Source organism: Coregonus lavaretus (genome assembly GCF_964263955.1).
Source record: "Coregonus lavaretus genome assembly, chromosome: 21".
Taxonomy (NCBI): domain Eukaryota; kingdom Metazoa; phylum Chordata; class Actinopteri; order Salmoniformes; family Salmonidae; genus Coregonus; species Coregonus lavaretus.
In genome coordinates, this window is record NC_140008.1 from 23422153 (window position 1) to 23566331 (window position 144179).

A 144179-nucleotide genomic window follows, 5' to 3' on the forward strand; every position below is an offset into this window, starting at 1 on the left:
TCCGGCTTCTTCAACTGCAGGTTCGTCTGAGACCAGCTGGGACAGCTGAGGAAACTGAGGAGTATTTTTGTCTGTAATAAAGCCCACTTGTGGGGAAAAACTCATTCTGATTGGCTGGGCCTGGCTCCCAGTGGGTGGGCATGGCTCCCAAATGGGTGGGCCTATGCCCTCCCAGGCCTACCCATGGCTGCGCCCCTGCCCAGACATGTGAAATCCATAGATTAGGGCCTAAATAATTTATTTTACTTTCCTTATATGAACTGTAACTCAGTAAAATCGTTGAAATTGTTGCGTTTATATTATGCTAATAGTCACCATCTACATGGGAGGTGTGAATTGCAGGCTATTACCACATGCCATGTGCTCAGGTAGATGCCATTGGCCCAAACAAAGAAAACCCTGTTTGAAAGATCATCATGTTGGAGTGATCGGAGGAATGGCTAGTTACCACAGCCACAAAGTCATAATAATGGCTAAAACCCGCCTGTTTCTACAATTTATCTTCCTAAAATCTTATTTTAAACCTACCCCTAACCATAACCACACTGCTAACTTTATGCCTAATCCTAACCTTAATTTAATACCAAAAAGCAAAAATTATATATAGCCAATTTCAATTTTGTGGCAGCAGTAACTAGTGACACAACCCCTCTGGGCTCCACAGTGAGGACGGCTCCAGCCTTGTTTTGTGAAGTCACGTTTCCGCCTCCCGCGAGTTTACACGTCACCAGTTTCCTGTTGTTATTTTGTCAATGGCGGACAGTCTAATTAACTCATAACTGCTGGGGAATATCAGCACTGTAACCGGGAAACGACAACCTGGAAGCCGGTTAGCTAATTATTAATAGAAGCCTAAAACCAAACTCTCCAAGCCTGAGGCATTGATAAGAGGCGACAGCAAATTAGCTTAATAGCTGGCAAAAAACGGACAGTGGGCTAGCTACTGTAACAGTAGCAGCGGCCTTGGCCGGTTTTGGAAAAGTTGCCTGATTTTATGACCATCGTCAAGAAATTACCATCATCACTAGCTATGGACATCTAGTTTGGAGCGTCACCCGGACCGGTATGTAGCCACGATTGGCATATTTTATAAGTTGTGCAAATGTACCTCTAACCGAAGCCCCAAACTGTCGTTAGTATTCTAACTATAAAGTTACCTAACGTTAAGATACTCGCTAGCGAACATTGCGTTAGTAAAGTTTGATAGCTAGTTAGCGGTGTTAGCTTGCTGTCACTGTTTTAGCTAGTAGCAGGGGATGTTTGCTAGCTAACGTTAGCCAGTCCGTAGCCCACAGAACAATCATCCTCATAACTACCGAATAGAGTTTTACGATTAAATATAAAAATGTCTACGATTTGTGATGTAAATCCCCATGGGCAAATCATCAGTTAGTTAGGTAACGTTAACTAGTTAGCAATCTTACCAAACTAGTTAGCTAGCTACAACTAGTAAACTATTCACTGGGGTGTCAGCTTTTCTTGACTAGTTTCAAATTCTTTCCGCTCCTGCAATGAGAACGACTTGCAGGCAACCGATGTTGTGCTTCAAACTGTAATACGCGACAGTTTCTGTGAATAATTATTCACCAAATGTATGGTGGAGTTGCGTTTAATCGGCTGCTCGCTAACTAGCCAAGTTGATTTAACTTTGTTGGGAGCCACACCTCACTTCTCAGCTGTTCTGCTTTTGTAGAAAATTATTTGGCAGATTTACTGTAGTAACTGTTTATGATAATGTCTTTTAAAATGTAAAAACACTGAAACTGTAGCTTGAACTCTAATTTTACATTTAATTTTGACAAATTGGTGCATTTCAAGCCTTTATTTTTGCCTACACTGTCTGATAATTTGCTATGTCTGTAGTGAACGTTGATCTCCAGTGGGACATCTTTTCCAGTACATGTTGGAGCAGACCTCATATTTTATTGAACACACTGATTTGTGGCTGTTATTGGTTTTGCAGCCAGACTATCAAAAGTGCTTGCTGCGAGGTAGATGGTTACATAACATTTGCAATAGTCATCCATGCCAGCCTGAACTGTTGTTTATTAAATAAGAGAGCCTATTATTTGCAATAGTCATCCATGCCAGCCTGAACTGTTGTTTATTAAATAGAGCCTATTATTTGCAATAGTCATCATTGCCAGCCTGAACTGTTGTTTATTAAATAGAGAGCCTATTATTCCTAATTCTATCTTTTTATTATGAGTAAACTGCGATGACATGAGAGGAATGCATGGAGTGTGAAATATGAGATTCCAGAATGCCCTGTTTTTTTCCTAAGAACAAATAGCTAGGTAAATGGACCATCATTGCTTTATTTAACCACATCTCAACATTGGAGGGGAATACATTGATTCTACTGTCACCCTACTTAAAGACTGTTTTTTTTTCTCCCCTCCACAAATTGTATACATAATACACCCACAGACATCTTTTTCTTGCTTATGTTCCTATCTCGTCATAAGGAAACCTTGTTAGGTATTTGCTGTAGAACCGGTTGGAATGGTAGTACAACAGCTCTTTAAATGGAAGTGCAACAGCTCTTGAGTCAGCAGTCTGTCATGAAAGATTAATTGGTTATTTATTTCTACTATACACATGTATGTATGTGTAATCACTCCTTTTTTGACCCACTGCAGATGCTGGGTAGAGGTGCTTGTCCCAGTCACTTAGATTCTTTGCCTGCCTGCAAGTAGCATTAATGCAGTGTTTGGCTTCAATGTGTTTCTGCTCAGGCGGTTTGTACTCTGTTTTTCCTGGATAGATGGCAGCATAAAAGTACTGCTGCTGACATTAGGTTCCTATTTCTCACTTACAGCCACTATGTGAACTGTATTTATTTATCAGATAATTGTCTTAAAGTTGATCAAGTATTTCTTCTAACTTCACTACTGTCTTCTACTATTCTAACTGAAGACTACTGGGCAGCACAACAGGAGAGGTCAGCTTCTTAATGTCTCTGATGCTATTACCATCCTTCTATCAGTGCAACATTCTACTGTCTGCCACACTGAAGAAATAAGGACGAGGGATACCTCTTCATGTTACCTCAATGTGTCTATGGGGCTGCAAAGGCTTTGTTTACCTTTTTGTGTTGCTGTTTTTCTTTTAATTGAAATGCCTTTCTCCCCTCAGAGCTGTCAGCTGCATGGAAAAGTCTGAATCAGACCAAAGCTGCTGTAAGTAAACCCATATTAACAATGTTGTCTAATGATTTTACAGTTTTTCTATTTGTGGAGACTCACCCCTTAATGCAATGACACATGGGCTGTGGTATTTTAAGTGTCTGTCTGGGCTCTGATTTGAGTTTTTGTTCTGTATCTGAGTCAGGCGCTTTTGTTTTCCCTGCAGTTGCGGCACATTGAGAAGCGCCTGGAGGCTGCTCCTGGCTCTGGGGTTCTGCTGGATTCCGTAATGGATACAAAGAAAAGCTCCGGGGGCGCCACCAGGAAAGTGAGCCACAGAGGTGAGGCACACAATGATATTTCTCATCCTTGTAAGCCATGGTTACTATTTACAGCACAAGGTTCTCCCTCAAACAGCAGCAGGCATCATCATTACTTTGCATTGCAAGGTTAGTTTGCAGGAATTTTAACCCTCTCTCTCTCTCCTGACTCAGATGGGCGGCGTACAGAGGACTGCTCTCAGGCAGGCGGAACCTCCAAGTCCAGAACGAGGAGTCATCGGAGCCCAGACAAGAGCTCCCGCAGCCCCCTGAGGAACACCACACAGGACAGCAACGTCCGTAGGAACAACTGTGTTGAGTTTAAGGAGCCTCTGGCCTCTTATCGGTATGCACTGTTAAAACACTCTGATTTTTCTGAAAAGTAAAATAAAGTCTAATCTGAAGGATATTTCTACCATGTTTACTAATGTATGCTGCAACTGAGTTGAGGTTGTGTGATGATACAGTGCAAAATGTTGTGTTTTTAGTCCCTGTCTGTAATCCTGTAAGACCTGTTGTCAGAAATGGTCATTAAGTGGCTACTTCTAAACAGCCCTTTTAGACAAATAAACACCACAAGTACATGTGTAGGTCTTTGCACATAAGGCCACCATTCAAAGCCATGTGATCTTGACACATCCCATTCAAATAGAATAACCTGTTTTGGGTTTTGTCTAAATAACAACTAGCCTATATGCCCCCCCCCCCCCCCAGGGAAGCAACCCCAACACCCCTGACCTTCTCCCAGCTGGAGGCCCACAGTCTGCAGTCGGAGGTTGCCGCCCCCCCTCCCCCGGACTCCTGTCTCAGCCAGCTGGTTTACCAGAGCGACAAGCGAGACCAGCAGACTCGTAGAGACCTGGACAGCACACACTCGTCTGCTCTGGACAGCACCGTGGTGCGTTACCTCAACGACCGTCCCGCGCTGGACGCCCTGCTGCCCCCAGGCCACACTGCTGCAGCCAGAGACCAGGAGGGGGGCCTGGAGGACAGGCCCAAAGCACACACCCTGGAGGGCCCGGCCCCACCCCCAGCAGAGACCTCTGTTTCCTCAAGCCCTGGCTCGGCCTCCCAGAGGCTGGAGAACCTGAGGCGGAGGCAGCCTGACGACAAGCTGGAGAAGCTAAAGGAGACGATCCGCAGGCAGAGAGAGCACCTGGAGGCTGCTGACAGAGATGGGTTGCTGGGGTACCTGGAGCAGCCTGTGGGCGTCGCTGGAGCTGTAGAGACCACCACCGTACCCACGGCTAAAATACGCAAAGTGGCAGCTGCACCTCTGGCACCTATATACAAAGGTAATGCCCACTGGATAGAGAAAGTTGATCTCCAGTTGCACTGGATGCAAAAATCTGATTACTTAATTCCTTCAAACCAAATCTTATGTTCTTATCAGGTTTCAACAGGAGTGAGAACAAGAGCTGCACTCCTGATGGTAAAGTGTGGCGAGAGGAGGAGTTCCACAACCTGAGCAGAGACCTGTCTCGCCATCTCTCAGGTGAGCACTGAGTGGTAGATGACCAATCAAAGGACACACCCTATGCTGTTAGCTAAGCTTACATAATGACCCCTGTAGTTAACAGGCGTTATTGATAAAGTTGTAGGGAGTGACTAAAAGGACTGTGGAGTTGAACTGCCAGCTCATCACCGCTCAATAGAATCAATGGGCTGTTGACGTCATAGTGGCTGTACATTGGAAAAGGGCATCAAATGGACAGCGTAGTCCAGGGGTGCTCAAGTATTATTTGAGAAGATCTGATCACATAGATTTCATGGTGGCAAAGGTCCGAATGGATATTGTCATTTATTGGCATAATAATAAACTCCTACCTCACAACCCATGCCATCCCCTGTTCACACCTCTTGTTGGCGGAGAGAATTTTTAGCAGTTTTTTTTGCTAATTTCCTGCAATTCTACACATTTTCCCATGTATTACATGTGTTCTTATGATACCAGGGGTCGAAGCTTCTCCAAAATAACATGGTCGCTGTCGTAGAACATTTATTTTGATTGCAAATTTTGTTCATTTATCAAAATCCCATCAGGTAGCCTGATTTCAAATGTGTCATGTAAACAAGATTATTAGGGAAATCGTTATTTTTGCACAGCATGTAAACGTTTAAATCGAACTATTATATTAATTTGCTATTCACAATAATCATATTATTGTGTGCATACTCAGTGCTGGGCATGTTCCTATTGGTCAGTCACTGGGATCGTCTCGTAACACCAACCACACTAAAAGATAAAGGAAACAAAAATTCGGACTCTGCCAGAACTTTTTCGGAGCCTACGACCGCACATCGTTGTACTTAATCGTCAGACCTAAACCCTGTCACACTGAATGAGCCAAGACGTCCGACAATCATTTGCGACCTAAGACTTTCCCACGACATGGACATTTTGTCTGGGACCGGAAAATCGTGGCATAAGACTGCTAAAATCGTAGTCTGTAAAGTTTAAGTGTTTTTTTTCGGGCTGCCTAAGTCCAAACTTTGGGATGGAAAAATGCTTTCAGTGTTTTACTTAAATGACTAAAAACGGATATAAAGTATGTAGAAAAGATGATGGACCTGTATAATCTTTGAGAACTAACAATTCTGAGAACTGAATTCAAGAGGCTTGATTTTATGTTTGAGCAGAAGAACACAGCATTGGCCATGGCAAAATGCATAGAATTGCAGGAAATTAGCTTTAAAACTGCAAGATATTTTCAGCTCCAAGGCAGAACATGTAGAATTGCATGAAATTGGTAAAGATGGATGCCTCTTAAAATATTATTGTCCAGGGCCATTCAGATTGGCTGACCACACCCATTGCCACGCCCAACACCTAAGCCCCGTTTTGATCCAGAAAAACCCTGTAATACTAGGCTATAAATGTATTTGACGTTCCGGTTTCCAGCTCCTGTGCTTAAATGCTGGTCTGCCATTGAAACTGCCCTGGAAATTAGATGGCATTAGATACGCTCCAGTATTTTCAGGAAGACTAAGCGCTATTTTACCTATCCCAGTCAGCTGTTTTCTTTTAAGAAATAATCAACCATCCTATTTGGGACAAGGATGATGTTGAGAAAAAGAAATCTGAGTGTCCTCTATTACATTGAGGATAACTAAATGTAATAGGTGAGGTTTTTGCTGCAGCAGACTTTCCAGGCATTTTGCCACAACTGCAGCACTGCACGTTTCCCCGCCGTTTTGTATGACTGTTTGAAGAAACATTGTTGTATTTTCTTTGGCCTCCCTGGCTCTCTGCTGATTCCTGGGCTTCCACACAGGTTTTGATGCCAAAGTTCTCTGCTTCCTCCTTTACACTGACACAGTCCACAAGCTTCATGTTCAATTGCTTTGTTTTGCATTCAGATGTTTTTCAGGAAGCTACTAACTTTTTAGAAATGTGATAGTTCTGTTATTTTTCCCTCTTTGGTGTTCAAACTGTCATGTCGTATCCTTTCTCCCCGTCTTAGAGAGCACCAAGCCCAAGCAGCGACCCACAGAGAAGGCTAAGGAAAGGAAGCCATCCAAGCCTGTGAGGAAAGTCCATAAATCAGCTTCTATTCCCGACCCGGAGACCAAGCTAGGTTGGATCTCTTTTCATTTCTCCCCCTCCCTCTGTCTCTCGTGCTTACTCATCCTGGTTCTATGCATTCAATAGAAGACGTGAAAGTTCCTCCAATATTGTGTGTGTAGGTGATAATACATCACAAAGCCAAGGGGTCTTTCACAAACTGGGAATCCTCTCACATTTATTTTGGTTCATCAGTTACTGTGCGGTATGCACACTGAACCTGAGCAGGCGTATAGTGAATACATCTGGCAGGCCCGTACCACAGTAGGCCTTTCTTAACTGTGTGCTAGTCAACAGGCCTCTTTTATTTATTTATTTAACCTTTATTTAACTAGGCAAGTCAGTTAAGAACAAATTCTTATTTACAATGACGGCCAAACCCGGACGACGCTGGGCCAATTGTGCGCCGCCCTATGGGACTCCCAATCACGGCCAGTTGTGATACAGCCTGGAATCGAACCAGGGGGTCTGTAGTGACGCCTCAAGCACTGAGATGCAGTGCCTTAGACCGCTGCGCCACTCGGGAGCTCTGTTTGTAAGTGCACCATTAAGTCCCTTATCTGCAAAGGGAATGTCCAGAATGTATCGCATGCTGATTGCAAGCAAGCCGCAGCTTAGATGCACACTGTAGCTGGAATGCAGATGCGGCGCAGTTCTGCTGGGCTGGGCATACCAGCTCGCTGACAGCTGAGAACAGCCACCCTGTACTGGGCCAATTCCTTTCTCTTTCTCGCTCTGTCGCTCTGTCTGTCTGTCTGTCTGTCTGTCTGTCTCTGTGTGTGTGTGTTCTTCCCAGTGCAGTGGAAAGTGAGATGAGTGTGGTTTAGCCTAGTCTTACTCGGTCATCCTGCTACTGGACTCTGCTCGCAGCCCGCTCAACAAAAATAGCCCACTGAAATCTATGATCAAGTTCAGCTCCGTTGGCTCCTTTACCAAACAGAAAGAGCTGCTGGCCTAACACCAGCCCCTGCTTTGTAGAGCAAATCAGTAGGCTATGTTTTTCAAAGTCAAGGAAGAATTTAGAAATGTTAATGTTCCATTTGTTCAAAATGAATCCAGCAACACTGTGCTTTGTGTTAGATCCCTTGTTCACTGCAGGGCTGACACCTTTTTATGAAGCAATGTTTTATATTTTCAACTTTGGTTTAGCATAATTGAGCCAAACTCATTACATTTGCATGATGCAACTCTTAAAGAATTTCTCTCCAAAGACAATCATACTTGGGCGAGACGACATCATTATGTGTCTCTTTTGGCGACGTGAATATCACTTCAGTAAAACAGTATTGGGTGTTATTTTATAAATTTTCAAGGGGCAATAAGCTGTTGCTACATACATTTTTTGACTTATAAATGAAATGTATGTACCCGTTAAGTCTTGAAGAATATAACTTATAAATGCCTCATCAGAACCCAAAATAGAAGCTTGTTTTACTCCAATGTTTGTAACAATGTAAATCTAAACAAACACTGTATAGCATCAAAACATAGTTAAAACTCTAATTTTGATATCATGGATGGTCAGTCCTTGCATCCATAACGCTGTCTATGACTTTGAGAAGTTACATTTTTCCAGGCCCATCCCTCAGCTTTTCACCAAAACCGAGGCGGTTTGACCGCTTTGTTTCAATTACGGATTCTAGCTTTAAGTTGTAAGTCTTTGCTGTCTGATAAACAATCCTGCCATAAGTAATTAATGCAGAACTCTACACCGATCATGACCTTTCCGTGTGTTTTCGTGGTGTGTTCCCTGTTGCTGCAGTGATCAGCACCACGTCATGGCAGGAGGGTCAGAAGCTGGTGAAGATGGTACTGGGTCCCGCTCCACGTCTGCCTCAAGAGCGAAAGCCAGAGCCCACAGACAGACTGGCCAGGACAGGTGGGTTGGGAGACATATCTACTACCCTCAACCATCTCTGCTCTACTTGGCCTTCTCTCCTCTCCCCCTCCACTACATCACACAGTAAAGAGTATGGTTTCATTCACACAATAATGCGATTATTGTGGATAGTCAGATTAATATAATAGTTTAATTAAAACATTTACATGCTGTGCAAGAAGAACGGTTCCCCTAATAATCCTGTTTACATGGACACATCTGAAAAGGCTACCTGATGGCACTCTGATGAATGAAGAACATTTCCAATCAAAATAAACATTCTACCGCAGTGAACATGTTATTTTTGGGAAGCAGAGTTTGTATGTGAAAACTACTTCTAAGACTCATACATTGAGTTGTTCCTAACTCTTCACTCGTGCTAAAGAGGGAGGCTCGGTCGGCTGGCGCTAGCACATGTCATATCAAATACACAGCTGAAACGCCGATTTAAGGTGTTTACATGTCCTAATAATTCGAAAGATTACTCAGAAAACCAGGTGTTTTAATTGGTGTATGCTTACTTAGATTTTGACCTTACACCGATTTAAGATAAGCAGAGTAAGGTTTTTACATGACTATTGCATAATCTGTCAACTGCCATAATCCGTTTAATATTGAATTATTAGTGTAAGAACTAATCAGTAAGAACTATGAAAAAGCAGACAGTTGGTGGTCTGGTAGAACACACAACATTTTTGAGACCGTGTTAGTAGTGGATAGTGTTACAGTATGTAGTGGTCATGTTTTTTTGTTTGTTTATTACATGTTAAAAGGCATACAGTGCACGACAACATACAGTCGGCATGGCTAAAATAATATAAATAAATAAAGAGGTTGTCGTCTCTTCTGGGGGGGGGGGGTGTGAGTGAAGCATTTTGAGGCTGCTTAAAGGGTTGTACTGCCAGTCTTTCTTTTTTACTGCTATATTGATTTCTGCATTGTTGAGGTTAGAGTTTGCAAGAAAGGCATTTCACTGTACTTGTGCATGTGACATTAAAACTTGAGCTCCAGACAGAACATTTATTTAAATAATTGTAGATGTCTTATCTGGATATAGCTACTAGGGCTTTCAAACGATTGCAAACATTTATCAAGTTAATTGCATGGTTTTCTGTAGTTAACTGCGATTAATCTCAAATTTGACCCTAATTAAAAATGTTTAAATTAAAAACGCATCACATTGTGTTGTAGGAATAATATATTTTAATTATAGGGGAAGAAAACGCAAAATAAACTATATGCTAAGACAATTGAATAACAACAGATCAGCCATGTCTGAGTCCATGTAAAATATCATACTGCTATTAGATCTAGCCTAGACTACTTCTTATCCATGTTCTTCAACATGAAATAGTCACAAGCTGCTGCTACTAGAATTGGGATCATATGGTTAAATCTTTTGACCTGAGGACTACCACAAAATCAGTAGCTAAATGGAATGTCCTGTTGTGATTTAAAATCAGAGTTTAATCTAGAGATATTCGGCCATGGCATTCTAAACATTCTCGTTTGGTTAGCTAGCGTTAGCCTAACAAGCTAGCTACTTCTGTGCAAATGAAGTGTGTTCTGTTATTTAAAGAAACACCTGAGAAAGTGTATGGTTGAACTTTCTACGGTTTCTTTCAGAATTGTTGCTCAAAGCTGCGCGCATAGTTGTTTTAGCACTGCAAGAGAGGCAGCCACTCTACAGCTGCTGCTGTTAGGAGACCAACAGCACAGAGTGTGTTGCGCTTAAAAGGGTCTGTGAGGAAACAGACTTTTGGCTGACGAATTGAGATGCAATTAAATGCGTAGCAAAGATTGACGTTAATTGTAACGCTTTAACTTTGACAGCACTAATAGCTACCACTATTTTCCCCCTAACCATGCACTCAAAACACATGTTCCTTTCAATTCACAATAACATTTAGTAACCAATCAAGACAAACCCCTTGTGTCGTCACAAATCTTTTCCAGGATCCCGTCCTCGGTCAAATTTTGACCCCCGTCCAGTGCTGAACCGTCGGTCCAGACCGAGCAGCTCAGAGAGACCCTGTAGCCGGGACAGGACCACCCAGCCCACCCCAGACCCTCTGTCTGCAGGCCCAGCCGAGGACAGAGCCCCCAACACAGACCTCCTGTCTGTAGACATCCAGGGCATCCTGGACGACCTGCAGCTGGAGCGCAGAGCAGAGGAGCGAGGTCCAGCGGAGCCCAGGGCCAGAACCACAGCATGGACGGCTGGTGGCTCCTCCTTACGGGTCTCCCGCACTGCCAGCCCCGCCAAGCGCAACAAGCCAGAGCCCTCAGAACCAGGGCCCAAGAAGAGGCACTATGACGCCGACTCTGTGCGCCAGTACATCACCCGGCAACAGGAGGAGCGTAAGAGACATCTAGTGGAGGAGCGAAGGGCCCAGAGAGAGGAGGCGGAGAGGAGGAGCCAACGTCTACAGGAGCTTTACAGGAAGCAGAGAGAGGGGGTAGCCAATAAGGGCCCTGCAGTACCAGTCCTGCAGGAGACCTACACCAAACTACTACTGGAACAGGCTGAGCTAGTAGAGGAACCTCTGCCTTCCCAGACACAGCCAGCTGCTACCACAGTCATCCACCAGGTAAAGGCATCTTTAGTTGTAGTGGGGATGAAGCTCTCACTGTCCCCTTACTCACATGGCAAGCTTTAGTGAAAATGGGGGTGCAGAGCATGGTATGGTGTGTCAAATGTAATTCATAGCTGCCCTTGTTATGTAAAGGGCAAATATGTGAAATGGTGACATGTAGAATAACCCTCATTATAACTCTGGACATATAATGCTATTGCTCATATTTAATGTAGTCAAGTTGCCTTTAGGAAATGACACCTCCTGTGGTGAGTGAAACTAGCTGCGAGTTATTTGTGGTGTGTTCTCCTTTAGCAGAGGCCCCTATACCAGCCATCCGGGGAGTCGGACAAGGAGAACAAGAGGCAGGAGAGACCCCAGAGTGCCTCCTCTAGCAGTGACCTGTCTCTGTCTGAGCCACATCCCCCTCCACTCTCCAGGTCAGCACACACACACCTCAGTAAAACACAAACACACATTACAGATTATATGTTACCTTTTCCACTAGCACTGGCTAGTGTAGAGGCCCAAAACAAAGCATAGAGCCATATTACTTCCTCACAGCGAAGGAACAGAGCCAGTAAGGATGTATTTGTTTCTAAACAGTCTGTTTCCATAGAAGCATTTCAGAACATGGAGTATTTTATTTATTTAACCTTTATTTTTTATCAGGGAGTCATACTGAGACCAAGGTCTCTTTTTACAGATGAGCCCTGAATTACAGAAATTACAAAAAATACACACATCAATATAAATACAAAATGCAAGCAGAAAGAAAAACATGCTCATAAAAAACAAACACATTAATCAGTAATAAGGTCCTCAATCAGCTTTCTGAATTGCCCTAGAGGCACCAGAACATCAAATTTAAGAACATTTTGAAGATTGTTCCACAAATAAGGTACAAGAAAGGTAAATCAGCTTTAAGTTAACTTCCTTATTACTTATTTACCTAGTATGCTCGGTTAACCATAAAATAGGGCACTTCCAGTGCTAGTTTAGATGCAACAGTTATAACTTCAGATGGCTGTGTAAATATTTGTCTGGTCCTCGCGTAGGGTAAACATTACGGTATGTAACTGTCATCTGCATATGTTCATAAACTCTTGAGTTGCTATACAGTTCTTGGAATCTTGAGTTGATCCTAGGCCCATAATTTATTTTGCTTATATAGTTAACACAACGGTTGCTCTCAGAAGGTCATGGTTAGACAGTACAAGCCACATATTTTAATGGCTTCCTGCATATTTAGATGTCTTAAATCCTTGTAAACCTTTGACATAGTCTCCTATGGACAGTGTTGCTTTGTACTAAAAGTTGTTATGGGTCCATATACTAAAGGACTTTGTGAATCCATAAAACAATATTTTGAGTGTTTCCAAGCCCTTTGTTTAAGTAACAGAAAATGTATATTTGAATACCAATCCTCCACTCTCTTTCTCCTGTAGGAATGAAGTGGGACTGGGAGTTCCATTGTGGCTGCAGCCAGACCGTCTGAGTCCTGCAGTCAGACCCTCCAGTGCTCTGGCTCCCCCCACAGACAAGCTTTTCTCCCAGCTCCTGGGCCTGGAAACAGGAGGGGGCTCTGGGGGGAGGGGAACCAGCCCTCCAGCCAGGCCTCAGCACTCCACTCTCACAGGAGCAGCCATCAAAACCAAGATGAACCGCATTGAGGCCCTGAAAGCCACAGCTGCATCCATGTCCACCCGCATAGAGAGTGAAGCGCGGAAACTGGCTGGGGCAGGGATCAACTATGGCTGTGCAAGGGACATGGATGTTACCGGTCTGACCCATCTTCAGCCTCAAGACGACTGCTGCTGGGCCAAGCCTGTGAGCCCATCGGTCAGAGAGAGCGCTGACGCTGCTGACGAGCTGGCCCTGAGGATCCAGAGGCTCCTGAGTGCTGGCCAGAGCTCATACGACGGAGCTCTCCCAGGGGTAGGCAACCCGCACAGCTTCAGAGAGCAGAGAGACGGGGCCACTGCTTCAGGCAGCAGGCCCCAGACAGCCCCAGGCCTCGGCTCCCATAAGCGGCCAGAGGAGCACCCTGAAGTAGCGAGGAAGACCAAGCTCCATGACTCCAGCGGTGACTCCATCAGTGAGGGCCCACTGCTGAGTGAGGGCAGCCTGTCGGAGGGCAATGGGAGCCCCCGCATGCACATAACGAGGGTCCCCAAACCAGCAGAGTGTCTCGTGGCACTGGACTTCTGTGCGGCCCAGTGGGAGGGCTTCCAGCCCATCTCCCACTTCCAGAGAGCGGCAGAGAAGTACCCAGCCCTCAGCACCCTCCCCTTCTCTCAGCCACGGGACAGCAGCCAAGGCCCATGGGAGGAACTGGCCAAGGGAAGCTCTCATAGCGTCATCAACATCTTCACTAAGAACCACCTGCACAACCATACCAAGGGTTAGCCAACACATTTACACACCCAACCCTATCCTTAGAAGTGTTTTGAATGAAGAACGAATGTTTAACCCATAGTCTGTTCCTCTGGCTTCTCCCAGCAGTTGGAGGGGAGGAGCGAGCAGACAGGAGCTCCCCTGCTGTGCGTTGTGGCCCTTCTGCAGCCAGCTCGGTGGATGGGGCGCCAGTGTATGAGGATGACTTTGTGTCGTCCCGTAGCAGCAGCCAGTCTAAGAAACGATACAAGGGACGCAGGTAAGGAGGTTTCTACCACTGTCACATGACATGTGTTGCTATCTGAATACCTCTCTCATGCAATAGAAACATGATTTCAAAATCCTGTAAAAATGATAGGATTAACCACAAGATGGCACTAATGTCACAAGACTGACAGAGAAGACTGGCGAGGAGTTCAACTCACCAGATGTGACCTGCTGTTTTGAAGTTGTCTCAGTAGTCTGTTTGTGGTTGTTTGATGTGGGACTTAAACCACATTCTATCTCGACGTCTCATTGCAGCATCACCAGTGGGAACAGTCACTATGATGAGTTGATGAGTCGCAGGTCCCCATATGACACCCGGACTGTAGACCTGCCATCCCATCGCTCCTCAAGCTCCACTCCAGTATCTTCACCTCACTCAAAGGGCTCAGTGAAAAGGGGTGAGACTTTCCCACAAAATAAAATAACCACTTCCCCTGAAATCATGCCACCAAGTGATAATTTCTTACTAGTGTAAGTGTCTCCCATCTCTTTAGGCGCTGCTTCAGACAAGAGTGATGCCACTCTGGTGGAGGAGCAGAGCAGCCCCTGCTCTCCGGGGTCAGAGGCCCTATCTAGAGACTCAAGACGGGGAGGCTCAGCCTCTGAGAGAAGCTCCATCCACAGCCTGGTGAAGAGTGCGTACACTGACAGTACACTAGGGAGCGCCTCGGGCAACTCACACTGCAGGTAAGGCATTCCAGCCCAGACCACTTCTGAGGGGCTCAGGGGGATTCCCTGGAGCTTGAATATCCTCCTTGACCTTCAGTGATTACTGGTATTTCCTTCTTTCCTGAGCTTCTTGGTTTTCTTACAATCTCGGAGCACATTTGTGTGGGGATATTATTGGTGCTGGCATATATGGGCACAATGCTCCTTTCAATTACTTGAGTTTCTGGTCTATTCGTTTCACTGTGCAGTCTCACTTCAGGTTTGAGACACAATTTCCTTGTTAGCCAGCAGCATACAACCCTGCATCCCACTGCTGGCTTGCCTCTGAAGCTAAGCAGGGTTGGTCCCTAGGTGGGAGATCAGATGCTGCTGGAAGTTGTGTTGGATGGCCAGTAGGAGGGCCTCTGGGCAAAAAAAAATATCCCAATGCCCCATGGCACTGATTTTGGACATTGCCCTGTGTTGGGTGCTATCTTTCGGTGTGTCCTGATTCTCTGTGGTCACTAAAGATCCCATGGCACCTATTGTAAGAGTAGTGGTGTTAACCCCAATGTCCTGGCTAAATTTCAAATCTGGCCCCACCATCATCCCCAGCCTCCAATTGGCTCATTCATCCCCCCTCCTCTCCCCTGTAACTATTCCCCAGGTCTTTGCTGTAAAGGAGAATGTGTTCTCAGTCAACTTGCCTGGTAAAATAAAAATATTAAGTGGTCCCTGGCTTCCAAAGACCACCACCCATAATATTTACACATTTCAAGTGACTGGAGAGATTATTGGAGTAAACTTGGACACCACATCAGCCACAGTGTTCTCTCTACAGAGTCTCTTTGCCAACATAAAGATACATCTCAGTCTCTGTCAGTCCTGAGCAGCGAATGAATGGGGTCTTTTCAGTTCAGGACCCAATAGAATGGTGTACCCATTATATACACTGAGTGTACACAACATTGAACACCTGCTCTTTCCATGACAGACTGACCAGGTGAATCCCAGTGAAGGCTGTGATCCCTTATTGATGTCACTTGTTAAATCCACTTCAATCAGTGTAGTTGAAGGGGAGGAGACATGTTAAAGAAGGATTTTTAAGCCTTGAGACAATTCAGATATGGATTTTGTATGTGTGCCATTCAGAGGGTGAATGGGCAAGACAAAAGATTGAAGTGCCTTTGAACAGGATATGGTAGTAGGTGCCAGGCACACCGGTTTGTGTCAAGAACTGCAACGCTTCTGGGTTTTTCATGCTCAACAGTTTCCTGCATATATCTGGAATGGGCCACCACCCAAAGGATATCCAGCCTACTTGACACAACTGTGGGAAGCATTGGAGTCAACATGGGCCAGCATCCCTGTGGAATACTTTCGACACATTGTAGGGTCCATGTCCCTACGAATTGAGGCTGTTCTGAGGGCAAAAGGGGGTGCAACTCAATATTAGGAAGGTGTTCCTAATGTTTTGTACACAATTATGTTATGGATTTAGTCATAACCGATGCCTTTTATCAAAATTCACTACATCACCAAAAGTATGTGGACACCCCTTCAAATGAGTGGATTTGGCTATTTCAGCCACACCTGTTGCTGACAGTTGTGTAAAATTGAGCACACAGCCATGCAATCCCCATAGACAAACATTGGCAGTAGAATGGCCTTACTGAAGAGCTCACTGACTTTCAACGTGGCACCGTCATAGGATGCCACCTTTCCAGCAAGTCAGTTCGTCAAATTTCTGCCCTGCCAGAGCTGCCCCTGTCAACAACGGCTCAGCTGCGAAGTGGTAGGCCACACAAGCTCACAGATTGGGACCGCTGAGTGCTGAAGTGCGTAGCGCATAAAAAATTATGTCCTCTGTTGCAACACTCACTACCGAGTTCCAAACTGCATCTGGAAGCGACGTCTGCACCAGAACTGTTCGTCGAGAGCTTCATGAAATGGGTTTCCATGGTCGAGCAGCCGCACACAAGCCTAAGATCACCATGCGCAATGCCAAGCATCAGCTGGATTGGTGTAAAGCTCGCTGCCATTGGACTCTGGAACAGTGGAAATGCGTTCTCTGGAGTGATGAATCACGCTTCACCATCTGGCAGTCCGACGGATGAATCTGGGTTTGGCGGATGCCAGGAGAATGCTACCTGCCTCAATGCATAGAGCCAACTATAACATTTGGTGGAGGAGAGCGTGTGTCAAGAAGCAGCGCGGCTTGGCAGGGTCGTGTTTCGGAGGACGCAAGGCTCTTGACCTTCGCTTCTCCCGAGTCTGTAGGGGAGTTGCAGCGATAGGACAAGACTGTAACTACCAATTGGATATCACGAAATTGGGGAGAAAAAGGGTTAAAATAAAAATAGATTACGTTTGGTGGAGGAGGAATAATGGTCTGGGGCTGTTTTTCATGGTTTGGGCTAGGCCCCTTAGTTTCATTGAAGGGAAATCGTAACGCTACAGCATACAATAACATCCTAGACGATTCTGTGCTTCCAACTTTGTGGCAACAATTTGGGGACGGCACTTTCCTGTTTCGATATGACAATGCCCCTGTGCACAAAGTGAGGTCCATATAGAAATGGTTTGTTGAGATCGGTGTGGAAGAACTTGACTGGCCTGCACAGAGCCCTGACCTCAACCCCATCGAACACCTTTGGGATGAATTGGAATGCTGACTGCGAGCCAGGCCTAATCGCCCAACATCAGTGCCCGACATCACTAATGCTCTTGTGGCTGAATGGAAGCAAGTCCCCGCAGCAATGTTCCAACATCTAGTGGAAAGCCTTCCCATAAGAGTGGAGGCTGTTATAGCAGCAAAGGGGGGACCAACTTTTTGGAATGAGATGTTCGACGAGCAGGTGTCCACATACTTTTGGTCATGTAGTGTATTTGACGCTCAAGAAGTAAGACATATTGCTGAAAGTTAGTCTCATTTGGACTACATTTCCTGCTTCTTTTTGAAATGCTGGAGTGTGCCTGCTTGAGCTGAGGACTCAATGAACCCGTTAGTTACAGGCCGTGTGTGTTTTTATATTAGATTTATTTTACAATAAAAAAAATAGTTTGTAGACCGGCGAGCTGTTCAAAGATTTGTAGTTTGTGTAGTTTTAATGAAAAGGATGTAACCTTTCGGCTTCATGCTTCTTCTTGGCCGTCAAATACATAAAAAATGTAAGTTCATTCACCTGGAAATACGTATACAGTTTATATCTTAAATGGCCGTGTTTTCATGACTGACAATGCAAATTTGAGGCTCATTCTTAGACTACAAAACAAGGACTACTGAAGTAAAATTGACGCGCGACTTACACATCGTAAGGTCTTAGCTAACTCAACACTCTAGAATGCCTATTTTGCTGTGGTTATATATCTGGGCATTGAGGCTAAGCACTAATGATTCAAATGTGTTTAGGAAGTCTAGTTCAGAGTGCCAGGGAAAATAGTATTTTGGCTGTTGCTCTGGTTGTTGCTGAAGGGTCTACAGCAGCCTGCCTCATGGCAGCCTAACACTGACTCTTTTGTTGGGCAGCGAGTTTGTCAAATCTCCCCTCTGCAAAATGGGCATGTTGCCAGGCAGTTTTTTTCTCCTGGGTCATTTGAGCCTCCCCAATGGTGTTTTTTGAAGCCCAGGTGGCAGATTCCCTCCATACCTTTCTGTCTGCGTGATGTGATAGCGATTACATTCAGGATCAAGTCCTTAATGCAGCAGTTGTTCTCTAGTTAGGTAAAGCACTGTGTACAATGGCAGTTGGAGCAGGAGAGATGGAGCACTGTCTACTAATCGTAGATTAGACATCTTTGCCCATTCGCTTGGCTCAAAGCAGCACAATATGTTCATTGAAACAGTTTCTTCTTCACATACTGTAGGCCTTCGGATGGCTTTCCTGGGGCCCCCTTTTCTTGATTCTGTTAGTCACTGGTTCTCCATTTCAGCTTGTTAATTTAGTGTTCTGGCAGTATAGCACACATACCTGAACTGAATCAAAGTAGGAAAGGTTCCGTGTCTCAATGTTTAACATACTGAATGGTCCGAGCCCATTCAATCCAGCCCGTGGTGGGTTTGAGTGTAAAAAAATGAATATGTACAGTGCCTTCTGAAAATATTGAGTCCCCCTTCCCTTTTTCGACATTTTGTTACGTTACAGCCTTATTCTAAAATGGATTAAATAAAAATTTTACCCGTCAATCTACACACAATACCCCATAATGACAAAGCGGAAACAGGTTTTTATAAACTTTTGTACACAAAACTGAAATACCTTATTTACAGTGAGTGGAAAAAAGTATTTGATCCCCTGCTGATTTTGTATGTTTGCCCACTGACAAAGAAATGATCAGTCTATAATTTTAATGGTAGGTTTATTTGAACAGTGAGAGACAGAATAACAACAAAAAAATCCAGAAAAACGCATGTCAAAAATTGTATAAATTGATTTGCATTTTAATGAGGGAAATAAGTATTTGACCCTCTCAATCAGAAAGATTTCTGGCTCCCAGGTGTCTTTTATACAGGTAACGAGCTGAGATTAGGAGCACACTCTTAAAGGGAGTGCTCCTAATCTCAGCTTGTTACCTGTATAAAAGACCTGTCCACAGAAGCAATCAATCAATCAGATTCCAAACTCTCCACCATGACCAAGACCAAAGAGCTCTCCAAGGATGTCAGGGACAAGATTGTAGACCTACACAAGGCTGGAATGGGCTACAAGACCATCGCCAAGCAGCTTGGTGAGAAGGTGACAACAGTTGGTGCGATTATTCGCAAATGGAAGAAACACAAAAGAACTGTCAATCTCCCTCGGCCTTGGGCTCCATGCAAGATCTCACCTCGTGGAGTTGAAATGATCATGTGAACGGTGAGGAATCATCCCAGAACTACACGGGAGGATCTTGTCAATGATCTCAATGCAGCTGGGACCATAGTCACCAAGAAAACAACAATTGGTAACACACTACGCCGTGAAGGACTGAAATCCTGCAGCGCCCGCAAGGTCCCCCTGCTCAAGAAAGCACATATACATGCCCGTCTGAAGTTGGCCAATGAACATCTGAATGATTCAGAGGAGAACTAGGTGAAAGTGTTGTGGTCAGATGAGACCAAAATCGAGCTCTTTGGCATCAACTCAACTCGCCATGTTTGGAGGAGGAGAAATGCTGCCTATGACCCCAAGAACACCATCCCCACCGTCAAACATGGAGGTGGAAACATTATGCTTTGGGGGTGTTTTTCTGCTAAGGGGACATGACAACTTCACTGCATCAAAGGGATGATGGACGGGCCATGTACCGTCAAATCTTGGGTGAGAACCTCCTTCCCTCAGCCAGGGCATTGAAAATGGGTCGTGGATGGGTATTCCAGCATGACAATGACCCAAAACACACGGCCAAGGCAACAAAAGAGTGGCTCAAGAAGAAGCACATTAAGGTCCTGGAGTGGCCTAGCCAGTCTCCAGACCTTAATCCCATAGAAAATCTGTGGAGGGAGCTGAAGGTTCGAGTTGCCAAACGTCAGCCTCGAAACCTTAATGACTTGGAGAAGATCTGCAAAGAGGAGTGGGACAAAATCCCTCCTGAGATGTGTGCAAACCTGGTGGCCAACTACAAGAAATGTCTGACCTCTGTGATTGCCAACAAGGGTTTTGCCACCAAGTACTAAGTCAAGTTTTGCAGAGCGGTCAAATACTAATTTCCCTCATTAAAATGCAAATCAATTTATAACATTTTTGACATGCGTTTTTTTGGATTTTGTTGTTGTAATTCTGTCTCTTACTGTTCAAATAAACCTACCATTAAAATTATAGACTGATCATGTCTTTGTCAGTGGGCAAACGTACAAAATCAGCAGGGGATCAAATACATTTTTTCCTCACTGTACATAAGTACTCAGACCCTTTGCTATGAGACTCGAAATTGAGCTCAGGTGCATCCTGTTTCCATTGATCATCCTTGAGATGTTTCTACAACTTGATTGGAGTCCACCTGTGGTAAATTAAATTGATTGGACATGATTTGGAAAGGCACACACCTGTCTATATAAGGTCCCACAGTTGACAGTGCATGTCAGAGCAAAAACCAAGCCATGAGGTCGAAGGAATTGTCCGTAGAGCTCCGAGACAGGATTGTGTCGATGCACAGATCTGGAGAAGGGTGCCAAAACTATTCTGCAGCATTGAAGGCCCCCAAGAACACAGTGGCCTCCATCCTTCTTAAATGGAAGAAGTTTAGAACCACCAAGACTCTTCCTAGAGCTGGTTGCCTGGCCAAACTGAGCAATTGGGGAAGAAGGGCCTTGGTCAGGGAGGTGATCAAGAACCTGATGGTCACTCTGACAGAGCTCCAGAGTTCCTCTGTGGAGATGGGAGAACCTTCCAGAAGGACAACCATCTCTGCAGCACTCCACCAATCAGGCCTTTATGGTAGAGTGGCCAGATGGAAGCCACTCCTCAGTAAAAGGCACATGACAGCCCCCTTGGAGTTTGCCAAAAGGCACCTAAAGGACTCTCAGACCATGAGAAACAAGATTCTCTGGTCTGATGAAACCAAGATTGAACTCTTTGGCCTGAATGCAAAGTGTCACGTCTGGAGGAAACCTGGCACCATCCTGCTGTGGGGATGTTTTTCAGCGGCAGGGACTGGGAGTCAGGATCGAGGGAAAGATGAACAGAGCAAAGTAGAGAGATCCTTGATGAAAACCTGCTCCAGAGCGCTCAGGACCTCAGACTGGGGCGAAGGTTCACCTTCCAACAGGATAACGACCCTAAGCACACAGCCAAGACAACGCAGGAGTGGCTTCGGGACAAGTGTCTGAATGTCCTTGAGTGGCCCAGCCAGAGCCCAGACTTTAACCCGATCTAACATCTCTGGAGAGACCTGAAAATAGCTGTGCAGCGACGCTCCCCATCCAACCTGACAGAGCTTGAGAGGAATGGGAGAAACTCCCCAATTACAGGTTTGCCAAGCTTGTAGCGTCATACCCAAGAAGACGCGAGGCTGTAATCGCTGCCAAAGGTGCTTCAGCAAAGTGCTGAGTAAATGGACTGAGTACTTATATCACATTTCCATATTCTTTTTTTATATTTTTTTATATAAATTTGCAAAAATGTCAAACGGTTTTTGCTTTGTCATTATGGGGTATTGCGTGTAGATTGATGATGGGGGGGGGGGGGACAATTTCATCCATTTTAGAATAAGGCTGTAAAGTAACAAAGTGGGAAAAGCCAAGGGGTCTGAATACTTTCCGAATGCCTCCCAAAGATTGCTGCTGGGTCTGGGCCATGTTCTCCTGCAGCTCCACGTGAGCCTGCAACGACAGTTCTGTTAGTGAATCTCACTACAGTCTACACACCTAGTTAAATAGCTCCTTTCTCACACTACATGCAGTGAAGTTAGATTGAGTTCTATACTGAGTATACAAAACATTAAGAACACCTGCACTTTCCATGACATAGACTATCCAAGTGAAAGCTATGATCCCTTGTTGATGTCACTTGTTAAATCCACTTCAATAAGTGGGGAAAACGATCTCAATTGTCATTGAAATGACCAAAACCGAATCTAAACTGGGTAGAAATGATAATGAACCTATATTTTATAGTCTTTTCACTCTGTCCAGATTGTGTACAGTCTTTGAATGCTAGACAGTCAGGGAGCATAGGAAATTCCAAAAGCGATGGATATGGCAATTTTTTTGCACATTTTGACGGCAAGGAAATAATATAAGCAATTTTAAGTGCGGACCTCGGTTAAGACTGAATGCGACCCGCGGGGCAAAATGAATTTGACACCCTTGGTTTAAAGCATCACCGCACCCCCCCCCCCCACACACACTTTTTCAAATGATAATCCAGCCTTCTTTAAATTGACAGTTACAAAAGGGAGTTTGTACATTTTCAGAATGCATGCATATGAATCAATTGTGTTTCTTTTTCCTTCTCTTGGTTCCAGTTTGGGCTTGGACAGTAAGAAGTCCCCCAGAAGCCCTAGCCTGTCTCCAGCTGGCTCTCCGACAGGCTCTGGTTCTCCTCATGTGTCTCCAGGCAGCGCCTCCCTAGCTGGGGCAGACATCCTTGGTCTAGGGTCCGGCTGCCCTCACTCCTCAGCCCGCCCCAGCTCCTCCTCATCCTTGTCCTCTGCAGCCAGGGGCAAATCCACATCTCCAGCCGACACACACGGTGGCAGAGCAGAGCCCAAGGCAGCAGGTATACCACCTAGAAACACCCGCTCAGCAGTGTTGATACATACTGTATTGCCTGTCTACAACTCCAGTCTTAACTCTCCCTCTCTTTGTTTCTATCCGTCTCTGTTGTCCAGGTGAGCTCCACTACACCCCAGGGGTGTTGCAGCAGCGTATGTCTGCAGAGCTCCACTACCTGGAGTCTATAGAGGAGTCCGTGCGTCAGCTGGGTGACGTGGAGCGGTTAAGGGGCGTGTCTCTGGCTCAGCAGGAAAGTGTCTCACTTGCCCAGATACTCAAGGTGAGGGAGGCCAACCCACCAATCAGAGCACCTGAAGAGTGCTCACTTATGAGTTTGCAATGCTTAGTATAGGCACTACTCCACTCTTGAAACATTAGCTAGTGGCATGTAGTTATGTTCTGGTGGTTTTCATTCACCTTTTTTCATAGGTCCTGACATTTGACCTCTAACCTTTCAGGCACAGCAGCAGCGACACGAGCGTGACCTTCATGAGTTGAAGGTGAAGGCAGAGCAGGAGGCGCTGGAGACCCGACGGCAGCTGGAGGAGACAAGGCAGAAAGCAGCCAGGGTACTGTACACACTACACTGGCATTTAGCATGGGCAACTCAGCAGAATCCACATACTTCTCACCTAGAGTTAGAACCATGCACCAACTTGGTAGATTGTTGATCCTCTTGAGGGTGGCTTTATATTTGCCAACACCTTGATAATTTATAGAACTCAATCTAACTTCACTGCATGTAGTGTGAGAAAGGAGCTATTTAACTAGACGTGTGTAGTGTGATTCACTAACAGAACTGTGTGTGTGTCGTTGCAGGCTCACGTGGAGCTGCAAGAGAACATGGCCCAGACCCAGCAGCAATCTCTGGGAGGCATGCAGGAGGCCACCACTAAGATGATCAGCCAACAGGCTGTGTCTGTACGCTATACGGCCGAAGCTGCCCGCCAGATCAAAGAGGTTGGAACACTCTAGCTCTCCCTCTCCACTCTTGTCCCTACAGCCAGTCACTGGGCTTGGTTTGTTTCCTCACTGTTGCATGTATTTGCAAATGTCAGACTTTTTCTTCTAGACATAAAGCTCTTCTCGACACAGTTTGTCTTTCAGTTGATATATTGCTGACTTAGTTGCTCTCTCCTCAGATGGCGGAGCTGGCCCGTTCTCAGATCGCTGGAGGCATCGGTGTTCCTTTTGCTTCTCCCATCACCAACCTGTTTGACCAGCAGAGGCAGCATCACCAGAGCTTCATGGGTAAGGTGTCTGCTGCCAAGAACAGGACGGAGGAGCCCCTCTCCTCCATGGACAGCCGCTCTGACTCCAGCCCCTCCAGGAGACCCACCCTCAGGTACTGGCTTTCACACACTGGTGCTCCTCACAGACAGACACCGGGGGATGTTTCTCCTTGTCAGCATAATTGGCTTGGTCAGGAAAAACTTTATAGGCATGGCTAAATAAGCAATCGGTTTTCTCTCTCCCCTGTCCACTCTGCATTGCACCCCCCAGTGGTGGAGAAAGCACCCACCTGAGTCCCTCCATGGCCTCCCCTGAGAAGAAAGAGAGGAGGAAGTTGGAGACGGGTAACAGCTCAGTGGAGGAGGAGGCCTATACAGCAGCTGAAGACTCCATTCCCAGTGACAGTGTTCAGTCCCTACTGGATGAGAAAGGTGAGGCCAGGGATCATAGCACTCATTGTGGGATTGGGAGGGAGCCATTATCACAAATAGGCAGTGCATAATAATCGTTTATGATGCATAAATAGCCTGAAGTCTCCAATCTGTCCCCATACAGACAGCGCATCAGTGGCTACAGAGTACTCTCTGAAGTTTGATGAGTCCATGACGGAGGATGAAATTGAGGAGCGTTCATTCCGCTCGCTGCTGCCCTCCGAGTCTCACCGGCGGGGAGCGGTGGAGAAGAAGAGAGGTCCCCACGAGGAGTCCGATGACGAGCCCAGTCAGGAGAACCCCACAGCACAGGACAGCTCCAAGGTTAGTCTGACACCTCATCTCAATAGCTGGAATGCTGGCAAAGTAGCAAGACTACTCAAATGCATAATGATTGGCTGAAATCTTAGCACTTATCCAAAAGCTTAAATGTACTAGTTTACTTTTGGAGGTTTCTCCTTAAAGTAACCAGCGCATAATTCTTATCCACATTTAGCCCGATTTGACCGCTGTAATGGTGAAATTATAGCTTCTCTCTAATGTTTGTAGCAGCGTCTGTCTTCGCTCTTAATGTCAAGCCACAGTGGTAGCTCCCTGCTTCTCTGAAGGGTTCAGTGTTCAGTCCCTGAGATGAAGTATGCGGGATTGTGCCTGGCCATACTGACGCCTGGAAACAGCTGCTTGCCTTGTAGGGCTCCACTGGCCAGGGCATCAGAGAGACTGGGAAAGCCTGCTCAACTCATTACTACCCTGGGCACAATAAACGTTCTGTGTGCCCCAGCCCCTCTTAACTGCATCTTGGAGATTCCCTGCCTGGTTGTATCATACTCGGTCCTCTCAAACACAACAGGTTGAGGGGAGGCTGTGGTGCAGCTAAGAGAGGGTGGAGAACCAGAAGCCAGGGTCCTCACCTGGCTGCCACATGTAGAGATGATCTTGTACATACCTTGGCCTTCATTGGGCCCAGGTGTTTTGTCCAGATTGACAGCGTTCTGAATAGACTTTTGTGTTTACAACACTGATTTTATGTAGCAACCACCTCAAGGCCAGCAGCCTCTCCCACGCCTCAGTGTGTTTGCCAGCTGGAAGGAACATGTAACCAGTAGCCAGGGTGATCTTCCGTCGACCACTGTTTGCTCTCTGTGTATGCTTGGTTTCCTGACTGATAAGGCTTTGTGAAATGTGTTAGTGACTCATTGTCCCTGCTCCACTCCCGGCAGCAGGACGGCAGCATGCCCTTCTCCAGCGGGCAGGACAGCTTCTCCAGGTTCACCATGGACATGGTGCGCCAGTACATGAAGGAGGAGGAGGTGCGCGCCCACCACCAGAGCTCCCTGCTGCGCCTGCGACAGAAGGCCCTTAAGGAGAAGACCAAGGCCGAGCTCGCCTGGCTGGAGCACCAGAAAAGGCACTGGTTTACTTTTATTAGGATCCATGTTTTCTGAATTAATATTGTCTCATTCCCTGCTAAAGCCAACGTTTTTTGTTTTCCATCATACGAAAACATGCGCTAGAAATTCAACAGAACACATTGACCAAAACTGAGTCGTTTTGGTCAAGGTGTTCTGTTGAATTTCTATCGCATGAGGCACTTCTGTCCTCATTTTGCATTCATGTTCTCACTGTTTCTCCTTTCTGACCTCATAGGCGCCTCAGAGACAAGGGTGAGGATGACAAGATGCCACCCATCAGAAAGAAGCAGAGAGGCCTACTGATGAAACTTCAACAGGAACAGGTAACTAACTAACAAACTCTCTGCCCATCTCACCTGCTCCCATTACTGCCCATCTGTAATGCTGAGTGACCATGACCCTTGACCCTGTGTGTGTGGTGTCCAGGCGGAGATCAAGCGTCTGCAGGAGGCCAACAGGGCAGCCAGGAAGGAGAGGCAGCTGCTGCTCAAACAGCAGGAGGAGATAGAGAGGATGAGACACACCACCCTCAAGCTGAAGGAGCGCCTCAAGTGTGCCGGCACCGGTGACACTCCACCGGTCAGTACTACCACCTTCTTACATCATATTCTTATCTGAGAATATCTTATTTATGGAGATATTGAGCTAAACTTCAGAAAGAGATGCTTTGTGTTATGCATACAGTGAGGGGGGGAAAAGTATTTGATCCCCTGCTGATTTTGTACGTTTGCCCACTGACAAAGACATGATCAGTCTATAATTTTAATGGTAGGTTTATTTGAACAGTAAGAGACAGAATAACAACAACAAAATCCAGAAAAACGCATGTCAAAAATGTTATAAATTGATTTGCATTTTAATGAGGGAAATAAGTATTTGACCCCTATGCAAAACATGACTTAGTACTTGGTGGCAAAACCCTTGTTGGCAATCAGAGGTCAGACGTTTCTTGTAGTTGGCCACCAGGTTTGCACACATCTCAGGAGGGATTTTGTCCCACTCCTCTTTGCAGATCTTCTCCAAGTCATTAAGGTTTCGAGGCTGACGTTTGGCAACTCGAACCTTCAGCTCCCTCCACAGATTTTCTATGGGATTAAGGTCTGGAGACTGGCTAGGCCACTCCAGGACCTTAATGTGCTTCTTCTTGAGCCACTCTTTTGTTGCCTTGGCTGTGTGTTTTGGGTCATTGTCATGCTGGAATACCCATCCACGACCCATTTTCAATGCCCTGGCTGAGGGAAGGAGGTTCTCACCCAATATTTGATGGTACCTGGCCCCGTCCATCGTCCCTTTGATGCGGTGAAGTTGTCCTGTCCCCTTAGCAGAAAAACACCCCCAAAGCATAATGTTTCCACCTCCATGTTTGATGGTGGGGATGGTGTTCTTGGGGTCATAGGCAGCATTCCTCCTCTTCCAAACACACCGAGTTGAGTTGATGCCAAAGAGCTCGATTTTGGTCTCATCTGACCACAACACTTTCACCTAGTTCTCCTCTGAATCATTCAGATGTTCATTGGTATACTTCAGACGGCCCTGTATATGTGCTTTCTTGAGCAGGGGGACCTTGCGGGCACTGCAGGATTTCAATCCTTCACGGCGTAGTGTGTTACCAATTGTTTTCTTGGTGACTATGGTCCCAGCTGTCTTGAGATCATTGACAAGATCCTCCCGTGTAGTTCTGGGCTGATTCCTCACCGTTCTCATGATTATTGCTCCATGAGGTGAGATCTTGCATGGAGCCCCAGGCCAAGGGAGATTGACAGTTCTTTTGTGTTTCTTCCATTTGTGAATAATCGCACCAACTGTTGTCACCTTCTCACCAAGCTGCTTGGCGATGGTCTTGTAGCCCATTTCAGCCTTGTGTAGGTCTACAATCTTGTCCCTGACATCCTTGGAGAGCTCTTTGGTCTTGGCCATGGTGGAGAGTTTGGAATCTGATTGAGTGTGCTCCTAATCTCAGCTCGTTACCTGTAGAAAAGACACCTGGGAGCCAGAAATCTTTCTGATTGAGAGGGGGTCAAATACTTATTTCCCTCATTAAAATGCAAATCAATTTACAACATTTTTGACATGTGTTTTTCTGGATTTTGTTGTTGTTAATCTGTCTCTCACTGTTCAAATAAACCTACCATTCAAATTATAGACTGATCATTTCTTTGTCAGTGGGCAAACGTACAAAATCAGCAGGGGATCAAATACTTTTTTCCCTCAATGAAACCATGCAGTATTATTTTAGACATTCGGTAAGATTTGAAATGGTCTTTCTCTCTTCATTTCTGGTGTGTGTGTGTGTAACCATCTATGTCCTACAGGAGACTCCTGTGTCGGAGCGTGTCGAGGGGGCGATGACAGACGGGGACGTGCGCAGCGCCTCTCCCCTCTCAGTGTCTGGCAGTGAGACCAGCAGCATCATGCAGAAGCTCAAGAAGATGCGCTCTCACATGGATGAGAAGTAATTTAAACTTCAATTAACCTATTAAAACTAAACTGTCCAAACTCCTATTGACAACTAAAATGTTTTATTGGAAGTCTTCATTATGGGCTATTTTATATAACAGAATTCGCTAAGATGGACACTTCAATTCTGGTCACTGAATATTAATTTATACCAACTTTTAAACAGCTGAAATGACCAGATCTTTGATAGCTTTATCTTTATGGGTGTGATTGTTAACTTGTCTTACACTGACGAGCTAACAAAACCAAATTGGGCATATCAATCATTTAGGCTGTTTGCTTTGTTATTCATAAGGAATTATGTACCAGCTTCTGTTATCGTAAATAATTTGATACAAGTTGCTTTTGTCTTGTGAAAGTGAGGGATTGGCTTGACTAGAAACCTTAATTATTCTGTGGTGTGGATATGAATATAAGCATGCTCCATGTCCTCCCTATAGATTAGGGATCATCAACTAGATTCAGCCGTGGGCAGATTTGTTTTTGTTTTCTCAGAACTTGGGGGGCCAAATAAAACTTTGAGTGCCAGTTGGGGAACCCTGCTATAGATATGTTAGTTATTCAGACTGCATCCTCTCCAACCTCTGTACTCATTCCAATATTTACAATATGAACCAGAGCAAATATGTAGTGTAAATTGTCTGTCTGGTGTCTCATACAAGCAGCCAGGGCAGGTTAGTCTTTTAACAATGTGGTAATGTGACTGGAGGGGACTCACATGATGGTTAAACATCGAGACCTGCACAGACTGACCTCATTCTTATACATTCTGCAGTACAGGTCCTAACAAACGTTCAGTTGTTGTGGTGTTTAAGGATTTGTAACTCTCTTTCAATAGCAACGTCATCAGTACTAATTGTAGGCCTAGAGCAAATTATTCCTTGAATTGAATAATCTACCAAAGAACATAAAACTGAAGGTACCCTATATCACAGCTAAAAGTGGGAAGTCGCTGTCAATTTGAGCCTAGACGTTATTTTCTATAGGAAACTAACAAGCTGCTTGTAGCCATGCCTCTGTCTGCTTGCTTGCATTGGTCTTCTAACAACCTGCCATTTCATTATGTAAACACAGTCTCTTTTAATCATGCCCTAGTGTTGTTGTTGTGGATCATAGTGCAGGTTAATGTGTGATTTAGCCAGTTTTATTCTAATGAAGCCTAAATCAGGTTTTAGTCACCAGTGCTTAAAAACATTAACAAAATTATCACCCATCACTACCTTTGCAACTGTTTGCTAAAATAATCTAATCTCCCCAAATTCCTCCATCCAGTGCATTTAATTAAGGAGAAGCATTATGTCCACTGGGGTGCAAAATGAGACAAATGCCTCTCTCGTAACCCTTTAGGATTATCATTTTTCAGTCACATCTAGCTCCCCTCTTGGCACCACCGCATGCATTCACACATGGCTACACATTCCCACACACCCGCTCTTTATTGTAGTCCAGCTCCAAAGACAAACATGCACATCTTGCCATGTCCTGGCCAACTCCTGATGAAAAGAACTGGGTTTTAATACCCCTTTAAGCACTGCCACCAACACAAAGCCCTGGCAGAGTAACTACATTACTTCTCTTTGAATGAAACATGAAACATTCAGTGCAATAAACCACATGTTTACTCACTGCTCTCTTCTCTCGCTCCCTGTCTCTGTGGTTGTGTTCTATTTTATCCTCCCGTTCTCTCTCTATTTTGCTGTTTTCTCATTCTCCAACTCATATTTTGTGGGGGTTTTCTGTGCGTTTCGTGTCCTTGTGTTTTTTGGTTGTGGACACTGCTCTCCTGTTCACTGCTTCTTCTCTCTGTTTACGGCCCACCGCTGGGCCTCTCTGTTTCCCCAAACTCTACATCCAGCTGGTCAGGTACAGTGCTGCTCTCGCCTCACTGCTGCCTCTCCTTCTCTGCCCTCTGTCCCAAGGAGCATGCTTGTGTTCAGCCCCCGCCTGTGGGGGGGGGCAATTTCATTTTTCCAGGAAGTGTGGAAGTGAAAGCTTGAAAAACACCCAATGCCATTCTGTTCATACAGTGGGGGGGAAAAAAGTATTTAGTCAGCCACCAATTGTGCAAGTTCTCCCACTTAAAAAGATGAGAGAGGCCTGTAATTTTCATCATAGGTACACGTCAACTATGACAGACAAATTGAGGAAATAAAATCCAGAAAATCACATTGTAGGATTTTTAATGAATTTATTTGCAAATTATGGTGGAAAATAAGTATTTGGTCACCTACAAACAAGCAAGATTTCTGGCTCTCACAGACCTGTAACTTCTTCTTTAAGAGGCTCCTCTGTCCTCCACTCGTTACCTGTATTAATGGCACCTGTTTGAACTTGTTATCAGTATAAAATAAACCTGTCCACAACCTCAAACAGTCACACTCCAAACTCCACTATGGCCAAGACCAAAGAGCTGTCAAAGGACACCAGAAACAAAATTGTAGACCTGCACCAGGCTGGGAAGACTGAATCTGCAATAGGTAAGCAGCTTGGTTTGAAGAAATCAACTGTGGGAGCAATTATTAGGAAATGGAAGACATACAAGACCACTGATAATCTCCCTCGATCTGGGGCTCCACGCAAGATCTCACCCCGAGGGTCAAAATGATCACAAGAACAGTGAGCAGAAATCCCAGAACCACACGGGGGGACTGTGTGTTGACCTGCAGAGAGCTGGGACCAAAGTAACAAAGCCTACCATCAGTAACACACTACGCCGCCAGGGACTCAAATCCTGCAGTGCCAGACGTATCCCCCTGCTTAAGCCAGTACATGTCCAGGCCCGTCTGAAGTTTGCTAGAGTGCATTTGGATGATCCAGAAGAGGATTGGGAGAATGTCATATGGTCAGATGAAACCAAAATATAACTTTTTGGTAAAAACTCAACTTGTCGTGTTTGGAGGACAAAGAATGCTGAGTTGCATCCAAAGAACACCATACCTACTGTGAAGCATGGGGTGGAAACATCATGCTTTGGGGCTGTTTTTCTGCAAAGGGACCAGGACGACTGATCCATGTAAAGGAAAGAATGAATGGGGCCATGTATCGTGAGATTTTGAGTGAAAACCTCCTTCCATCAGCAAGGGCATTGAAGATGAAACGTGGCTGGGTCTTTCAGCATGACAATGATCCCAAACACACCGCCCGGGCAACGAAGGAGTGGCTTCGTAAGAAGCATTTCAAGGTCCTGGAGTGGCCTAGCCAGTCTCCAGATCTCAACCCCATAGAAAATCTTTGGAGGGAGTTGAAAGTCCGTGTTGCCCAGCGACAGCCCCAAAACATCACTGCTCTAGAGGAGATCTGCATGGAGGAATGGGCCAAAATACCAGCAACAGTGTGTGAAAACCTTGTGAAGACTTACAGAAAACGTTTGACCTGTGTCATTGCCAACAAAGGGTATATAACAAAGTATTGAGAAACTTTTGTTATTGACCAAATACTTATTTTCCACCATAATTTGCAAATAAATTCATTAAAAATCCTACAATGTGATTTTCTGGAATTTTATTTTCTCATTTTGTCTGTCATAGTTGACGTGTACCTATGATGAAAATTACAGGCCTCTCTCATATTTTTAAGTGGGAGAACTTGCACAATTGGTGGCTGACTAAATACTTTTTTTCTCCACTGTATGAGCTGACCTATTGGCAACACAAACCAAAGTCATCAGGCATTGCATGTACGATCACAACCGTATGCATGAAGGGTCACAGAAATTCAAAAAGAAGTGAAAAACGAAAGGCATTTTTGTCAGTAATGATATGACATCACTTTGATCTTCTAAGGTCAAAGGTCATATTCATTTTAATACAGTTGGCCTGATTTGAACGAGACTCTCAGAGAACAGAGAGAGCTCTCCAATCTCTGTGGTGTTGCTTTGAGGTGCTCATTTAACTCTCATTCAGAGTGAATGAATCATGATCTCATATTCATGCCACTCACTTCTTTGTTCGAGCAAAGTCCATAAGAGTAAATGATAAGATGTTAGGCTCCATCCATGAAAAAGAGGCAGTGCCTTTGGCCGGTGCTTTAGCAGTGATAGAGGGTTTTAATCTGTTTAATGAACCCAGTAAATCTTCACCGATGCTCCTGATTAGGTAACTGTTGCTTGTGATGGGCTAATGAGTATATATTGCAAGTGGGCTTAATAGAATTGGGAGCACAGTCTAACCCAAAACCGTACTAGTGAGATAGGGAGACAACCAAACACAGTACTGTCTGGCACTTCTACTAATTATAGTCAACATGCAAAATAGCTGATTAACTTGCTGTGTATAATGAACCAGTTCTTTTCAATGTACATTATAAATCAAAGCAATGGAGAAACAATTTTGAAAGTCTTCTTTTCTCCGCAGTATACATGGGAAATGTGTAGAATTCATGTCAAAGTTACACCCATAGACACATTCAGGCCTATATTCTGTAATGCATTTTTTAACCCTTGGTGGTCTTTGACTGAGATGTTTTGAGGGGTGTCTTCCTACAGTAATGTTAAGCCCTGGGGTCAAACCAGCTGCATGAACCTGACCTGGTGATCAGGCCGCCACTACACTTTGTGCCTGTTGTTTTATCTATTGTGATCAAATGTCTGTAATAATAATAATAATATAATATGCCATTTAGCAGACGCTTTTATCCAAAGCGACTTAATCATGCGTGCATACATTTTTTTTGTGTATGGGTGGTCCCGGGGATCGAACCCACTACCTTGGCGTTACAAGCGCCGTGCTCTACCATCTGAGCTACAGAGGACTCTGTTGGGGGAAGAGTTTGGATGAGTTGTGCACTATGGTGTCAAAATTAAACCATGTTTGTCGTGGTAAGCATGGTTTGGATGGTTTGTGTGTGTGGACAATCCCAGAGGTTTTGAGTTTGCAGTGAAGATGGGCAGGGGGTGGTTGGGTTGACTGTTTGGACTACTGATGGCTCTGCTAGCTTCTACGATGTTGCAATCATTTCACTGCTTCTCACACCAATTGCACCTACCGTTCTTTGTGCTTTCTCTCCCTTCCTCCTGTCCTCCCCACCACCAGGTTCCTGACCAAGCGGGAGCAGGGTCTGATGCATCGGCGGAGGCACGCGGAGGAGCTGCTGGAGTGGAAGCAGAGGCTGGATGCTGAGGAGGCTGAGGTGAGGCGGATGGAGAAGCAGGCCCTGGCTGCCTGGGACAGAGAGCGTCCTAGAGATGGAGACGAGCGGTCAGATCACAGAGACCGCTCCAATGCTAGCTCCGGCCAGCACAAACCTGAGGGAAAGACTGATAGAGGTGAGAGACCACTGTTGACAGACACTGAGCTATAGGCCTATTGTATGAGATGAAATATATGCACACTGTAGTATGCAGTAGTTTCTGTTTATTGCTTGTTATCAGGTATGTGTTTGCTTGCCTTGTGCCGTATATTTTTATGAATGCGAGAACATCGTACAGTCCATCTAGCTAGCTGCACCTCCATGTTTGAGGCTGCAGGTGTATGTATCTGCTCTTGACCTTTGTGTGTGTATCTCCTCCTTAGACTCTGTGAGTGAGGGTGACTACTCCCCAGTAGTGACTGGCTCCAGTGTGCACACAGAGCTGTCTGGGTCCCAGCAGCCAGACATCCCCTCCACTGATCCGCCTGGTTCTGTCTCTGACCTGCCTTCTGCCCAGTACAGCCCCTCCATATACACCCAGGACTTTGACTCCCCCTCTGCGAGCAAGAGAGTAAGGCACTGTGCATTTTGTGATGTTATCTATTACTACGGTAGAAAGACATTGATTACATTTGTTTATGAACTCTTCCATAAGTTTAGATAATTTTAAAAGTCCCCCTCCTAAAAAAAAAAAAAAAAGCAACATATGAAAAGGAATACAGGGAATTGTATGAGTTAACAGAATCTGTCAACGCGCATGCACCAAGTATTATCCCTCCTGAGAGCGAAGTGAGACTTTGTTAGCTCTCTTCCCATCAAATTTTATTTGTGATATGCGCCGAAGACAACAAGTGTACACTTTACCGTGAAATGCTTACGAATGAGCCCTTTCCCAACAATGCAGTAAGAAACTTAACAAATAGATAAAAATAAAATAGTAACACAATAAAATATAAATAGTACCGGGACCAGATCAGTGTACGGGGTAGTTGGGGTGGTAGATTGAGGTAATATGTACACTACCGGTCAAAAGTTTTAGAACACCTACTCATTCAAGAGTTTTTCTTTATTTTTACTATTTTCTACATTGTAGAATACTAGTGAAGACATCAACACTATGAAATAACACATATGGAATCATGTAGTAACCAAGTGTTAAACAAATCAAAATATATTTTACATTTGAGATTCTTCAAATAGCCACCCTTTGCCTTGATGACAGCTTTGCACACTCTTGGCATTCTCTTAACCAGCTTCATGAGGTAGTCACCTGGAATGCATTTCAATTAACAGGTGTGCCTTGTTAAAAGTTAATTTGTGGAATTTCTTTCCTCCTTAATGCGTTTGAGCCAATCAGTTGGGTTGTGACAAGGTAGGGGGGGTATACAGAAGATAGCCTTATTTGGTAAAAGACCAAGTCCATATTATGGCAAGAACAGTTCAAATAAGCAAAGAGAAACGACAGTCCATCATTACTTTAAGACATAAAGGTCAGTCAATCCGGAAAATTTAAAGAACCATCAAGCGCTATGATGAAACTGGCTCTCATGAGGACCACCATAGGAATGGAAGACCCAGAGTTACCTCTGCTGCAGAGGATAAGTTCATTAGTTACCAGCCTCAGAAATTGTAGTCCAAATAAATGCTTCACAGAGTTCAAGTAAGACACATCTCAACATCAACTGTTGAGGAGACTGTGTAAATCAGACCTTCATGGTCAAATTGCTGCAAAGAAACCACTACTAAAGGACACCAATAAGAAGAGACTTGCTTGGGCTAAGAAACACAAGCAATGGACATTAGACAGTTGGAAATGTGTCCTTTTGGTCTGGAGTTAAAATTTGAGATTTATGGTTCCAACCGCCATGTCTTTGTGAGACGTGGTGTGGGTGAACGGATGATCTCCGCATGTGTATTTCTGCATCAGATGGCCTGGCCTCCACAGTCACCCGACCTCAACCCAATTGAGATCGTTTGCAATGAGTTGGACCGCAGAGTGAAGGAAAAGCATCCAACAAGTGCTCAGCATATTTGGGAACTCCTTCAAAATATATTTTGATTTGTTTAACACTTTGTTGGTTACTACATGATTCCATATGTGTTAATTCATAGTTTTGATGTCTTCACTATTATTCTACAATGTAGAAAATAGTAAAAATAAAGAAAAACCCTTGAATAAGTAGGTGTTCTAAAACTTTTGACCGGTAGTGTACATGTAGGTTTGGTTAGGTGATAGATTGAATAGGTAGGGGGTGAAAAGCAGAAATTCCGGGTAGCCGTTTTAATTAACTGTTCAGCAGCCTTATGGCTTTGGGTTAGAAGCGGTTCAGGAGCCTTTTGGTCTCAGTCTTGGCGCTCTGGTACCGCTTGCCGTGCGGTAGCAGAGAGAAGACTGTGACTTGAGTGGCCAGAGTCTTTGACAATTTTAGGGCCTTCCTCTGACACCGCCTGGTATAGAGGTCCTGGATGACAGGGAGCTCGGCCTCAGTGCTGTACTGGGCTGCACGCACTACCCTCTGTAGCGCAATGCGGTCGGATGCCAAGCAGTTGCCATACCAAGCGGTGATGCAGCCAGTCAAGATGCTCTCAATGGTGCAGCTGTAGAAGTTTTTGAGGATCTGAGGACCCATACCAAATATTTTCAGCCTCCTGAGGGGGAAGAGGTGTTGGGCAGCTCAGTGAATGTAGGCCTTTGTCCAGGGTCCAGACTCGGTTGATTCTTCAGGGAATTGTCACTTTCCTTGTGCACAGTTAATTTGTTACTTGAGTGTTTTGTGATTGTGACATTCAGTATTGTTCATTTAACTGCCCTATTGGGTCAATAAGAAAACACTTAAAAAAATTATTTATTTCATTCACTCTTGTGAACTTATTTTATGGAACTAGGTGTCATAGTTATTTGGGGTTAAATCATCTCAGGAATTTAGAAGCCACATGCAAATGAGATGTAAGCAGGAAGACTCAAGTCTAAATGTCACAGAAAGGCATCTGTGCATGTGCCGTTAGGGACACTGCCTTTTGAGTGTTTTGGTGTGTGTGTTTTGGTGTGGCGTGGTTAGTTAGTTGGGGCATGCTGTTGTTGTGAATGTCAGACTGTCCTGAATTCCCCTTGGGCCCTATCCTTTTCCTCTGTTGTATAGTCTCCTTCACCAAAAGCCAGCCTCAGCACTAACACACACCTAGAGGGCAGCAGCAGCAAGATGCAGCTCCGCTCCTCCTCCAGGACCGCCAGCCACGACCCCAAGGCCACTGACACCCCCTCTGGCACACACACAGGTGAGTTGGTCCCCTCTCTGGAGCAGTAGGACCTCCAAAACGGGACATCATTTTTATTTTCTGTTAGAGCTGTCGAAAGAGGACTGACTGTGCAGGCATAATGTGATGCCGTAAGAAAAGGATTGTGTGCAGTTCCTTGACGCTCAACCTGCTTAGTTGTGTTATGGGAGTATGGAAGCTTCCCAGCCTTCACTGGGCTACAGTCATAGTCCTTAAACTGTAGTTTCTGGTTCTGTTGTGCTATTACAGTGGACATTTCAATCATCAGATTTTATCACAAACATAACATTTTTGGAGTAGCCTATGAATGTCCGTATCGACAAACCGCAAATAATTACATATTTGCCCCCGCTTCTGAGAATTTGAGTTCAGTAGTTCTAAGTTGGATTACTTTATACTAATCAGTCTGGCATGGATTTAGCATTTTAACCAAACCTATTGTGTCACACAGAGCCCATGTCGGATCAGAGCGACATCGAGAGCCGTATCCGTGCCCTCAAAGAGGAGCTACGCAAACGCAAGTCTGTGGTGTACCAGCTGAAGAAGGAGCAGAAGAAGAGGCACAAAGAGCGTCTGAAAGCCCAGGAGGCCAGCCTACTGAAGCAGCTAGAGGTCAGTGTGTGTCAGAGAATCCTAGCCTGCCCTGCTCCATTCAATGAGCAATAACAAGAAGAGTGACTTACTTTGGGCTTTGTTTGTTTCCTTATGTCTAGTCCTACAATGACTTCATTGAGAAGACCGAGACTGAGTTGAATAAGGAACCAGACTCGACACCTGCTGCCAAGCCTCAGATCAAGGCCCCCACCTCAGCCACAGAGAAGCCCAAGGTTAAACCAATACCTCCTTACAGGTACACCAGCGCACTAACTATGTGTATGTTGCACAAACTGATCAATGGGTCCATTTTCATTGGATCTTCATCTAAAAAAATGGTTTCTCTCCAGGCCTGAAACCGGCAAAAACTGGAAGGTTGTCTCTGACTCTGAGAAAGCTGAGAAGACACTTCCACATTCTCCAGTTGAACAAGGTGGGTTGTGCATTCTCAAGAAGTTTATTTTTCTCCACGTTGACGTTTGTGCCCATGCTGTGATGATATCACCATTTTTTTCCTATATATATATATATATATATTTTTCAGATGACCTCACAACATCTGGGCTCAGTAAATATACCGCAGGGCATGAGGAATCCTCAGACGAGGACCCCCCTACAGTGACCCCAACTCCAGTGTATGGGAGTCCAGAGCACACCAACGGTCTGAGGGGCCTGCTGTCCCCCAAGCCTCTCCCCAGGAAGCCCTCTGAGGGGGCACTCTCCCTGAGGGAGCCAGCCAGGCCACAGGCCACCAACTCTGGGGATGAGCGCGTCGTCTCCAGCCACCGGTCAGAGGTCATCGAGGAGCTGGACTCTGTGAAGTCTGAAGGATGTGAGCACACTCAGTCACGCTCTGAAGACAGTCACTTTGACCATCTACTCAAACCTGACCTAGAGCAGAGCCCAGCCTCCCAGCAGCACCAGTCTCTGTCAGAACATGTTTCCTCAGAGAAAGGAGAACAAGGGCTTTCCCCGATAAGCAGTCTTGATGTTGATGAGAAATCTGCTAAATCACCATCCCCCATCAAAGGGCAATCCTACACCCCTGAGTCTGATGTCTTATCATCAAAGAGTGACTTTTCAGCCAAGGGTAAGGAGGCCTCTCCTCCTTCAGCTGATGGTTATCATGAAGACTTTAAATTCTCTGTGGAGTCTTCACTCAGGGAGGACAACCAAGGCTCCAAACCTACCTCACCATCCCACCAAGAGACCAGAGAGGCTTCCCACAGCAGGTCACCCTTCTACAGTAGTGAGGAGGAGATCGGTGAGGAGCTGAGTGGAAGATCTGGAGCTACTAGTGGCAGTCCTCGCTCTGAAATACTTCTGGACCTGCAGAGCCAGACCAAGGATTCCCAGGTCATTAGTTCAAACCGCTCCCCAACTATCTCCCCTTCCCAGACCCCACCTTCACTAGCACTGGATGAAATGCCTAACTTCACGATTGGAGACAGGGTTTTAGTGAGTAACGTCCAGCCTGGTACGCTTAGATTCAAGGGCCACACCAGCTTTGCCAACGGCTTCTGGGCTGGAGTGGAGCTGGACAAGTCTGAAGGAAGCAACAATGGCACCTACGATGGGGTGGTGTACTTTGAGTGTGAGGAGGGCCATGGCATCTTCGCTCCTCCGGACAAGATCTCCCGTTTGCCAGAGAAGTTTGAGATCTACGTAGACACCACAGAGGATGAGGACTCTTTCCTTGACGACCAATCTGAAAACAAGCCAAACAAATGCAACTTTGAAAAGAAAACGCATGAAAGAAATCTGCAAAATAAAAGAGGGGGAACATCTCAGAATTATCGTTCTGGAGACAACGGACCTACTGATGTGAATGATGATTCAGCTGAACACCAGACAAACCTGATCAACTTACATGAGTTCAAAGAGGGAGAATATCCAATGTCCAATGGAAGAACCAAGACCATCCTCCTGGACCTTGAAGATGTACCTACCAGTCTCTTCATCACTGACATAGAACGTAAGATAAGTCTTGATGAGACCTCTACCCTCATTGAGAGGAAAGGCCTAGATGCCCATCAGAAGTTTACTCCAGAGCAGACCGTGGGGAAAGACGTCCTCAGTGCTTTTGCAGATAAGGTCCTCAACAACTTCATGAAAGATGCTGTGAAGCAATTCGCACAGATCAGAAAGGCCAAAGAAGAGAAGATATCAGCTGCTAATCAAATGAAAGATTTCATTAAAAAGGTAGAGGGTGGGGAAACTGTCTCCCAACCACAGGTTGTGGCACAGAGAGATGGTCTGCCCTTCTTCCTAGACGGAGACCAAAAGGAGCAAGTCTCGTCTCCAGAACTCTGTAACCGGCCGGTGAGTTCATCTGATCTCTTTTTAAAACTGTTATACAGTAAATGTTGTAAGTGTTAAAACATACAGTATTTTCTTCAGATAATGTGATAACCTGCAATCACATGTGCAATGCATTTAATTTCTAAATTAGGATATTTTCAGCTAAAATACTTCAAAGAGCTGATGTTCTAGTAAATGATTAAACAGAACTGATAACATTGCTGTAGGGGAATCGATCAATAATTGAGCTTAGCAGCACTGTTGATAACCATCCAGAGTTGATTTTACCTCAAAATACCCTTTAGTCCAAAGGTCAAACAACTTTGACCAACAGGCTTATCTACACTGAGTGCAAGAAACATTATGAACACCTGCTCTTTCCATGACAGACTGACCAGGTGAATCCCGGTGAAGGCTATGTTCCCTTATTGATGTAACTTGTTAAATCCACTTCAATCAGTGTAGATTAAGGGGTGGAAATGGGTTAAAGAATGATTTTTAAGCCTTGAGACAATTGAGACATGGATTGTATGTGTGGCTGGGCAAGACAAAATATTTAAGTGCCTTTGAACGGGGTATTGTAGTAGGTGCCAGGCGCACTGGTTTGTATCAAGAACTGCAACGCTGCTGGGTTTTTCACGCTCAACTGTTTCCCGTGTGTATCAAGAATGGTCCACCACCCAAAGGACATCCAGCCAACTTAACACAACTGCAGGAAGCATTGGAGTCAACATAGGCCAGCATCCCTGTGGAATGCTTTCGACACATTGTAGAGTCCATGCCTGACGAATTGAGGCTGTTCTAAGGGCAAAAGGGTGTGCAGCACAATATTAGGAAGGTGTTCTTAATTTTTTGTACACTCTGTGTATATCCAATTGAATGTGGTGCTCTGTTTTCTTCTGTTTTTGTAGATATTTATCCCAGTAGAATTTAAAACGTTATAAAATTTTCATAGGGTTTTCACTTAGTGACTCTTGTCCTTCCTCTGTATCCATAGGAGAGTCCAGTGTTGGGGGCTAGTGGTCAGGAAGAGTTGACCAAGCGTCTGGCTGAGCTGGAGTTGAGCCGAGCGCTGCTGGATGAACTGGGGGACGAGCAGGAGTGGTTCGATGAGGACTATGGCCTCAGCTCCCGTAGAGAGCAGCAGAAACAGAAGCAACAGCAGGAGGAGGGGCTGTCAGCTGGGTCAGTAGGCCTGGCTGACCAGGTGAAGACCCCACCCAGACCAGAGCTGCCCCGGCAGCCCAAGCTCCCTGAGCAGCCTGCCATGGTGGTGCCTCACTCCGCCCCGAAGGTGGAGGAGCTGGTCGACGCTGCCACCCAGGAGATCTGGGACAGATGTAAACTGGGCCAGGGCACACAGACCCTCGCTGGGCTCGCAGTCCCCAAGCCTTCAGAGGAGTTCCTGGGATGCGATGGCAAGGATCCGGAAAGTCAATGTGTTCGCAGCTACAGACAGGTAAGGACACATTGAAAAGAGATGACCCATGTCATTTATTGAAATGTATCCACTGACATTTGCTTGCTATCTGCAGGCTGTATATGACTTATCATGGGAGATCATCAAGGAGATCTTTGCAGAGGATCCTAACGCCCATCAGCCTCAGTGGGTCAAGCCTCGACGCATGAACTCCTCCTACTTCCATAGAGTAAAGAGCCCTGGCGACATCACCAGAGTTCAGGTATGTATGTGAAACCGACATCAGTGTGCTTCTAACCGTATAGCTTCCTCCACTGTCCCTGTTCCATACCAGGCTCAAACTAGTGGTGTTCTGCTCGCAAACACACGCGACCTCCCTCCTTGACAACGTACCAAGCAATTGAGCTATAGAAAAAGCTCTATATCGATAGCTCCATTGGCAACATTTCAAGCTAGCTGTGGAGTGAGCTTACGCCACGTTGTTAACTCTGTTACATATGCAATGCTTATGGTGCCATCTAAAGTTTAAACTCGTCTTCCAGGCGTTCATCACCACAGAGGTGTTGAAACTGTATGGCCTGAAGAAGGACCACAACCAGAAAACAGATTGGCAGAAGATGCTGAAATTCGGAAGGAAAAAACGGGATCGAGTAGATCATATTCTGGTAAGAGCATTAAACGGTGATGCTTTAGGAGTGACTCGTTCTGAAACATTCTTAATTCAAGAAGTACTTTATTTTATGAATTACCCAACAAATGTGAAGTGTATTTTCTGATAGTAAGATGTCTTGTGTGCGTTTTCAGGTCCAGGAGCTTCATGAGGAAGAGTCTCAGTGGGTGAACTATGATGAAGATGAGCTCTATGTCAAGATGCAGTTGGCTGACGGTATCTTTGATGCATTGATAAAGGACACAGCAGAAGTTCTCACACAAATTCAGGAGAAGAGGTCAAAAAGAGCCCTTTCCTGAGCTTTGAAGCCTCTGTTTTAAACCCACCTTCCACCAGACAGTCCCTCCCACAGCCAACGTGCCAATGATCTCCAGATGCCTTCAGTTCAGTCAAACTGGTACCCCTCTGCAACACAGCTTTGGACTTGCTAATTGTGGATCTACCACGTCTTACACCAAACATCTTTGATCCAGCCTTTAACCAACATGTAAAGCCTCCCATGCTGGCTCCCCTGTTCATGTCCAGTCAAAGATGGAGTGGATCTTGTTTCCCAATAAATTCATCAATGCTGCTAAATTGACTGTTCCATGGCGAACTCATGAACTCAAGACAGTATTGAGGAGCAGTCTGGGTCATGTAATAACATGGGATGATGAGAAGATTATATATAACGAGTGGAAGTCATTGGGGTTATCAGATTGTATAAAAATGAAGTATTTTGCCTCTTGTATTGTGATATTTATTGTATGGAAATTATTTGATTATAGTTTTGTTGTAAGAAATCTTGCTGTTAACATGTTTCGAAACAAAGATTATTTTAGCATTTTGTGAAAGACTGATGAAATAACAAAGCACAAAAAGAAACGGCAATACATTGTATAGGGAGTGAAAAATAAATTCAAATATACCTTTTTTTGTATTTAATATTTAAGAATTCAAATATTAGTAATTGATGGGTTTAAACACTGTCCTTTTTCTTCCATGTTTTTGCCTAATAACTAGCCTATTGGCAATGAAAACGGATACCAAGAGGTTCTACCTGGTTAGTTTGGAAACCAGCCTGTCACGCTGGATTCAAGCCTTAAAATTAGCCTTTTACCTGATTTAGTTAAGTGCCTCTTTTGTTCTGTATGATTATGAATTGCCACACTCAAGAGCAACAACACAATTTCCAGGCCTTAGTTGATGTCTCTACTCTTATTCACCTCCTTTCTTTTGAATGTTATTTACATATACATAAATACCTAAAGGAAAACTGTTTTTCCAACTGGGTTAAACTTCAGTCTCTGCCTTGTTCAGTGTCTACCTAAGCATACTTCTAACCAGAGAACACCTTTTGAAATCCCCCATTTGCCTTTTGCTCACAGACTGTCGGTATTGCATTTCTAATGTTTCTAAGGTAGTATAACTCAAATGCCATTTATGGTAGTTAAATACACTTGCTTCTATGGCATTAGGCCTCTGGGCGTCACTGATGATGCGCTTCTGATATACTACAATGGAACCAAGTGTTCTCTCCATTCGTCACGTACACAATGGCTTTAGCAGCATGGTAGCAAGTGTGAGTCATTGATTAATTTGTGTGGGTCATAGCATTCAACAATGTTCAAGGGCTTATTCTGTCCTCTCATCACTAGATACCTTAGTCTAAGAATGCTGTGATGTACAAATTAATTTGCCGTGCACGACGATGCTTGTCAATTGTAATGTCAGTTAGCCAAGTGACAATTGTGGGAATGAAAGTAGTTTCCATGCCAATTTGCATTTGACCACCACTGTTCTTCTACCAGAAGAAGGAGTGGATAAACTGTCTATTGTGAGATGTTGGGCTGTACATTTCCGTTTGGTACCCATTTCTCCATGAAATGCCTCATTTTCCCGTCCCTAACTGTGTGTAATGAGAAAATAGTGATGTGATTTAGTACCTAGGAAATGCATTTCCACAAGTCTGTATTGCAACACTTCCCTCTAGAATGGTCAGAGAAATCTGAATTGATTGTAGCTGCGGATAAATATTAATTGATTGTAGCTGGTGGATGTAATGTCCCATTTTATAACTAACTATGCAGTATTTGTTGATCGGATACATTGCTTTATGTTTGGATTATACAAGCCAGCTTTGTAGTCTTTTGGAAAATCATTGAATCGCAATGTAATCAATATGCCTCCAGACAGTTTTCAAACTGCTGTCTGTAGTAGGACTGTGTTGGCCCTTGCTGTAAAGATGGGGATTTTAACTCCAAAGCAAAAATGTATATTAGGCAAAAATCGTTCGATAATGAAATTGAGTAGACTAGAGAAATCTTTTTGCATCTTTTAAAGTGTATGAATATTTATAATGTATTACTGTCAGAGACGCAGGTACACTTGAAGACTTGTACATTGTTTTATGGGGTGTAAATATACTAGAACAGTTCCCTGTTGGAACTGACTATTGAACCTGGAAGATTATTGTAAAATAAACATTGTTCACTTTGCAGATATGTATATAGTATACATATATTTGAACTAAATTGAACTTTGAAATTGTAAATAAATCTTTCATTTCCGAATCTTAAATGTCTGCTATAACCTGCAAAAATCGCTACCACACTTTTCTAGCTCAGTGCCCCAAGTGTTTGGCCAAATGTGGTTTGCCTTTTCATTTTTTTATTTTATTTGAGTGATTTGCATAAGTGTATTATTATAAACAAAGCTGCAGGACATCCTCACTGTGTCCTGTTACACCCTGAGTTATACCCCACACTTTGTCAACGCTGACTCATCACCTCAGCATTTGATCATCATTAGCGTGTGGAAGTAGAATATGACAAGCATTAAAATACAATGAAGCTCATGCATTGAAAATGTAACCCATACTCACAATTCCTTTTATAAAACTATACTGAACAAAAAATATAAATGCAAAAATTTCAACAATTTTACTGAGTTAGTGTATATAAGGAGATCAGTCAATTGAAATAAATTCATTAGGCCCTAATCTATGGATTTCACATGACTGGGCAGGGGTTTAGGCCCACCCATGGGGGAGCCAGGCCCAGCCAATTAGAAATAGTTTTTCCCCACAAATGGGCTTTTATTACGGACAGAAATACTCTTCAGCACCCTGTGATCCTGCTGTTTAATCAGCTTCTTGATATGCCAAACCTGTCAAGTGCATGGATTATATTGACAAAGGAGAAATGCTCACTAACGGGGATGTGAACAAATTTGTGCACACATTTTTTTTGTGCCTATGGAAAATGTCTGAACTTTTATTTCAGCTCAAGAAACCAACACTTTACATGTTGCGTTTATATTTTTGTTCTGTATATACGGTTCAAGGATAGTTGCTTTGGGGTTACAAATTGCATGTTCAAAATCTGGATTGGACAAAACACCGCCTGATATGTCAAGTCAAGTGATATGGCAGATGCAGCTGGCAATGGTTGATTGGCCAGACAGTATGGAATAGCCACAAAGTAAATATTTAACAAGAGGTTGATTCTTGACAGAAAACAAATCTAGCAGGCCAGGCTGAATCAGCTGAACATGATGTGGTTCTGTGGGAGGTTACAAATGAATACATTGTATGAAATATAGGCCAATGGATAGACTTTGGACACCACAATTATTGGGGATGTTACAATGTATATCTACTGTCTGTTGGCAAAAGTCGCTGCACAATCCTGCTGCTGATCAAACTAAATTGCTTTCCATCATTGAGGTTTAAGAACAACTATAGCCAATGGAATGTCTCTGTCTTACGTTATGAATTTAGCCAAATGACTGATTTAGCCCTGCTTCTGCGGGCGGTGAGGGGATGGGGGAGGGAGTTGGACGAGTGACAAAGTGAAAAAAGTTTATCACTTTCTTATACAGTGGTTGCCTTGCTGAGCTGCTGGCTGTCAGAAAGAAAACACTCGAAGATGGCGCGGCGCTGCTGCCGTGCCACGTCTCGGTTTACAGGGAAAATACAAGCAAATTTGACAGCGTCATTCATATCTACGATCTTCATATTTGTGTGTTTACTTTTTCCTTTTACCACCGAAGCTGGCTTGTACACTGCTTCTGATCAGATAGTCATCTTAACCCCGGATAATGTGGACAGCGTTTTGGTCAATTGTACGGCGGCACTGGTGGTTGAGTTTTACGCCTCTTGGTGCGGGCATTGTATTGCATTTTCTCCCGAATGGAAACGTCTCGCAAGAGATATTAAAGGTTGGTGTGCATTTTCACGTAATAAAAATGTTCAATGTAAATTCAACGGGTTGTTAGTAAACCAGTCATAATTGACTGGTCGTGGTGTGCATAAGTGCATGGGTAATTGTTTTGTATATGTTGCAATGTGGATCCATAAATGTGTCTTCATTTTGCAGAGAAGGCCTATACATGTGTTTTTGTTGTATGCCCATCATCAAACTTCAGTGCACATTGAGGCAGTGTGTAGTAACCAGTTAAAAATGGTTATGTAGACTTTTTAAAATGAATTATAAACTTTTTAAATACAATAATTATTAATAATTGTTTACATTTATATTCCTGTATTCCACTTTAACATGTAAAAAAGCTGTGTGATTCTGACTGGTGATATGAGAACACACCTTGTTGTTTCCCACAGGACAGACAGTTTCTCAGCCCCCCTTCCAGAAAGCAGCCTCTACATTTGATTATTGGAGCATATGATGTGATTTAGGAGTTCATATTCTGTCCATGTCTGATCGCTACTCTTGTTCAAACACCATCCTTTGGAATCTCAAATGAGAATACTATTTGGCATTTCAGACCTCAGTCTATAAGCAGGATCCAGTTAACTATAACAGGAAAATAATTCCACACAATTAGTTTGAAATTGACATAGTTTCCTATTGGCAGCAGGCCCAAACACAGAAAGGTTTTAAGGCCTCAGATCTCGAGAGCGCATGGCCCACCAGCCTCTGGCCTGCTTTCAAGCTGATCATACAGAATCATTTTATATGCTTGGGAGCAGTAATAATAAGAGGAATATTTGGTACAATGGTCAAAAGCTGTTTTGACTTTTGAATTCCTGCATATAACCCTTATTTGGTGCATTGACTTTGACACTAATTATCTGTCTCCCCAGAGTGGAAACCTGCTGTGGATGTAGCAGCCATAGACTGTGCTAATGAAGAGAATGGGCCGATTTGTTCCCGTTTTGGCGTCAAGGCGTACCCAACGCTGAAGGTACTTCAACTGTAATATTCCACAAGCCTTGTGGATTTTCAGTGTCTTACATCACCGGAACATGTATCCAATGTTTAAAAATGTACCGTATCTCACTGTGATCGTGAGTCATTATCAGCTTTTTTGACTCTGAAACGTTGCTATATATAAACTCATAACCCCTAAGTGTTACATTTCAGTCGTTACATTTCAGTCAGCAATGCACTCACTTTAGATTAGTCAGCAATAAATCTGTTATTTTTCTCCCTTTCTGTCATCCGGTGAAAGTCAAATGAAAGGGATCATTTGTCTGAATGAATGAGGGAACTGAAACATCTGCAGTTGATTTAAAGCATGAAGGGGTTGTGGGGGGAGGGGTGTCCCCAGTTCCTCCCAGTGGTCAACATGTGGCCACCTGCCATCTGATCCTCTCTCTCTCTCTCTCCCTCTGACAGTTCTTCCACGCTTACTCCAAACCTGACTCCAAGGGACAAGGTTTCAGAGGTAATGCAAATGTTCTGATAATTCCTGGGGCAGATGGTGATCATATGAATGGTTAGTATGAGAAGTTTTGAAGAAAAAAAAAAGTATACATGTCCTCTTATTAATCCTGTGTGCCTGAATCCTCCCAGAAGTTCCTCGTGATGTGAGGGGTTTACGCCATAAGATCATTGAGAAGATGGAGACCCATGAGGAGCCCTGGCCACCTGCCTGCCCCCCTCTGGAGACAGCTAGGTGAGGCAGCCTCTTCTGAACACCCTGGAGCTCACACAACAGACAGTACCTCTAGGGCAGGGGTCTCCAACAGCTCGATGGCGAGATCCAAGTAGCTAGCAGACAACCTATGAGTAGCGCGCCAAACAATTCTGAAAGTACATGCAATTTTCACGTGTTCCATTGCAAACTTTCATAAACAAATCTCACAAGTATCAGACACCATAACCTCCCAGCTACTACCTAACCAATGCAAAATTAATATTTTCCCACCCCTGTTTAGACACTACTGGCTTAAAAAGCCAAACCTAACACAATATCTGCCAATACGTTTCCAGCAATATTGCCCCTTTCGGTCTGTGTGGTGTGGGCGTTTGTCTATCACTTCATGTGTAGTCAGTGCTTGACTTGGATTGAAATTGTTGCCGGTACTCATTTTGGGTGCCGGTACTGTTTATATTCAGGTGCAGGAGCTCCACAATACTTTTTAGCTAATATTCTATAAGAGGAACAGGAGCTCAAGCAGTAGAACATTTGAGGTGCTGGTACTCTGCTCCGGTGAGCTCCTGCCCAAGTCAAGCACCGGTACCTATTGTGAAATGTGAGTTCAAATAAATGTTTACCTGAACAAATGATTAGATGGCCTGCAAAACAACTGCCAGTAGTGATGGAACGTTAACGAACGAACGGCTCTTTTTGAACTGCTCTTTTTGGTGAATGTCTGGAACCAAATTGCATCTGTGAAAGAGCTGATCATTTTGCTTCCTGATTTGCATACTTTTGCTATTGCTTTTTGTGCTCCGGACATTGATTATCTGCAGATACATTATAAAAACGTTCTCTGAAGATGGTAATTCCTCAGTGCAGGAGCAATATAGTGAGGAGAGAGCCTCATTCTGGCCCACGCTAATTTTTTCAGTGTGTTAAATTTTGTTGAAAAAATAATATTTGCAGGCCATCTAATAATTTGTTCATGTTATCATTTATTTGAACTCACATTTCACGATCTGTCATTGGTGGACAACTTTTGAGGCTTTAAAATAGAAATGTTTTAGGTCAATTTCTAAGCATTACTGAAAGAAGAGCCGTTTGAGCCAAATTAACGGCTCTTTTAGGTGAACGGAGCCAAATGATCCAGCTCACAGAAAAGACTCGGAATGCCCATCACTAGTAGCCAGTTGATGCGATAACTGTCTTGTGGGTTGACAGAGATACTTTTCCCAAAACTTTCCCAAGTAAATGTTAACTGCAAAGTAGTCTTACCTGGCAGAAGTACACTACCGTTCAAACGTTTGGGGTCACTTAGAAATGTCCTTGTTTTCAAAAGAAAAGCAATTTTTTTGACCATTAAAATAACATCAAATTGATCAGAAATACAGTGTAGACATTGTTAATGTTGTAAATGGCTATTGTAGCTGGAAACGGCTGGTTTTTGGGGAATATCTACATAGGCGTACAGAGGCCCATTTATCAGAAACCATCAGTCCTGTGTTCCAATGGCAAGTTGTGTTTGCTAATTCAAGTTTATTATTTTAAACGGCTAATTGATCATTAGAAAACCCTTTTGCAATTATGTTAGCACAGCTGAAAACTGTTGTGCTGATTTAATGAAGCAATAAAACTGGCCTTCTTGAGACTAGTTGAGTATCTGGAGCATCAGCAATTGTGGGTTCGATTACAGGCTCAAAATGGCCAGAAACAAATAACTTTCTTCTGAAATTCGTCAGTCTATTCTTGTTCTGAGAAATGAAGGCTATTCCATGCGAGAAATTACCAAGAAACTGAAGATCTCGTACAACGCTGTCCCTTCACAGAACAGCGCAAACTGGCTCTAACCAGAATAGAAAGAGGAGTGGGAGGCCCCGGTGCACAACTGAGCAAGATGACAAATACATTAGTGTCTAGTTTGAGAAACAGACGCCTCACAGGTCCTCAACTGGCAGCTTCATTAAAACACCAGTCTCTACGTCAACAGTGAAGAGGCGACTCCGGGATGCTGACCTTCTAGGCAGAGTTGCAAAGAAAAAGCCATATCTCAGACTGGCCAATAAAAAGAAAAGATTAAGATGGGCAAAAGAATACAGACACTGGACAGAGGAAGATTGGAAAAAAGTGTTATGGACAGACAAATCGAAGTTTGAGAGACGCAGACCAAATGAAAAGATGCTGGAGGAGTGCTTGATGCCATCTGTCAAGCATGGTGGAGGCAATGTGATGGTCTGGGGGTGCTTTGGTGGTGGTAAAGTGCGAGATTTGTACAGGGTAAAAGGGATCTTGAAGAAGGAAGGTTATCACTCCATTTTGCAACGCCATGCCATACCCTGTGGACTGTGCTTGATTGGAGCCAATTTCCTCCTACAACAGGACAATGACCCAAAGCACAGCTCTAAACTATGCAATAACTTTTTAGGAAATAAGTAGTCAGCTGGTATTCTGTCTATAATGGAGTGGCCAGCACAGTCACCGGATCTCAACCCTATTGAGCTGTTGTGGGAGCAGCTTGACCGTATGGTACGTAAGAAGTGCCCATCAAGCCAATCCAACTTGTAGGAGGTGCTTCAGGAAGCATAGGATGAAATCTCTTCAGATTACCTCAACAAATTGACAACTAGAATGCCAAAGGCCTGCAAGGCTGTAATTGCTGCAAATGGAGGATTCTTTGACGAAAGCAAAGTTTGAAGGACACAATTATTATTTCAATTAAAAATCATTATTTCTAACCTTGTCAATGACTACATTTCCTATTAATTTTGCTATATTTCCTATTCAAACTCATTTCATGTATGTTTTCATGGAAAACAAGGACATTTCTAAGTGACCCCAAACTTTTGAACGGTAGTGTATATTATGAGTAAGTATATCATTTGTGTGTATTTGTTATTTGCTAACTTTGCCATGAAATGAGCAGCAGCAGTACAGAACCATCACTAGACCAGTACATTAGAAGGCACACTGGAGGGGAATTACACACAAACATCTCAATGTTAGTGTTCTTCCAGACCAAAACATATTGTCTTCTGATGGGATTTAAGCATTGACATTGACTCAGAACATCCAATTGTGTTGTTTCTCTATGAACAATTGTATTTTTTAAAGTGAAACCCCCCCAAAATAGAATACCAGGAAAATAGAGAACAGAATATGGGAGAAAAAATATCAAACATTTTATAGGGCTCCCCTTAGAATTATTTTACCAGGTATATTGACATAGTGCACTGCTTTCTCTTGTACACTAAGGATCTGGGGAAGAGTTGCAGGGGAGAGGAAAAGAGAAGAATGTGCCTATTTGAAAGCTAGAAAATGTATACCTTTTAAAAAGTAGCTCTCATGCTAGAAAAGGTTGGAGACCCCTGCTCTAGAGCCTAGGCCATCGTGTCTTCCATTTTATAATGTGACAATACCACCCTTTCTTTAAATGAGGGTGTATGTTGGGTTGTGCCACAGACTGCTCCAAACCATCATAAGTGCAACTTCAGTTTTACTTTTCACATGATTTATCTCAGTGACTTTACAAGATAATGGTTGATAAAATAAGAAGTAGAATAAACAAAACAGTCAAGAGATCACATTGCTTCCTCTTTTCTGAATGAAAGTGTTAGATAATGAGGTCCTCTTCCTCTTTTTAAAGAAAACAACTTATAGGGATAGTTCACCCAAATTACAAAATGACATATTAGTTTCCTTACCCTGTAAGCAGTCTATGGACAAGGTATCACAGCAGTCCATGCTTTGGTTTTGTTTACCTGGCCACTGTTTCAAATGCTTACTTTTGAGCATTTATGGCACAAATCCAATGCCAAAGTCAATGGTACCTATATTAGCATTTTTGCACTTCATATCCAAATCATCCTAAAGTATGTACAAGTTGATTGTGTAACTCAATTAAGTTACTTATAGATGATTTGGACATGAAGTGCAAAGATGCTAATGACTTGCTGACTTGCATTGGATCTGTGCCATAAATGCTAAAAATGTAGCGTTTGAAACAATGGCCAGGTAAACAAAACCAAAGCATAGATTGCTGTCATACCTTGTCCATAGACTGCTTACAGGGTAAGGAAACCAACATGTCATTTTGTAATTTGGGAGAAGTATCCCTTTAAGGCCCTATCCCATGTGCAATTTGTGTTACATGTCAATGCTCAGGTTGTGCTGCTGTTCACTTTATAGTCTCAATAGAAAAGTACTTGACGTTTCAAACGTCAGTGTTTATGGAAATGTTGTGGTCACTCTGTAGAATGTATTATTCTCTTCTCTCCACAGCAAAGCAGAGATTGACAACTTCTTTGAGACTAACAGTGTGGAACACCTGGCCTTGATCTTTGAGACCTCTAACTCATATGTGGGCAGAGAGGTAAGAATTAATTATCAAGCTACAAGCTCCTCAGAGGGAAATGGAGGAGAAAACATCCTGGGGTGATCAACTAGAAAATGTTTTTCATGAACATGTTTACTATGTATAGAGCTCCACAGTGGAGGTGTCATAATACCCATAAAGCTTAGCGGTCAAACAGGAAAATGGTTCCAATCGTTTTTCCACCATTCATTTTTCCCATAGGGGATTTTAGAAACACTTAAAATAAGGGCAGTGTTTGGTAACACTTTACTTGACACCCAGCGTCATAACACATTATGACATGGTCATAATGTGTCGTAACAGCTGACATAACTTGTCATAACCTGTTAAAATGTGATCATAACACTGTCAAGACATACATTTAGACCTGTTGTGACATATATTGCATTATTTTATGGCTGGTTATGACACCTACATAAGAATGTCAAAGCTCACAAAACCTACCATGGTAGTTATTTTATGGCTGGTTATGATGCCTACATAAGTGTAAAAACCCACAAAACCTACCACACAAGGCAAAACATTCCATTACACCATAGCATACGTGTCAACAGTATGTTTATGTTATATCATTTTTAAATTACATTTATTGACCATGTTATCATTGTAATTGTGCACACATTGATGTCAGACATGCACCTATCCCAATGCTCTGTTGCTGATGACTGGGATGAATACAGGAGCAGATTTCAGGAGCAGGACAAGACACCCTCTTTTTGACTGATGACTGATATAAGGGCATGATAGCCCTATCTGGCTTATATGGTGGTCATAATGCTTCATGATAGTGTCAAAGTGTATTTTCTACAAATTATAAAAAATATGATGAAAAAAACATGACTGTAAAGGATGTAAGAAACTTTCAAACGAAAGAAAACTTCTTGAATTTGATTAAATGTTGTTTTTGATACATATGTAGGTGTCATAACCAGCCATAAAATAACACAATATATATCTCAACAGGTGTAAATATATGGGTCATGACAGTGTTATGACCATGTTATGTCAGCTGTTATGACATGTTTATGACTGTTGCATGACATGTTATGACACTGGGTGTCAAGTTAAGCGTTACCCTGTGTTTCGTTTAGGCTTACCCTGGTGTGACGTTTTGATAAATCTCTCTTGTACAAGGTGACTTTTTTATCAATATATTCGGCTCAATTTACTCTCAGATTCGAAAATGCTAAAGAAACATCATGCAAAACTGCAAATCTTTCCAAATCAAATTTTATTGGTCACATACACGTGTTTAGCAGGTGTTATTACGCGTGTAGTGAATTGCTTGTAGTGCATGCTCGTTGCAAGCTCCTGCACGTCATCTCTAGCTGACACCTTTGCTAACTGGTATTGTGTCAATTTAAAACTTGCACAAGACAGTTCACAGAATTGTCAATTTTAAAGAAATGTAGCCAATTTATTCATTACTACATTTAGCTAACATTAAATAGTTAATATAGAGATTCTTACCTTTGCCTCGATTCGGCATGTCTAGTTCTTTATGGTAGCCACATTAGCAGCTAATTAGCATTTTATTTTTGTGGGGTAAATACAGGAAAATATATTGATAAGTCACCTTGTCCTAGAGAGATTTACACGGTTATCAAAACGTCACGCCAGGGTAAGCCTACACAAAACACAGCCCTTATTTTTCTAAAATCCCCTATGGGAAAAATGAATGGTGGAAAAACAATTGGAACCATTTCCCTGTTTGACCGCTAGGTTTTATGGGTATTATGACTCATGCTGTGGTACTCTATAGTATGCAAACAATATGTTGACTGTGTCAACAAGAGTGTGTCACTATGTCAACAGTGTACTTGCATGTTTAGTACAACCAGTTTTAAACAACAGACAGACAGTGGGTCATTACTGTGTTGGTTTGTCTTCGTCAACAGGTGACTCTGGACCTACTGCAGTATGAGAACATAGCCGTGCGGAGGGTCCTGAGCACTGAGGACGCCCTGGTGGCTAAACTGGGTGTGACTGACTTCCCATCCTGCTACCTGTACTATCCTAGTGGGAACGTCACCAGGCTCCATGTGTGAGTGGCTGCTCTAATACCATCACAATATGTGACAGAACTGCAGATCACTTTAGCTATCCTCAGTCTGGATCCTAATGTATCTACTCATCAAGAGTTTTTCTTCTTCAATTTTCATGGTTCAATAAGCAACAATCTTGTTGTGAAAGGCTTTATTTCGTTGTGTTATCCACAGCTATGATAGGATGCCTTTTAACATCTGGCCTCTTAATGGGATCATGGAATTAAAATACAAGTCATTATTCAATATCATAGTACTTTGTATGATGATTGCTCACCCCATTAATTAATCTGCTGTTTCTTTCGCGTTGTTTTGCTTATTTCAGTAACTTGGCATGCAAGAGAAGTCTTTTTAGTTGACAAATGCAAAAAAGAAATTATTTATTGCTCATTTATTTATTCCCCCCTCCTCTTCCCGAGCATAAAGAGGGGTTTTTCATTTCTTGCATGAAAACAATGGCGTTCATTTCCTGCGGTTCACCTGCCAAGCCACCCCAGCCTCGCCTTCGCGACAGATGGTCGCCCATCACAGCTGAATTGATCCAGGAGGGGTGGGGAAATGCAGTTGCACATCCGTCATGCGTGTGCCTCTCCCAGGTGAACGCAGCCCCTCCTCTCTTCAACGCGTGCCTCTGTGCTCTGGGGAACCCACTCTGTGCTCTGGGGTGGGCCGGGCGAGCTCAGGCCTGGAGCAGCATCCTCCTCCTGCTCTCATGTGCTCCTGGGAGGGAGGGTGGGTTTGGCTGGCTGGTGGGGACAGTGGGAGGGGTAGCAGTGTTTTTGTTCCATTGCCAGGGTTAGTGGAGAGGGAAATGATCAGCTATGGTATCTCAGCACCATCTGTTCAGCAGAGGAGAGAGGAGGCCATGAGGGCTTAGTGAGGGGACCAGGGGCCCACCTGTGGCTCCAGTTCCACACTCTACTGTGGTCTGATGAGGGCAGGCCCTGGCAGAGGCAACCACTTGTATCCTATTCCTAGACAGAGAAGCTAAAAAAGCTTATTCTTCCACTGTAGCTAGAATATACTGTGAGGTCTGTGTTTGTATTCTAGTGGGAAGGATTTTTCACCTGTTTCCATGGTTAAAATCCTCCTGTGGATGGCTGCCAGTTCAATGGAAATTCATCAGTCCTACTGTGAAACTGTCTGCTTGTCTTCCAGACAAAATGAGGCCCGGACCTTCTACACCTACGCCCTGCAGAGGCTTCCTGGGGTACTGCGGGCTGGAAAGCCACCACCAGTGACCTCTGACCTTGTGAAAAACACAACAGAGGACCAATGGAGACCGTTCAACAGGTAAACCATTTTAGCTCGACAAAGCAGTAATAGTGTAACCCAAAAAAGTTGGGGGGGTTATAAGCCTTAACAATGTAACCCCAGTGATTCCATGACAAAAAATGTGAATTCTGTGTGTTAGGTCTCGTGTGTATATGGCAGACCTGGAGTCTACTCTGCATTACTCTCTGCGCGTGGAGCTGGCAGCTCACCCTGTCATCAAAGGAGAGGCTCTGAGCGCTCTACAGCGTTACATCTCAGTACTGGCCAAGGTGATTGGGCAGGTCTACTCACCCCCTGAGACAAACCCCTACCCATACTGAACACTAACCTCACATACAGTACATTCATCCTCTGTTCATATCGAACACCCTGAGGAAAGGGCTGTGTAGTTAGGGTGACACACCACTAGAGGGGGAGTGAGACAGTGCTTTGGAGTTGTAGGATATCAGTTGGGAAAGCACCTTTTTCTGCATGATTTAGCTGGACAGTTTGTTCTAAAATGTAACTTCGCTTTGAAAAATATAGCTGAAATATGGTCCCTATAATGCGTCATAATAATTAACAATTGCTCTCTTAGTACTTAGAAATATATACAATATTCATAATGGTATAACTATGTAATAATGACAATGTTACATATTTATTTCAGAAGAAGACATTCACAATTATTTGGGCACAGTATCACAGTAGGAATGACACCCTCAATGTCAAGCCCAAAATTGGAGGCCATTGACTTGACAGGACACAAAAGGCTCTCTTGGGTATCATTGAAATACTTAATTTGCTTCCCTGGTGAATAGAAGCGTGCCCATACCCCCCTCTTTTTTTGTATGCAGACATACCGTGATTAGGATTTCCTAGGACTGGGTCCCCTCCTCTCCTCCCCTCCCATCTCCTCCCTTCCCAGCGCTTAGCCTACCCAGAAGTGTGCCAGGGATTCTTTTGATTAGGCCCAAGACGATGGTATGTCACAACAAACTAAGATCCTTAACTTCCAGACTGTAATTGGATCATCCTGAGAATGAGTTACTGTGTACAGAACCTACAGCTGGTGTCACACTGATGAATCTGTGGTGTGCTGTGCAGTGCTGCACCCACATCACAGTGCATCTCCGTTCCAGACAGGACGTAAACAAGTTATATTTTCCTACGCCACAATATTACTAGATTTACTGTCTTGTCAACCAGAATCCGGATTTATGAATCCTTATATGTATATGAGGATTTTAAAAAGTGGATCTGGGAAGCATGAGCGCATTACAAAGAGGTTTTAGGATTACCGTTTCTACCCTGCTTTCTTGAAAGAAGCCTCCAGCAGCGATGGCGGGAGGGCCAGGGAATTAGGGGAACTTGAGCCCAAATCCAGCTGTCCTCCATCTCTCTCCCGTGGCGCGTGCCTCAGTGTGCCCATGCTAAGGTTAGCAGTTAGCGGAGGTGCATGGTGGTGGAATGTGGCTGTGGCAGCTGCTTGACATCAGTGATACTGTATAGGTAGCCCACCAACCTCTGGACTCCACAGTAGAACAAAGCTTGTTTGTTTGTCAGGCTTTGGCTGGGCTGTGGGCATGACAGATAGGTCCACTCGGCTGCTGCCTGCTTCCACAGTGGGAGCAGTTAGGCAGATTTTACTCAGTGGCATGTATATTGGTCCCTGAGGTCGAATGAGGCAGGATTAAAAAGGGCTTCCCCGGGCCAGGCCGACAGATGCATTCTCTTTTGAACGTCTCTGAGGAGACTGCGGTTTCTCAAGTGCTGATACTAATCGGATTTAAGATGACATATTGCTGTGGTGAAGTGGATTGTCATGGTCCTCCGAGAGGCTGGGGAGAGGGGGCAGAGTGGTTAAGGTGGGGGCTCTGATAGTGGTTGGAGGTACACTAACAGAGAAGAGGTCACTTAGAGAGATCCTTCATAATGGGGATACAGTATGCTGTAGCATTGGTTCATCACAGTTGATATGTTCATGAAACTTTTGCCCATTAGTGACCTCTGCCAATACTTCAGATAATGTACTATTGATTTCCAAGCAAAATATGTTTGCCTTTGCTTATGATTTGGGAAATAGACACACAAGTGGAAAGCAGAACATGCTAAACGTTTGGCTCTAGTGAGCAAAGCCCATTAGTATCTCCGTCCCCAATTTCATCCCTCTTTGATTCAAATGTGTGTTAATGAGCTTTTCGGCCTGGTTAATGCCCAGTAGTCCCCAGACCTGGGCATCTGGGCCGGCTGGTCGCTAAACCAATTGTCCTCCTCAGCAGCAGCAGCCAGGGACCTCTTTTGTATCTTGTTAAAACCCCACCTGTAGTACATGATTGGGTATCTGTGAATACCCAAACACCATATTTTTGGCTGAATGTCTAAGATTAAGGGAGCAAATCAAAGCCTGTGTGGGGTGCAGGGGTTAAGTAAATCTCCAGGAGCCTTTTTAAGTGGGCTTGGTGTAATGGAGATCCAGTTAGAGAGTTATGAATAGAAGCCTGTGACAGGCACCCAAACTCTGCTGAACAGATGGCCAGGGCAAATTGAAAAGACTCCGCAGCACAAATAAAAAAAGGTGCACTTCTGGGATGCTGGCACCCCAGCCGTGCTGGGCCGGGCCCCTGCCTCTGTGTCTCACTGATGGGTTTGTGCCCCTGTGCCGCCCAAGGAAGCAAAAGGTCAGCTCTGGCCCACTTTCAGGTCCACCAGATTCACACTGCTGGATGTTACTACACTGACTGTTTCTTTCCTCGTGTGCTTATGCGGGTGTGGGCATGTGTGCATGTGCATGTAATTTCATTGTTATCTACATTCTCCTCATAAGTAGTCACTTTTTCATGACTCAATGCCAGAAAATGCTAATGAACTTAAATGGTCCTTCGTGACTGAGACATCTTACCTCTGTTTTGAATGGGAGGAGGTTGCCATGACAGCCTACTGTTTATTTGGTTGTCTCTCAGCCATTAGGGTGAAATCCAGGCCGACCTGTAGGATCTAGTCTTTACAGTATAATAGTGTGTCCTCCAGGGTGGCCGTTTTAGGAGTTCTTTAAGGATAGGAAGTGACTTTACACCTCCATTCAGCTGACAGCTCTTCTGTCACCACCGTCTGAAACACAAGGCACTGGGATTTCCTCCCTGCCTTCCATAGTGGCCCACTGTTGGTTGTAGTGTCATTCCGACACACGCCATGTTGTCTTGACAACTACAGAGGTTAGAGAACAGAAACAAACAGTATGAGAGAGAATACTGAAAAATCCTCCAGTGACTTATTACACGTTAAGAACTGCAAAAGCAGTTTTAGGTTAAACTTCTACCCTCAGACAGATGGCAAAAAGGATGGATTTCAAACTCCTAGTGATAACCTATTACCATACAGTTAAATAATAATAATAATATGCCATTTAGCAGACGCTTTTATCCAAAGCGACTTACAGTCATGCATGCATACATTTTTGTGTATGGGTGGTCCCGGGGCTCGAACCCACTACCTTGGCGTTTCAAGCGCCGTGCTCTACCAGTTGAGCTACAGAGGACCACAGTTAAAAAGATGCTGTTAAAGAGTCTATTGTATAAAATGTGAAGAGAGTTAATGATGATGTTTAACTGTAATGTTGTCTTGGGCAGTACTTCCCTGGTCGACCTGTGGTGAGGAACCTGCTGACGTCAGTGGACACGTGGCTGAAGGATCAGAACGACACAGAGCTCTCTTACAGCTCTCTGAGGGACACCCTGGACAACACAGCAGAGGTGAGGGGTCAACCCAAAGCCACGAGCCAATCAGACAAGCCTGAGGCAGAACCACCCACCATATTGAGCCAGAGTTTATAAATAATTACTGAAATATTACAGGCATACTGCACACAAGGAAGTAGGTTTATGTAATGCTGTATATTCAGATATATCTCAATATGAATCTTTGCTCACAGCCTTGTGCCAGCATGTGTATAACTGGAAAATGTATGTGAAGTTGTCTTTGGATGAAAGCTTGCATGCCTATAGGTTTACAAATTGGACCAGTCACTTAGTGGCGTCATTAGCTTTTAGCAGCCGAATCAATGAATCAATGAGGAGGTATGAACCAGCTCCCCTAAGGAAATGGACTGCTGTCGAACAGTATACACACACACCAAATCTTTACTATTGACTTCGGAGTAATTCTGTCAATCATAGACTCTGCCATCCTGGCCAGTGACAGGGAGGAAACAACTACATTCAGAAGAAATATGCTGTTGGATCAAACCATGTTTCACCAGTGTTTCCTCCTTCTGACCTGAATGCACTCTCTCCACTATGTTGAGGCATTTCCATTACCTGGAATTGACATGATATTCAATGAGAATAGTATGGCACAGAATGCTCTACCACTTAACATGAAATGTTGCAGTAAAGTAGCTTGTAGATGTATTTTCCTCCATGTACATGCTAATGTTGTTGTTTACATGAATGTAAACCAACCTCTATTAAGAATCCTCAGATGAAGCTGTTTTCCATGTAACCTGCTCTGTGAGGAGAGTGATCAATGTGGCCATATCTTGACCAGTGTTTAAGTGTCAATAATGTGTGTGATCAGGTCCCCGATGCTGCTCTGCCTGATGGGGTGAGGTGGGTGGGCTGCCAAGGCTCCAAGCCCCACTTCAGAAGGTACCCCTGTGGCATGTGGACCCTTTTCCATGTCCTCACGGTACAGGCCAATGAAGCTTCTGGCAAAGGTAGAAAAAACTCAATAAACAACAGCTGTCTACGTCTTTATGATAACACTATCACTAAACGTTGGTTAATTCAATAGGAATATTCCTGGGACAATGGTAATAAGTGAGAAAGTGTTGTAAGATTCTAAAACAAGCCCTCCTGCCATGTTAGCCTGTTTCTGTGGCCTGTAGAGCCCATCGTCTGGTAGGAAATTGGCCAGAAGTCAGCAGCCATCCAGTCTTGGAGTGAGCGTGCCCAGGCGATGAACCATGACAGAAGTGTTTGCAGTCTGTTAGAACTCCTATGGCTCTCTGGGGACAAATCCTTGTAGTGCATTGAGCCAGTCAGAAGAGTGTGCAGCATTACCACAGGGGCTGCTGCTTTCAATACAGGGATATAGAGCAGCCAGGGGATGGCAGCAGGGAGGGGGAGGACCGACTGGGGACAAGCGCTTTGTTGGGCTTTGTAAACAAATTAGCCTGGAATGTTTAGTGGAATGTTTTGCATTCACCTGATGTGACCGCACACACTTGCACAACATTTAGACACACGCACTCAAACACAAGTACGTTCACTGTTAAATTCCATTAGTAGCCTATACAAAGCAGTGTTATTTTTGGGGTTTTGTTATTAGTTTTGTTTTCTTGACACACCACCAGCTGAAACTAATTGTGGGTGGGTAAAAAGGGATTTCTTTAGATTAGTGGTTAATAAAAGAGGCAGCTGACCAGCACTCCTCTACTGGAGGGGTTAATCCCAGGGCTTATGGGATGGGGAGGGGGGTTCACAACCTGCAGATGGGCCACCAGGGGACCAGGGGTGTCCATCTGGCACCCCGCGGATGGACCTCTGGATTAGATCTCCACCACGGCTCATCTGTGAGAAAAATAAGGCTTTACTGTAGCAGGGCATTAAACACAATAAAACCTGCAGCAAAAATATCTGCACTGGTACGGTGCTGTTACTGACATTGACATCTGCAGACCTGATTGTTCTCACAGCACATTGACTAAATACTGTTATTCATGTTACGTACACATCACAGCACCGTAAGAATGCCCAGGAAACTCAGTTTGCATGCCCTTATTGCCCTGTTATTAACAACTAAAGGTTTAAAACTGGAAAAGCCCTCACTCCATTGTCAAATTTTTTTTTTTACCTTTAAGCCTAAACCTTTAACAATTGGCAACAGAATTTAAGGGGCAGTTGCATCTTTTTAGTGTGCGAAGCCCATATGGCCATAGCCTATCCTAAATGTATATAAAAACACATTTTCGAATGTACAATATTAGACTACTTTTCAATAGTACACATCACGCTGAAGTGCATAACAAGTGTGTTTAATCTTGTTGAGGACTTCCTCCTCCTGTGCGTTCTTCTCCCAGACCCCCAGGAGGTGCTACAGGCGATGAGGTCCTACATCCACAGTTTCTTTGGCTGTCAGGCATGTGCCACCCACTTTGAGAACATGGCCAAGGAGAGCATGTCCCTTGTGGGGAAACTGTCCACCGCCATGCTGTGGCTATGGTCCCGCCATAACCACGTCAACAATAGACTGGCAGGTAAGGACACATGACAAATGTTACTGTTACTTCCATAGAGGATGATTGATCGGCTGTCTATAAGACTGAACCTCCAACACATAAATCATAATATGCTAATTACAGTGGGGGAAAAAAGTATTTAGTCAGCCACCAATTGTGCAAGTTCTCCCACTTAAAAAGATGAGAGAGGCCTGTAATTTTCATCATAGGTACACGTCAACTATGACAGACAAATTGAGGGAAGAAAATCCAGAAAATCACATTGTAGGATTTTTAATGAATTTATTTGCAAATTATGGTGGAAAATAAGTATTTGGTCACCTACAAACAAGCAAGATTTCTGGCTCTCACAGACCTGTAACTTCTTCTTTAAGAGGCTCCTCTGTCCTCCACTCGTTACCTGTATTAATGGCACCTGTTTGAACTTGTTATCAGTATAAAAGACACCTGTCCACAACCTCAAACAGTCACACTCCAAACTCTACTATGGCCAAGACCAAAGAGCTGTCAAAGGACACCAGAAACAAAATTGTAGACCTGCACCAGGCTGGGAAGACTGAATCTGCAATGGGTAAGCAGCTTGGTTTGAAGAAATCAACTGTGGGAGCAATTATTAGGAAATGGAAGACATACAAGACCACTGATAATCTCCCTCGATCTGGGGCTCCACGCAAGATCTCACCCCGTGGGGTCAAAATGATCACAAGAACGGTGAGCAAAAATCTCAGAACCACACGGGGGGACCTAGTGAATGACCTGCAGAGAGCTGGGACCAAAGTAACAAAGCCTACCATCAGTAACACACTACGCCGCCAGGGACTCAAATCCTGCAGTGCAAGACGTGTCCCCCTGCTTAAGCCAGTACATGTCCAGGCCCGTCTGAAGTTTGCTAGAGTGCATTTGGATGATCCAGAAGAGGATTGGGAGAATGTCATATGGTCAGATGAAACCAAAATATAACTTTTTGATAAAAACTCAACTCGTCGTGTTTGGAGGACAAAGAATGCTGAGTTGCATCCAAAGAACACCATACCTACTGTGAAGCATGGGGGTGGAAACATCATGCTTTGGGGCTGTTTTTCTGCAAAGGGACCAGGACGACTGATCCGTGTAAAGGAAAGAATGAATGGGGCCATGTATCGTGAGATTTTGAGTGAAAACCTCCTTCCATCAGCAAGGGCATTGAAGATGAAACGTGGCTGGGTCTTTCAGCATGACAATGATCCCAAACACACCGCCCGGGCAACGAAGGAGTGGCTTCGTAAGAAGCATTTCAAGGTCCTGGAGTGGCCTAGCCAGTCTCCAGATCTCAACCCCATAGAAAATCTTTGGAGGGAGTTGAAAGTCTGTGTTGCCCAGCGACAGCCCCAAAACATCACTGCTCTAGAGGAGATCTGCATGGAGGAATGGGCCAAAATACCAGCAACAGTATGTGAAAACCTTGTGAAGACTTACAGAAAACGTTTGACCTGTGTCATTGCCAACAAAGGGGATATAACAAAGTATTGAGAAACTTTTGTTATTGACCAAATACTTATTTTCCACCATAATTTGCAAATAAATTCATTAAAAATCCTACAATGTGATTTTCTGGATTGTATTTTCTCATTTTGTCTGTCATAGTTGACGTGTACCTATGATGAAAATTACAGGCCTCTCTCATATTTTTAAGTGGGAGAACTTGCACAATTGGTGGCTGACTAAATACTTTTTTTCCCCACTGTATATCAGTATAGAATATGAATATAATATTACTATAGAGAATATGAAATATTTAGAAGAAAATAGAAATGTCTCCTACAGTGGTCACCATTGTCCATACAGAAGATAAATGTGGCCCTCACAGGCCACTACTTCTCCCTCTCCCACTTTCCCCGCTAGAGGATATCTTTCAGCCTCTCACTCCTTTACACAGGTCTCATAAGGACCACTCCTTACTTTTTGGGTGGATTTCCTCCCCCAAGTGTCCCAACCCTGCTCCTCGCCCCTAAATCCCTATAATACGCCCGGGGATCCTCTGGGTAGACACCAGCTGTCCCTCCTCGCTTCTCTCCCATCTCTTCCTCCTCTCAGATATTAGCCCTCTTTCCAGGAGACTGCGATTCCCTGCCCCAGCCTGTCTATAGCTCACTACAGGTCAGCAGTAAATACTCAATCTGTGTGCTAAAGACTGCAAAACAGCAAAGACTGCAGCCTTGTTTATTCAATTTTGGCAATTATTTGTTTCTATCCTTTGGCAGTGTTTTAATGTCATAAATGTTTTATCCAGTCATATTTTGTGAAGATGGTCAAGCCCGTCTGTGGTACTTAACGTTTTGACGTCTGTGTCATTTTAATGAGGGCTATATGGCTGCTGCGTTGGCTTCCCTCTGTTAGGGCCATCATTTGAGTTTATTAGGCACAAACCTGTCATTATCAACTCACTTTGTTAAATCACATTGTTCTCTTTTCTCTATGGTGGTGGTGGCTCCCCCATCCTCAATCTCCTGGACAGCCTGTGTCCTGAATAACAGGGTGCGTCCCCTTCTGGGCCTGTCCCTGGTCCCCAGACACTCCTCCCTATTAGGACTGACGGTCTGTCCCTCCCCAGAGAGTCATATCCTCCGCTTGACAACTGATATGGCAACAATCTCCCAGAACAGGGACCACCAACCCAGGAGGAGCCCAGAGGCCCCGCCTCAATTCCCAAGATGCTTGTGACAGCAGGTGGCACACGCCATGTCACCGGCATCACGCCGCCCTCTGTTGTGTAATCCCTCACCAGGGTGGTTCATGGTTTGGGGGCCAGGACCTCAGGGGGTGGGGTGGGCTGGGCTGTGGGTGGGAGAGGAGGGGGCAGGAGTATTGGTAGCAATGCGTAGCAGTATATCCTCTGTCGGCCCACCCCCTCACAGACCCCTCACGCCTCTGCTTCTCATCCCAGTCTTCCCCAGGGGGAACATCCTCTCCTCCTGCCCTCCTCCCTCTCTTCCTCCTCCCTAAAGTGGGGCTCTTTAGCAGCTCCCTCCACTGTCCTTTCAGAGGCAGCCATGCATGAAGTAGGCCCAATTTGTAAAGCAGCAACACAATTAATTTAGCTGGCACAAAGGGTCCCCGAGCCAAGCCCGTCGCAACAGCAGACCTGTCCTCTTGCCAACAGGGTGAGATAGACTCATGTCTACAGACGGCAGAGCCACGGGCCTGCCAGGGCTCAGTGAGGAGGGGACGGGAGATGCTGTGGAGGATCTCATAGTAGTGCTGCTGGAGACTGGAGCAGCTCATACTGTACTATAGGGTGGCAGGTAGCCTAGCGGTTAAGAGCATTGGGCCGGTAACCGAAAGGTTGCTGGTTTGAATCCCGGAGCCGACTAGGTGAAAAATCAAGGGACTTGTAAGTAAGTCCTGTAAGTTGCTCTGGATAAGAGTGTGTGTTAAATGACTAAAATGTAAATGTATGCTTCAGAGCATCACTATGCTAATCTACCAGTCCGTCTATACTGTCACTACTCCTTTGTCCTGTAGTGTAGATCTCTTCATTCACAATTAGTGCCGAAGAATCTAGTTTAAACAATATTTATTTATACTCTATGAATATTTATGCGGTGCTATGAATGACATTTCCTGACAAGCCTTTGTTACAATATCAGTATCGGTACTACTGTTAGTCACCTCTGAAAATGAAAGGCAAGGTGATGAGAATAGAGACATCAGAGGCATGTTGTCATAAGGGGACGGGATATGAAAGCTGTCACGCTGGTAAAATTTATAAAAGGCCCCAATCCCAGCAGGACACGGTAAAATTGATGTATCTCTTATGTAAAGTGCTGTATGCAGAGTACATGCACACATGCATATGACTGAGATTAATCTGGCAGAGAGACTGGAGATGTAAAGTGACAGAACTGCTGTAAAGTGACAGAACTGCTGTAAAGTGACAGAACTGCTGTAAAGTGACAGAACTGCTGCAGCTTTGACTTTCCTCCTGCATGGTGACGCCAAGCAATTTATTAGCAGATGCCTCCATTTGGGGGGCTAAAGAAAACATGTAAAGCAAAACAATTGTAATTCGTTAAAAGGAGAGCTCCCCTCTGGAGGTGCTGCTTTCATATTCAATTTGGAGATTGGGCTGTCTTCAAAAGGGTGTGGAGGTAAGGGTTTGGGGGTCTGGGAGAGGTTGGGGAGGAGGGGGAGCTGTCTGCTTGGACCACATCTATTATCTCTCCTCCGGGACGTCCCAGAAGCCCATTGATCATTGTTAGACCCTGTCACACTGTCACATACTCACACACCTAGACACCACACACACACTGCACTTACTGCTTATTATGAGCCATGTGGGGGGAATGGATCTAATGTATTCAAGCAGCAACATAGATTCTGCATACAAAAATATTTATTGGTATCAGTTTGGTTTTATTGTGGGCAATGCAGTATGTCATCATTATGTCCTTCTATGTTTTACCTAATACATTTCCACCAAAACAGTTTGCCCTCTCAACATGACTGGGTTATCTGTATCATTTATATTATCTCAGATGACCATCCAAATTGTCATATTCCTTCTGACCAGGTGCTCTGAGTGAGGATCCCCACTTCCCTAAGATCCAGTGGCCGTCCCCAGAGCTGTGTCCCAGCTGCCATGGGGTTAAGAAGAGTGGAGAACACACCTGGAACCAGGAAGAGCTGCTCACCTTTCTCCGCTCCCACTTCTCCTCTGAACACCTCCTTTCTGACTACCTGGAGGAGGAGGCCCAGCTCATCAGCAGGCAGAAGGAGAGCTTGGTCGCCAGGCAGCAGGAGAAGGACCAGGAGGCTAAGAGAGGAGCAGAGAGGAGGGCCAGTGAGGCCTTGGCTGAACCACCTCCAGGCCAGGAGGAGGAGGAGGAGGAGGAAGAAGAGGATGAGGAGGAAGGGGCTCAAGAAGAGCCAGCAGCAGAAGAGGAGGTAGAGCAGAGGGCAAGAGGAGAGGCGCAGGGGGGTAAAACCTCTGAACCCCCCCCCTGGGTAAAGCCTGAGGCAGACGTGTCCCGCCAGGCCCAGCGCAGGCCCAGCATCGTGGGGTTGAAGCTCAGGCCCCCCCAGGAGGAGATTGTGGACCTGGACTCCTTCGTCAACCAGCACTACAAGGCTAAGGCCCTCCGCGCTGCAGCCGCAGGGTCCTCCCGCGTCAAACGCAGGACCCTGCAGAGGAAGGAAGAGCCGCAGCCTGGAGCCAGTCTGGAAAATGGGCCAGGGCTGGGGCTGGGGCTGCAGCCCGTAGAGCCGGAGGACTTGTTGGGGCAGCGCAACACTCTGTGGAAGAGGATCCTGACGGGCCAGTATACTGGGTCAGAGGAGGAGGGGGCTCTGGAGATGTACGCTCATCCTAACAAGAGGCGCTGGATGTCCTTCCTGAGCGTGGGCTTCTCCAGACTGGATATCAGCCTGTGTGTGCTCCTCTACTTCCTGTCCTCCATGTGTCTGCTGGCCATGTATCTCTTCTTCAAGAACCGCCTGCGGCTGCGCCGGGCCAAGGTGGCTCTGCCCTGAGTCAACTCTGCCTTGCTGTGCTACTGTAGATTTACCCATGCATGTGACAGTGATGCTGTGGTCAGTTCTTAAACCCTCCAAGTGAAGGATCCGTAGTGTTCCGCATCAATGGATTGCTTTGTGGTGCTTGCTTCCCGGGATAATAATTTATGACGACGTATGCTTTTTTTGTGTGCCTTTTTTGACCACTTGTGAAGGATTATTTAAAACTCTAGGAAATTAATGGGATTTTGATTATATTTGAGTGAATACAACAAAAGGGTTGTTTTTGATATTTATTGTAATTTTTAGGCAGTGTATATTGCCATATTATAAATTCATTTATGTGAAAAGGAATCACTATATAGTTTCATGGATAAAGTTAGTCAGTAATTCAATATAAAAGACACAGCTCATACTGTTACTGCCAGCCCTTCCAAAGAGTCCAGTAAGCTGTGTACTCTAACAACTAGAGAACCATTTTATATTCTTAGAATGAAATCAACCTTCTATTTGAAAATGTGATTTTACAATGAGAAATGTGCCTTGAATGATATTTGAATAAACAGTGCCTGACCGATGATTTATCCATATTAATTTTAGCATTAAGCAAGCGGATGTTTCCAAATAAACAAAGATGCATATGCTCCTGTAAGTCGCTCTGGATAAGAGCGTCTGCTAAATGACTAAAATGTAAATGTAAATAACAGATATATAAGCCCTGTTCAGATAGTATGTGGTCAGAATTGTAGTGCTCAGAGTTCACACTATAGATTTAGAATTAGCTCTAATTCTATGGTTCACACATTCTGTTCCACAGTGGTCTATGTTGTGACTGACCATGCTATGCTATTGTCTGAATGGCTAGGACATCTTACATATACAAATTAGCTTTGCACAATAGAGTTTAGACAGTTAATGAAATGTTTTGGAGTAGCACTAGTTAATGGTACAAAATAAGCAGGATTTGGGTTTTGGCTGGTGCCCATTACAATAAACTTACTGGTCTCAATCAACTCGAAATACTGTGTTTTGCTTTGCTTATCTCCATCAATAAAATGATTTTTGCTAAAATTGTGCATTGTTGTCACGATTGGTCACTTGTTGACTTTGGTAGTTCTCCTGGAGCAAGTGGTACTGTTAGTGTATATTCTAACTGCTTTTCTGCTGTTCTACAACTATAGATGAATGGAAACCAAGTGTACATTTACCATCAATATACAAAGTACCTGAGATGTCAGATTATGCTTTCTCTGTCTCTCTACATTTTACCACTTGATGTTTTGCATGAGTTCAAATGAATAACATGAATAACATTCAGATGTTTTGTTTTTCATAAGGTGGCTGGGTAAGGAGTGGTGGTTGTGGGGGTGGCTGTAGGTTAAAGGAAAAAGCCTGTTGCCATCTGGTCTGTTGCTCTAGCTAAATCCTAACAATTTCATTGGGATTATAGCAAGTGAGTAATCCAGCTTTCCTTTGGACTGTGGGAGATTACCGTGAGGATTAGCTCCCACCCGATAATAAACTTTATTAAAACGCAATCGGCTTTCAGGTTCTCTTCCTTCACACTTGGAAGTGAGCTCTGTTGGGGGTGTTTTTTCAACCGTGGGGGTGGATGTGAAGGCCGGATGGGTACCTTGGGGGATAGGATGGTTTTGATGTGGTCCAGGTTACAAGCTCATCTGAAGGACACTAACGCTTGATCTTGAGCTTTGTGTTTTCCTGGAACATTGCACTCAATCCATCCCATGTTGCTGCCCCCTCTACACCAAGCCCTCCCTGTCTCTTGGCTTTCAGATTGGCTGAGCAGAACAGGGCAGAACCATGGTGGCAGCAGTAACAGTAGCCTGCAGTGTGGCGGTGGAGCTCTCAATTCTCCACAAAAACACAACATGATTAATGGCCCTACATTAAAGGAGTGGAGCACCAAACCTGAGCAGCTGTGATCTCGGACTAAATCAAACCCTTTCAGAATTCTGAATTAAGCCAAATGACAGTTTATGATCTGTAGAATGGACTGAGAAAAGCATAGTTTGTCATGCTGAAATTACTGCAAGGTTTAGACATTTTACTGATTGCCTCCGATGTATCATCTATATAACTCATTCCAGAGAGGTTTATCGCTGATCGAGTTCTCTTTCTTTGGCTCGTCAAACTGGAATAAGAATGATGACATACACAAACTTGTAAACAGTACTTATTTACTTGCTTTATCACTTGCTTTGTTACAACTTACCTACTTATCCTTCTCAATTTACTTGTTTATTTGTTTACATGCATTGCTATTGGATTGTGAACGGTAAAGGTGCTTTTTGACCCCTTCCCTGCTGCTCATGGCTACCCTCCGGTGCTCTGAGCCCTGAAGCCCAGGGTATTATGTGGGTTGAGACTAATGCAAGTTAATGAGGAAGTTGGCTGCAGTGCAATATACGTCTTTGGCTTTGCCAATATGGGAGGTGAAAAGTGCGGACAAGGGTTTCTAATCCAATCGTAGACTCTCAGCCATCCACTTGATATCCCTGCTCATGAATTGAGATCACACAGGGACACTCTTATACCAACATCTTTTAGAAACTGAGAAAGCCTCTCCTTGCACTGATCCTAAAATGTGGAGAGACTCAGGCAGGGAGGTCTGTGTCTGTAGTTGCCTGGCTACCCAAACTCCTTACTCCGGCCAAACGCTACGCCACGCCCACGGACGTTAGTTTCTTCTCCGCAATGTAGCCTCTGCCCAGTCCCCAACTACCGCATGTTCCAGTTTTCAGGGGAAATGGAAAGAGAACGACTTCCGCTTAACTCCATCTTAACTCCTCCTCCACATTTACTGGATTGGTTGAACAGTGCAGAAGAGAACCTCCTCCGACATGTTTTATTCTTCTCGTCAAGACCAGTATATAGGGGATCTAGTTTAAGGCGTTTCTTTTGCGCCTGCTACGTTAGGTTACCGCAATGAGTCTAGATCTGAGTGCCTCCTTGACAATTTCTAGAACTCAAACACATTCTAGCCATTTTGATTGGTCCCAGAGACAGATATTTTGGGCCAGAGCCAGAACACACGTGGGTAAAGCGGCGTTTTAAAAAATGGCATTGGCTTTGATACTCTGATTGGTTAGAGATTATCCAATCGCTGATGACTTTGCTTTGTACAACACCCCTCATTATGATGTCACCACAAACGACTTCAATGATGGCAGTTTCAGACTGAAGTATGTAGCGAACGATAGAGCAGCGGAAGAATTCAGTTTGTGTCGTCTGGCAATGTCTACAGCACTATACCAGAATGTAAAATGTTATGTTATGGAAGCTCAAAACTCAAGGGCAAAAACGTCACCTTGCTGCTCTGTATGATGTTGTCTTCCATAAATTAGACAATGCACAGTTTTATTGTCGGCCTCCTGTATTCACAGCCTGCATGTTTACTACCAATGTGTTGATATTAAAATGAAGGACAGGTTTGATAAATTTTCTGTCATCTCTATCTGACCTTAATAATACCATAAAGCTCCAGCATGTGGAAACAGAGTGAATAATTTAAAATGGAGTGAAAAAATTGGTTAATATGTGATACCCTTATCACATCTCATTCACCCCGTTTTTACATTTGCCCCTAAAATAGGAGTCAAGCTGGGTCAGATTCATCTAATTTTACTGCTGTGGCTCCACCCCCTCCTCTTGGACCCATCTCATCTCTCACTCATCTCATCTTCACAATCCCATCCCCACCATGGCCAACGGATCATCCCAGGAACAGGCATAGCAGAGGATACATACCTCCACGAGAGTAAAGGAGATATCACAGATATCGCTATAGCAGTCAAAACAGTGTACCCATGCATACTTGGGAGGATGGACTACACATACACAGCAGAATCCATTTTACAATAATTCCATTTGACAATAATTACATTGTCAGCGTGCTGCAGACTAATATTCACGTGTACTTCACTTGGGATAATTATTCAGTGTAATTATTCAGTAATGCATGATAAAGAGTTGTTTGAAGATGTGTAGATAGATGCTTTATACCTGAATGTATATATCTCAGTCCACAGCCCTCTGACTGGAGTTCTACTGTTTGCACTCAGACCTTCAACTCTCCTGTGACTGTTATTTATGGGGCTGCTTGTTGGTGTGTGGGTTTTTCTCAACCCAGGGGAGCAGGTTGATTGACAGAATAGAAGCAGGGAAGAAGGGCTTTTTTTTAATGTACAGCTCTACTTGTGTTTTGCCAGAGCAGCCAATGTTAGGAGCAGTTGCTTTATATTTCGCAGTCCATCTCCAGTGTACCCTAGTGGGCTGCTATTTGATAAAGGAGTGGGCTGGGTTGGGGGGAGTGGAGGAACAATTGATCAATACATTTCAGAATCTAATCAGGCCCTGATACTATTCTCTACTTTTTGGAGTTTAAATAGGGACCATGCCAACTTGAAGGGGCAGAAAGTTTGGTAACCCTCAGTGTCTGCCTAACATTGGGTACATGGATGATAAACTTGGACAAATTCCCAGATGTGTCAATCACATTGGTTTAATAATGCACTCAAACACCCACATGCCTTGTCACTCAACAGGGTATATTTTCTCTTTCCCAAGTATTACAAGATGTATATTTTCTGTTTCCCAAGTATTACAAGATGTACTATAGATCATCAGTGTCAAGGCTACGTGTTCTCATTTATCAACAAGGATATTCTGATAGGCCTATAGCATTTATACAAAATATAAGCCTTTTTAATCTTCTCAAATTAAACGTAGGTCTGTTATATGGGGAGGTAGATAGTCATTATTGCAAAACAAACTTTTGTGAGGTTTGTTTTTTAAGTCTTCAGTTTGGTCATTTTAAAGACCTATAAGTGCAATGCTGTCGACAGTATTTGTAACTAGGCTACATATTCTGAAAGATTGCAAAAAATAATAATATAATGGCACCATTCAGATTAGTTTTTTTTTTTGTATGCGTCTTGTTACACACAGAACCACACATATGCATAATAACCATAGGGAGCGTCACTACTGCCCCTCGTTTTGACAAAACACGTACAACGTCATTCAAACCTACCTACGCAGGTGTAACATAATATAATGGCACCATTCAGATTATAGTTTTATTTTTTAAATACGTCATCAGAAATTACAACACAGAACGTCAGTCATTGTATGAGGGCTTCTTGTTACGCACAGAGCTTACCTCTGGTTGTGGTCTAATAATAACAACTAAACTGATTGATTACATTAGCCTACAGATAATGAAATCAAATGGAAAATATAAATTACTAAGCAACAGAATAGTAGTCAATCAGATCGCTGTAGAATACAGCTCGTTTGTTCAAACAATCTCTTCTACTAATTACCTAAATGGACAGGACCTGTCAGGAGACAACTATTCCCTAATAGAATTTGCTCCCAAGTGCATTGCATTTTCTCCCTGCCCTCGCCTGAGGTCCCCCTATCTTTCTCTGTGTCTTTTTCTGGCAAAGAAATGGGGAGTGCGTTCTGACATGATGCCTCGGCCATGGTGGTTCTCTATTTTTGTCACTATTTTTTGTGAAACGGAAAAAAATTATTTTAGTAAAATGCTACAGCTTTCTCCTCGTGCTTACAGAAGACCCTAGCTGGGGTAAACAAGAAGAGAGAAAGCCCCACCCTACCCCGCTTGCGCTAGGTTGAGCGCTGTCCAGCAGGAGTAATGCTGAAATTAACATGACGCCTGAAATCCACCTGAGTAGGTAGGTTTGAATGACGTTGTACGTGTTTTGTCAAAACGATGGGCGGTAGTGATGCTCCCTATGGTTATTATGCCTCTTAAAGGGAAGATCCACTCAGGCCACTGAAACTGTCCCAAAATGTTTTGCATGTCACAGCAGTCAAGTTTTCAAGATATTGGACTTTCAAGAAGCAAAGTGTCACCCGCCACATAAGTTTCCCTTTACATTTAGGAAGTTCATTAATTGATGTGATGTTCAAACCTGTACCTATAGTCAGTGTTGTATTGAGTGTCTCGGTCCACATATTGAGTGTCTCGGTCTTGTCTCGGTGTCGGATACATTTGTACTCGGTCTTGACTAGGTCTCGGACAGTGAGGACTCGTAATTTCTTCCCGAGACCAGCCGAGACCAGCGAAGCAAAAAAACAAATAATTATCAGCTTCCATTCAGTCAGCGCATAAAACCGCTTCGCCAGGTCAAACATATACAGCATTTATATCTATTGACATGTTTGCGCAGTGGCGAATTTATAGGCCTTCAGTGTCACAGATTCGTGATTATGAAAGGACAGCAACCGTAATACCAGCGCACTCATGTAGGAGAGTGCACTTTCTGTAAAACACAAAGGGCCAGTGGTGTAGTGGAGGGTATGTATAAGCCGTATGTACCCACTGTTTCCCAGTGGGCATTGCGTATACTCACTTCTTAATCCCTACTGATGCGTATCAAAGTAGTGTAGTGGAGGTATACGACTTATCAATTATGTAGTACAATAGAGAAATCATGCACAAACTAGCCTACACAATCGCAAAGCACGTAAAATAAAGTCACATGCGAACCGCACACGTAGCCTAGTTTTCAGCGGAATATCACATGCAGGCAGCAAGAGTGTGCAGCTCTCAAATTATTTTGACATGGAACAGCTCACAGAAGAATGACATCCGTAGCCGTTAGGGTAGGAAAGACGTGTCAACTTATAATATCTACCAGTAAATGCTATCTAAGGCAACAATGGGTATGCAAACCAGGTGTTGAAAAGGTTTAGTCCGAAGTGTTGGTTAGTAGGCTATTTGTGATGCACAATTGTCATCATGCGCTGTTTGCATCAGGGGCGTAGACATGGATGAGCCTGGGTGTACAGAGGCCCACCCACTGGGGAGCCAGGCCCTTACCAATCAGGTTGATATGGTTTAAGCATTGTTGTGGACTTAGACCATCAAATGTTGGTCTTTTTTCTATAGAAACAAAAAGTGTGGGCCTCCCGAGTGGCGCAGCGGTCTAAGGCACTGCATCGCAGCGGTCTAAGGCACTGCAGCGTCACTACAGATCCGGGTTTGATCCCGGGCTGTGTCACAGCCGGCCGCGACCGGGAGACCCATGAGGCGGCGCACAATTGGCCCAGCGTCGTCCGGGTTAGGGGAGGGTTTGGCCTGCCGGGATGTCCTTGTCCCATCGCGCTCTAGCAACTCCTGTGGCGGGCTGGGCGCATGCACGCTGACACGGTCGCCAGTTGTATGGTGTTTCCTCCGACACATTGGTGCGGCTGGCTTCTGGGTTAAGCAAGCAGTGTGTCAAGAAGCAGTGCGGCTTGGCAGGGTCGTGTTTCAGAGGACGCATGGCTCTCGACCTTCACCTCTCCAGAGTCCGTACTGTAGTTGCAGCGACGGGACAAGACTGTAACTACCAATTGGGGAGAAAAAGGGGTAAAAAATAAAAAAGTTTGGTTTTGAGAGTGAAAATCTGAAAAATCCAGTGGTGGAAAAAGTACCCAATTGTAATACTTGAGTAAAAGGAAAGATACAGTGGGGGGAAAAAAGTATTTAGTCAGCCACCAATTGTGCAAGTTCTCCCACTTAAAAAGATGAGAGAGGCCTGTAATTTTCATCATAGGTACACGTCAACTATGACAGACAAAATGAGAAAGAAAATCCAGAAAATCACATTGTAGGATTTGTTATGAATTTATTTGCTAATTATGGTGGAAAATAAGTATTTGGTCAATAACAAAAGTTTCTCAATACTTTGTTATATACCCTTTGTTGGCAATGACACAGGTCAAACGTTTTCTGTAAGTCTTCACAAGGTTTTCACATACTGTTGCTGGTATTTTGGCCCATTCCTCCATGCAGATCTCCTCTAGAGCAGTGATGTTTTGGGGCTGTCGCTGGGCAACACGGACTTTCAACTCCCTCCAAATATTTTCTATGGGGTTGAGATCTGGAGACTGGCTAGGCCACTCCAGGACCTTGAGAAGCTTCTTACAGAGCCACTCCTTAGTTGCCCTGGCTGTGTGTTTCGGGTCGTTGTCATGCTGGAAGACCCAGCCACGACCCATCTTCAATGCTCTTACTGAGGGAAGGAGGTTGTTGGCCAAGATCTCGCGATACATGGCCCCATCCATCCTCCCCTCAATACGGTGCAGTCGTCCTGTCCCCTTTGCAGAAAAGCATACCCAAAGAATTATGTTTCCAACTCCATGCTTCACGGTTGGGATGGTGTTCTTGGGGTTGTACTCATCCTTCTTCTTCCTCCAAACACGGCGAGTGGAGTTTAGACCAAAAAGCTCTATTTTTGTCTCATCAGACCACATGACCTTCTCCCATTCCTCCTCTGGATCATCCAGATGGTCATTGGCAAACTTCAGACGGGCCTGGACATGCACTGGCTTGAGCAGGGGGACCTTGCGTGCGCTGCAGGATTTTAATCCATGACGGCGTAGGGTGTTACTAATGGTTTTCTTTGAGACTGTGGTCCCAGCACTCTTCAGGTCATTGACCAGGTCCTGCCATGTAGTTCTGGGCTGATCCCTCACCTTCCTCATGATCATTGATGCCCCACGAGGTGAGATCTTGCATGGAGCCCCAGACCGAGGCTGATTGACCGTCATCTTGAACTTCTTCCATTTTCGAATAATTACGCCAACAATTGTTGCCTTCTCACCAAGCTGCTTGCCTATTGTCCTGTAGCCCATCCCAGCCTTGTGCAGGTCTACAATTTTATCCCTGATGTCCTTACACAGCTCTCTGGTCTTGGCCATTGTGGAGAAGTTGGAGTCTGTTTGATTGAGTGTGTGGACAGTTGTCTGGAGAACAGGAGGGCTTCTTAAAGAAAAACTAACAGGTCTGTGAGAGCCGGAATTCTTACTGGTTGGTAGGTGATCAAATACTTACAGTGGGGAAAAAAGTATTTAGTCAGCCACCAATTGTGCAAGTTCTCCCACTTAAAAAGATGAGAGAGGCCTGTAATTTTCATCATAGGTACACGTCAACTATGACAGACAAAATGAAAAAAAATAATCCAGAAAATCACATTGTAGGATTTTTAATGAATTTATTTGCAAATGATGGTGGAAAATAAGTATTTGGTCAATAACAAAAGTTTCTCAATACTTTGTTATATACCCTTTGTTGGCAATGACACAGGTCAAATGTTTTCTGTAAGTCTTCACAAGGTTTTCACACACTGTTGCTGGTATTTTGGCCCATTCCTCCATGCAGATCTCCTCTAGAGCAGTGATGTTTTGGGGCTGTCGCTGGGCAACACGGACTTTCAACTCCCTCCAAAGATTTTCTATGGGGTTGAGATCTGGAGACTGGCTAGGCCACTCCAGGACCTTGAAATGCTTCTTACGAAGCCACTCCTTCGTTGCCCGGGCGGTGTGTTTGGGATCATTGTCATGCTGAAAGACCCAGCCACGTTTCATCTTCAATGCCCTTGCTGATGGAAGGAGGTTTTCACTCAAAATCTCACGATACATGGCCCCATTCATTCTTTCCTTTACACGGATCAGTCGTCCTGGTCCCTTTGCAGAAAAACAGCCCCAAAGCATGATGTTTCCACCCCCATGCTTCACAGTAGGTATGGTGTTCTTTGGATGCAACTCAGCATTCTTTGTCCTCCAAACACGACGAGTTGAGTTTTTACCAAAAAGTTATATTTTGGTTTCATCTGACCATATGACATTCTCCCAATCCTCTTCTGGATCATCCAAATGCACTCTAGCAAACTTCAGACGGGCCTGGACATGTACTGGCTTAAGCAGGGGGACACGTCTGGCACTGCAGGATTTGAGTCCCTGGCGGCGTAGTGTGTTACTGATGGTAGGCTTTGTTACTTTGGTCCCAGCTCTCTGCAGGTCATTCACTAGGTCCCCCCGTGTGGTTCTGGGATTTTTGCTCACCGTTCTTGTGATCATTTTGACCCCACGGGTGAGATCTTGCGTGGAGCCCCAGATCGAGGGAGATTATCAGTGGTCTTGTATGTCTTCCATTTCCTAATAATTGCTCCCACAGTTGATTTCTTCAAACCAAGCTGCTTACCTATTGCAGATTCAGTCTTCCCAGCCTGGTGCTGGTCTACAATTTTGTTTCTGGTGTCCTTTGACAGCTCTTTGGTCTTGGCCATAGTGGAGTTTGGAGTGTGACTGTTTGAGGTTGTGGACAGGTGTCTTTTATACTGATAACAAGTTCAAACAGGTGCCATTAATACAGGTAACGAGTGGAGGACAGAGGAGCCTCTTAAAGAAGAAGTTACAGATCTGTGAGAGCCAGAAATCTTGCTTGTTTGTAGGTGACCAAATACTTATTTTCCACCATAATTTTCAAATAAATTCATTAAAAATCCTACAATGTGATTTTCTGGATTTCTTTTCTCAATTTGTCTGTCATAATTGACGTGTACCTATGATGAAAATTACAGGCCTCTCTCATCTTTTTAAGTGGGAGAACTTGCACAATTGGTGGCTGACTAAATACTTTTTTCCCCCACTGTATGTCATGCAATAAAATGCAAATTAATTACTTAAAAATCATACAATGTGATTTTCTGGATTTTTGATTTTTGATTTTAGATTCCGTCTCTCACAGTTGAAGTGTACCTATGATAAAAATGACAGACCTCTACATGCTTTGTAAGTAGGAAAACCTGCAAAATCGGCAGTGTATCAAATACTTGTTCTCCCCACTGTATAGGGGAGGTAATCAGGAAGGTGACTCCCGAGTGGCGCAGTGGTCTAAGGCACTGCATCGTAGTGCTAGCTGTGCCACTAGAGATCCTGGTTCGAATCCAGGCTCTGTCGTAGCCGGCCACGACCGGGAGACCCATGGGGCGGCGCACAATTGGCCCAGGGTAGGGGAGGGAATGGCCGGCAGGGATGTAGCTCAGTTGGTAGAGCATGGCGTTTGCAACGCCATGGTTGTGGGTTCCATTCCCACGGGGGGCCAGTATGAAAAAATAAAAAATTATGTATGCACTCACTAAACTGTAAGTCGCTCTGGATAAGAGCGTCTGCTAAATGACTAAAATGTAAATGTGATGAGTCCAGGTGAGTCTGATGAGGCGCTGGTGCACGTAACGATGGTGACAGGTGTGCGTATTAAAGAGCAGCCTGGTGACCTAGAGGCCAGAGGGAGAGTATACGTGACAGTACTTTAGGGTGTCAGAGAAAATGTATGCAGTCAAAAGTACATTATTTTCTTTAGGAATGTAGTGAAGTAAAAGTAAAAGTTGTTAAAAATATAAATAGTAAAGTAAAGTACAGATACCCCAAAAAAGTAGTAGTACTTTAAAGTATTTTTAATTAAGTACTTTACACCACTGTAAAAATCAATAGGAAAATTAATTAAAAAACATAGGATTTTTCACACAGGTTGCCTTTCCTTCGCTGGGCGGGACGTTTGGGAACTTCTTGGCAAAATTAGAGTATACCCACTTCTCCAGGCACCACTACACCACTACACCACTACACCACTGCATAGGGCCGATGGAAAGACAGCAGTCACACACAGCATGGTGTTAAAGGATAGGCAGTCCATAAACTCAGACATAATAAGCCAGTAGGTCCCAATCCTAACAATACAAAAACACAACCATTAAACATTTCTCTTTCGAAATTTACACATTTTACTTCCCATTTCATGTTTAGCACACAAAGTAACCAGTGACCTAAAGTTTAAAGTGGAACTGACAGCGTTTTAACTAATTTGCAGATATGAAGGAAACAGACAATCATAATATCAGTCAAATGCAGTTCAATGCATGATTCATATAATTGACCAATACATTTCTTGGTAGTCCAAAAAAATATTGCTATCAGGTTGTAAATCACAGCTGGCCTGGTACATTGTTTGCTGCCTCCATTCGGGATGCACTGTTTCAGTTTCAATAACTCAATATTCTGGACAAAAACAGACGAATGTAACTAACGCTGGGAATGTCAATACAATCAAACTAGCAAGGGCAATGATCACAAGTCAGTCATAACGTGGCTAATAGGCTAGCGTATCTATTTATGTAGCAAGCTAAAAACACAGAGCCTAACGTTAGCTGGAGGAGGGGGTGAGTGACTGACTTTTTCCCCTCATATCGTTTTTCGGTGGCTATACACAGCTAGAGATGCAGAGGTCATTTGGTTAGCTAGCAAGAACTTGAACGACTGTTATCCAGTTAGCATATCTCTTGCATTCGAAAATTCACTCTGGCTATCTACTCCGATTTCAGAGCACTCTCGTCTGAGTGTGCCAGAGCGCAGAACAACTGATGAATTTACGAATGTGCAACACCTGCTGAATATGACCGGTGTCAGTAAACGTAGGCAAAAAAAGTAATAGTTAGTCAAGAACGCTCTAGATAACATGTAAACAGCCTAACCAGCTCTGCTACAGTGAGTAAAATGGTCAGAGTGAGGTGTTCTGTCTTTTGTGTCTGGAAGTAGCTAGCTAGCAATCTAGCCAACTTTAGCCAGTTAGCTTGGGTGCTTGGTTGGGACAAGCATGCATTGGCAGGCAAGCTGCAGAAGGACAAGGAGGCTACAATTCCCCATCGTTTATCAGTGCAATTTTGACGGCCAACTAGCTGAAAAAGTTTGAGAGGGTTTATCTAATGTTCCTTCGTTAGATTTTAGCTCATCTTGCTCTGGCTAGCATTAGTTGTTGATCTTGTTGTTGGTGATGTGCATAACTTTGGGAGAGAGAGACTACTTTTTCATGGTTGTTTGATCAATAGGACTGTAAAGTTCCCAAATGTAAGAGGACTCCAGTTATGTTTACATATTTGCAGAAATCCATTCCGGTGTATTTTGTCACTTTTGGCGAATGAGTTGTAAGTATCTAAAGTCGCAATATTGCAACTGCCTGTAAACACACAGTAAGGTTCAAGGTAAATGATGGCAGGCCTGTGTGGCAAATGGTTTGTTTGTATAAAGGCCTACTGTAGCTCTGATTGGCTATAGCGCACTGGTCTGTGTAGACTCTGGTCCTGGACAAGACAGATGTTTTTATTCGATTTTATTTACTGCATTGTCTATTAATTGTCTAAATGCACGGCCGCTTTCCCACTCTATATTGCTATAGAATTTGTGCAAATGCCTTAGTATACATAATTCCCAAACATTCTAAGAAGTTAAGTGTCATATTCTTTCTGGGGGTGTAATGAACAGATTTTAATAAGATTTCATGTTGCTAAAATGCTGTCAGTTCCACTTTAAATGCAACAATGTTTCACACACATAAGTTATTTTCAAATAAATGGCTAACAACAGCAAGCCCTCTGCAATAAATAACAGTTCCACTCACCAGATGATGATCATTTGAAACTTAACTACTTGTTGAAAGTTATTCTTGAAAAGGGAGAAGCTAACACATTAGCTAATACAGGCTCTTTGATAACACCTGCTGCAGCTGCTGCAAACTAGCCGACAACAAAAGCTAGCTAGCTAGACCTTGCGAAAACTACTGCTCATTATTGCGCAGTGATCTGTTGGCCTTGAAGAAGGCAGAAGTTTCCATACGTTTTTGTAAAAACGGTCCCAACCATTAAGTCAAAATGTGATCGGTTGATTCCACTGCCACTCCAAAATGTTGCCCTAAGACAGTTGAATGGCAGTTGAATGGCAGATGCCTTTATCTAGCTTCTGATGGCCTAGCCAATGGCTGACTTAGCTAGCTAGCTTTATCCCCCAGAGACCAGCAAAGAAAAATCCTGATTGGATAATGTTTTCTCTTCAGAGTTAACCATTTCCTTTCCAACAAAAACTGAAGAGATTAAATCAGAACATCATTTAAAATAATAATATCATTATCATTATATTATTATAATCATTATTTTATAAATCCTTAGCCCCTCTCTGAATGTGTAGAAGGCCCATTGTTCCCCACTGTGTTTGGGTTAGTAATAATTCGTAGAGTGGCTCTATTTTCCCTCAGGTTGCATTTTTTCACTATTCTGAATGTCTAAAGAATCCATATGTTGTTCTGAAATATGAACACAGAAATACTGGACATTAAACTCTTATTATGGTGGTGATTTGACAAAATTACAATCATGGTCTTGAATTGGACTCGCATTTTTCTGGTGTCGGTCTTGACTTGGTCTCGGACCCCTTGACCCACTCTAGGTCTCGGTCTTGACTCTGTCTCGCCACCCCTCCGGTCTTGGTCTTTACTCAGACTCGATTTGCGCTAGTCTTGATCTTGAATAGGTCTCGCTTTAGGTGGTCTCTAACACAACCCTGCCTTTAGTGATAATTCTGGGTCCATGCATTGTGATTTTCGTGTCTGTGCCAAGTAGGCTACGTAGGCTTATCAAAAGTAACTGGATAAGCATAAGAGAGAGATTTCGAGATTTCTCCTAGACACGGTGCTTGGTTCCAGGTTCAATACGAGTGACGTGTATCGTTATACTATCCTAAATTAAATTGTACAAATGAAATAAAAGCATAAATTCACCACAATTTCCAACAGATTAAATATTATTCATCCTTGAATTTAGCTTATTACTAATTATTTAGCAGGATATTATTGTTGTTTTACGAAGAAGATACAATAGAGAGCATAAATAGACCATTGGATTTTCTATTTATATTTTGAATAATGTTTTTCCCAATCACAACTTACTGTTTTCGTGTGCATATTGGCTGCCTATAGTGATGGTTATAGTGATGGTATAGCCTACACTCTACAGTTCTGCTCTCTCAACCGTGTGTGCGTGCATGTGTTTTGTTACTGATTTACTGGCTTACTGGAAAACATATGTGTATTTCAATGATGTGTATAACCCCTGGATGACTAACAGGGGGAGCTGTAATGAAGCCACCACGCAGCCATCTTGGTACTCCTCCAAAAATATGTTTGAATCAATGGAAATGCATTTATAAATGTCTACATTCGTTTTTGACACGTTTATTCTATTACAGACACCTTAATGCATATTTTTTAAATTATATTATGTGAGCTAAACATACATTTTTTTAATTCAATAATATAGTAAAACATTTTCCTACAATTATTTTTTTTGAGAGTACAAATGTTACTGTCCCCACTACAACAACAAAAATACTTAAATACATGTCATTTTGTAGAATTCCATTCATTCCTATGGAGGACTGCTCCTACTGCGGTGTGCCAGTATGGCCGACCGGTGGCTTCAAAGCCTCTCTAGCATGGGCTCGTAGCAAATGCTAGTGTCGAATGGTCAATACATAGCATCAACAATCCAGGGTTTATATACAACTTCGGTGTATGTAGGTTAGGTTCAGCCTGTTCTTTTTTTATGCGTCAGGTAATTAATCCGCATGAAATGGTTGGATGAAACCTGGTTAATGACCCACAACTACCAACTGTATTTCAAGTAAGATAATAGCCTAGATCCTCAAGTTATTTGTTCTTATTGTAAATCACCAAACCACTTCCCTCAGTGTGTCTTGGTTTTAATAATAAGCATCGATTACGCTTAATTTCGTTGAAGGTAATCATGATGGCTAGCTAGCCTTTTGGGTGCAAACGTTTAACATCTACAAGAAGGTATTGGGGAAGGCCTGGTTAGCCTATGAACAATAGCGGTCCAGTGGTGAGAATGAATGGTTGTATTCTGAGACCTCTTGGTCCTTGTGCTTTACCTATAAGATGGATTTGTTAATCGCAGATGTCAATGAACTCGTACACTGAAATATTATATCTAATTAGAGGTGACTGGGTCAACAGCGGTGGCAGAAAAATCGCAATTTACTTGAGTTATAGCTTCATGCTTACTCATTGTCCTAAGGGGTGCTCATCTGATTCTACAAGAGAAGGTGCACTAGCCCACTACCATTTGTAGGCTACGTTCTAGCAGGGGATCAAACACTCGTTTACTCAAATTCAGCAGTTTATACTATTTCAATAGTTCTATTTCACTCGAGATAGTTTGATCGTTTGCTTTATTATATATTTTTTCTGTCTCTTTTTATTTTCGTTACTAGGCAATGTATATGAATAAAATAAATAACATCCTAATTTTGTCCCTCAGTTTCTATCAAATGTACCTTTATCCACTGTAGGCCTACATCCATCAACTAATCTAATTGAATGACCCAATGTTGACAGTCTAAGTAAGGACATTTTCTCCACACTGTATTTAAAAGTCAAATGCATGTTTTCAATACACTCGACAATCAGAGTAATTGAATAATCTTGGGGGAAAAGTGTAATGAAAATGAAAGTGTACGAAGGGATGATTCCCTTGCCACACCGGCCTGGATGAGAGGATGGATGGAGGGTGGTGGGTGTAACTGGGACACCTGGCATAAAGACGTGAAGGCGGGTTTAGCGCTTGTGGGGCTGGTGTGGGGAGTAGCCTATTCCCAGAATATCCCTGCTGCTCCCATTTAATCAACTTGATGAGTGTTTTCATTTGACTAAACTACATTTCAAACATTAAACACACAACGGCTTTTGTGGTTTGTAGGCCCTTTAGTATTACAATGTGTATTACAATCAGCTTTCGCTGAAATATCATATCACCATTATGCACATTTAACCGAATATCTTCTCCTTTTTAGACATTGGTTCAACTATAACCTAGTAGGCCTATATTGTCAGTCTGCAAGTGATGGGCCAACTGATTTGAGTCTTGTGGGTAGTAGGCTAGTATTGATATTGATGTGTTTATGTTTTTATTACAGCTGCGGAAACGAGTTTGTAGTTGTACAAAAACAGAAAACGAAAGAAAATATCAGAGACAGGTATATAGAAACACGTGACTGTTCGTGTACCTTTAGGGGCAGGATAGTGTTAAGCTTACCAACAATAGCTGTATAAGCCGCCTTTTGGGTCGACACAATACCCTTTGGAATTGACTCCCTTTATCTTTTTGCATCCAGAAATTGTAAGTGTGTTTAAATCCAATAACGATGGATGTTTTAGTTGATTTTAGATAAACACCAAAGGTGGTTAAAACATGTTTTTGAGAGGGGTATTTTAGTCCAATTGAAGTGAATATCCACCAAGTAACGAGATAATGATGGCAGTAATTTAGCTGTAATTAGATATAAGGTTTTGTCCGTTTTATTCCGATTCACTTGAAATGACACAGGCTATGGTGGACGCAAGGTGAATAGAAAAAAACATATATTACTTATGCCCCAAATATATATTATAATCTTTCGTAATTGTTGTATCGGGACAAAATATTGTACAGTTATTGTGCTCATTATCAAAATGATGTTGATAATATAGGCTATTATTATTATTATTATTATTATTATTGGTGTTATTTTTTATATATTGTAATTACCTAATTCAATTATGATTAATAGGCTAAATATATTATTTTAATGTTACAAATGTTCAATGTTCATGATCATTATTGTAAACACTTGTTGTTATAGTAGTAATGGTGGTACGGGTTAGGGTAATAGCAGACATAAACCTGCCTACATGCTAGTTATTTTGTATTCAGATATTCCGAGATTCAGATGGTCGGCTGCTTGTACAATTTCGTTCAACCTGAGTAAAATAGGACTGTAGGCTATTGTTTATCTGAACGCGTGGGACGCGGACGGAGCAAACACCGTGCATTTTATTTTATGCTTGAAGAAAATTGGAAGCGAAGATTGAGTTCATCTAGCTTGAACTAAGAACTCTCCGGAGGGAATATCTTATCCGAGAGCAGTCTCTCAAACGCGGAATTGAAATTAACACTGTCAGAAGGATTGTGCTTGGACTTCTAATACCTGTCAAGGCTCTCTGACAACAGGTCTTCATTACAGTCAGGTTACATCCTATTCATAGAGATCAGACACAAATATTGCGATTTTGTCCAATCAACAAAATGTAATTAATATGCTGTTTTAGCCTACACACCATCGATGTCTTTTTGTATGCTATCGGCAACCAGATTCAACAACTCGTATCCTAATAAATAGGACTTTCTTTGCCTGAAGGTTTAGAGCAGATAAAAACATTTACCCACATGCAATTTACAGACAGGCTAATTGTCAAATCGTTGACAATATGAGGAAACTGATTAATTTCATATCTCTGTCATATCAGAGTAGGTAGGCTATGGATTCGGCTGTATAGACTAGTTGGCCTATAGGCTAACGGTTGCTCAATGTCACATTTCACGTCTCTGAAGACTGATTTGGCATACCTGACTAGTGCAAAGTCTATCAAAGCATATTGTCATTTTCAAGTGACCAACGTTTTACCCTTTCAGTTATACTGACAGAGAGACAATGCTACGAGCAAAGCAAGCCTGTATTTATTGATACTATCCTAAAGAAGGTCCCGCCTTTCTGGTGGCATTCTGTCTCGTCACCACTTCTTCCTTCTTCTCACTGCACACCTGCTCTCACAAGCAGAATTCTTCCGCCCATTTGAGGCTTGTCCGAGGATCCCATTGGTCCCGGGCGGTGCCCATGCTAGAGTGTCGTCATGGTTGCCCCTGCAGTGTGAATGAATCAAGCAGCTTGTATGATCCACACCAAAAGAGCACGGCGAAATCCGGCACGCACAGGACAATATTCCAGGATAATAAAACATACCGGACTTTAACGGGACAGCTAGATCTACAGAAGGGTCCATACCCTGTTTCTATTTGATATATTCTACATTTTTCACTAAATAAACGGGAGCTTTTGCCCACCGTGTATATGTGTGTGTTTATTCCCCGTTTTGGATCACAATGATGCAAAGTGCGGCTGTTCTACCAACAGAGAGTCCTGTGAAGGGTCTACCGGAGATACTCGGAGTGCCAATGCAACGTAAGGCTTTTCCACTTCCTTTTCTATTGATTATATCATAAGGACATTGGCAGGTGAGCTCTGAAATGCTGCAGGGCACTGCTGTAGAAAAATATTCAGAGGTTAATTACACTGGGTTGAGGGACAGGACAGACAGGCTAATGAAGACAGTGATATTATTCTACTGGCTCATATGTATTCATATTATTATGACTCTTACTCCACTGACTCATATGACTTGTATTTCATATTATTATTTGAAGTGAGGATATTAGTTGCATCTCATTTTGATCTTCTGGTCCTGATATGGAATTTTGTGGAATGCTGTATGGATAGAGATTCTTTATCACAAGAATGTATTGTTTAAACTGTGCATTTGTACTGCTCACAGTGTTGTGTTTCCCAACTCCAGCCCTATGCACGAGTTGTACAAGCAGGTTTTACACTATTTTAGAAGCCCCATGTGCACAGGCCTAGGTTGTGACGTGCATAATAGTTTACTCATCAAGACATACACACACTTTATTTTTTTATTAGCACAGGAATATTTATATTCTCTACCTCCAGCGCTTTTTGTATTCTATTCCCTCGAGCTGTGTGAGAGGTTTGCCTCTGGTTTACAATCAGAGACATGCTAGACAGCTGTTTATTTGCAAACGAGTCTGGCCACGGACGAGAGATCAGACGTTGTCATCACCTACTCTCCATACCCAGCTGGTTTGACTGACAGCTATTACTGAGTCATATCCGAATTATCCAGGCTATATATGTTAATGTATGCTTTAATGTTTCTGTTGTAGCTGTGTTTTGCACTATTGTAGGCTACATAATTGTACAATTATGTCTGTCTTATTATTGTTTGACACATATATGATATTACACAGCCTACTAAAACAGGTGGTTTTGTCATCATTTCTATAAAAAAATGAAAAACGTGAAATATTTCACTATATTGTGTGTGCAATAACTAGGCTACCTCAGCATCAAAGCAAAGAATTACCTATCTTCGCATCTGCTCTTTATCGCCGTCATGTTAATCTCTAGGCCCATATAATCTGATCATGCTATCAAGATGGAACTGGAATTTGATAAATTCCTGACCTAATTATTCATGTGCGAGCCACTGAAATGTACAGATGGACCTATTATGGTATTACCTCTAATGTTGCTCTTAATCCACAATTAAATATTTCTTTATATCGCAGATCCAAACAAGCCATTGCTTCTTTCAGCGCTGGAGAGTATAAAAAAATAAATATATATTATATATATATTTTTCAAAATCTAGACTAATTTCTTACGATTTAGTACATGATTGTATTCCGTTTTTTTATAGCGTGCACAACAGAGTTAACCAATTTAACCCATTTAAAAGAGAGACTGTCAAAAACTGTCTCTTGTATTACTTAATACGAATTTCATTTAGGCTAGCCTACCTTATTGATAAAGATAGTGAAACATAATGCATAATGCACAAAGTGAAACATAACGCAGAATTGTGAAATATAATTAGTTTAACCTATACAAATAGCCTATATATTGGCGGCGTATGCTCTTTAATATTGTACATCGAGGGAGATTAAAAGATTGGGTAAAGATCTTGCCACTCAACCCCCCTTGGTGCATACATGCTAGATTTAATACCGGATTACTCTACGAATAAAAGCTATTTAGTATTATGTATCTAAACATTATTATCATGATTAATATGGTTGTTAGCATGCTCTTACGGATAAGGGTAATTATTCTTAAACCGTTTTTAGCACAAGAAGCAGATTACTTCCTAAATATAGTTTACAGTCTGCTTGCTTTGAAGTGTAGGTCATGCAATCTACAAAGCATATCAACTATAGGCCTATGAGCTCTATAGGCTATGAGCTCGTTCCCTAATACTATAGGCTTCGTATAAAGGTGTTACAGTACAGTTATTCCGATACTGTGGCTAATAAGCACATGACTTGGTTGATATGATTTTGTCCTGTTAAAAAACAAAATTAGTATCCCTATCAGACTGGTGGGAAATGAGCATCTGCTTATCGAAATACAGCCGCCTAAAAGAGGAAAGGAAGCGTATAGGAACACATTTTCTTAGATTTGAGGACACCTCTTGAGGCACAGAAGAGATCTGTGGTATAATCGTGTGATTTATAAGTCAAGCAGAGAGAGAGCCAGACAGACACAGAGAGAGAGAGAGAGAGAGAGAGAGAGAGAGAGAGAGAGAGAGAGAGAGAGAGAGAGAGAGAGAGAGAGAGAGTGTGTAAAGGCTATTAGGTATCGAGGCCTACTGCCAAGATTGGCAACATGCTGGAGGCCCTCGAGCTATCCTTTCAGCACCACCACTCCCGCCAGAATCTAATGAACAAAAGCACCACAAATCAGAGGAATTATTTCATATTTTGTGGATGTAAAATACACCTATCTTTAATTTCAGTTTTGTATTAACTCTTATTGAAAAAACATGTACTCCATAGTTATCGTATTTGATTCTGAAGTTGATTGGGAAATAAATACCTGTTATGCAACTGTATGTAGGCTAATGCCACATCACAATAGTACAATAAAAGATATTGAGCTTTGCATTATCTCTTCATTTATTTAGGCCTACACCTTTATACGTGTATCGTAAAATGTATCCCTCTGTTATTTGTGCATGCGGCTTATGTATGAATGTTGTTGACTGAGCAGCCTTCCAGAAACTATAAATATAAATAGTACAATTGTACTCCAAAAATGTCTCCCAACGTACAGAATGAAGAAGCACATGTAGGATTACTTCTCGTGACCTCTACAGTGCACATTTAAACAGCTTGGTATGGGTGTGATTAGATTACTGATTAGACAGTGTGATTTAATGTATCATTCGTTTAATTTAAAACAACAACTAGCTTGGGATAGGCTAATTGCAGACCTTAGATACAGTGAAAATATTATATTGCTCGAGCACAGAAAAAAATCACCTGTCCAATTATTTTGCGCACAGAACGCTGCTTAGGCCTATTGCATCCATTTGTATGAGTTTGAAGGGTCCGTTCTAATTTCGATCTCATTATGTCCTCAACGCTATTCTAAGATATTGAAAATGCTATTTTCCATGAGATGCCTCTTCACCTGGCCATTGTTCACATGGTAAATATAAGCTAACATTGCACTGACGACAACGGAGATTGAGGGAAATTACTTCCGAGGTTTCATATTCTCAAATGAAAAAAATAAGGCTATATAATAATAACAATAATATGTATTGTTATATCACATTGTAATACTTCTATATATATATTTTTTAGAAATATAATAATAACTCTGGTTATTTGGTTTTGCATAGCCTAATCTTATATCAATAGTGACGCTGTTCTGGTGTTAGGCCTACTGGTAATGTTGATGGTGATAACTAATGGAGTATTGTGGTGATAATGGTGTATGGTTTTTAACACTATTAGTGCTCCTACTTATAGGCAAGTTTTCTTCATTCATGCCATTATTACTCGGTTTAAGATAATACAAATCGAATCAGTGGGGTCCAATCAAGTCCACTTCAAGGCTAAATATTGTGTCACCAGCACAGGCACTTGATTAAAAAAGCAGAGTAAAGGAATGGGATCAATCTCAACCAAAGTCGAATGAATGGCATGATGACACCATTTACTCTGTCAGGCTATGTTTTTATCGAGGTCGAATATAATGATGAGGAATTACATTACTGTTTAAAAAAAAACATATGCTCTGCTCACCTGTTTCCTTGCAGTATTCCAGGACCAGTATATTGTCTTAACGCATGGTGTGTATTCTCTCTCTCTCTCCCTCCAGAAATCCCCCAGTGTGCGGGCTGTAGTCAACACATCCTCGACAAGTTCATCCTGAAGGTGCTGGACCGCCACTGGCACTCCAAGTGCCTCAAGTGCGCCGATTGTCAAGCGTTGCTGGCAGACAAGTGTTTCTCGCGGGCGGGAAATGTGTACTGCAAAGAAGACTTTTTCAAGTGAGTTCAACTTCTTCATTTAAAAACGTATTGTATGGGAATTTAGAACATTTGATTATATCAAGCTTAATGGAATGTAAAAGTGATGTACTTTTAAGCAAAGCTAGCATTATATTTAATTGCCTACATTCAAGTGAGCTAAAAAATGCCAACATGATTGCACTGGCTTGGACTTGTGAAATCTGTGACATATTCAGTGGTGTGTGGTGGATGTTGCTTAGGTCTGAGGAAAGGGTTTGGTGAGCATATTACTATATTACTCACAGATTAGATTTGATCTTATTCAGGACAATAGTGTCAATGACAGTGGCATCGGCAGAAATCCGTTGATGGCAGGGCCAGCAAAAATGTAGGTGGGCCAAAATTTGGGCATCAAATGATCACAAAAGCATTAGCCTACCCTACTAATTGATCGCACACAACAAACCATCTTACGTGATTTTGCATTACAAACCAAATAGTCTTGTTGGCCTACCAAAATCCATGACTCTTGCATTTTTATTTAACTAGACAAGTCAGTTAAGAACAAATTCTTATTTACAATGACGGCCTACACCGGCCAAACCCGGACGACGCTGGGCCAATTGTGCGCCACCCTATGGGACTCCCAATCACGGCCGGTTGTGATACAGCCTGGAATCGAACCAGGGGGTCTGTAGTGACGCCTCAAGCACTGAGATGCAGTGCCTTAGGCCACTAGGGAGCCCATGTAACATGCGACTCACATAGACCTACACATGATAAACCATAGGCCTATAATTAATAGACTATGAGACTAGAACATAATGCCCTGCTATAACATTAATAATCACAATAGGCATCCAGAGCTTATATAGAGGTCACCAACCTTTTCTTTGTCGAGATCACTTCATGATTCAAAATGCAACCCGCGTGCAATTCTCTGCTGGGTACGGAGATCAAGTGTGCCTACAATGTATTGTGTGATATCAACTGAATGATCAATAGCCTATAGGGCCTAACTATAGTGCATGGGCGGAGAAGCACAGGGCAAAGTTATATTTCCAATTAAATTAAATTCCTGAAAATGATAGGCTATTTACATCGACTGGAAATAAATATTGTTTCATGCATTTCCTACTTTCATATATAATAAGATAGGTCCCTTATCATAAATAACGTAGAGTCCCCTAGGCTATATGATAACACTGGTAATAGGTCAGTTGTTGTAGCCTATTACTTGCGAGGCACATCGGAGCATAAATTGAAATAACAAGTTTTTTTATTTCACTGGACTGATGGTGATGTCTCTGCGGAGGGTGGGAGAGAGTGCGAGTCGAAGTGGAGAAGCCTGTTTCATGATTTCATGATTTCTAGTGTTGAATAAAAACAGTGTTGTATTGCTGATCATTGTCTCTGAATGTACTGAAAGTGTCTTTAAGACCCTCGATTAGATCAATGCAACCAGTGACTGATATAGAGGGGGACTGGAGGCCCTTCATGGCGAAATCACTGATATCAAATAACTTGGCAAATGCTCCAACATCCTCTTCTGTACACGGTCTCTTGAAAAAAATGTAACAGTGAGCTTTGTTTGGCCATTTTACTTGAGTCTTAGCTAGCTAGCTAACGGTGAGTAGCCTACACAGTGTAGCCTAGCCTACACAGCGATAGCTACTGTTTACCGCACATGGTATCAGTGCGAAGTGACACGAGCCAGAACCACCCATTATTTTGAAATTGATAAAGTTATTTTATTTTTTATTTTTTACAATTCGTCTTTTTGTTATTTTTTCAGGGTAAATAATCAAACATAGTTCAAATTAATTACATAGGCCTAGATAAAAATGTATTTTATATATAGCACTAGATTTTATGTAAGATGTCCTCAAGTGTCCTGAAAGGCATCTGCCAAATCAAATGTATTATTATTATTATTGTCAATATATATCCCTTTCGTTTTCCCACCCCCTCCATACTGCTTACTATGAATTTCGTCTGATGGTGTATGCATGTTTAGGCCAATGCTTGACCTGGACTGAAATAGGTGCCGGTACTCATTTTGGGTCCGGTACCATTTATATTTAGGTGCAGGAACTCCTCAATTATTTTGAGCTAATATTCTATAGGAGATGCAGGAACTCCAGCAGAATAACATTTGAGGTGCCGGTACTCAGTTCCGGTGAGCTCCTGCCCAAGTCAAGTACTGTGCTTAGGCAAAAAGACAAATAATGTCCAGTTTGGAACACTGACAATCGGAGTGGGTGGGCCTGCGCCAAATCATGCGCACTTGTGCCTATGCCCCTGGTCAGTGAGGACTTTCCTCTTTGCATAGTTAACTTTCATAATGTTAGAGAAAAGGCTTGTGTCAAGACTTAGTGACATGACCAACACAATGAGGTAAATCAAGCTCAGCATCCTACAACATCCTTCTGCCTTTCTGTCCATGTTGAATACTTATGTTGGATAAGACAGAACACATAACACTCAAACTTTCAACTCCAAAGACACTCTATACAAATTCAATTTATTACTGCTCTACAAGCCCTAGCTGGACACACACAACAGCAACTTTGAATTTATTCTCTTCCCTTTCTCTACCTTTTGCTTCCATCTTTTTGCGATTGAATTTCTGAGGCATTAAAGAAGAAAATTAAGTTGGACTTTTATCCAAAACAGGATCCGGACAGGCTTTTACTAAATCATGTTTGAGAGGTTTTAATGTCAGAAGCTTCAATGAGACCTAAAAAGCTTGCAAGTCAGAGAGTGGAGGCTAACTTTATTAGGCGGCCCTGGGGACAATAGGGGGGATTTTTTTATGTTAAAACTGCAGTGGTGCTGTGCACTAGGGGGACGGGAGAGAGGAAGAGGAGAGGGGATAATGGTGATGGTGCTGAGGCGGGGGTAGTATAGTGCTGGATTTCCCAGCCGTGATGAAGAAACTTCACCTTGGTCTGAAGGAAGGGTTTATTTCTCTGTATAGGCTGTGTGATTTACAGCCCCTCCTGAGTCAGTGCTTTATTGGTTCTCTTCAGTGTGTTTACTCAGAGCTCTCTCTATTGGATCTCTCAGCCCCCACTATACCACTACATTGATCCAGGCCATTCGTCAACCTGAGGACCAGCCTACCACCAACACAAATGCATTCCACCACTGATGCATTCCACCACTGATGCTGTCTGAACTGACTAGGGCTGGATCTACCTGTTCTGGGTGGGGTTTGAGTATATGACGGCAGGTGTGTATGTGTGTGTGTTTACTTGCAGGCGGTTTGGAACAAAGTGTGCGTCGTGCCAACAGGGGATACCGCCAACCCAGGTGGTGCGGAAGGCCCAGGACTTTGTGTACCACCTGCACTGCTTCGCCTGTGTCATGTGCAGTCGGCAGCTGGCCACTGGGGATGAGTTCTACCTCATGGAAGACGGCAGGCTGGTGTGCAAGGAGGACTACGAGACGGCCAAACAGAATGGTAGGTGTCTGACTGGGCCATCCTCCTATTGCTTTGGCCACTGTTTTCTGTGAATAATATTTTGTGTGAATAATTCAGTCCTGTCTCCTTGGTAACCTGTTATATTTAGAACATTCTCACCAAATAGACTTGAGACTAGCAGCCTCAAGCTGGTTCACCCATGTGGCATGGTGCTCTAAATGTCTGCTGGCACCTGCTGGGGAGCTTTGGAGAGAGGTGCAGGAATTAGGAGCCTATTCAAAAGCATCCAGACAGGGAGTTCAGCAGACAGCAAGGTGCAGTTAACCAACCTAGATTCAGGGGTAGATGTAACATAGTCAACGAAAATCTGTGAGACTCAAATTAGTATGATATGTTACCTTTGGTATGGTATGTATTCATTTGTAGATTTTCATCATCCATTTCGAATGATACGTTACGAATTACAATTTGTATGATATGTTACGAATGACAATTCGTATGCTATGTTATGAATTGCAATTCGTACAATATGTTACGCATTTGCCTTACCTATGATATGTTACGAATTCCCATTTGTTGTGGCTAACGCTAACGTTAGCTAGGTGGCTAACGTTAGCTAGGCTAGGGGTTAGGGTTAGGGGTTAGGTTAAATGGTTAAGGCTAGGGTTAGGGGAAGGGTTAGCTAACATGCTAAGTAGTTGCAAAGTAGCTAAAAAGTAGTAAGTAGTTGCAAAGTTGCTAATTCGCTAAAAGGCTAAAGTTGTCCATGATGAGATTCGAACACACAACCTTTGGGTTAATAGATGTTTGCGTTATACGTATGATATGTTACAAATTACAATTCCTATGATATGTTGCGAATTCAAATTTGTTGTGGCTAACATTAGTTAGGTGGTTTGGTGGCTAACGCTAACGTTAGCTAGGTGGTTAGTTGGCTAACGCTAACGTTAGCTAGGTGGCTAACATTAGCTACGCTAGGAGTAGCTAAAAAGTAGTAAGTAGTTGCAAAGTTGTCTGTGATAAGATTCCAACACGCAACCTTTGGTTTGCTAGACGTTCGGGTTATATGGCTACCCATTCACCTTGAACAATCACCCTCCTTTCGTTTTTGCCTTAAGTAAACTGTCTTATATAACTATACCAAACGTAACATATTATACTAATTTGAGTGTCCCGTATTTCTATTTACTATGTTATGTCAAGTCTATGAGACCAGCCTGCATGAACTCCTTTATGTATAATAATACTGAAGAATTGACGGATCACAAGAGACAAGAGGATAGTGAAGAGACAGAATCATCATAAACCCAGCCGGATGGGGTCACAGTGTCTCTCAGTGTCCTGCCTGGGCATTAAATCTCCAGTTTCTCTGACCTTTTATGGATCTGATTTTGAAAGCTCTGCCTGTGTGTTTATGGAGATTTACATGGCCCACTGATTGATTATGTTAAGTGATGCAATGCACTTTTACGGTGGGCCCCCAATAACTCCGTTCTTCTGGCATTCTCCTGGGAGATTTATGTCCCCTGCAGTGGGACAGTTTCAAAAGGGTATTTACTTGCCATACATGACCACTCAGTCCATTCAAGCAAGTTCTTCACCTGTATTTACTAGTCGATATACAAAATGGAAAACCCACAGGTTAATTTCAATAAAAAACGTTAGTCACAAATATAGTTAAATATCTAAAAGCTATTCTATAATCCTTGCATGTCTTTCTCAGATGATTCAGAGGCAGGTGCAAAGCGACCACGAACCACCATCACAGCCAAACAGCTGGAGACCCTTAAAATCGCCTACAAGAACTCTCCCAAGCCAGCACGCCACGTCCGCGAGCAGCTCTCCTCAGAGACGGGGCTGGACATGAGAGTAGTGCAGGTGTGTGCCTCACAACAGGATTTCTAATAACAAGCTGAGCAGTTGTCTAGTTTGGACTAGTTTAAGAGAACATCCTAGTGATAATATGTAGATATAGACACGAATTAGAAGAGTCAAACCTCTCTTCTGTATTTACTAAGAAATTTATCTTATCCCCCAATGGCAGGTGTGGTTCCAGAATCGTCGTGCAAAAGAGAAGCGTCTGAAGAAGGACGCAGGGCGGCACCGTTGGGGTCAGTTCTACAAAAGCGTCAAACGTAACCGAGGGGGCAACAAAGTGGAGAAGGAGAGTTCAGCAGATGATGCGGGACTGAGCGACAGTGAGCTCAGCTTCAGAGGTCAGTATGGCTAACCCAACCCCAAACCTCTTTCATATCTCTCTCTCTCTCTCTTCCTCAGCTCCTCCTCCTCTTCCTGTCTTTTTTTCCCATTTCTCCATGGAACCTACATGAAAAGAGAAACTTTGGCCGTGCAAATGACATTTAACACATCCCCATGTTTTTATGGTTATTTGATGTTTGTGAGCCCGTTTTGGGGACTCATAAAAGTCTCAAGACACTTTTAAAAGGAGGCCATTTTTACGAGAAATGAAAACACCGTAGCAGAAACTCTATAAAGTAGGTGAAGCTTTTAGTCAATTAGAGGGAAAGTGCTCTGGGGCATTGTTGTTATTGAAACAGTACTGGAGGGACTGTTGGAGACAAATATTTTGTATTGCATGCACAGACCCCCTTTGTTTGAGCTTAAGGTAAATCATGACTCTTTCGTCTCTTACTAAACGCTGGGGGAACACTATTAAGCACTACACACCTATGCCATTTACCTAGATGAAATCCAGATCATGTTGCCTCAATTAAATGGTTTCATAAAGGCACTTAATTCTATTTAAAGATAACAGCTGTATAATGTTGATATAGTTGATGACAGCTCCATAGAAGTGTTAAAACACCACTGTGTGGCTAATTGATAGTAGCTAACTCCCTCCTCTCTTCCACCAGACGACCAGATCCTGTCAGACCTGGGCCACACCAACGGCCTGTATGGGAGTGTGGGCGACGTGGCCAACGGAGGCTTGTTGAACGGAGGCTTCTCTCTGGATGCTGCTGGACAGCCCTATCATGACATTCGAGTGGGCAGTCCCTACGGCCTCCCCCAGTCGCCCTCGTCCATCGCCTCGCTGTCCGGCCACACCCCGCTGCTCAACAACCTGGGCTTCACCATGGACAGCATCATGGCCCAGGGGGGGCAGGGTGGCGTGGGGCAGGCTCTCAGGGCCATGGCAGGAGGCCCCACCTCTGACCTTTCCACAGGGAGCAGCACGGGCTATCCAGACTTCCCCACCAGCCCTGCCTCATGGCTGGACGAGATGGACCACTCCCAGTTCTGAGCTCCACCATGAACACAGCAGACTGACTGGGGAACAGAGACAGACGAAGCAGGCTTTTTACATTTCTATTTCCCTGAAACTGATATAGTTTGTTGTCCAATAATGGATGTGGAAGTGGTAGGCATGCCAGACAGGGTACACGTCAGCTACCCTCCCACCACTACAGAGTAAAGGAAGTATGGAGACCTACCACTGACCAGAGCAGAGCAGTGACGCCACACAGAACAGAATGGAAGAATGAAAACTACTGAATGTTGAAATTACACTGTATTCTACTTTTTTTATGGATTGATTTTTTTTCATTCTTTGCAAAAACTGGATTTGAAATTTCCAGCATGAGTTTGTGCATTGGGATGGTGTTTGCCCAAACAGCTATCAGCAATGTACAGTGGTTAGCTAGCTTGGAGGAAGTATTTAGTGTTGTGTGCATTGCGTCTGTGCACATAGCTAGCTACCATCCCATAGCTCACATTGCAAATTAAGTGTGACTGGCTCATCCGTGGATGTACGGAGAAAATGCCATATTTGTTCCTTTTTTGGGGGGGCTCCCCCACGTGGGCTTCATGCACTCTGATTGGCTCAAAGTCAAGTTGTTGGCCACTGACGAGCATTGCGATTCTACAAGTAGAAACGGTAGGTTCGTCGCTACCGGGTCAGCACGCAGCAGGTACCGCTTTTGTTCTAGCAAGAGAAGGAACGGCATCCCACTCCTCCTATCAACAGTGAGATTCTCGGTGAGTTTCATGCTTTAGGGCCACAATCTAAATGGAATCCTTAAAAAAGAAGCTTCCTGCATGCTTCTGAGTGAGGAGGATCACTGTTCAAAAGCATTTTACACTTTACACTTCTCTTTGTACATGGACAGCAACAAACAGAAGAGAGATGAATGCACAATTCAACCCAGCAGTGTTTCCATATTAGATTTTTTTTTTTAACAGTGTCACAAGTCCCATGCTAAGTTTTTTGATGTAATGCTGAAACTAACAGCCCTGGGTTTTTAGGAATTACTAGATGTTGGTCCAGCTGTCTGTACAGTGTGTGAGCCACAGATTCTTCTGTGTGCAAAAGGGGGAAGTTGAGAGGGGGAGGTTGCTTGCTAAAAACCCATTATCTTCTGTAATGTAGGTGCTTGACTTGTTCTTGTATGTGAATGATCTCTAGTCCTGGGGGCTTTTGTCAGTATTTATTTATCTGTTGTCCATACTCCCAGGATATGCCCTCTGCTAATAGTGGATAGGCTCTCTGCTAGAAGTCATTGTGATCCAATGACAGTAGGGTAGAGAGAAGTGCAAAGTCAATACAACAACAACGTGGGAATTCGCATTTGATATCCTATTTTATTGGTGCAGCTGACAACATGGGGAATCCTATCTCAATTTGACACAGGAACAAAATAACGGTTTTACTAAATGTTTCATTAATACAGTATATTTATTTATCTGAAGAAAAAAAACACACCAACCTAATCTTGACTGAGGATCATTCACTGTTAATGCTGAAAAGCCAGTACTGATCCTGCTTAGAAGCTGCTCTTCTCTGTCAACAGCTGTAGCATCACTCCTCAGAGTAAATACAAGCAAAAGGGATTATTTAACTTAATACTTAGAGCCACTGTAAAGCATCTGATGGCCTGATTGTCATGGTATCTGAATATGCTGTCATGTCGTGCATCTTACATAACCCCCACTGGGTGAGATGAGAGGTTTTTACTAAATCTGTCTTGTCTGATGGTGTTGGTTTCAAGGCTTTCATGTAGTGTCTACAGACCACCATAGTAACTGTACAAGGAGGCACTTCCTTGAAGAACAAAAAAAAAGATCTCAGATGCCATGAAATAAACGGAGGTAACAAAATGAGATGCAGACAGAACAACAGAACAATTCCTGTAAAAATCTCAATGTCTGTTCATTTATATTTATTTTCGTGTCAATTGCCAAATGTGGAACCAGCTGAAAAGAGCATAGATTATGCCAACCAGAAAGCAAATCAACAAACAGAAAAACAACACATGTAAATGTACACACACACACTAATATCATTTTTGTTCAATCTATGTTGCCTCAGAACTTTGCTTCTTAATTGTTGTACATTTTGTACAGTTTCAAAAGGTGTATTTCATCAGCTCTATTTATTGCCATGTGTCTTTGCAAAAGATGAAACAGAGAGCACTGAATCTATTCATATAAGCCTTCTGTGCAATGGTATGAACTGTGTACAGTACAAAATATATGAGGAAATAAAGCTGAATTGTCTTTGGATTAAAGCGCTGTATTTCTCTTGAATGTTTACATTAACTTTCTCATCATAAAGCAAATAGCAGATACAGTTAGAGACATGTCTTTTGACTGAAGAAGACAAGCAACAACTCAGCAGTAGGAAGGAGGTACAGTAGCTATGGTCCACCACTTAGGAGCCAGGAGAGAAGAGGACCGTGATTAGTGTTTCCTTCACATAGGGAAAGGTGTGTCAGACAGGCAAAGCAATGCCCTCGGGATTGTTCACTCAAATTCCATCATTTGTCAATCTTGTTCTTACCTTGGAAGTAGCATATGGGCCAGGAGTGACTGCCACCTATGATTCATTTGTTATTCCTTAGCTATGGCCATGCAGCCTTGTACCAGATGGATTAACGCTGATACCGTGGTAGCAAACCATTCATGTAAGCTCACAACAACAGGCTGGCTCGCGAAGCTAATGGCCATGCACCACTGGATAAGAATAGCATCAATTACCGAATATTACTCACTTCAGTAGAGTAATCCCATAGGATTGTAGCTATGTGTTTATTGAAAATGTAGTGAACATTATTTTCACTATAATCTTACTTTGAATGAACTATCCCTTTAAGGATGAACTGATAAAAATATTACACGTTCAATGATGGAGATCCAGTCAGTCAGTCAAACAGACTGTATTAACCAGTGGTGGGTGTTGGTTTTCTGTATCTGCTGGTCCTTGGTTGGTAGTGTTTATTCGTAAACCAATACACCAACCCCCCTCCCACCCATAGAAGAGAAAAAAACAGGATGAAGCAGCACATCTGCTCAGCTGCTATGAACACAGATCCCTCTGCTACTAAAGACTGCACCAGATTGCAGTTTTGCACAGTCAAATCTTTCCTTAATCCCTGCACTGTTACCTAATTGTAAACTGCCTTGTGAAATATGGATAAATATGATTTGTGGTCAGGCAAGATAGACAGCAGCGTTAAGTATGGCATAAATACAGGAGTGTATACAACCACACATCATAGTAAATGAACCGAATACGACCAGGCTCAATTTTAAGTTCCTTACAATTCAGCATCACTAAAACCCATGAGCTAAAGGAGTGTTGTTGGATAGACATCTGAAATAGGCCTAGACTGGCTACATATTCATAGTCAAATGAAGACAAATGTAAAACTCAATAATATACAGTACAACCGTTATCCAGCCCTTTTCTGAGTCATAGCAGGTCTGTCCTAAACTTAAGTATTATTGATTTGGTTGTGTTTTAGCTCCTGTTGTGTAACATGAAGAAAATATCAATCTAGCAGAACAAGCACGTTTGCATAAAACAAGCTGATTTTATTCAGCCAATGACAAGCCATGACTATTAATGGATAGCTTTTAATAGTGCTGCCTTACAAAGATAAACAGCGATAAAGACAGTTAGGATAATTTACACGGCACTTACAGCACTAGTATACAAATAAATCTGGGAAATTCCTGCAGTTGCTTTTGCAAAGATGACAAACACAAGCACAAATGCCATTATCATCGATCTGAGGCTTCTATTACAAACTTCTTGAAGGCAACAATTCTATGTTCTTTCTGAAGGAAAGGACTAAATTAACATGTAAATAAATATTTGGTTCAGACTAAACTTAATCTTGGACATCAAGACAGGATATCTTTCTCCTCAAATTATAGTTTATTTGAATGATGAGCAATGGCTGCCATGACAGTGTAGCTTTAAAGGGGTTTGAGTCACAGAGAGGCTTTTCAATGACAACTTCAAGGTTGTTATTCTGTTTTAAGTGAAATTAGGTTATTTTCACTGGGTCATTATAGCAGAAATTAGATAGTTCACATATAATTAAAGCGAGGGAGGGTCATTAACAGGATATTGGCCTCAGTGCCTGTTGAGGTGTTGCTTAAAGAACATTCTGGTAAGAAGAATCATATAGACACTTGTCTGTGGAGCAGCTTTGATCACTATCACCTCGAGTAGCAGCAGACGGCAACGCGTGTTATCATGCACTAAACACAAGGCTTTGCAACAGAGACTTATCGAGTTCTCTTGAAGATATTAGAGGGATGCTTTTTAACAGCAGAGCTGGGATTTTGCTTACTTTTGAATTCCAAGCAATACTGTTCTGGGGACGAGCAAGCAGATTGCATTAAGTTTTGGCCAGTACAACAACATGCCATTGCTTTTAGCTCCCATACTGGGGAGAGTAAGAGGGACAGAGAGAGAGGAAAGTGCTCCAGCTCATCCCTGTAACAACCCTTGGCCATCTGTCACTAATGGTGTTAGAGAGGCGACTTGTAAAAATGCATAAACGTTAAGTAAAGAAGGTTGAGTGATATGGGCTGCGATTTGAGAGGAGGCACTGTCAAAAGTGAAAAGCTCAGAGAAAATTGAGGCCCATTAATGGAAACATAATGGGCTTAGTGTCACAGTTGTGCAGACATGCCCATGGAGTCTGACGTCACCGACTCCTACCTCAACGCGATTCAGGAAATTACTGGAAGATGGGCGAAACAGCCTTTTAAAATATACCAACAGTATAATTCCTGGTTGTGTAGGGAATGCATAGCAAGCTGAGGGTCATAAGAGCTTTCTCTCTCTCAGTGATACCGCAAGAGAGCAGACTGTCTGGGCTGGGCCATCTCTGTTCTGTATACTGGGGCCATGGTGACTGACTGACAGACAGCAGTCAGCCTGGCCAGGCCTCTTTTTGGTGACTGTTATTTAATGCCTCATGTTCAGGGAGATTTCAAGAGAAAGAGGGATTACAGCTTGTCCCCATTGTTTGTTCAAATATGCATTAGCTTCTTTATCAAGCGGTGGTTAAGAGCTGAGATTCCAGATTGAGTATTCTCATCTGGTTGGAGGGAGGGGGTGCTAAAGAGACTGCTCTGATCAGAAGGGCTTACAAAAAACTAAAGCAGATTTGGAGGCAGCCCATGTGTTGGCTATTTGGAGAACATCCAAATATATTTTAAGTGACATAACAGAGAGTGTGGGTATGTGGGGTGGGCCAATTGAGACAGAATGTGCTAGGTAAACAGTTCACTCAAATGAAGAGGCCTGGCCAGGCGATGTCTGTGCTATATACAGTTGAAGTCGGAAGTTTACATACACTTAGGTAGGAGTCATTAAAACTAGTTTTTCAACCACTCCACAAATTTCTTGTTAACAAACTATAGTTTTGGCAAGTCGGTTAGGACATCTACTTTGTGCATGACACAAGTAATTTTTCCAACAATTGTTTACAGACAGATTATTTCACTTATAATTCACTGTATCACAATTCCAGTGGGTCAGAAGTTTACATACACTAAGTTGACTGTGCCTTTAAACAGCTTGGACAATTCCAGAAAATGATGTCATGGCTTTAGAAGCTTCTGATAGGCTAATTGACATAATTTCAGTCAATTGGATGTGTACCTGTGGATGTATTTCAAGGCCTACCTTCAAACTCAGTGCCTCTTTGCTTGACATCATGGGAAAATCAAAAGAAATCAGCCAAGACCTCAGAAAAAAATGTGTAGAACTCCACAGGTCTTGTTCATCCTTGGGAGCAATTTCCAAACGCCTGAAGGTACCACGTTCATCTGTACAAACAATAGTACACAAGTATAAACACCATGGGACCACGCAGCTGTCATACCGCTCAGGAAGGTGACGCGTTCTGTCTCCTAGAGATGAACGTACTTTGGTGCGAAAAGTGCAAATCAATCCCAGAACACAGCAAAGGACCTTGTGAAGATGCTGGAGGAAACCGGTACAAAAGTATCTATATCCACAGTAAAACAAATCCTATATTGACATAACCTGAAAGGCCTCTCAGCAAGGAAGAAGCCACTGCTCCAAAACCGCCATAAAAAAGCCAGACTACGGTTTGCAACTGCACATGGGGACAAAGATCATACTTTTTGGAGAAATGTCCTCTGGTCTGATGAAACAAAAATATAACTGTTTGGCTATAATGAAGGGGGTTGCTTGCATGCCGAAGAACACCATCCCAACCGTGAAGAACGGAGGTGGCAGCATCATGCTGTGGGTTGTGCTTTGCTGCATCATGAGGAAGGAAAATTATGTGGATATATTGAAGCAACATTTCAAGACATCAGTCAGGAAGTTAAAGATTGGTCGCAAATGGGACTTCCAAATGGACAATGACCCCAAGCATACTTCCAAAGTTGTGGCAAAATGGCTTAAGGACAACAAAGTCAAGGTATTGGCGTGGCCATCACAAAGCCCTGACCTCAATCCTATAGAACATTTGTGGGCAGAACTGAAAAAGCGTGTGCGAGCAACGAGGCCTACAAACCTGACTCAGTTACACCAGCTCTGTCAGGAGGAATGGGGCAAAATTCACCCAACTTATTGTGGGAACTTGTGGAAGGCTACCCGAAACGTTTGACCCAAGTTAAACAATTTAAAGGCAATGCTACCAAATACTAATTGAGTGTATGTAAACTTCTGACCCACTGGGAATGTGATGAAAGAAATAAAAGCTGAAATAAATCATTCTCTCTACTATTATTCTGACATTTCACATTCTTAAAATAAAGTGTTGATCCTAACTGACCTAAGACAGGGAATTTTTACTAGGATTAAATGTTAGGAATTGTGAAATTGTTTAAATGTATTTGGCTAAGGTGTATGTAAACTTCCGACTTCAACTGTAGTTGTTAGTCATTATGGGATAAAGTTGAACTTTTATTTCTCCATGCTCCATCTGAATATAAAATTGCATATTAGATGTTTATTTTTAGGACGCGTTTAAATATACATTTACATTGTCTTTTGCTTGTCAAGAATGATGTAAATGAAAAGGCTTAAAAAGCATTCTTCTGAATAATAAAATAAGTTTGACTTACTACTAGGGTAGAATGTCCATACGCTATCCCAATGTCTTTTAAAGATTTTTAATCAGCAAACACAAGACAACCAAAGGTAACACACAACATCTGAAAAAGTCAGAAGGAACTGAAGGATCCTCTTTTTGGTTGAACTTATTCATTTTTTAAATAGCAATGATGATGGATGGATTCCTTGGAATGTGACATGAGAGATGAAGTTGTGGTGTGTTGCACTGTCAGAGTGGGAAGACCATTGCACCTATCCGGTGTATATGACAATAAAAAACATAACATCATCATCATCATCATTACTGAGAGGGTTGGATGCTAGGTCTGGGGTGGGCACAGGCTAGAGGGGAGGAGAGGGAGGGGAGGGGATGGCGAAGCTGGGCCTAGCCATTGGAGGCAGTGTACTGGCGCAGCAGTGAGGATATGGTGCTGGATTCAGTGACCTCCTCGGGCAGAGAGCCCTCCTGGTCCTTAACGGAAGGGTCTGCCCCAGCCTGTAGAAGCAGCTCCACTATGTCAGCAAACTCACACGCAGACGCTGCAGGACAGAGAGGGGGAGGGGAGGAGGGAACAGAGTAGGGTAAGAGAGAATGAGAGCGAGAGTGGGGGGAGAGGAGAAAGGGAGAGAGAGGGGAAAGAGATATAATTGTGATGCACTTCAGAGGTAAAAGTATCCAGGGTTGACTACAGGTAACATGCCATGAAAGCAGCTATTTCCATATATCATTTTGGGCGGTATGACAAGAATATACACTTATCTGTATATCTTACAGTACCCAAAACACTAATTGAAAAGGATCACCTTCAAAAGGCTTCAAGGTCACTGGAGGAGACATGATGCACACAGCTACGTCTAAACCAGCCTCTAAGCACAGCTCATTGGTGTTTATATTCCTTACGTTTTTAACCTGAGTGCAGAAGTCAATGTAAAGCTCATATGGAGGCCCTGAACCTATGGTTGGCTGAAACACTCAATTTGTGCCAATTGGCAATTGGTGCCCCACTAAAAGGACTTGCAAGCTAGGCTAAGATATGAGGAGAGGGCTTGCATTTTCTTAAACCAGTTAGCGAGTCACAGCGCTGATGCACCTAGATTCCTTCGTGCTCTGAGTGTTTGTCTTTGCCAGTGTCAATCACTCTCTCCTCTTAAAGAGAGCCATCCTGCTCCTGTGTGATGGGCTGATTGACAGCAGGCCCTTTTAAACCTCCAGCCCAGAGGTGGCTAAGGTGCCGCCCGTTCTTAGCAGGGAGAAAAAAAAGGGGCTTGGTTATGTCAGATTCTAGTTTTTTTTTCTCCTTCTAAATTGTATTTTATTTTCCGGGCTGCGTGCACCGTGCGGGGCCTTGGGCTGTAAAAACCCTCATCCCCCCTGGGAGTCGTTGAGTAGGAGAACAATTTATAGTGTGCAGTAAACCCTCAATTAATCATTTGCCAGCCACTGTGGCCCAGTGTAAATAGAGGTGGAAATGAATTTTCATTCTCTGCTATTTGTCTCCTGGAGTTCATCGCTTATGTTTATTGGTCATTTTTTTATGCCCCATCCTCCTATCCCTGCCTGGTTTGGTGGCAGTGGTGGTGGTCTACTGTACGCCAGCCACGTGCCCAGTCCTCACACCGCAGCCACCCAGCCCAGCCGAGGGCCAGATGGTGTCCCCCCACACACACCAAGGGCTCAGAGGACATTGGGACCGCCCATGGGAGGGGGTCTTGAGAGTCTGAGGAGCACTGTTAATTTCCTTGGGGAGACCTGGTGATTATTACACACAAACCCTCCATACGCACAGATACAGACAGACACACACAGATAGACCATAGTATAGACACACACACACCCTCTAACACTGACAGAGAGAGATGGAGAGAGGGAGGGATGAAAGAGACGCTGATGGATGAAAGGCACCTGAGATAGCAACAGCAGTAAAAGAGGGAGAAGAGAGGGGGATGAGAAAGAGGGAGAAGAGAGGGAGAGGGGGACAGATGCAGGGCCAAGAGAGCAGATGGTTCATGGTTCCCCATCCATCCTCATACAACTGTTCACACTCATAAACAGATGCAATTTACATTACATGTACATACACTACTGTTCAAAAGTTTGTGGTCACTTAGAAATGTCCTTGTTTTCCATGAAAACATACATGAAATGAGTTTGAATAGGAAATATAGCAAAATGCATAGGAAATGTAGTCATTGACAAGGTTAGAAATAATGATTTTTAATAGAAATAATAATTGTGTCCTTCAAACTTTGCTTTCGCCAAACAATCCTCCATTTGCAGAAATTACAGCCTTGCAGACCTTTGGCATTCTAGTTGTCAATTTGATGAGGTAATCTAAAGAGATTTCACCCCATGCTTCCTGAAGCACCTCCCACAAGTTGGATTGGCTTGATGGGCACTTCTTACGTACCATACGGTCAAGCTGCTCCCACAACAGCTCAATAGGGTTGAGATCCGTTGACTGTCCTGGCCACTCCATTATAGACAGAATACCAGCTGACTGCTTCTTCCCTAAAAAGTTATTGCATAGTTTGGAGCTGTGCTTTGGGTCCTGCTGTAGGAGGAAATTGGCTCCAATCAAGCACAGGGTATGGCAGGCGTTGCAAAATGGAGTGATAGCCTTCCTTCTTCAAGATCCCTTTTACCCTGTACAAATCTCCCAGTTTACCACCACCAAAGCACCCCCAGACCATCACATTGCCTCCACCATGCTTGACTGATGGCATCAAGCACTCCTCCAGCATCTTTTCATTTGGTCTGCGTCTCACAAATGTTCTCCTTTGTGATCCGAACACCTCAAACTTCGATTCGTCTGCCCAGAACACTTTTTTCCAATCTTCCTCTGTCCAGTGTCTGTGTTATTTTGCCCATATTAATCTTTTCTTTTTATTGGCCAGTCTGAGATATGGCTTTTTCTTTGCAACTCTGCCTAGAAAGTCAGCATCCCGGAGTCGCCTCTTCACTGTTGACGTTGAGACTGGTGTTTTGCGGGTACTATTTAATGAAGCTGCCAGTTGAGGACCTGTGAGGCGTCTGTTTCTCAAACTAGACACTAATGTATTTGTCCTCTTGCTCAGTTGTGCACCGGGGCCTCCCACTCCCTTTTCTATTCTGGTTAGAGCCAGTTTGCGCTGTTCTGTGAAGGTTGTAGTACACAGCGTTGTATGAGATCTTCAGTTTCTTGGCAATTTCTCGCATGGAATAGCCTTCATTTCTCAGAACAAGAATAGACTGACGAGTTTCAGAAGAAAGTTCTTTGTTTCTGGCCATTTTGAACCCACAATTGCTGATGCTCCAGATACTCAACTAGTCTCAAGAAGGCCAGTTTTATTGCTCCTTTAATCAGCACAACAGTTTTCAGCTGTGCTAACATAATTGCAAAAGGGTCTTCTAATGATCAATTAGCCTTTTAAAATGATAAACTTGGATTAGCAAACACAACGTGCCATTGGAACACAGGACTGATGGTTGCTGACAATGGGCCTCTGTATGCCTATGTAGATATTCCATAAAAAAATCAGCCGTTTCCAGCTACAATAGCCATTTACAACATTAACAATGTCTACACTGTATTTCTGATCAATTTGATGTTATTTTAATGGGCAAAAAAATTGCTTTTCTTTCGAAAACAAGGACATTTCTAAGTGACCCCAAACTTTTGAACGGTAGTGTACATACAAACACTCATACACAAACATAGCCTACATAGACATATTCATCCGGAAATCCAAATGAAAATTAAAATCTCTGATATCCGGAAGATTACCATAGTGTAGTGCTGTCTGGCCCTCATCATCCTGTGAAAAGAGAGTGAGAAATGTTAAGAAACCTGAGAAGAGCTAAAGACAAACAGGTCTAACTTACAGACCCATAACACAGTAATAGGGTATATTACATTTACATTTCAGTCATTTAGCAGACGCTCTTATCCAGAGCCACTTACAGTTATTTTTTAATGTTTCATACTGGCCCCCCGTGGGAATCGAACCCACAACCCTGGCGTTGCAAACGCCATGCTCTACCAACTGAGCTACATCCCTGTATATAAAACAAGTTTAATCATAGAGACAATAACCATTGCTCTGTTTGTCATAGAACAATGAAAGAACCTTAGCCTTGTCAGTTGTAAAGTTGTGGCTTGCAAACTTTGCAGTTGAGAAAACTATGTTATTACCTCTTGACTAAATCAAAAACCCAATAATTTCACCATAAAGAGGATAATGTGAAAATATGAAATATTGATCTCAACCTGAGCAAACGATTAAACCTTTCAACTTGAGAGAGACTCTATAGCAGCCTGAGCCAGTGGAACCAATGGCATTAGCCCAGTATCCACCCGAGCCCTGGCTGAGCCCTCTCTGAGCCCTCCCTGCCACATGTTAACACAATGTGGCCAATGGGCCGGGCAGAGCAGGCAGACCTCCGTGCTCAAAAGGCTCAGAGGGAGGGTGACACGGCCAGGGTCGAGGAACAAAGCCTGGGCGTCTCTCGTCATTGTCCTGGGGTGAGAACGTGCTAAATGCATTACCCATGGAGGCTGTCCCATCACACAATGGTCTTGGTACAAAGGAGCAGTCTGCCCTGAGCACAGCCACCGTTTGGGACAAATTGAAGTGGTGTCTATGGTCTGTGACCGGAGCTGAGCTGATATGAAGAAAGACAATATTTAGGACAGGGGTCAGCGGGGGTGGAAATCCTGTGGACTATGTGTGCAGGCGGCATGAGACCGGGAGTGAGGTCAGTGTAACTCTTGACAGAGTATGACACGCATCATCAAGGGGGATTCAGCTCCAGTTTGCCTTTTCACCCCATAATGATGACAAACTGCAATATTGTTGTCACCAGCTAGCTGCAGGATCAGATGAGAACAATTAGAATACCTCCAGTCACTGAGCTAACTGGCTAATTCTTTAGAATCAGAATCACCTTTACTCGCCAATACATTTACATATCCTGAATTTGACTTAGTGAATAGGTGCTGCCAGCAATAGACATTGTACAAACAGGGTCCCGTGTGCCTCAGTTGGCAGAGCATGGCGCTTGCAACACCAGGGTTGTGGGTTCGACTCCCACGGGGGACCAGCACGGAGAAAAAAAGTATGAAATGTATGCACTCACTACTGTAAGTCGCTCTGGATAAGAGCGTCTGCTAAATAACTAAAATGTAAATGTTAGAATACAGATGTCAACATACAATATAAATACAGTAAAGATAAAACTCTGGAGTATAGTCTGATTACAGTGGGAATACAATTGAATCGTGAATAATGATGAGTGAGAAAGTTACACGCACAAATATCATACCCCCCCAAAAATGCTAACTTCCCCTGTTATTGTAATGGTGAGAGGTTAGCATGTCTTGGGGGTATGATATTTGTGTGTCTAACTTTCTCACTTATCATTATTAACGATTAATTCAGGACTATCCTTAATCATGGTAGCATCCACATTAATGTAGAAGTGTTTAGAAACATCCTATTCTTATTTACAATAAAAGTGACTCCAAAATAACACAATACATTATTTACCATTCATTTCTATTGGGCACAAAATAATCTGAAACACAAACAGCAAATGCATCCAACAAGTTTGTAGAGTCACAAGCTTGATGTAAATCATTGTGTGATAGAAATATGGGACCAAATACTAAACTTTTGACTACTTCAATACACATAAGTAAATTTGTCCCAATACTTCTGGTCCCCTAAAATGGAGGGCACTATGTACAAAAAGTGCTGTAATTTCTAAACGGTTCACCCGATATGGATGAAAATACTCTCAAATTAAAGCTGACAGTCTGCACGTTAACCTCATATCATTTCAAAACAACAAAAAATGTGTCACTGTCCCAATACTTTTGTAGCCCACTGTATATACAGTGCATATACAGTGTTGTGCAGACGTGTACATAGTGCAAATGCAGTCTAGTGCAGATTAGTATTTGAGGATATTGATGACAAGGTGCAGTCATTGTCTCAATGCAAAGTCACTTAATCCCTTACGAAAAGTTACTTAATCAACTGTTCAGGTGGCGGGCCGTTTTGGTCATGATTGACCTAAACTGTCTGCCAGAGCGGAATCTTTGAAATATAAGGGTTGGTTGGGTTGGCGATGATCTTACCTGCACGCTTCCTTGTCCTGAAGGCGTGCAGGTCCTTGACAGGCGATGACCTTCTCCGCAGACCGGACGATGCGCTGCAGTTTGCCCTTGCAGCGGGCAGACACAGACCCAAACGGTGATAGAAGAGGTGAGGATGGACTCAATGAAGACGTAAAGAACCGAACCAGAACTGTCAGAGAGAGTTTGAGTTTCCTCAGCTGGCGCAGACAGTACATCCTCTGTCGAGCCTTCTTGGTCACCACTGTGATGTTGTCCTCCCACTTGAGGTTGCTGCAGACAATGGTTCCCAGGAATTTGAATGATTTGGCCGTGCTGAAGGCAGAGCCATCAATCTCGAGGGGGAGAGATGGCGGGCGGCATTTCCTGAAGTCAACCACCATCTTCACGGCTTTGACTGTGTGGAGTTCCATGTTGTTGCGAGGTAAGGTCTAAGGCTTTCAAAACCTGACTATCAGCCTCCAGCATAGCCGCAGGAACAGCCTTTCTGTTACTTATAGATATAATTAAGTGTACAGTACATTCGGAAAGTATTCAGACCACTTGACTTATTCCACATTTTGTTACATTATAGCCTTATTCTAAAATGGATTCAATTGTGTTGTTTCCCTCAATCTACACACAATACCCCATAATGACAAAGAAAAACAGGTTTTTCAAAATTTTTGCAAGTGTAATAAAAATAAACAACGGAAATATCCCATTTACATAAGTATTCAGACCTTTTAGCAGCGATTACAGCTTTGAGTCTTCTTGGGTATGACGCTATAAACTTGGCACAACTGTATTTGGGGAGTTTCTCCCATTCCTCTCTACAGATCGTCTCAAGCTCGGTCAGGTTGGATGGGGAGCGTCGCTGCACAGCTATTTTCAGGTCTCTCCAGAGATGTTCAATCGGGTTCAAGTCTGGGCTCTGGCTGGGCCACTCAAGGACATTCAGAGACTTGTCCCGAAGCCACTCCTGCGTTGTCTTGGCTGTGTGCTTAGGGTCGTTGTCTGGTTGGAAGGTGAACCTTCGCCCCAGTCTGAGGTCCTGAGCGCTCTGGAGCAGGTTTTCATCAAGGATCTCTCTGTACTTTGCCCCGTTTATCTTTCCCTTGACCCTGACTAGTCTCCCAGTCCCTGCCGCTGAAAAACATCCCCACAGCATGATGCTGCCACCACCATGCTTCACCGTAGGGATGGTGACAGGCTTCCTCCAGACGTTACGCTTGGCATTTAAGCCAAAGAGTTCAATCTTGGTTTCATCAGACCAGAGAATCTTGTTTCTCCTGGTCTGAGAGTTCTTTAGGTGCCTTTTGGCAAACTCCAAACGGGCTGTCATGTGTCTTTTACTGAGGAGCGACTTCCGTCTGGCCACTCTACCATAAAGGCCTGATTGGTGGATTGCTGCAGAGATGGTTGTCCTTCTGGAAGGTTCTCCCATCTCCAAAGAGGAACTCTGGAGCTCTGTCAGAGTGGCCATCGGGTTCTTGGTCACCTCCCTGACCAAGGCCCTTCTCCCCCGATTGTTCAGTTAGGCAGGGCAGCCAGCTCTAGGAAGAGTCTTGGTGGTTCCATTCAATGCTGCAGAAATGTTTTGGTACCCTTCCCCAGATCTGTGCCTCGACACAATCCTGTCTCGGAGCTCTACGGACAATTCCTTCGACCTCATGGCTTGGTTTTTGCTCTGACATGCACTGTCAACTGTGGGACCTTACATAGACAGGTGTGTGCCTTTCCAAATCATGTTCAATCAATTGAATTTACCACAGGTGGACTCCAATCAAGTTGTAGAAACTCAAGGATGATCAATGGAAACAGGATGCACCTGAGCTCAATTTCGAGTCTCATGGCAAAGTTATTTTTTATATATCTGCAAACATTTCTAAAAACCTGTTTTCGCTTTGTCATTATGGGGTATTATGTGTAGATTAATGAGGAAAACAATTAATTTAATCAATTTTAGTATAAGGCTGTAACGTAACAAAATGTGGAAAAAGTCAAGGGGTCTGAATACTTTCCGAATACACTGTATAACCCCAATCAGACCATATTAGGCACCATTAAATATCTGCAAATGTATGGGTTTAAAGTACAAGTTCAATTGCCAAGGCAGCAGCTACTCTTCCTGGAGTCCAGCAAAAATTAAGGCAGTAATATACATTATAATAAAAAAATTTAACATATTTAACCCAAGAAAGTTATTGGTCAACTGCAAAACATACAGAATGCTGCAGCACGGGTACTGACCAAGACCAGATGGAGAGCACACATTACACCGGTTTTAAGGTCTCTGCACTAGCTGCCTGTGACTTTTATAATTAATTTGAAGATTCTTCTATTGGTTTTTAAATCAATCCACGATTGTGCACCCCAATACATGTCAGACATGCTTTTAAGTTACAGTGCCTTCGGAAAGTATTCAGACCCCTTGACCTTTTCCACATTTTGTTTGGTTAAAGCCTTATTCTAAAATTGATTTCAATCTACACACAATACCCCATAATGATGAAGCAAAAACAGGATTTTAGAAATGTTTGCTAATTTATTAAAAATAAAAAACTGAAATATCACATTTACATAAGTATTCATACCCTTTACTCAGTACTTCTTTGAAGCACCTTTGGCAGCGATTACAGCCTTGAGTCTTCTTGGGTATGACGCTACAAGCTTGGCACACCTGTATTTGGAGAGTTTCTCCCATTCTTCTCTGCAGATCCTCTCAAACTCTGTCAGGTTGCTGCACATCTATTTTCAGGTCTCTCCAGAGATGTTCGATCGGGTTCAATTTTTTTATTTATTTAATCAATTTTAGAATAAGGCTGTAATGTAACAAAATGTCGAAAAAGTCAAGGGGTCTGAATACCTTCCGAAGGCACTGTCTGTACCCAGTAGGTCCCTCAGGTCCTCTGCTGGCACTGGCCTTTTAACTATCCCAAAGCCTAGGACCAAGAGGCATGGAGAGGCAGCCTTTAGTTACTATGCCCCCAGCCTCTGGAATAGCCTGCCAGAGAACCTGAGCGGGGCCGAAACTGTGGACATATTTAAAAGAGATCTTAAAAAACACCTTTTTAGCTTTGCTTTTCCTTAGGGTGCTTTTTAGTCATTCAGTTTTTATTGTTATTCTTTAGTTTTTTATCTTCTTATGTTTGTTGTGTAGTAAATATTTGTTTTTATTTTCACTGTTTTTATTTGTTTTTTTCCTGTGAAGCACGTTGTGTTGCATTCCTGAAATGTGCTGTATAAATAAAGCTTGACTTGATTTGAATATCAGTAAATCCTATTTTTCTTAGCCTTTGGCCCTAGCCTATTAACCAGTGAAGACAACCATTAGTGGAACCAACCCAGTGTCAGACAAAGACTGTCGAACCATCCCAGAGCATGAGGGGGAGGGAGATCTCCTACGCTGCTTGATAAAAGGCTCTCTCCAACGATCCCAAAGTGAGATCCTATTGTTTGCCCTGAGCAGCCCCACTTCAGAGGCCTGCTGATTCCATTAGAGTTCAATTCCCCCAAGATGGATGCAAATGTCCTCAACCATAAATGGTCGGGAGAGACACAGGGTTTTCTTATGGTCTGCCTCGACGGTCCTGTTGAGTATTCAGTACAATGTCAGTGTTAGGTTTACTCAGCTAAAGCTGCAATATATCATGAATGGGTATTAATCCCACTTGATGTGCGAAGTATAATTATCAAATACACATAAAAGTACAAATCCGGACAATAAAAGCATGTCAGTGCGCAGACGGTCTCTCACACACTATAGTTGGTCTGTTGCCCTATACAATAGAGGCAGAGTGGCAGATGTTTAGTGCAAAGGCAGCGAGTGGGACCTTGATGCACACAAATACAGGAATAATTAAACTGTAAGGGGTTTAGGTCTTAATCTGCTCCAACTAATCTGGTGTTAGTCCCGGACGGCTCGGACAGCACGGTGTGTGCAGGGACACTCCCAGGGTATGACAGGGAGGACACATGCAAGAGTTGGCTCATACAGTACATGACACACACACACACACATACACAGACACATGGGGCGGCGTACAATTGGCCCAGGGTAGGGGAGGGATGTAGCTCAGTTGGTAGAGCATGGCGTTTGCAACGCCAGGGTTGTGGGTTTGATTCCCACGGGGGGCCAGTATGAAAAATAAAAATAATAATGTATGCACTCACTAACTGTAAGTCGCTCTGGATAAGAGCATCTGCTAAATGACTTAAATGTAAATGTAGGACACTGCAGGTTGGTGCACTACTGTGACTGACTAAAGGGTCCCTGTATGTTAGTGGAGGTGGGGGTCTGCCCTTTACAGGGCTCTTTAATGGGCTGCAGTGTGGAGGCTGTCTGGGAGCCAGAGGGTGGGTCCTCTCTCCTCTCAGCATTTACTAATGCTCCAAGAGGGGCTTGATGGAATCAGGGGAAATTGGATTGTCTCCCATTTGCTTTAGGAAAAAGGAGGAGACTTCCTAGCTGGAGGTAGCAGTTTTCTATGTAGCTCTCCATCCCATTACAGAAGCATATCAGAGCAAAGCTCTTTTTGAAAATGTCACCAAAGTTTTCCTTGCGTTGCAAAAATGCCTCGATGGATGTCAGCATACAGCTTCATAAAGCAGGATCCATAAAACAGATGAGAGGAATGAGTAGTAGGGGGAACATACATACTGGATCTAATGGCACAGAGGGCAATATGGTTTGGAGAGTTTCACCATGGAAATTAATTGGTCTATGTGTGTGATGGCAGTACTACAAAAAGACTCCTTACACAAATCTATCATTCCTTTTTTTCAGATTGAGAGTGGTATGTAACGTTTTTTGGATAGGTCTGCACAAGTGAACAAAACTATATATTTTTGTCTGGCTGCCTTTTTTTCTGTGTGTGCACAGATATAGGATCTTCATTTGATCACTCTTTTGTTGCTGAGAATTACATAAATTCAATGAAAACCTGCACTAACACATGGTTATATTAACAGTATTCCACTTTCCAGGTAGCCTCATTTTGACATGCTAATAGCCTATCCAACGAATAAGCAACATTATGGACTAAACATTAAAATCCTGTTGCTGTAGGATTATTTTACTGCGACAATATAGGTCAAATTCAAATCCTACATCTGTATGTTTGTGAGTCTATCAATATGTCCATCTCTGTTTATCGATTTGTTTGTAGCAGCCAAAACCCTGGAGGATGCGCCAATCAGATTACCCCTTGGAGGGGAGTGCTGGAATTTGCCTTCCTAGTAGCATGGGAGGAAAGAGGCTGCAGACAGAGAGAGAGAGCAAAATGTGAAAGGGACCATAAAACAGAGCGAAAGAGAGAAAGAAATGGTTACAAAACAAGATCTTTCCAGTACACCACAGCAAAGTAGGTTTGTGTCTACATGAGCCAGACAAATTCTGTAGAGAAAAAAGCTCTCTCAAATCCACTGCCATCTGTAGAACCTGCTGCAGCATGAGGCAACAGGCAGGGCTTGGGTTTGTGCTCTCCATGGCCAGCCATTAAAAGCTTTCTTGTTTTCATACCACAGCAATCCGGCAACTGCCCATGGCATATGGTAGGTGTGCTGAAAGCCATTGTGGGATTTCTATCCTTTAACACCATTCTCCAGCTAAATCTTCCTCTCTCTAACCGACGCCCCCATTCTCTCTCCCTCCCTCTCTCTCTCGCCCCCCCCCCCTCTCTCTCGCTCCACTGTCCCTGACAGCCACATTAAACAAGTGGGAAAAATGGACAAGCAATTATGATTTATGATCAATGCATGCAGCTGCAGCTGACTTTTATAATGACAATGGCGCTGAGGAGAAGGGAGAGAAAGGCTAGGGTGTCTCCAGGGCCTGCAGTGGGACTTGTAAAGGGAGCATCGATAGAATCCGCCGCCATTCATATGCAGATAGCATTATGATGAGCAGGTGCCATTAATCAGAGTCTCAGAAAGACAGACGAGAACGGGCTGATCCCGGATTATTCCAGGTCTCTGACGACCTGCTGCTGGGTACTCTATGGTACTGTCTCTGTTCTCTATGGTACTGTAAAGCAGATCACAGGACACATACAGCACACTGATGGGCTGAACAGATGTCTCCAGACCAAATACAGACACTCTACTGGTCACGACTGTTTGAAGTTCAAGACAGGAGTGGAGTTCTGTACTGCCAGTGATCGTTATATGTTACGGAGCGCATGAACTGGAATAAAAAAATATATATATTATCCGAATATCCATGATTTTCTTGTAAAAAGAGACAGCAGCGTTTGTTTATCTGGTTTTATGTGTGTGTGTGTGTGTGTGTGAATCTGCGACTCTGGGAATCCAGTGGTAAAGGGATCAGGAGAAAGGGGCACCCCTAATTGAATATGGGCCACCTCCCTGGGCAGTGAGTGTTAACCTTGCCATTCAGCGTGTGAGCTCTACCATGCTGGTGCAAATTAGCGCATCCCCAAAGTGTCCTTGAGGTGCCCGGGCCACCCCTCGCCTGCCTCCGGGCTCCACAGCAGGTCACCTCATGTGCCAATAAACTGCCTCACAGGCTTTCTAAAGCACACTGTAGTCTTTTATACAATTCCTGGAGAAGAGGAACCAGAGAGCCAAGACCACTCCACGAGGTCTGATGCTCTTCTCAACTTCCTAATCAACTGAAACCGTTTGGAAATGGATCCTTACAACAATGTCTGCTGGAAACTACTGGGTTTCTGAGACCCAGATCTGTTTGTGTTTTGGTATTTAGATTGAGGTTGATTAAAACCAGTCTGGGGTTGATTTCTAAAGGACCACAACCACAGTGTGCCCACTGCAAGAAAGCAGACAAACATGCATGGAAATCAATACTCTGTTTACCATGCTTTAGTGTCAGAGGATACATTTTTCTCCACAGGTTCTCTGTGATTCTGGAGGATGGGAAAGGAAAAAGGAAAGACTATATATTTTTTTACATCTCCCTTCTTTTCTTCCTCGCGTATACTGTACTTCTCTTCCTCCCCCGCCACCGCTCTCCCCCTTTCTCTCTGTTTCTTATCTCTCTCTCCCTCCCCCATCTCTCCTTCCCCTCCTCTCCCACTGCTCTTGCTTGCTCCCGAGGGACTCCTCAGAATCCATTAGCATGGGTTAGAGTGGCAGGGAATTAACATAGGTGAGCTCCAAGTCGAGTGGATCATCAATGATGTTTAAAAAGAAATATCTAAAAGAAATAAATACATAAAAGAGTGTCATATGAAAATCAATGGCCAGGCAGCAGGCATTTGGGAGAGAGGCCCATAGAGTGGGGTTGAGTACTAACTGGACCCTGAAGAGGAAAACAGTCCCTTTGTTTTCTCGCTCTCCATCAGTAAGCAGCTGAGGACAGCTTTAAATGCTCAGTGCAATTTATGTGGATGGTTAAAAAAGATGAAAGACATTGTTGAGTGTACAAATTGTGAGAAGCCAATAAGAAAGGTAGCTACAACACTAACTGCAAAGAGGGACTTTTCTTCTTACCTGCAGCAGGAATATGAGTCAAGTAGCTATTTCTTTACACAGTGCTTCATACAATAAATCCATATCTGTGCACTATCCCACTGGGACTTTTTAAATGGTTGTGGGGCCGTTTTACTTTCATTTAAACATGTGTCATATAACCTCTGCTTGCAAGTATAAATGTCAAATGTTCTGTATGAGTGGTGTAATTTCACACTATACGTCTGTGTGTGGCTGAGCAGAGTGGTTATGTAGAAGGGTTGCTAATGCATATGTTATATTAGAAATAACATTGTAATACCCTATCAAAAGTAAACAGTTGCTTATTACAACTCCTACGATTCCCTTCTGTTGGCACATGATGTAAAGAGCTGTCAAACTGAGTTTCTATAGACCCCTCTTTTATTAAGAAAGCAAACACACAAAACATGTTCTTCCACAAAACAGGGCAATTACCTTTGGCCAAGGTAAAGAAAACATTTCCACCCCCAGCCACTAAAAAGGCCTGAGTGAGTACTGAGCAGTGGCTTGGGAGAGGGTGCAGATTTGAAACGCTGGGACGATTCATTACAGTTTGTCAATGGCCCTATTAAAAGAGAGGAAGCAGGGCTGGCTTTCTGAAATATCTGTATTAATGTGTGCACTGAGCCGTAGGTGTGTGACCCGTGTGCTGTAGCTGGGCCGTGCAGACGAGATTTATTCCTGCCTATGCGGGAACACTGCCATTCTCACGCAGCAGGCAACGGGCCTCCCCTCCCCTCCCCTCCCCCCAACACACACTGTTAAACTTATGACGAATTCCGTTAGATATTTATTATGACTCCGATGACTGAGCCATTTGTTATGGGAGGCCGTGCTGGGAAGGGGGAGGGATACAAACCTGTAATACTACTCCTGCAGTAGAATTTCAATCAGCCGCTGTTGTTCGTGTGTGTGTGTGTGTGTGTGTGTGCGCGTGTTTACTAGTTTAATAACCAAGGCAGTTGACACTGAGGTGGAGGACAGAGATGAGAATGTTCAGTACACTGGCCTGTATTGCTCTAATAAACAGACCCTGGCTTTGGACAGACCAGGAACATGGCTCCAATTCCTGATCTCATGTGGTCCCATGTAGCTCAGTTGGTAGAGCATGGCGTTTGCAACGCCAGGGTTGTGGGTTCGTTTCCCACGGGGGACCAGTATGAAAAAAATAAACATGTATGCAGTCACTAACTGTAAGTCGCTCTGGATAAGAGCGTCTGCTAAATGACTAAAATGTAAATGTAATGTTGATGCTATACAGTCCAGCTTCACACAGCTAAGGGTACAAAGCTGTGACAATTCTATTCACAATACATTCAAATATCAAATCCACACAGCATAGCATGGCATTGCCACTAACTAGGACGATGCAGCAAACATTTAATAACCCAAATAAAAAAACAGTTGACTTACTGGGAGAGAAGAGTTGTTCACAGTAAGACACTGGAAGAATGTCAATACTGCCATCATACAGTACTTAAGCCACTGCTTGAGGCTTCTGTGCAAGACATAATCCCTAGTCTTAGAGCCCTGCATTACGATGGATTTACTCTATACTGTAAAGAGACCACTGACATCAGGAACCTACAATCAAAGGATAGCCATATACAGTGCCTTCAGAAAGTAATCACACCACTTGACTTTACCACATTTTGTTATGTTACAGCTTCGATTTAAAATTGATTAAATTGAGATTTTGTGTCACTGGCCTACACGCAAAATCACATTATATCAAAGTGGAATTATGTTTAAAAATAATAGAAAATGAAAAGTTGAAAAGTCTTGAGTCGATAAGTATTCAAACCCTTTGTTATAACAAGCCTAAATAATTTCCGGAGTAGAAATTTGCTTAACAAGTCACATAAGTTGTATAGACTCGCTCTGTGTGCAATAATAGTTTTGAACATTTTTGAATGACTACCTCATCTCTGTACCCCAGACATACAATTATCCCTCAGTCAAGCAGTGAATTTCAAACACAGATTCAACCACAAAGACCAGGGAGGTTTTCCAATGCCTCGTAAAGAAGGCTACCTATTGGTAGATGGGTAAAAAAAAAAAAAAGCAGACATTGAATATCCCTTTGAGCATGGGGGTTATTAATTAATTAGACTTTGGATGGTGTATCAATACACCTAGTCACTACAAAGATACAGGTGTCCTTCCTAACTCAGTTGTCAGAGAGGAAGGAAACCACTCAGGGATTTCACCATGAAAGCCAACGGTGACTTTAAAAGAGTTAGAGAGTTTAATGGCTGTGATAGGAGAACACTGAGGATGGATCAACAACATTGTACTTACTCCACAATACGAACCTAATTGACAGAGTGGAAAGAAGGAAGCCTGAACAGAAAATACATATTCCAAAACATGCATCCTGTTTGCAATAAGGCACTAAAGTAAAACTGCAGAAAATGTGGCAAAGAAATTAACTTTATGTCCTGAATACAAAGCGTTATGTTTGGGGCAAATCCAACACAACACATCACTGAGTACCACTCTTCATTATTTCAAGCATGGTGGTGGCTGCATCATGTTATGGGTATGCAAGGACTAAGGAGTTTTTTTGGGGATAAAAAGAAACGGAATAGAGCTAAGCACAGGCAAAATTCTAGAGGAAAACCTGGTTCAGTCTGCTTTCCAACAGACACTGGGAGAAGAATGGCGCCGGAGAAGATGGCTGCCGTTTTACAGCCCTCTAACCAATTGTACTATTATGTGTGTTTTTCCGCGTTATTTGTAATTTATTTTGTACATAATGTTTCTGCCATCGTCTCTTATAACCAAAAATAGCTTCTGGATATCAGGACAGCGATTACTCACCTCGTATTGGACGAAGATTTTTTCTTCAACGAGGCGGCCGCGAAGGATATCCTACAGACACCCGACAAGGCCCAAATCCCCGTCATTCGCATGAGAAAGAGACGGAGATATCGTGGACGTAGGTCGGGGTGCCTTGTAAGGATCCGACGGCGAGCGAGTAAACTGCCTCTCCCATCAATCCTATTAGCCAATCTTCAATCATTTGAGAATAAATTGGATTACCTAAGATTACGGTTATCCTACCAACGGGACATTAAAAACTGTAATATCTTATGTTTCACCGAGTCGTGGCTGAATGACGACATGGACAACATACAGTTAGCGGGCTATACGCTACATCGTTAGGATAGAACGGCTGACTCCGATAAGACAAGGGGTGGCGGTCTGTGTATATTTGTAAACAACAGCTGGTGCACAAAATCAAATACTAAGGAAGTCTCAAGGTTTTGCTCGCCTGAGGTAGAGTATCTTATGATAAGCTGTATACCACACTATTTACCAAGAGAGTTTTCATCTATATTTTTCATAGCTGTCTATTTACCACCACAAACCAATGCTGGCATTAAGATTGCACTCAATGAGCTGTATAAAGGCCATAAGTGAACAGGAAAACGCTCATCCAGAGGCAGCGCTCCTAGTGGCCGGGGACTTTAATGCAGGGAAACTTAAATCCGTTCTACCTCATTTCTACCAGCATGTTAAATGTGCAACCAGAGGAAAAAAAACTCTAGACCACCTTTACTCCACACACAGAGACGCATACAAAGCTCTCCCTCGCCCTCCATTTGGTAAATCTGACCATAACTCTATCCTCCTGATTCCTGCTTATAAGCAAAAACTAAAGCAGGAAGCACCAGTGACTCGGTTAATAAAAAAAGTGGTCAGATGATGCAGATGCTAAGCTACAGGACTGTTTTGCTAGCACAGACTGGAACATGTTCCGGGATTCTTCAGATAGCATTGAGGAGTACACCACATCAGTCACTGGCTTCATCAATAAGCGCATCGTCCCCACAGTGACCGTACGTACATACCCCAACCAGAAGCCATGGATTCCCGCTATGCCCTCCGACGAACCATCAAACAGGCAAAGAGTCAATACAGGACTAAGATTGAATCGTACTAAACCGGCTCCGACGCTTGTCGGATGTGGCAGGGCTTGAAAACTATTACAGACTACAAAGGGAAGCACAGCCGCGAGCTGCCCAGTGACACAAGACTTCCAGACGAGCTAAACCACTTCTATGCTCGCTTCGAGGCAAGCAACACTGAAGCATGTATGAGAGCACCAGCTGTTCCGGATGACTATGTGATCATGCTCTCCGTAGCCGATGTGAGTAAGACTTTTAAGCAGGTCAACATTCACAAGGCCGCAGGGCCAGACGGATTACCAGGACGTGTACTCCGAGCATGTGCTGACCAAATGGCAAGTGTCTTCACTGACATTTTCAACATGTCCCTGACTGAGTCTGTAATACCAACATGTTTCAAGCAGACCACCATAGTCCCTGTGCCCAAGGACACTAAGATAACCTGCCTAAATGACTACCGACCCGTAGCACTGACGTCTGTAGCCATGAAGTGCTTTGAAAGGCTGGTCATGGCTCACATCAACACCATTATCCCAGAAACCCTAGACCCATTCCAATTTGCATACCGCCCCAACAGATCCACAGATGATGCAATCTCTATTGCACTCCACACTGCCCTTTCCCACCTGGACAAGAGGAACACCTACGTGAGAATGCTATTCATTGACTACAGCTCAGCATTCAACACCATAGTGCCCTCAAAGCTCATCACTAAGCTAAGGATCCTGGGACTAAACACCTCCCTCTGCAACTGGATCCTGGACTTCCTGACGGGCCGCCCCCAGGTGGTAAGGGTAGGTAACAACACATCTGCCACACTGATCCTCAACACGGGGGCCCCACAGGGGTGCGTGCTCAGTCCCCTCCTGTACTCCCTGTTCACCCATGACTGCATGACCAGGCACGACTCCAACACCATCATTAAGTTTGCCGACGACACAATAGTGGTAAGCCTGATCACCGACAACGATGAGACAGCATATAGGGAGGTGGTCAGAGACCTGGCCGTGTGGTGCCAGGATAACAACCTCTCCCTCAACGTGACCAAGACAAAGGAGATGATTGTGGACTACAGGAAAAAAAAGAGGACTGAGCATGCCCCCATTCTCATCGACGGGCTGTAGTGGAACAGGTTGAGAGCTTCAAGTTCCTTGGTGTCCACATAACCAACGAACTATCATGGTCCAAACACACCAAGACAGTCATGAAGAGGGCACGGCAAAGCCTATTCCCCCTCAGGAGACTGAAAAGATTTGGCATGGGTCCTCAGATCCTCAAAAAATTCTACAGCTGCGCCATCGAGAGCATCCTGACTGGTTGCATCACCGCCTGGTATGGCAACTGTTCGGCCTCCGACCGCAAGGCACTACAGAGGGTAGTGCCTACGGCCCAGTACATCACAGGGGCCAAGCTTCCTGCCATCGAGGACCTCTATACCAGGCGGTGTCAGAGGAAGGTCCTCAAAATTGTCAAAGACTCCAGCCACCCTAGTCATAGACTGTTCTCTCTGCTACCGCACGGCAAGCGGTACCGGAGTGCCAAGACTAGGTCCAAAAGACTTCTCAACAGCTTCTACCCCCAAGCCATAAGACTCCTGAACAGCTAATCATGGCTACCCAGACTATTTGCACTGCCCCCCCACCCCATCTTTTTACGCTGCTGCTACTCTGTTAATTATTTATGCATAGTCACTTTAACTCTACCCACATGTACATATTACTTCAACTACCTCAACTAGCCGGTGCCCCCGCACATTGACTCTGCACCGGTACCCCCCTGTATATATAGCCTCCCTACTGTTATTTTATTTTACTTCTGCTCTTTTTTTCTCAACACTTTCTTGTTGTTGTTTTATTTTACTTTTTTATTAAAAATAAATGCACTGTTGGTTAAGGGCTGTAAGTAAGCATTTCACTGTAATGTCTGCACCTGTTGTATTCGGCGCATGTGGCCAATACAATTTGATTTTTAACTGTCAGCAGGACAATAACCTATTTTTATTGTTTTTTTTATTTATTCAACCTTTATTTAACCAGTTAAGCCAGTTGAGAACAAGTTCTCATTTACAACTGCGACCTGGCCAAGATAAAGCAAAGCAGTGCGATAAAAACAACACAGAGTTACATATGGGGTAAAACAAAACAAAGTAAAAAATACAACAGAAAATATATATACAGTGTGTGCAAATGTAGCAAGTTATGGAGGTAAGGCAATAAATAGGCCATAGTGCAAAATAATTACAATTAGTATTAACACTGGAATGATAGATGTGCAAGAGAATGTGCAAATAGAGATACTGGGGTTTAAATGAGCAAAATAAATAACAATATGGGGATGAGGTAGTTGGGTGGGCTAATTTCAGATGGGCTGTGTACAGGTGCAGTGATCGATAAGGTGATCTGACAACTGATGCTTAAAGTTAGTGAGGGAGATAAGAGTCTCCAGCTTCGGAGATTTTTGCAGTTCGTTCCAGTCATTGGCAGCAGAGAACTGGAAGGTATGGCGGCCACAGGAGGTGTTGGCTTTGGGGATGACCAGTGAGATATACCTGCTGGAGCGCATACTACGGGAGGGTGTTGCTATGGTGACCAATGAGCTAAGGTAAGGCGGGGATTTGCCTAGCAGTGATTTATAGATGGCCTGGAGCCAGTGGGTTTGGCGACGAATATGTAGTGAGGACGAGCCAACAAGAGCGTACAGGTCACAGTGGTGGGTAGTATATGGGGCTTTGGTGACAAAACGGATGGCACTGTGATAGACTACATCCAATTTGCTGAGTAGAGTGTTGGAGGCTATTTTATAAATGACATTGCCGAAGTCAAGGATCGGTAGGATAGTCAGTTTTACGAGGGCATGTTTGGCAGCATGAGTGAAGGAGGCTTTGTTGCGAAATAGGAAGCCTTTTCTAGATTTAACTTTGGATTGGAGATGCTTAACGTGAGTCTGGAAGGAGAGTTTACAGTCTAACCAGACACTTAGGTATTTGTAGTTGTCCACATACTCTAGGTCAGACCAGTCGAGAGTAGTGATTCTACTCGGGTGGGCGGTTGCCAGCAGCGTTCGATTGAAGAGCATGCATTTAGTTTTACTAGTGTTTAAGAGCAGTTGGAGGCTACGGAAGGAGTGTTGTATGGCATTGAAGCTCGTTTGGAGGTTTGTTAACACAGTGTCCAATGATGGGCCAGATGTATACAAAATGGTGTCGTCTGCGTAGAGGTGGATCTGAGAGTCACCAGCAGCAAGAGTGACATCATTGATATACACAGAGAAAAGAGTCGGCCCAAGATTTGAACCCTGTGGCACCCCCATAGAGACTGCCATAGGTCCAGACAACAGGCCCTCCGATTTGACACATTGAACTCTATCTGAGAAGTAGTTGGTGAACCAGGCGAGGCAGTCATTTGAGAAACCAAGGCTGTTTAGTCTGCCAATAAGAATGCGGTGGTTGACAGAGGCGAAAGCCTTGGCCAGGTCGATGAAGACGGCTGCACAGTACTGTCTATTATCGATCGCGGTTATAATATCGTTTAGGACCTTGAGCGTGGCTGAGGTGCACCCATGACCAGCTCGGAAACCGGATTGCATAGCGGAAAAGGTACGGTGGGATTCAAAATGGTCGGTGATCTGTTTGTTAACTTGGCTTTCAAAAACTTTCGAAAGGCAGGGCAGGATGGATATAGGTCTGTAACAGTTTCGACCCTTTGAAGAGGGGGATGACCGCGGCAGCTTTCCAATCTCTGGGGATCTCAGACGTTACAAAAAACCAAAAAACACAAGGCCAAATATACACTGAGTGTACAAAACATTAGGAACACTTTCCTAATATTGAGTTGCTCTCAGAACAGCCCCAATTCATCGGGGCATGGACTCCACAAGGTGTCGAAAGCGTTCCACATGGATGCTGGCCCATGTTGACTCCAATGATTCCCACAGTTGTGTCAAGTTGGCTGGATGTCTTGATACACACGGGAAACGGTTGAGCGTGACAAACCCAGCAGTGTTGCAGTTTACGACACACTCAAACCGGTGCGCCTGGCACTTACTATCATATGCCGTTCAAAAGGCACTTAAATCTTTTGTCTTGCCCATTCACCCTCTGAACGGCACACATACACAACCCATGTCTCAATTGCCTTTAACCTGTCTCCTCCCCTTCAGCTACACTGATTGAAGTGGATTTAACAAGTGACATCAATAAGGGATCATACCTTTCACCTAGATTCACCTGGTCAGTCTATGTTATGGAAAGAGCAGGTGTTTGTAATGTTTTGTACACTCAGTATACACTGAAGTTGCTTACCAAGATGACATTGACTGTTCCTGTGTGGCCTAGTTACAGTTTTGACTTAATTCGGCCTGAAAATCTATGGCAAGACTTGAAAATGGCTGTCTAGCAATGATCAACAACCAACTTGACAGAGCTTAAAGAATTTTTAAAAGAATAATGTGAAAATATTGTACAATCCAGATGTACAAACTCTTAGAGACTTACCCAGAAAGACTCAAAGCTCTAATCACTGCCAAAGGTGACTCTAACATGTATTGAGTCAGGGGTGTGAATGAGATATTTCTGTATTTCATTTTCACTTTGTCATTATGGGGTATTGTGTATAAATGGGTGAGAAAAAAATATATTTAATCCATTTTTAATTCAGGCTGCAACACAACAAAATATGGAATAAGTCAAGGGGTGTGAATACTTTCTGAAGGCACTATAGATAACACTGCATCTCTAGTGTGATTCTGACACACACAACAGCTATAGCATAACATGTGTCTGTGTCCCGATATTGTCTGAGAATGTTTTTCTTGTCTTCACACAACCCAACAAACTGCCTTGGTCCCTATTTAGCCCTAGAAACAATCCACCACATTGACACTAAACACCCAGGCCAGGGGGGCACTTAAGCACTTAGCAAAGATTTCATTTCTCCTCACATCAATATCAAATCAATGTGTTTATTTTCTAAGAGGTCGTCCAGAAAAAATATATATACTTATGGTATCACAAATCAAACACACACACGCTGACCCGCCACTCAGCAGTCAATACAAAATCAAATAGAGAGTGGTAGTAGAGTAGTCTAATGTGAATATCTATATTTCACAGTAACAACTACCTAAACTAGTTCCATATAGTCTCTCCCAGGCAGTTGCAGCCAACAGTGGACAGAACCTCCCTCTAAGAGACAGGACACCAACATGGAGTCCCACCCTCTTCCTCGGTCCCCTCCTGCCCCTCTGCCCTGTGATGCCTCTGTCTGTCTGTCTGTCCCACATAATGCGTGGCCATTAACTAGTTGTAGCCCAGACAGACATTTATTACTATTGATCTACCTGGTCCCAGCCAGAGACTTTTGTTCTCTCGGCTCGAGGCTTTGAACTCAATTAAATTATGAATTTCAATCTGATAGACTGCAAGCTCTTTAGCCCGGCGTGGCCGAGGCAGGTAGTGGATTAATTAGAATCAGCAGTGCTGGGAGTCACCCTCTGCGCCTCATGGATCATGTTGTTTTAATGCAAAGTAAAGAGCCACAAACACAGGCCCCGGCTCAGCCAGCCAGGTATATAGTGACAGGGACTGCCACTGTCACAAAGCACATGCCGAGGACAGGACAGGAGGAGATTCTGTCTGGAGATTATTTAACCTAGCCCAGTCCCCCCACACACACACAAAATGCATTTACTACCTGCCAATATCAATTAAAGCATTGTCCACTTCATCTCACTGTGGTCTTCCTCCTGCCTTGCTCTCTGCCTCGCTCTTCCTCCCTCTACCTTTTTGGCTCCTTCTCTTCAAATGATTTCTTTCTGTGATTGTCTGTTGCTTTACCTGCACCTTAACTTCTCACCCTTTCTCTGAGATTACATCCGCCCAATTCCGAACCTCCCACATTGTTTACATGTTTCCGCTCTGCAATCAGCCTAACCTAAGTCTTAAATTGTGTTTTTGTTGCTACCTGCAAATCCCACCACAGCCCATTCCCCAGCCGGGCAGCACACAGCCAGATTGCTGCTTGTTTGTTTGACACAAATTCCCAACGAGGAGGCCAGGATGTCTGAGCTTTCACCAATGAAAAGGAAAAGTCCTCTCAGGGTCTTAGTTACTGTGCACTTAGCAGTGGGTGTAATTGTGGATTATTGGGTCTGGACTCTGGACACACACAGTGTCCATGGGGAGGGAAAGGAGACAGAGGGAGGGAGGCAGGGACTGGGAAGTGTGAGGAGCCCGGGGCAGGGTCATGACCTCAGGGTGGTGGGGGTTTGGGTAGGTCACAGCCAGGGGGGGCTGCTGGTGAAACTGGTGCTCTAGTCTGGACAAAGGATTGGTCACAGTCTGATGGTGGAGACACTGACTCAATAACACACAACAGCTGTGATTGGAATTCTCCAGATTCTACAGGAATTCAAGTAGTCATGAAATTAAAATTCCTTTGTAAACTGATTAAGCAGTGTCCCATACAGTGCCTTGCAAAAGTATTCATCCCCCTTGGCGTTTTTCCTATTTTGTTCATTACAACCTGTAATTTAAATAGATTTTTATTAGGATTTCATGTAATGGACATACACACAATAGTCCAAATTGGTGAAGTGAAATGAAAAAAATAACTTAAAGGGAGTGCTCCTAATCTCAGCTTGTTACCTGTATAAAAGACACCTGTCCACAGAAGCAATCAATCAATCAGATTCCAAACTCTCCACCATGGCCAAGACCAAAGAGCTCTCCAAGGATGTCAGGGACAAGATTGTAGACCTACACAAGGCTGGAATGGGCTACAAGACCATCGACAAGCAGCTTGGTGAGAAGGTGACAACAGTTGGTGCGATTATTCACAAATGGAAGAACAAAAAAAACAAAATAACTGTCAATCTCCCTCGGCATTGGGGCTCCATGCAAGATCTCACTTCGTGGAGTTGCAATGATCATGAGAACGGTGAGGAATCAGCCCAGAACTACACGGGAGGATCTTGTCAATGATCTCAAGGCAGCTGGGACCATAGTCACCAAGAAAACAATTGGTAACACACTACGCCGTGAAGGACTGAAATCCTGCAGCGCCCGCAAAGTCCCCCTGCTCAAGAAAGCACATATACAGGCCCGTCTGAAGTTTGCCAATGAACATCTGAATGATTCAGAGGAGAACTGGGTGAAAGTGTTGTGGTCAGATGAGACCAAAATCGAGCTCTTTGGCATCAACTCAACTCGCCATGTTTGGAGGAGGAGGAATGCTGCCTATGACCCCAAGAACACCATCCCCACCGTCAAACATGGAGGTGTAAACATTATGCTCTGGGGGTGTTTTTCTGCTAAGGGGACAGGACAACTTCACCGCATCAAAAGGACGATGGACGGGGCCATGTACAGCCAAATCTTGGGTGAGAACCTCCTTCCCTCAGCCAGGGCATTGAAAATGGGTCCAAACACACCAAGACAGTCGTGAAGAGGGCACGACAAAGCCTATTTACACTCAGGAGACTGAAAAAATGTGGCATGGGTCATCAGATTCTCAAAAAGTTTTACAGCTGCACCATCGAGAGCATCCTGACAGGTTGCATCACTGCCTGGTATGGCAACTGCTCTGCCTCCGACCGCAAGGCACTACAGAGGGTAGTGCATACTGCCCAGTACATCACTGGGGCCAAGCTTCCTGCCATCCAGGACCTCTATACCAGGCGATGACAGAGGAAGGCCCTAAAAATGTCAAAACTCCAGCCATCCTAGTCATAGACTGTTCTCTCTGCTACCGCATGGCAAGCGGTACCGGAGCGCCAAGTCTAGGTCCAAAGGGCTTCTCAACAGCTTCTACCCCCAAGCCATAAGACTCCTGAACAGCTAATCAAATGGCTACCCCCTCATCAGCCACAGGAACTGAGCCTCCAGGGATACAAAGGATTGACTATGTGGTGTGTTAGTGAAGTAGACTGTAGGTGTGTTTAGGAGGTATGCTTGGCTGTCGAAGACTAGTGAGTGACAGAGAGCTCAAATCAAATCAAATCATATTTATTTGTCACATACACGTGTTTAGCAGATGTTATTGCGGGTGTAGTGAAATGCTTGTGCTTCTAGCTCCGACAGTGCAGTAATTTCTAACAAGTAATAGCTAACAATTTCACAACATATACCCAATACACACAAATCTAAGTAAGGAATGGAATTAAGAATACACTACCGGTCAATTATTTTAGAACACCTACTCATTCAAGGGTTTCTCTTTATTTTTTACTATTTTCTGCGTTGTAGAATAATAGTGAAGACATCAAAACTATAAAATAACACATATGGAATCATGTAGTAACCAAAAGTGTTAAACAAATCAAAATATATGTTATATTTGAGATTCTTCAAATAGCTACCCTTTGTGGTAGCCATGCTGGTTACGTGTGCCTTGAATTCTAAATAAATCACAGACAGTGTCACCAGCAAAGCACCCCCACACCATAACACCTCCTCCTCCATGCTTTACGGTGGGAACACCACATGCAGAGATCATCCGTTCACCCACACCACATCTCACAAAGACACGGCGGTTGGAACCAAAAATATCAAATTTGTACTCCAGACCAAAAGGACACATTTCTACCGGTATAATGTCCATTGCTCGTGTTTCTTGGCCCAAGCAGGTCTCTTCTTCGTTTTGGTGTCCTTTAGTCGTGGTTTCTTTGCAGCAATTCGACCATGAAGGCCTGATTCACACAGTCCCCTCTGAACAGTTGATGTTGAGATGTGTCTGTGACTTGAACTCTGTGAAGCATTTATTTAGGCTGCAATTTCTGAGGCTGGTAACTCTAATGAACTTATCCTCTGCAGCAGAGGTAACTCTGGGTCTTCCATTCCTGTGGTTGTCCTCGTGAGAGCCAGTTTCATCATAGCACTTGATGGTTTTTGCGACTGAACTTGAAGAAACTTTCAAAGTTCTTGACATTTTCCGTATTGACTGACCATTATGTCTTAAAGTAATGATGAACTGTTGTTTCTCGTTGCTTATTTGAGCTGTTCTTGCCTTAATATGGACTTGGTATTTTACCAAATAGGGCTATCCCCCCCGTCACAACATAACTGATTGGCTCAAATACATTAAGAAGGAAATAAATTCCACATATTAACTTTTAAGAAGGCACACCTGTTAATTGAAATCCATTCCAGGTGACTACCTCTTATTATATTATAGAATACAGTATATACATATAGGATGAGTAATGCAAGATATGTAAACATTATCCATTTCTTAAAGCGGCCAGTGATTTCAATAGGCAGCAGCAGCCTCCAATGTGCTAGTGATGGCTATTTAACAGTATGATGGCCTTGAGATAGAAGCTGTTTTCATTCTCTCGGTCCCAGCTTTGATGCACTTGTACTGACCTCGCCTTCTGGATGATAGCGGGGTGAACAGGCTGGGGTGGTTGATGTCCTTGATGATCTTTTTGGCCTTCCTGTGACATCGGGTGCTCTTGGTGTCCTCAAGGGCGGTTAGTTTGCCCCCGGTAATGCGTTCGGCAGATCGCACCACCCTCTGGAGAGCCATGCGGTTGCGGGCGGTGCAGTTGCCGTCCCAGGCGGTGATACAGCCCAACAGGATGCTCTCAATTGTGCATCTGTAAAAGTTTGTGAGGGTTTTAGGTGCCAAGCCAAATTTCTTCAGCCTCCTGAGGTTGAAGAGGCTCTGTTGCACCTTCTTCACCACACTGTCTGCGTGGGTGGACCATTTCAGTTTGTCAGTGATGTGTACGCCAAGGAACTTGAAGCTTTCCACCTTCTCCACTGCGGTCCCGTCGATGTGGATAGGGGGAGGCACCCTCTGCTGTTTCCTTAAGTCCACGATCATCTCCTTTATTTTGTTGACATTGAGTGAGAGGTTATTTTCCTGGCACCACACTCCCAGAGCCCTCACCTCCTCCCTGTAGGCTGTCTCGTCATTGTTGATAATCAAGCCTTCTACTGTTGTGTCGTCTGCAAACTTGATGATTGTGTTGGAGGCGTGCTTGGCCACGCAGTCATGGGTGAACAGGGAGTACAGGAGGGGGCTGAGCACGCACCCTTGTGGGGCCCCAGTGTTGAGGATCAGCGAAGTGAAGATGTTGTTTCCTACCTTCACCACCTGGGGGTGGCCCGTCAGGAAGTCCAGGACCCAGTTGCACAGTGCAGGGTTCAGACCCAGGGCCTCAAGCTTAATGATGAGCTTGGAGGGTACTATGGTGTTGAATGCTGATCTATAGTCAATCAACAGCATTCTTACATAGGTATTCCTCTTGTCCAGATGGGATAGCACAGTGAGCAGTGTGATGGCAATTGCATCGTCTGTGGATCTATTGGGGCGGTAAGCAAATTGAAGTGGGTCTAGGGTGACAGGTAAGGTAGAGGTGATATGATCCTTGACTAGTCTCTCAAAGCACTTCATGATGACAGAGGTGAGTGCTACGGGGCGACAGTCATTTAGTTCAGTTACCTTTGCTTTCTTGGGTACATAAACAATGGTGGCCATCTTGAAGCATGTGGGGACAGCAGACTGGGATAGGGAGAGATTGAATATGTCCGTAAACACACCAGCCAGCTGGTCTGCGCATGCTCTGAGGACACGGCTAGGGATGCCGTCTGGGCTGGCAGCCTTGCGGGGGTTAACATGCTTAAATGTCTTACTCGCGTCGGCCACCGAGAAGGAGAGCCCACAGTCCTTGTAGTGGGCCGCGTCGGTGGCACTGTGTTATCCTCAAAGCGGGCGAAGAAGGTGTTTAGCTTGTCCGGAAGCGAGACGTCGGTGTCGGTGACGTGGCTGGTTTTCCTTTTGTAGTCCGTGATTGTCTGTAGACCCTGCCACATACGTCTCGTGCCTGAGCCGTTGAATTGAGACTCCACTTTGTCTCTATACTGATGTTTTACCAGTTTAGTTGCCTTGCGGAGTGAGTAGCTACACTGTTTGTATTCTGCCATATTCCCAGTCACCTTGCCGTGGTTAAATGCGGTGGTTCGCGCTTTCAATTTTGCGTGAATGCTGCCATCTATCCACGGTTTCTGGTTAGGGTAGATTTTAAATAGTCACAGTGGGCACAACATCTCCTATACACTTCCTGATAAACTCAGTCACCGTTTCAGTGTATTCGTCTAAATTATTTTCACAAGCTACCCGGAACATATCCCAGTTCTGTGTTCTGCCCCTTTTAACACAATTGTGAATCTCACAGAAATCTTTAAATCCCCTAAAATATCTGACCCTGTGACATCTGCGTCGAGTGCCACTTGACCACTAACCCCAGTTTTTTGGTGTGTGTGTGTGTGTGTGTGTGCAGGGCACGACATTAACGCTTGTCCTCTTGTCCGGGACAAGTTTAAAAAATAGTCGGACAAGAAGAATATAGATTTAAGTTGTCTGAATGGAAAAGTAAAAAAATAAAAATAATAATACAACAAAAAACAACAACACTATTCACAATATCATACAAATACTCTGATCAGAATTGGATCAGAGAGGCCAACATTGGAAATATATTCAAATCTATTTTTCATTTACATCAATAAAAAATGTCAAAGTGTAAGTGATATGTATATGCATATTGGCTTCAGCCTCATCTCCAAACCGATGCTGACATGAGGGAGGTGCCAGAAAATGTAGCCAAACTTTTTGAAACTTTTTATTAGCTACATAAATATAGGCTAAAAGGCAGTCATGTTTGACAAATATAATGAAAGATAATTAACATTAACGTCTAAAGGCTTGATTCTGTCAACATACTCGAGAGGCACGTTCAGATCAAATGGTCACAAGACCAGAGAGTGAAGGACAGTGCCTTGCATATCACCCACCTTGAATCTGAGCAGAGGTGGTCAGCAACTATTTAACCATAAACTTAATTGTTTAAAACCTGGACATTTTATGTCATTTTATGAAGCATGTCTTACCTTGTTTCAAAGTAGCCTTGCCAAAATACAACCACAGAAATGTTGAGGGAATTATTTTATAAACACTTAATGCCATTGAAACCAGCATTTTTCTCATGTTCTATTGGTTTTCAAATCAACTTTATTTTATTGTCCAGCAGCCAAAGGCATAATCCTAGTCATTATTAACCCATGCTAATTTATGCATATTTAGATCTCCCCTCTTTCTAAATTTTGACCAGATATTTTCATCTTTGTCACATAAAACCGCTCGGGCATGTAATTATTTGGTTGTAATTGTAATGTTGCACCAAGGGTGGTCAACCATCCTCCAGGACAGCCTTAAAGGGGCAGTGTTGTATTTTGAGACAGGTTTGAATATGCAAAGAAGCCAATACGCAGAGTGTAGCCTACATTTCTGCTGATTCTCTATGGTAAAGAAGATAGTAATGCATTTTATTTTGTAAAGTGGTTCCTTGCATCATACAATTATGTAAAAATGGTGTTAGAGACATTTTTGTGTGTGTGTGGGGGGGGGGGGGGACAACTGACTTGAGCTTTTGGATAAGAAAAAAAATCAGTCCTACTTGTCCGAAGGGAAAGTGGCTAAGAAAGGTAATGTCAAGCCCTGGTGTGTATGTGTGTGACTCACCTGGCTGTTGATGTCAGCGCTGTTTTGCAGTAACACAGACACCAGGTATTTGTGTCCTCTGTCACAGGCCCAGTGGAGCAAATTTCTGCCCTGAAACACATAAAGGTGTGCCTCTTTATTCCTGCACAAACAGATTCTACTGTACATAATCAGATACTTCAAGGTGCAACAGGTATTGTTTACCATCATTGCAGTAGCAGCTAATGAGTTGGAGTCAAGATACCGAATCAAATATGTGAATCTTTTTTCTCTTAGGTAAAACCCTCAAAGTAAATGTCAGTGCTTGTTTCCACACCTGAACACTATCCATTGTAAATCAGATCTCATGTACTACAATACTTCTTACGCAGCTAAAAAAAAATCAGGTACTTTAGTAAGGTTGCCTAGTCTAGTGAGTGGACAACAGCTGTTATGGATAGTGACAGTGTGTGTGGCCATCTGACCACACACAGAAATGTAAATGCAGTGTGGGGACCTGCTGGAGCGTTCAGTAACATGGAAGGAGGGCGCAACCCTTCCTCACCTCTAATAGAACCATCTATTCCATTCTGTTATGCACCGGCTACACAAAGTTAACCTCACAATAGATTTCTCCCCTTAAGAAAAAATTAATTATGCAGCACAATTTATAACTCAGAGCCTTCAGATCCCAACTATAAAATGAGGTGGTGACAGGATGAGCTCTGCTCTGCCTCCTTGCCAGCAGGAGGGGTCTGTGTGTGTGTAAGGGGTAGGGGAGGTGGAGGGGGGTCAGGGCTTGTCCAGGAGCTCAGGGACAAATTGCGGAGGGCCGGCAGAGTCCTTAGAGGTGATTGATGAGATGCTGTGGAAAAAACCTTGATCAGCCCTCACAGCCTGTCTCCCCTCCTCTCCTTAGCTCCAAACCCCTCATTCTAATACAACCGCCACAGGGAGCTCATTTTTCAAGCAAACTCCCTAAGTCCTATTCTATTGCTCAAATTATATTGATCACAACGGCTGTATGTTAACATTTATATTTATGAGAGAGGCCGGAGCCTAAATACCACTGTGCTTTCTCTCTGTTTTTGACGTGCCCCTTTGATTGTTTGTCACATTTTCATCTTTCCTTTTCTTCTAATACAATAATTCCACTTTGGAACGTTCTGTATATACCCTCAAGAGACCTACAGTACCAGTCAAAAGTTTGGACACACCTACTCATTCAAGGGTTTTTCTTTATTTTTACTATTTTCTACATTGTAGAATAATAGTGAAGACATCAAAACTAATGAAATAACACATATGGAATCATGTATTATCTAAAAAGTGTTAAACAAATCAAAATATATTTTTGATTTTAGATTCTTCAAAGTAGCCACCCTTTGCCTTGATGACACCTTTGCACACTCTTGGCATTCTATCAACCAGTTTCACCTGGAATGCTTATCCAACAGTCTTGAAGGAGTTCCCACATATGCTGAGCACTTGTTGGCTGCTTTTCCTTCACTCTGCAGTCCAACTCATCCCAAACCATCTCAATTGGGTTGGGGTCGGGTGATTGTGGAGGCCAGGTCATCTGATGCAGCACTGCATCACTCTCCTTCTTGGTCAAATAGCCCTTACACAGCCTGGAAGTGTGTTGGGTCATTGTCCTGTTGAAAAACAAATGATAGTCCCACTAAGCCCAAACCAGATAGGATGGTGTATCGCTGCAGAATGCTGTGGTAGCCATGCTGGTTAAGTGTGCCTTGAATTCTAAATAAATCACAGACAGTAACACCAGCAAAGCACCCCCACACCATCACACCTCCTCCTCCATGCTTCACGGTGGGAACCACACACGTGGAGATCATCTGTTCACCTACACCGCGTCTCTCAAATTTGGACACATCAGACAAAAGGACAGATTTCCACCAGTCGAACGTCCATTGCTCGTGTTTCTTGGCCCAAGCAAATCTCTTCTTCTTATTGGTGTCCTTTATTAGTGGTTTCTTTGCAGCAATTCCACCATGAAGGCCTAATTTACGTAGTCTCCTCTGAACAGTTGATGTTGAGATGTGTCTGTTACTTGAACTCTGTGAAGCATTTATTTGGGCTGCAATTTCTGAGGCTGGTAACTAATGAACTTATCCTCTGCAGCAGAGGTAAATCTGGGTCTTCCTTTCCTGTGGCAGAACTCATGAGAGCCAGTTTCATCACAGCGCGTGATGGTTTTTGCGACTGCACTTTAAGAAACTTTTAAAGTTCTTGAAATGTTCCGTATTGACTGACCTTCATGTCTTAAAGTAATGATGGACTGTCGTTTCTCATTCCTTATTTGAGCTGTTCTTGCCATAATATGGACTTGGTCTTTTACCAAAAAGAGCTATCTTCTATTTACCACCCCTACCTTGTCACAACACAACTGATTGGCTCAAACGCATTAAGGAGGAAAGAAATTCCACAAATTAACTTTTAACAAGGCACACCTGTTAATTGAAATGCATTCCAGGTGACTACCTAATGAAGCTGGTTGAGAGAATGCCAAGAGTGTGTAAAGCTGTCATCAAGGCAAAGGGTGGCTACTTTGAAGAACCTCAAATATAACATATATTTTGATTTGTTTAACCCTTTTTGGTTAATAGATTATTCCAAATGTGTTATTTAATAGTTTTGATGTCTTCACTATTATTCTACAATGTAGAAAATTGTAAAAATTAAGAAATGGAATGAGTAGGTGTGTCCAAACTTTTGACTGGTACTGTATGTTTTGGGAAAGAGTGAAGTTCACCATAACCTCTCTACAGGATTGGTCTTCGCAGAGTAAGACAGCACAGTACACTCATAAGTACACCATTGGGATGTCTGGTTGGATTAAAGAGCATTTTCATGAGAAAAAAAATTACTTTGAAATAACCATTTATCGTAAGAAGGAACATAAAAACTTCACTGTAGCACTCTTGTTTGTCTGAGATAACAACAAAAGAAGGAAACGCTACTGGAAATCATCCATCAGGAAGAAGCGCTGGCGCCACTTTTTGTAATAGAAGGTTAAGCTACCTCCCTGTCAGAGTGTTGTAGGGGATTAGCCAATGACAGGCGCTTTGACTCGCACCCACGGTAACACACAACAGACGCGTCTAAAAGGGGCTGAAAGGGCACTCTCCTCAGCCGCTGCCTGCTCCTCAGTCTCTGTGGGAGGGGACCTGTCAACTCAATTGGCTCTAATTGAATGGGGTGGGACTTTGTCCCAGAAAGAGAGAGAAACAAAGGGAAAAGAGGAGTTCCTTGGGCGGTATTACAACATGAAACCCATCCCTCCATTGTTGGGGTACATGGTGGTTAGTGGTGGTTGTGTGGTCTCTCTCAGTGCCATGTTGGGACCTGTGTGAACACTTCACCCGTCTACTGGGACAGCCACTTGTACACTATACAACTACAAAACAGGAATAGGCAAAAACACAAAATATCTCATGATTATTCAGAGTGAGGGAGACAACTTCATGAGGGCTGAGGGGGATTCGATTAGTGAACTCTGACTAGACTGTATTCTCCAGTATATTAGTCACAGTATTGTCTAGAATCAGTCCTTTGTCTTCAGCTCTGGGTAGTTTAATAGAGATATGGTATAGTGTCTCAGCACAGTGTGCAGCATAACAGACCTCTCCAAACAGACCTCCCAACTGACTAAGAATAGTGTGAAGCAGCTAGGGTACTGTAAAACACCAGTCGGTTCTTGTGTCTGTGCAGTGAACACACACACACCCATAAACAGACGTTTGTCACACTTCTGTGTGGGCCATGACTCACAGCATGTGTGATTGATCCCATGCTCATGGCTGGTGTGTGTATGTGTGTGGATGATGTATACCTGTAGTGTGGCCCCCAGACTCTCGTCCCCCCAACAGTAATGAGGCAGCCTCAGTGAGTCATAAAGACTGAGGCGGGCGGCTGGACACCCTGATCTATTCTCCCCATCATTAGGATTATTTCCCCATTCGCCCCACGCCTGCACTGTACATTACAGCTAATGCCTTTGGCCTCTGAAGGGGAGTCAGGGGACCAACCACCCCAGGGGTCAGAGGCCACCACCCAGCTCATATCACCCCCAATTAAAGTGCCAATATCCTCAACTGCTGAAAACATCAAACAACAGTACATTCTGCTGAAGAACAGTCTACTGAGTCACTAATACTGGAGGCTTTGGTTATCAGTGGAAACAAGAGTCATTTATACAGTCTCTAGATTACTAGTGGGACATTCAATTGTAGGCACATTCCAATTAGTGGGATATTCACTACTGCAAGTGGCGAACACAGGCTCTGTCTCTCTATGAATGGATGCCAGAGACCTTCCCTTCCCATCTCGCTCTCAGCTGGGGGCCTATCTGAGATGGACCCATAGAGATAGATAGAGGACTCTAGTGCCTAAAAGCCCATTTTAGCATGGGCAGCTATTTTGAAGTAGTCAACTGGGTGGGACTTCCAATGGGTTAAGGAAGGATCACATGATGCCATCAGGGTCATCAGGAGGGATCAGCCAATGAATTATACTCGTGAGGAAACATTCCATAACTGCAGGTGACAGTAAATAGCCAACCTTGGCTTTATACCTGTGCAAACAACACACTCCAGGTGGCAGTGTGCACCCTTTCAGTTTGTTTATCAACTCATAGAAGCAGTAGAAGAAGAAAATATACTACTTCAAAATGGAGATGGCCTCAATGGCGCTGCCCGTGCTCTCACAGACTCCATAATGGGACAGATACAATGATGCAAAGTCTAAGGATAGACTGCATCAGGGGCTGTGGATTGAACTTCACTACTGCCCTCGGCTGGTCAGTCCGGAGACATGCAGTCCACTGGTAACCAACGCTGGAGTAGCCACACACAGACCTCCACAATCTGGCCTGGCTACTCATACACCAACTGGTTCCTTATTTGAAGAATTGCTGTGATGAGAGGGACTAAGCCATTTACCCTCTGTGATAAATGAATAAAGAGCAGATGAATAGATTTGAGGTCAAAGTGAAAAACATCTAATGATCTTAATGCCTTAAGCTTCTCCCATAGATCTGAGATATATTAATGTGAAGAGTTCCCATGGACTAATAGTCAATTTGAGGCCAAAGACAATGGAGCTACGGGAGGAATATTGTACCATATTGCAAATTAGCTGGTTTTACAGCTGGAATGAATGTATTGTTTAACAAGCGGGGTCTTTGAAGAATGGGTGACACTTACCTCTTCATCTTTTGCGTTGACATCCACTTCCTTGGAACTGATAGCCGTGGTAATGTGTTCTATGTTGTTCTCTCTGCAGTAGTCAAATATGTTCTTGTCTTCTTCCCTGTGAGGGCAGAGGAAGAGAGAAAGCATCAGTCAATGTACCAGTGCATGGAAGTGACGGAACCGTCTGGCATCAGATGAGAAGAGACATCTGTTCTTCAGGGAATTCTCCATCTCAGCAAAAACAATCAACACCACCACACACGCCTCATAAAAATCTAGATCTGAATACAAATTAATAATCATAGTGAAATGAACATTTATTTATCTGTCATTAACAAATTTTGATATGAATACACATCCCAATATCTTGTATTGTATAGGTGTGTGGATGAGGTTAACACCACCGGAAAGATCCCCCCCCCCCCCCCCCTCCACACGCTATGACAGAATGGGTGGGATAAACATAACATTTCCTCCTACTCCTCCCTGGTGAGTCATCCCTGGGGAAGCAGCACGGTACGCCACACTAGCTCTAATTATTCCCCCCCTTAATCACCTCCTGGCATTAGGGCCACGCCAGGCAGGACTGTTGGGGTGGGGGATGCACGGGGACAGAGGGGAAGGGAAGGGGCTATATCTCATTTAGAGATTTACGCCTTCCCCTCTTACCCAGGGATCCTGATTAATTGCATTTAGTGCTCCATTGTCTGACAGAGAGCAACCCAGTCCCAGCCCCAGTGGAGGACAGGACAGGCTGGCAGGGCCCCACACCCCCGAAGTGGGGAGGATAGCATTAACACTATTCGTTAACAGGGGTTAGCGGGGCTAAGAGCTACCTAACTGGAGGGGAATTGAGAAATTATTAGGATATAGTACAGCAGTGGTTCTGCTTAGTGTTTTGCAGTATCAGAATAAGAGATAGGATTATCAAAGAAATAGAGGATACGTAGATCCTAACTGAGGGTGTCAGAAACTCAAAATGGAGCCTAAAATAGCAACAGTGTTAAACAGAGCACTGTGGAACCCTCTCTCCCTTTGTTCCTGATGCTTGCCTTGTGCCTCAATCACAAGTTGATTTATAAACAGCTCATTCCAGTTGAACAGAATAAGGTTACATGTGAGGGCACATTCATTTACATGCTCATGAGAATCATGTTTATTCATAAGTGGGGGGCCAGCCCCTCCCCCTTCTCTGGTGACCCTGCCACGTGGGCACCATCCGTCTCCCACGGCAACTAATCAATGGCGGAGCTCATCAGTCAGGCTGCGCTGGCCGGCGAGGGTTTGGCCAACGGCGGCCGGCCGCCTGACAGCACGCACACGATTAATGGTGCCCTGATAAACGACCCGCCGCACGTCATGCTGGGAAGGTCACAGGCTACTCTGTCATCCCCACTGCCTGGTTAACCACATCTGACTACCAGCCAGGGGAAGGGGGGAGGAGAGAGAGCGAGAGAGAGACCCTGATGTGTGTGTGAGTGGCCTAAGTGTATAACAATGTATGCGCAACTGCAATATCACGTGCATATGGTAACTACTATGCAACTAATCAGTTACTGTAAATGTGGATTTGGTGTCATGACCCATGAACACCATCCCATCATCCAGAACACCACCCTGCAAGAGTAAATCCCACATCACCCTCATACCTAGCCCAGCTCACTGACATACACACACCAGCCTCATAAAACACACAGTCCTGCTCTGCAGCCTATCCCAACATACTGACAGATATCCCCCTCATCCATCAGCCTTCATGCCAGCCCTTCACCAGGCACACACAGGAGAACACATCTCCCAACACAGCCAGGCCGCTACTGATGACTTCAACAGCTCCACTATCAATCACACATTCTTATAGGGAGGGTCAACCACACACACATACTACAACAAAGAGCTATGAGTGACAATGAGAGAACTCACACTTGCTGTGACTTTCCAGCCAAGTGGTCTAGGATGTCAGCGAACCATAAGTCTGACGTTGATCAGAGCCTTTTTACAATCTGTGAGAGGATTACAAGTGTAGCTCACACAAATCTATTCCATCACAAACAGCAGACTTCACCATCTGAGGGATATCGGCATTCAATCCTGCTTTTGTCAATACACATTCCACACATAGCTACCCGACCCAGAGCAGAAAATGAGCAAAGAGGATGCAATTAACTCAGCAACAAGCCCCTGCTTGAGGAGGCAGACTATTTAATATGGAGCGGGTGGGTCTTCCTGTACTGAGAGGGGAAAATTGGATATTCAGCGAACCAGTGAGTGTAACAGTTTGGAGAGGGACATGCCCGAGGAAGACCTCGCCGAGGGGGAACGTTAATGACTTCCTGCCCCACGGGGCATCCCCATTGGCTATCACCAAGAGGGGCATCGCCAGGGGAGCCCGTGCCACGTGGCAGTGTTCTATACCCAACGCTCTCTCATTTCAACACGTTATTGAAAAAGTAATTAAAAGGCAGGCATTTTCAGGCCACCTCTCCTCAGCGCATGCATACTAATGAGGATAATTTAGGGGAAAACCTGCTGGATATAGCAGTCATTTAATTTCCAAAAGAGCCTTTTTTCCAGAAACGAGGTGGTGTTTTTGCTTGATCAAGCTTCTGAGGGTTCCCGTTAGGAGAGTGAATATAATTAACATAAATCAGGACTGTCTCATGTTCCCACAACAGTTTACAGCAGCGTTTCCCAAACTCGGTCCTCGGGACCTTAAGAGGTGCATGATTTGGTTTTTGCCCTAACACTACACAGCTGATTCAAATGATCAAAGCTTGATGATTAGTTGGTTATTTGAATCAGCTGTGTAGTGCTCGGGCAAAAACCAAAATGTGCACCCCTTGGGGTCCCGAGGACCGAGTTCGGGAAACCCTGTTTTACAGTCTGCAGAAGAACTTCTGACACTCAGAGCTCAGTGCAGAGGAAGTTTGTCTCTGATACAGGACAGACATACAGACAGTGTGACGTACCTGATCATTTCTTCTTGGTAGAGGGAACTGACTGTTGGGCCTCCAAATCCTGTCCTACGCTCTCTTCTCTCCTGGAACAAGAAGCAAAACATTAAACCCTGACATTCATTCAAAAGCATGATTCTGGTACCATAATGCTCTCCTCACCTTTTGTAATAACAGTGAGTCTGTAGTGGTGTGTGCCACACTATTGTGCTCTAAGGACAGTTCAGTATTCTCCTAGCTAGTTATCCAGCGAACACTGTTCTCCCCACCTAAAACAAGCACACTGTGCCGTACAATGTAAAACAAAAGAGCCACTGGGAGAATGAGTTTCCCTATTCACAGACAGCAATAGGTTTACCTAGTCACGATGCGCTTACACAATGTTTGGAGGTGACTGCAAAACATGTATAAAGTCTGTTTTGAGTAGAATATTTGAACTGCTCCAAATTATTTCAGCTATTATATTTGTTTTGCATTTTCTGACCCACTAATACATGCTGTAATGGCAAACTATCATAGTCTGCATGGATACAACCGTTTTGTGGGTCCTAGGTCTAACCTATGTTCTATTATCTCTTCCATAATGACTCACAGAAGACAACAAACTAATTAGATTTAATTTCCGAGGGGATCGTGGGCAAAAAAGAAAAATAACGGTACATGCACTTTTAGGAGTGCAATTCCCTTCTAAACTCAGAATATTCGCTGATGCACTTCCTTTTATAATTTAAAGATAGTGCAGCCAACAATACAAATAGGAGAGAGGTCAAGAACTGACTATTGTCTCTGCTGCCTTCATCCTCATCCAGCCTCTCCTGAATCTGTTTGTCTGGAACTTGGTAAGAATAGAGTCCCTGTGCTTTGTTAACACTAATACAATCACATCCTTTTCAGAGGGGCATTTGTGCATTTGCCTTCCCCTGGCATTGTGCCACACTAGGGGCCATGTCAGCACGTATTGGCCCCGATGGCAGCGCCAGAGAAAGGGATGTGTCAGGCTGGTCTGCAGGCCACTGATGCCTGCTGACACTCACATTGTGGAGGGGACGAATGGGGAAGGAGAGAGAGGCGGGTGGAAGACACTAACTCAAACAGGACCTTTGACAGGCTTTTATGTCACACCGCTAAACATCACTCTAAATCTCTCCTTTGGGGACGGAGGTTAGAGAAGGGGACATTTCTTTGTGCTGAATTTTCCTTCGGGAAGAAAAGTGCATATGGGTTTGTCTCATGTTGCTACTTTCCTCAGCCATGTTGCATAGAGGTCAGAATAGAACAAAAATATTATTTTTTCTCTCCATCCGTTTTATCAAACCATACAATACCCATGCTGGAAATGACATAATGAGGGACTGGCCTATTGATAGTACTGTATCCCAAAATGTTGTGTTTCATTCAGCCTCTTTGCAGCCCCCCTCCCCATCCACATCCACATTGTCTCACTCCAGGCAGGGTGTCATTGTCAGCTGTGACAGTGTGCTTGGTCCCAGTTGGCAGGCCTGTTATTGTAATGGGGTAGAATTTAGTGAGTGAATGATTCCATTGCCCTACTCCCTGAGATAGCAGGCCCATGTCTGCATTACAACACTAGCCCTCTGATGCAGGCAGGCAGGTACACCACACCAGATACATAATTTATGAGCACAGTAAACACTTATTTTATTTAGGCTAGATCAAAAACCCTCTCACAAATAATGTCAAACTCACAAGAAAAAAAGTCCTACATAGAACATGAAAACAGAGAGAATCACAAAATCATTTCCTGGAGTTGGTTTCATTGTAATCTGTAAACATTAAAGAAGATGACGACATGCAAAGCTAAAACAGTCTCAGGTAATGTTGGACAAATGCTTGGTATGTTTGCCAAGTTGCATAGTCAGTCAGTATGTCTGCCAAGTTGCATAGTCAGTCAGTGCCCCCTGCTGGTCAATGTACCATACTGCATTCTAAGGTGCAGGTGGAGCTGTCAAAGTTCATTATCTTGAAATGTTTTACATTTTAGTCCAGGGGTGTCAAACTCATTTTAGCTCAGGGGCCACATGGAGGAAAATCTATTCCCAAGTGGGCCGGACCGGAAAAATCATGGTATATATATAACTTAAAAACAACAACTTCAGATTGTTTTCTTTGTTTTAATACGATCAACATACAACATAAAGCTGGAGCCTGAGGACAGTGTGTCCAAAATAGTACAAGCACAACATCACTATTAATCATAAAACACGTCAAGTTTATTTGAAAATTCTAAAGAAAAAGAACACACAAACACACAATGCCTCAGTGATTAACAGAACTGTTTCACAGATCACAGAACTATATCAGGGTGTCATTTCTCAGGCAGAAATGTAGATAAAAATAATGAAATCCTGTTCCCCAAACAAGTGCAAGAACCACAGAGTCAATAATAGGTTAAATATACAAATAAAATAAAATCAATTAAAAACAATAGCACATCAACATAAAAACATATAAACATAAATC

At 43.5% G+C, this 144179-nt stretch overlaps 4 protein-coding genes across 4 annotated transcripts in view; 3 read left to right on the forward strand and 1 right to left on the reverse strand.

Annotated features, from left to right (window-relative positions):
• The first annotated feature begins 748 nt into the window (after positions 1-748).
• Positions 749-44413, forward strand: LOC311148937 (centrosome-associated protein 350-like). Its single transcript, XM_084185973.1, has 36 exons — positions 749-1063; positions 3139-3182; positions 3355-3469; positions 3623-3794; positions 4163-4743; positions 4842-4943; positions 6913-7026; positions 8776-8892; positions 10849-11483; positions 11784-11908; positions 12917-13872; positions 13974-14124; positions 14388-14530; positions 14627-14819; positions 22725-22978; positions 23091-23254; positions 23433-23543; positions 23794-23934; positions 24117-24319; positions 24478-24638; positions 24763-24962; positions 25859-26046; positions 26286-26373; positions 26477-26629; positions 28363-28502; positions 33538-33770; positions 34018-34205; positions 36775-36910; positions 37362-37522; positions 37624-37760; positions 37855-37937; positions 38049-39826; positions 40803-41264; positions 41341-41487; positions 41768-41890; positions 42030-44413. The coding sequence occupies exons 3-36, from the start codon at positions 3418-3420 to the stop codon at positions 42192-42194; spliced, it is 8757 nt and encodes a 2918-aa protein (XP_084042099.1). The 5' UTR covers positions 749-1063; positions 3139-3182; positions 3355-3417; the 3' UTR covers positions 42195-44413.
• Positions 44414-45549: 1136 nt separating this feature from the next.
• Positions 45550-68232, forward strand: LOC311149007 (sulfhydryl oxidase 1-like). Its single transcript, XM_084186075.1, has 12 exons — positions 45550-46095; positions 46979-47079; positions 47514-47562; positions 47691-47793; positions 52036-52126; positions 54028-54173; positions 55333-55467; positions 55589-55718; positions 59058-59180; positions 60004-60142; positions 61508-61684; positions 66216-68232. Exons 1-12 carry the CDS (start codon positions 45804-45806, stop codon positions 67172-67174), a joined length of 2445 nt encoding a protein of 814 aa, XP_084042201.1. The 5' UTR covers positions 45550-45803; the 3' UTR covers positions 67175-68232.
• A 17562-nt stretch (positions 68233-85794) lies between these two features.
• Positions 85795-96481, forward strand: LOC311148447 (LIM/homeobox protein Lhx4-like; the record flags this gene model as incomplete). Its single annotated transcript, XM_084185417.1, has 6 exons — positions 85795-85873; positions 89657-89828; positions 93053-93255; positions 94940-95094; positions 95261-95432; positions 96093-96481. 6 exons carry the CDS (start codon positions 85795-85797, stop codon positions 96479-96481), a joined length of 1170 nt encoding a protein of 389 aa, XP_084041543.1.
• Positions 96482-103610: 7129 nt separating this feature from the next.
• Positions 103611-144179, reverse strand: part of LOC311148596 (acyl-CoA-binding domain-containing protein 6-like) — a 44714-nt gene continuing 4145 nt past the window's right edge. Inside the window, exons 4-8 of the mRNA XM_084185577.1 lie at positions 141714-141784; positions 138757-138862; positions 133574-133663; positions 107332-107362; positions 103611-104107 (exon numbers count right to left, since the gene is read on the reverse strand). Coding sequence (XP_084041703.1) covers positions 103953-104107; positions 107332-107362; positions 133574-133663; positions 138757-138862; positions 141714-141784 — 453 coding nt within the window. The 3' untranslated portion in view covers positions 103611-103952. The remainder of the gene's footprint in view (positions 104108-107331; positions 107363-133573; positions 133664-138756; positions 138863-141713; positions 141785-144179) is intronic.

Bases quoted from the DNA above. Each gene is read 5' to 3' on its own strand.
- LOC311148937 (XM_084185973.1), top strand. From the start codon at position 3,418: ATGGATACAAAGAAAAGCTCCGGGGGCGCCACCAGGAAAGTGAGCCAC. The intron at 3,470-3,622 runs GTGAGGCACACA...CTCCTGACTCAG, and splicing joins CAGGAAAGTGAGCCACAGAG to ATGGGCGGCGTACAGAGGAC. The intron at 26,047-26,285 runs GCACTGGTTTAC...CTGACCTCATAG, and splicing joins TGGCTGGAGCACCAGAAAAG to GCGCCTCAGAGACAAGGGTG.
- LOC311149007 (XM_084186075.1), top strand. From the start codon at position 45,804: ATGGCGCGGCGCTGCTGCCGTGCCACGTCTCGGTTTACAGGGAAAATA. The intron at 47,080-47,513 runs GTACTTCAACTG...TCCCTCTGACAG, and splicing joins AGGCGTACCCAACGCTGAAG to TTCTTCCACGCTTACTCCAA. The intron at 47,563-47,690 runs GTAATGCAAATG...GAATCCTCCCAG, and splicing joins CAAGGGACAAGGTTTCAGAG to AAGTTCCTCGTGATGTGAGG.